General features: G+C 38.4%; 9 protein-coding genes across 34 annotated transcripts; 6 read left to right on the forward strand and 3 right to left on the reverse strand.

Moving 5' to 3' along the window:
- The first annotated feature begins 352 nt into the window (after positions 1–352).
- On the forward strand, positions 353–20822 carry tsc1a (TSC complex subunit 1a). Of its 15 annotated transcripts, none has more exons than XM_079606075.1 (23): positions 386–517; positions 1003–1133; positions 3145–3342; positions 3540–3643; positions 3781–3933; positions 4607–4751; positions 4886–5037; positions 5124–5197; positions 5278–5438; positions 6921–7033; positions 13199–13361; positions 13462–13574; positions 13672–13729; positions 13819–13905; positions 14019–14502; positions 14593–14663; positions 15110–15282; positions 15547–15729; positions 15893–16003; positions 16140–16262; positions 16523–16710; positions 18237–18401; positions 18561–20822. In XM_079606075.1, the coding sequence occupies exons 3-23, from the start codon at positions 3234–3236 to the stop codon at positions 19054–19056; spliced, it is 3426 nt and encodes a 1141-aa protein (XP_079462201.1). In that variant the 5' UTR covers positions 386–517; positions 1003–1133; positions 3145–3233; the 3' UTR covers positions 19057–20822. The 15 variants fall into 15 exon arrangements, with proteins under 15 accessions (XP_079462203.1, XP_079462201.1, XP_079462200.1 ...); XM_079606068.1 differs by having other exon boundaries at positions 404–517; positions 14593–14636; XM_079606072.1 differs by having other exon boundaries at positions 405–517; positions 1003–1287; positions 13825–13905; positions 14593–14636.
- Positions 20803–23123, reverse strand: spaca9 (sperm acrosome associated 9). Its single transcript, XM_079606085.1, has 4 exons — positions 23077–23123; positions 22639–22801; positions 21422–21624; positions 20803–21224 (listed from the first exon to the last, which is right to left on the reverse strand). Exons 2-4 carry the CDS (start codon positions 22780–22782, stop codon positions 20927–20929), a joined length of 645 nt encoding a protein of 214 aa, XP_079462211.1. The 5' UTR covers positions 22783–22801; positions 23077–23123; the 3' UTR covers positions 20803–20926.
- Positions 23124–23184: 61 nt separating this feature from the next.
- On the forward strand, positions 23185–46644 carry ak8 (adenylate kinase 8). 4 transcript variants are annotated; one of them, XM_079606083.1, is made up of 14 exons: positions 23185–23286; positions 24013–24139; positions 24221–24305; positions 24631–24680; positions 25028–25135; positions 26233–26298; positions 30058–30139; positions 30304–30375; positions 30811–31014; positions 33514–33645; positions 34065–34154; positions 37660–37801; positions 45354–45434; positions 45544–46644. In XM_079606083.1, the coding sequence occupies exons 2-14, from the start codon at positions 24056–24058 to the stop codon at positions 45800–45802; spliced, it is 1455 nt and encodes a 484-aa protein (XP_079462209.1). In that variant the 5' UTR covers positions 23185–23286; positions 24013–24055; the 3' UTR covers positions 45803–46644. The 4 variants fall into 4 exon arrangements, with proteins under 4 accessions (XP_079462209.1, XP_079462207.1, XP_079462210.1 ...); XM_079606081.1 differs by having other exon boundaries at positions 23191–23286; positions 26230–26298; positions 45544–46642; XM_079606084.1 differs by having other exon boundaries at positions 23217–23286; positions 26230–26298; positions 30850–31014; positions 45544–45944.
- A 1746-nt stretch (positions 46645–48390) lies between these two features.
- ddx31 (DEAD (Asp-Glu-Ala-Asp) box polypeptide 31) lies at positions 48391–67484 on the forward strand. The gene is made up of 20 exons (XM_079606718.1): positions 48391–48823; positions 48944–49251; positions 49344–49419; positions 49516–49559; positions 49638–49708; positions 50005–50069; positions 50451–50495; positions 50630–50671; positions 50776–50840; positions 51447–51566; positions 51831–51937; positions 52309–52523; positions 53370–53534; positions 55382–55441; positions 56781–56831; positions 57042–57181; positions 57860–57944; positions 58450–58561; positions 59552–59747; positions 66162–67484. Exons 1-20 carry the CDS (start codon positions 48722–48724, stop codon positions 66301–66303), a joined length of 2211 nt encoding a protein of 736 aa, XP_079462844.1. The 5' UTR covers positions 48391–48721; the 3' UTR covers positions 66304–67484.
- On the reverse strand, positions 67460–71988 carry barhl1a (BarH-like homeobox 1a). Its single transcript, XM_079606719.1, has 3 exons — positions 71051–71988; positions 69940–70162; positions 67460–68430 (listed from the first exon to the last, which is right to left on the reverse strand). The coding sequence occupies exons 1-3, from the start codon at positions 71445–71447 to the stop codon at positions 68151–68153; spliced, it is 900 nt and encodes a 299-aa protein (XP_079462845.1). The 5' UTR covers positions 71448–71988; the 3' UTR covers positions 67460–68150.
- Positions 71989–72357: 369 nt separating this feature from the next.
- cfap77 (cilia and flagella associated protein 77) lies at positions 72358–89637 on the reverse strand. Of its 6 annotated transcripts, none has more exons than XM_079606725.1 (8): positions 89293–89516; positions 88261–88357; positions 87385–87465; positions 80215–80314; positions 78399–78627; positions 75310–75415; positions 75104–75205; positions 72358–72664 (listed from the first exon to the last, which is right to left on the reverse strand). In XM_079606725.1, the coding sequence occupies exons 3-8, from the start codon at positions 87445–87447 to the stop codon at positions 72542–72544; spliced, it is 723 nt and encodes a 240-aa protein (XP_079462851.1). In that variant the 5' UTR covers positions 87448–87465; positions 88261–88357; positions 89293–89516; the 3' UTR covers positions 72358–72541. The 6 variants fall into 6 exon arrangements, with proteins under 6 accessions (XP_079462851.1, XP_079462850.1, XP_079462848.1 ...); XM_079606724.1 differs by having other exon boundaries at positions 87789–88357; XM_079606722.1 differs by lacking the exon at positions 88261–88357 and having other exon boundaries at positions 89293–89637.
- LOC306995263 (uncharacterized protein) lies at positions 88401–95846 on the forward strand. 2 transcript variants are annotated; one of them, XM_079606726.1, is made up of 5 exons: positions 88401–88797; positions 89984–90117; positions 90369–90454; positions 93288–93707; positions 93939–95840. In XM_079606726.1, exons 3-5 carry the CDS (start codon positions 90415–90417, stop codon positions 94043–94045), a joined length of 567 nt encoding a protein of 188 aa, XP_079462852.1. In that variant the 5' UTR covers positions 88401–88797; positions 89984–90117; positions 90369–90414; the 3' UTR covers positions 94046–95840. The 2 variants fall into 2 exon arrangements, with proteins under 2 accessions (XP_079462852.1, XP_079462853.1); XM_079606727.1 differs by lacking the exon at positions 88401–88797 and having other exon boundaries at positions 89663–90117; positions 93291–93707; positions 93939–95846.
- Positions 95847–97223: 1377 nt separating this feature from the next.
- thy1 (Thy-1 cell surface antigen) lies at positions 97224–100348 on the forward strand. 2 transcript variants are annotated; one of them, XM_079606533.1, is made up of 4 exons: positions 97224–97943; positions 98942–99024; positions 99234–99557; positions 99743–100348. In XM_079606533.1, exons 2-4 carry the CDS (start codon positions 98961–98963, stop codon positions 99841–99843), a joined length of 489 nt encoding a protein of 162 aa, XP_079462659.1. In that variant the 5' UTR covers positions 97224–97943; positions 98942–98960; the 3' UTR covers positions 99844–100348. The 2 variants fall into 2 exon arrangements, with proteins under 2 accessions (XP_079462659.1, XP_079462660.1); XM_079606534.1 differs by lacking the exon at positions 97224–97943 and adding an exon at positions 97963–98580 and having other exon boundaries at positions 99743–100175.
- usf1l (upstream transcription factor 1, like) lies at positions 100306–106031 on the forward strand. Of its 2 annotated transcripts, none has more exons than XM_079606530.1 (11): positions 100306–100392; positions 100895–100958; positions 101169–101215; positions 101610–101728; positions 101803–101928; positions 102316–102463; positions 103112–103166; positions 103270–103328; positions 103422–103516; positions 105105–105233; positions 105563–106031. In XM_079606530.1, the coding sequence occupies exons 2-11, from the start codon at positions 100954–100956 to the stop codon at positions 105647–105649; spliced, it is 870 nt and encodes a 289-aa protein (XP_079462656.1). In that variant the 5' UTR covers positions 100306–100392; positions 100895–100953; the 3' UTR covers positions 105650–106031. The 2 variants fall into 2 exon arrangements, with proteins under 2 accessions (XP_079462656.1, XP_079462657.1); XM_079606531.1 differs by having other exon boundaries at positions 100334–100355.
- The last annotated feature ends 8084 nt before the right edge of the window (positions 106032–114115 follow it).

Raw genomic sequence — 114115 nt, forward strand, 5'->3', positions numbered from 1 at the left:
TTATGGGAACCCTTACAGCAGGTCATTATAAGATTTGTTTGCACGAGAAACAACATTCTGCTTGTTCTGTTATCATTTATTATCAGTAGCAGTAACTGTTTGCACACTGCAAGACAACAAGCAAAACTCTTAAACAGAGTTGGTTATTATTATTCATAATGATAATATTATTATTAATTGTTGTTAAATAATAATAGTTGTAGCCTAATAATAATATTTTTTTTTCTGCCACGTTCACTGTCATATGCATATGATGCAATACGTTTTAGTATCATGAACTGCAAACTACTATCTGACAGTATTCTTTCGTTATAGGCCTATATATTTTAATACTCAGTACGCTGGCTCTCTTGCAAATAAACATGTTTGTCCTTTAAATTCCCGCGCATGCGCGGTGAGCTTCTGTCATGCTGAAGCCGCTACATGCTTAGCTAGCTCTCATATTGCACAGCAGCACTTCACACCTTTCTGTTACTCATGCCGTGATCTTGTGACAGCGAGACAGAAGAGTCGGTCAGTATCCTTTCTATAATTAAACATAAACCCTTCAACCCTCACCACTGGATTGCACTTACACTGGGATCGTCACGGATCTTAAGTTTTTCATCTGCGCAAACAGCTCAGCAGTGTAAAAGGTCGTGAGGCGTTCAAGATGGCGACTGTTTGAAGTTCGCTCTTTCTGTACGGTAATACATTGTTTTTGAGTCGCCTGGTATATGTTTAATGTGTCACATTTGTCTGAGAGCAAGTCGGGTTTTAGTAAAAATAAATGGCGAAAGCTGTCATGGACGTGAGGTAGAGTTAAAGCCCTCGCTTGCCAGCAGTGATGAATGCGCTGCTGTCACGTAGTACATGGCGTTTACAAAAACTACTTTGCTTTACTCGTTGAGTTTAACACTTAACGTTACTGTAAGACTGAGAGTAACAGTTAAATGTCTTCGATTAATATTAGGTTTAGTATTCGTGAAGTCAAAAGTCTAATTTCCTTTATTTTGTATTCAGTCTTTACGGACACTCGCAGCTCAACTTTCTTCGCTGGAGAATCTGACAGGCTACAGTTGATTTTCATAATGGCTGCGTCTCAACACTTAGTAAACTGACTATCTAGACAGCATTTTGAGCATCATGGACGAGTGGGTTGTTGAGATTACACACTCACAAAATACTACTGTTTTGTGATGGTCTCAGGTGGTTATGCCAGGATGCTGCTGAGTGAATACCATGTTCGTGTAACTTACTATGGTATTTAGCCTACGTGGTGGTAGACTACTTTAAAGAATACCAATGGTACATTCTCAGACAGTATTACCATGGCACATGTCCAAAAAATTAATAAAATGGTGACAAAAGCATTGATTTCAACAAAAAAATCTTACTAACCCCAGACATTTGAAAGATTGTGTACAGTATGCATGTACAGTCGTTGGACAAAATAATGTGAACACAGACATTATTATAGGGGTTAATATCATTTGTGTCAGCTACAGTAAAAAAACAAACATTGCGATTATATTTTATTTATTGTTTATATTCTCTAATTTGTATATCAGTGCAGTGTTTAGTACAAACAAGTGTGAAATGGGCAAATCATCAGAGCCTGTTTAACAAGAGCATCTGTAACCTTAAGCGCCTACCGGTAGTTGTTGTGTGTTTTAAGAACAATAGTCATCATGATTATGGATGTGTACACAAAGCATGGCAAGACTTTATCAGCAAAGAAGAATAGAGGGCAAAAACCGAAAGTGAATAGTAGGGATGGTCGAACAAGAAGGATTGTGTCCAAACAACACAGAACAACTGCAGCAAAGTGACCGCAAACCTCAATATTCACACTGAAGACCATGATTCTACAAAATCCAAGCGCCAAGAGCGCCAAGATGATCTTAATCTGTCCTGGTCAGCTAAATCACCTGACTTGAGTATTATTGAACTACTGTGGGCAGTTTTGGAGAGAAGAGTGTTTATCATCTCTGAAGCTATGGCAGATGTTCTGATAGATGACATTTTACTGGAGACTATTAAAAAGTTGTATTGATCTATTTGATTAAGTATTAAAGGCAAATTTTGGTATACACCTTAGTATAGAAATATTGTGTATTTCTCCAGTGTTAACATTATTTTGTCCTACCCCTATGCATGTATATACAATACCATTCAAAAGTTTGGGATTGGTAAGATTTCTTTTTTTTTTTTGAAAGAAGTCTCTTATGCTCAGTAAGTTATTTGATCAAAACTACAATTTTGAATAGCTGTGTTTTCTATGTGAATATATTGTAAAATATAATTTATTCCTGTGAACAAAGCTAAATTTTCAGCATCATTACTCAAGTCTTCAGGGTCTCATGACCCTTCAGAAATCATTCAAATATATGCTGATTTGCTGCTCAAGAAGCATTTCTGATTATTAACAATGTTAAAAAACAGCTGTGGTGGTTAATAGTGGAAACAGTTTTAACAGTGTAAACCACTTTGCAGGTTTAATTTTTAAATAGGCCTAGACTGCAAACCTTTGAACGATACTATACACTACTGTTCAAAGTTTTTTTTTTAAAGAAATTCATATTTCTATTTAGCAAGGGAAGGGTGCATTAAATTGATCAAAAGTGAGAAGATTTCTGTTTCAAACTAATGCTGTTCTTTTGAACTTTCTATTCATCAAAGAATCCTGAAAATAAAATGCATTACGTATTCCACAAAAGAAATGATGTTTTCAAATATTAATAATAATCATAAATGTTTCTTGATCTGCAAATCATCATATTAGAATGATTTCTGAAGGATCATATGACACTGAAGACTGGAGTAATGATGCTGAAAATTCAGCTTTGCCATCACAGGAATAAATTAAATTTTACAATATATTCACAGAAAACAGCTATTTTAAATTGTAAAAATATTTCACAATATTGCTGGTTTTACTGTAATTTTGAACAAATAAATACAGTCTTGCTGAGCATAAGATACTTATTTTAAAAGCATAAAAAATCTTACCAATCCCAAACTTTTGAAGACGCATGCATGTATTATGTGTGTATGTACAGTGTACGTATATATACATGTAGATTTAGTAGCAAGTTTGTCGTCATTAAAATTATTATTTTATGTTTTTAGTAGTGATTGTGTTTTGCCAATTTTTGTCTGTAGTTCATGCATAGACACCCCATGCTGACACCACAGGGCATCGGTTTATGCTGTGACAAAGGCATCAGTCCTGCCCACTGTCCTGCACAGCTATGGCCAAAGACCAGCCAAATGTGTTTGACCTTGTCCCTCTTCTGGAGTCCACTGACCTGCACGAGCTGGAGCAGGTCAAAAACCTGCTACAGGAATCTCTCAGCGCAGGTTAGTCATGTCTTCTGTTTACATCATTACTCGGGTACATTGGTCAAATTGAGAAAATTGTATCAACACCTGTTCAACTCTTGTTTGCATTTCTCTACTTTATATATTTGTAATTAGTTGTCAGTATCAGTGGATACATGCATTTCTTTTATTTTTATTATTATTATTATTTTATTTTTTTACAATTTGATCGGTAGAAAAAGGGACCATGTTGCTGAATAGCCTCGTGGACTATTTCCTGGATACAAGCTCATCTCAAGCTTTGGACATCCTGTCTTCTGTCAGGGAGCCCCATGATAAGGTGAGTAAATAGCCACCATCTTCAGTTTTCTTTCGTATACCGTATACACATTGATGAATACTGTTTGATGTCATCATGGATTACAGAATATCAGCGATAGATGAATAACAGCCTTATCTGGATTTATTTCTCTGTAGTATCTTTTAGATAAGATGAATGAATGCATGGGCAAGCAGAGCTGCCGTCTGTCCACTATCACTCTCCTTGGCCATGTTATTCGCAAGCAGCCACCATGGATCCACAAGATCGCACGCTTCCCTCTTCTTGTCTCGCTGCTCAAATGCCTCAAGGTACCAAACTAAAGGCCAGTCAAATGTAATGGGGGTTACAAATGGGTTGTTCTGACCTGAGATATTTGAGGAATGGAATACAACATTAGAAAATGTTTTAAAGGGATATTTCACCCAAAAATGAAGATTGTTCTTTATTCACCTTTATGTTGTACTTTTGTTATATACATATATATATATATATATAATGTGTGTGTGCATATGTAAACATACATGTATGTCTACATACACTACCATTCAAAAGTTTGCATTCTGTAAGAATATTTTAAGAAGTTTTTGAAAGAAGTATCCTATGCTCACTAAGACTGCATTTATTTGATCAGTAAAAATGTTTTCCTTTTAATGTATTTGAAAATGTAACTTTTCCTGTGATTCCAGTCTTCAGTCACATGGTTCTTTAGAAATAATTATAATATGCTGATTTAGTGCTTCTTATTATCAGTTGAAAACAGTTGTGCTGCTTTAATATTTTGTGGAAACCGTGAAAAAAAAAAACAGGATTCTTTGATGAATAGAAAGTTCAAAAGAACAGCATTTACCGGTATTTGAAATATAAATATTTTGTAACATTAATGTTACAAATAGTCTTTAATGCAAAAAAAAGATAAAAGAATCTTACTGAGCCCATACTTTTAAATGGTAATGGTAGTAAAAAAAAAATCTCTACTTCCAGACTGACTCAGATGTTGTAATTCTCATAACTGGTGTGCTGGTGTTGATCACTCTACTACCCATGATTCCTCAAACCAACAAACAACTTCTGTGCGAGTACTTTGATATCTTTGGACGGCTTGCTGCATGGAATCAACGTCACCCAGGTACTCTGCCATAAACATTGCAAACAAATTTGTCTTTTGTAATTCTTTTAGCTATATATCTTTGAAGTGCTATGTTTAGATGGTAGAAACATAACTTGGTGTAAAGGTACTCTTTCTATGGATGTGTCCTGTAGGTGCTCAGGGTGTGTTTGCAGTCCATCTACATGCCAGCGTGTACTCACTTTTTCATCGTTTATATGGGATGTATCCTTGTAACTTTGTTTCATATTTACGTGCCCACTATAGTATGAAAGAAAATGTTGACACATTTGAGGAAGTGGTGAAGGTGAGCTCACAATTTTGAAGAATTGTCAAAAATTATGTTTACTATTCCCAAATCCGTTCTATAATTTCCTTCTGTTTTTATGTCAGCCCATGTTAGAGCATGTACGGATACATCCTGAGCTCATCACTGGAACCAAAGACTATGAGGTTGATCCAATTAGGTATGTAAAATGAAATATTATGCTTTTTTTGTTAATTACAATGTGAATGTTCATTCTTTACTGTTTTTAATTTTGTTTAGATGGAAGAGATTTGAGCCACATGATATTGTGATTGAATGTGCCAAAATTTCGCTGGATTCTAAGGAGGCATCATCTGAAGAGGGATATTCCTCTCTGTCAGATCACATACCACGGCGCCCTGTAGACAATAGCAGATCATCCTCAGAGCTCAGTATCCATGGTAAAATGACATATAATGTCCAGTGACCTTTTCTGTTATTAATTCAGTGATGTCCTGTTTTGTTCTTTCCTGTAAATCTTCCTAATGGGAAATTGTATTTAAAAAAAGGCTTTTCCGCACAAAGGCCTTCAACACAAATAAAGAGCAACAAATATAATTATCAAAACAAATACATGCACATATGAGACAAAACATTATGACCACCTGCCTAATATGCTGTTGGTCCACCATGTGCCATCAAAACAGTAGACCCGCCGAACCATGGATTCTACAAGACCCCTGAAGGTGTCCTGTGGTATCTGGCACCAAGACATTACCAGCAGATCCTTCAAGTCCTGTAAGTTGCGAGGTGGAGTGATCGAATTTGTTGGTCCAGCACATCCCACAAATGCTCAGTAAGATTGAGAACTGGGGAATTTGGAGGCCAGGGCAACACCTTGAACGCTTCACCATGTTCTTTAAACCATTCCTGAACATTGTGTGCAGTGTGATGTGCATTATGCTGAGGAAAGAGGCCACTCCACAAGTGAACACTATTATCATGAAGGAGTGTACCTAGTTTGCAACGTTTAGGTAAGTGGCGATTGTCAAATTTACAAATGGCTGGACCAAGGGTTTCCCAGCAGAACATGATTGCCCGGAGCATCACACTCCACCGGCTTGTCGTTGTCCCACAGTGCATCCTGGTGCCATCACTTCCCCATGTACACAGCCGTCCATATAATACAAAATAAGATGGGACTAATAGAACCAGGCTACTTTCTTCCAGTGCTTAATGGTCCAGTTGTAAGTGACCCCTGACAGTGGATAGGGGTCATCATGGGTACACTGACCAGTCTGTGGCTACGCAGCATGGTGCGATGCACTGTGTGTTGTGACATTCCTCCCATCACCATAATTTTTCTGTTAATTGTGCCACAGTTGACCTTTAGTCTGTTTGGACCAGATGGGATAGCCTTTGTTGCCGTCTTGCATCAATGAGTCTTGGATTCCCAACATCCTCTCGCCGGTTTGTGGTTTGTCCCTCCTTGGACCACTTTCGATATGTTCTCACCACTGGTGACCAGGAGCCACCGACATGCCTTGCCGTTTCAGAGATAGTCTGACCCATTTGTCTGGCCATAACAATTTGGCCCTTGTCAAAGATGCTTAGATCTTTATTCCTGCCCATTTCTCCTGCATCCAACATGTTGACTACAAGAACGGATTGTTCGCTTACCATCTAATTAACCCAGACCTTGCCTTGTAAGGAGATCAACATTTTTCACTTCACCTGTGAGTGGCCATAATGTTTTAGACCATCTGTGTATGCATTTATACATACATCAACTAAAAAACTATAATATAAATAATTGTATTACCAACTCTTCATCTCTAAAAGAAGGTTCAACTTCAGTGTTTTACATTGTATTTAATAGTTAATACAATCTTTTTTCTTGTGAGAATACTGATTGTGAATCTTACCTATTTTTCTCCTAACAGAAATCACATCCGTCACACCAATGGCTGCTGTTCGTCAGTCTCTTTCTCTGTCACTACCTTATCTCACTGTAACCCAAGACTCAGGTTCCAGCGCACAGGCCTCCAACCATCAAGTAAGAATTTTTCAATTATTGATCCAATAATGTATAAAACTTTTACTGTGGTGTTGAAATGATTCTGTACATAGTAGGGTTAGACATTATGACCAATATCTTATATTACCTTATGATAAATTTTATTTCAGATAGCACAATAGATAGCACAATACAGTTATTTTGTTCTGGAAATAAGGTTGTTAAAGCAACACCAAGTAGCTTTTGCTCTCAGGGTCCCCCTACAGTTAGCAAACAGTATTGTCTTCTACTACTGTCGCAAAATCTGTCATGGTTACACCAGGGGATATACGTGAATTTGTTGACAGTTCTTACGTCTTGGGCAGACTGCCTGCGTTGCGTGTGAAATTTCTTCATCCCAGGTAAAGTGGCATATATGTCAGCATGTCATGTGAATATAATTTCATGGGTTTTATTTTTTTCAAACGCCAAAAGATCGCGTATCTCACGTTTACAAGCCAGCGTCATTTTAGTAGCCTATTGGCTACTGTTTTACATAATGGATATGCTAATTCAATTCAATGTTTGTGTGGTAGGTAATAGCCATATATCGTCAATATTATAATATCAAGCAACCATAGATGAATCTGCAAATTTGAAAAATCGATTTGCATTATAGCCTGAGGCAAGACACTTTCACCAGAAAATGAATAAAATAAACAAACATGACTATCAGCCTGCAGTCATTAGGATAGTTATCCTAAAAGATGATTTTGTCCGTATAATCATGTAGCTATTACTAGTCCGACAGCATGACGGCCAAGTCAGCATCGGTCGGGCACCCCTCCTCCTTTAGCTCACGCCAGCAAGCGAACGCTGGACCAATATTGATCCTCGTTCGGACTTTGATTTTATCACTCTCCCTTTTTCTCTTCCTAGTCTCCTCCGACAAAACCTCTGCCTCCTTCGGTTTAGTTGCTGCTTCGGCCGTGACAACAACATACAGACGCTATACCAGCCGGCAAACAAACGCTATTTGGGCTCTCACGTCCGAATTTGAGGAAGTGAGGGAAGTGAGGTATGCCGTAAAGCAGTCGAATATTGTAGTTCTTTTTGTGCTCGGGTTACTACCCGAACCCCGAAGTTCCGTAGTGCCAGTAAAAGCGATACAGACCCCGTCAGGCTATGGCAGACGTGTCATTCTACCTATTGTAAGTCGATGTACCATCACAAGGGTCTTGGAAATATATTATGAAGGTTGAAAAACTACTTGGTGTTGCTTTAAAACATATACCAGCCCATCGAATGTACAGTAAAAAGTAAAAGTTCTCAATCATATTAAAGATAAGTAAACAGTCAGTAATAAGTAATAAAATAAGAACTAGGAATGTAAATGCATGCAATATGACAAATAAATACAATAGAAAAAGATACAAATAAAAGTGTGCTTTAAATGTGTAGTAAGTGATTTCTGAGAATCAAACCTTCCAGCTTGGAACTCTTTTCTAATATTAACGCGGGTCCTAAAATTCTTGCCTGATCATAACCCTTCTTTTTCCAGTGATATTCCAGGGGTGGGGGATATGGCAAAAATATCATATCACAATTTTTTTCAGGAAATTCAAGATTTTATCACGTTTCTTTTTCATGTTGGTTTTACTATTTTGCAAGTGATTGAGCATTACAGCCAAACTATTGTCCCTATTTTAAAAACAAAGCCTTAGGTAACAAAATATCGAATAAAAATGAATGGCACACATTTAGGCCAATGTGTTGAAGATAAAAATCTTTGTCATTATTTTCTTTGTTATTAAAAAATAAGAACAAAAATGCACATAATCAGTGCTTTATTTTTTTCAGTTACAGTAAGTGTATTTAACAGTAGCATTAAAGAAAGTAATTAAATGAACAAATATGAAAATAAAACACTACATAGACCTCACTGTATAAATTATACATTGATTCTTATTAAAGCTAATATTAAAGTTCTCAGAGCAGTGAGTGATTTTTTTCTCTTTGTGTTTTGTTGTTTTATTAACGTTAAAGGGATAGTTCCCCCCTAAAATTTAAATTGTCAATATTTATTCTCTAAAGTTGTTTTAAACCCGAATAAGTTTCTTTCTTCTGTTGAAAATAAAAGTTATTTTGAAGAATGTGGGTAACCAAACAGTTGCTGGTCCTCAGTGACTTCCATAGTATATTTATTCCTCCTATGTAAGTCAATGGGGACCAGCAACTGTTTGGTTACCCACATTCTCCAAAATATATTAGTTTGTGTTCAGCACAAGAAAGAAAGTTTAGAACAACATTAGAGTGAGTAAATAATGACAGAATTTTCATTTTTGGGTGAACTATCCCTTGTATCACAAGCGGCAGCATGTTTACTATTAGGCCTCAGATAGACCAGACTTCAGATTAGGGGTGTGCGATATTACGATTTTTGATCGTGGACGATTAAAATGTCTCCACGATCAGCTTTTGAAGAAATATCGTAGGATCGTCCATTTTATCAGTTTGCATTTCTGGCGCCTCCGTCTCAACATACTGTACAGCGCGACGTATATCCACATGAAATGCAGAGGAACGGGACACTGTAGTTCATAAAAATGAATTATTTGCATGTGCTTTAAAGCCTTGCCGGTTAAACATGTCATTCGCTGCTGATGCGCTGTTCTGACGGGCGCTTTTCTGAGCGCAATAGACCCGACGCGCGCACATGCACTAAAAGCCTGTCTAACAGCGCCCGTTACTGAACTAAGTTATCTTGTTGCGCTAATACTGTCAAATACACACAAGGTTTACATAAACAAAGTTGGTTATGTCTAAAGTGAAAGAACAATAGAAAAAATGAAGAAAAAATCTGCCTTGTCAAATGCGTGTAGACTCGTTGCGCGCAGATCTTAAAGAGACAGTAGCCCTAATAGTAAACATGCTGCCGCTTGTCCTTAAAGGGACAGTTACCCAAAAATAAAAATTCTGTCATTATTTACTCACTCTCTAATGTTGTTCCAAACCTGTATTAATTTATTTCTTGTGCTGAACACAAAAGAAGATATTTTGAGGAGTGTGGCTAACGGTTGCTGGTCCCCATTGATTACCATATAGGAAAAAACTATAGGGTATATGTCGAACGTCGCATGACGAAACCGGAAACCTGGTCTCATCGCATCCGCTTGTCATAGAAAGTGTTAAAAGCGCATTCAGCCGCTCAGTGCAGTTTATCCCAGCAGAAAATATGTGTTTGTTGGAGGAGTATAACAGTTACAAGGACATTTTATTTAGGAAATTTAGCGGAGAATGCACCGGTAGTAACAAGAAGAAATGTTTGGAAAAAGATTGCTATGACAGTTAACAGCGTTAATCCGACCGTTGAGCGTTAAAGACGTACAGAAAAGATACAAAAACGAAACCGACGATGAAGTCCTCATCATTATATATTTCCAGTAGGTACTGCGGTCCCTAAAAACCCTTTCCCTTCTCAGCGCTCTCCACGTTGTCTGCAAACCACAAATTATGAGCCATTTTCCCTTTTCTTTTGGCTGTTTGTTATGTAACTGATTGTTACTGCTGGTTGCCAAGGTAACATAGTCTTAGACCGAAGTTAGCCTGGGGGTAAGGTGTCTAATTTTTTGGTCTAAATTAAGTCAGTCTTTATTTTTGTGAAACAGTCTAACTTGCATTAGACTAGTCTATGAACAAATTTTAGACTTGTCTAACACTACAGACCGGTCTAAAATAGCTTTGTGAAACCGGCCCCAGGACGTGATGCGCCTAATATACATGCATATGACACACGCACCATATTTTCTCTCAAATGTTTGCTTTTACTTTAGACATAACCAACTGTGTGTTTGACAGTATTAGCACAATACGATTCTAAATATGACTTCGTCCAGTAACCAGGCGCTGTTTGACAGGTTTTCAGTGCCTTTGCGCTTCGGGTGTACGCACTCATAAAAAAAGCGCATGTTAGAACAGCACATCAGCATGCGAATGGAATGTTTAAACGGCAAGGCTTTAAAGCACATGCAAATAATGGTGAATTGCAGTGTCCCGTACCTCTGCGTTAACGTGATGTGAATGTACGTTGCGTTGTACCATAAGTTGAGATGGAGGCCCCAGAACTGAACTGATATAATGCTCTGTAGCACGATACTTCGGTATTTCTTCTAAAGAAGTTTGTGGAGACATTTTAATTGTCCACGATCAAAAATCGTGATATCTCACACCCCTACTCTGCTTTAACATTTTCTTTTTTGTAATGACTCTCAGCTATCTCTCTTTCAACAGTCTTTCTTCAAATCTCCCTCTTGCTCACTCTCTCTTCCCCCATCATGAGTGTATACACCCCCTACTGCTGATCGGCTTCAAGTTTGTTGCGGTGCTCAGGCCGATCCACTTTCAACAGCGTTTTTCATAAATCGCTTACTGCACCTTTAAGTTATTCAGGTAGATCTCGGCTTTTTCACAGAAGTAAGAAATAATGCAGAAATTAAATGGTGAAATGTAAAAATAAAACTCTGCATTGTCTTCACTGTATAAATTAAAGGTCCCATATGGTGACACTTAAACTTATATTTGTAACGTTTATATGTGTCTATTAAACACTAATTTAATAGTGTTACCCAAAAAAAATAGTTGGGTTGATTTTCCCACACTTTTCTGAGAGCCTTTTTTCTCCCCTCCCACAAACGCTTGGATTCGCTGATGACTGGAATGGTCAGCCCACAACTAAACATTCGAAAGTCACAGAAACCACTTAGAGTGAATGTGTTTTCATGTTATTATCATACTTTCAGTGATGTGTCTGTGTTTTATGTTCCGGTGCACGGCACATAGCGTTACCTGACACACGGCCACCTACTCTTATCCCCGGCTCTCTGTGCGCCGCAGTTGACTGGAAAAGGTTCTTGGTTTCAAGAATAAGTTGGTTTCAAAAATGTTTTTTCTTTCAAAAACATTTGCCATTATTTTACTTCCATAGTTTTGACGCAGCTTTAATCTCCCTTTTGGTTATTTCAATACTTAATTGACAACAGAACACGACGTTACATGCTCGTAGTTTCTTTTGCGTGATACAGGGCGCGCCATATTTGCCCAACGCGTGATATTGAAGAGTTGGTAAGATACAGGAAAGTTTGTTTTTCAGAATTTTACTAACATATAGCCTGACAACATCTCATCTGTCAGAGGACTTTGCGGCGGTGCTGACTGCGTTATTCATTTTTTTAATTGCTGTGAGATTGTTTGCTGTTGTGCGCAAATCCTGGAGATATGATAGGCTGAAATCACTAACTTGTCCCTGTGTGAGACAGATTTCAACAATCACCAGTCAGAGACAGCAGCATATCCAAAGCACAATAAAATAAGGCAACTTATGATTTCGGGGGTTTACATAAGCTATTGTCTGGTTTCATATTTGTCAGTTAACATTTCAAAATACAGCCCAAAAAATCGGCTGACGCCGCGTCTGCTCTGCACCCTGAAATTATGCATTTCTCATGGCCGGTTTTCAGGGACAACTTAACTCCAGACATGACTCCTGCTTCTTCTTGGATTCTTCTCAGCGGCACGAAGCAAACGTTGGGAAAGGGGGCGGGGCTGGGTGGAGTTTTGGAACACGACACCCATTACCCAGTTTCTACGTAGCAAATACATCAAATTCTAACTGGCCCGTTTAGCTGGGAGTTGGTCTAGTTTTGTGGGGGGTGGAGAAATGGCGGCAGTGAGCGATTTTCATATTTTCACAGCTTTTAATTTAAACCCCACAGAATGACACAGAATCCCATAAAAATCAATTTTCACCTTATGGGACCTTTAAATATACTGTTTACTGATTCTTATTAAAGTTATTCAGTCAAGAGCAGTGAGTGATTTTTCTCTTTTTTTGGTGTTGTTTGATTAAAATTAAGGACACAGACAAGTATATCAGGCTGCTGTCACTTTAAGACCTAATGCACAGATTAGATGTACTGATATAGTACATCCAATTTGATATGATATGGATTGATGTACATCCAATTTCTTTCTCAACTTACTTGTTCACTTAAGACATAGCTGACTGTTTCTATGTAAATACTCAGCAAGAAGGGCATTTTGACAGTACGGTATATTGCTTACCCATAGTAAATGGTTATCCAAATTGTTCAGAAAGTCAAAACAAGCCTCTAAAAATAGATTTGCACTTATATGATCCGTTACTGCATATGTTTGGTCCATCAACAGAATGATGAGATGAACTCCTCAGGGACGAAGGAGGAGATGTGGAGCCCTTCCTCAATGTGTGGGATGACCACCCCTCCCAGCTCTAGAGGAATGTCCCCCACCACAGTTTCTGACATCTCGCATAGTGCCTCCCACCTCTCAGGACGGAACCCCAGCACTCCAGGTCAGCCAAATGTATTCTTAGCTATAAAGCAGAATGGTTCTTTTTGTTTGTTTGGTCTCTCGGGTGGCTTCAGGTTTTTTTTGTTGTTGTTTTTTTACAGGGGATGGAAAATGGGCCTTATCTCCCTCCACGCCTTCAGGGTCATCTCCTCTCCCATCACTTTCAGAGGACATAGGGCAACCTGCCCAAAATACCAGCATTACTCAGGCTAAGGTACATTGACATATAAAGCATTTACTTTGTTACTTATTAAACTCCTTCAGAGTATTCATGTTTTCATGAAAATGCTTTACTGTCTAAAACTGCTCAGGTGATTCAGACGGGCAAAGAGCTGAAAAAATTAACACCCAGAAGTATTAATAACAACGGTGAGAATATTTGCTGAGATTCATGCAGTGTCATTTCATCGAGTAAGTGACACGCATATTAATATGCTTTGCTTTCGCCACTTGTGTAGGTGTAGTTGTAGTTGATGCCAAGACACCAGCATCATTGGCACAGCTCTCTGACATTGTCAAAAGGACAGACGGGGAGAGAGAGGATGGTGAGAGTGGTGACATCATGCATAACAATCAGCTTTTCAAGTGTTTTCAATCATCCCTTGGTTTTCAATGAGCTCTGCTCTCATCAACATGATCTTTAACTTTTTCTTTCTAGACACTATCAATGAGGAGATTTTGAGTCTGACCCATAGGAAACTGGACTTCGGAATGAGGCCAGGCCTGGATTGCTCTTTTTCAGGCTCCTTGGACACACTTCTCTCATCTCACCCCAGCCATGAGCAGAATTTAGTGTCCACACCAGACAGGGTTGAATGCTCTGCCAAAGGTGGAGAGCAGCAACCTTCCTGGTCCCACTGGCCTGCTTTCACCCCCATCGAGAACGGGAAGAGCAGTAAAGTCTCTCTGTCTGATCTGACCAAGGAATCCATGCCTTATGAGCCGCTCTTCGACCTTGCCCTGCCTAAGGTGGCATCTTTGTTTTTGGAGAGGAAGACCGCAGAGGCCTTTCAAAGGGCTGAAGGAGAAAAGGATGACCGAGAGGAGCTGGAGGGGGAGGATCTTTCTGCCACCTCCCCTCTGGAGGTATTGGACCGTGTTATTCAGCAGGGTCATGACACTCATGAGAAAGAGCTGAAGAGGTATGCTTCTGTTCTTCTGACTTCTAATATGACCAGTGAAAGCGTTTTAGAGGAAATGTGACGGAACGGTGTCCGTTTGCTCTCTCACAGAACCCTATCCTCTCCAAGCCAATCAGCAGACCCACACTCTGGAGGTAAACAGCATAGCAATAAAGGAAAAGGTATTTAGAAATTTTACTAATTCATAGGCTCTCCGTGCTCAAGACGATTGTGTCCTCCAACTTTTCTCCTACAACCATTCCTGTGTTTGTTTCCCTGCCACTTTCCTTGAAAAATATATTTTTTTCTCATTCTTCTACCGTCTTCTGTGTAGTTCACTATCAAATCCTTAGAAACAGCTTTGTGGTGGTCCTGATCAGCTATAATCTGAATTCCTGTAGATCCTAAGTAGAGCTGCATGATATATTAAAATAAAAAATGTGATAGTAGTGTGTATATATATATATATATATATATATAGTATGTGTATATTGCTTTTTGTTCATGTATACATCGTAGAAAAATATTGAAATGTCAGTTTGTTGTATGCAGCCCTAATGTTATTTTATTTTTTTCTTTACAGCACTTTTTATGTTGTTTTTTAACTGAGTGCAATGTATTTTTACAGGTCCTGTGTCTGCATCATCAGATGAGCTGGGGATGTTGCGCAATCAGCTGCTATTGCTGCATAACCAGCTGTTGTATGAGAGACATAAGAGAGAGCAACACGCGCTTCGTAACCGACGTCTGTTTGGCCGTATCGTCAACACTACTGCACTGGAAGAGCAAAACAACTCCATGGTAATAAATTAAACTGGAAGGATTACCCAGGCCTGTGCAAAATTCTGCATATAATTCAAAAGCTTCTCAGTCATTATTTTCTACATTCTTTGCATACTAATTAAATAATACTTTTAGCTCCATTTATCAAATTTTACCTAATCCATTCAGAGAAATTCTATAAATGTTTCTCTATAATCAGTGCTGAAAATGTGAGTGTTTACGTCTTGACATAACTAGTGACATTACAATGATAAAACCCCTGTGTGTGTGTGTGTGTTGCAGAAAACACAACTCAAACTTCAGGAAGTTGAGATCAAGACGGTGCAGGTAAGCCTGCAGGAGGAGCAGCGGCGCTCCAGACGGGTACAGGAAGACAGAGAGGCTCTTGTGAATCAATTGCAGACTCAAATCCAGCAGCTACAGAAAGAGCGGAATGACTACTACTCAAAGATGCAGGAGCTAAAGGTGATTATAGGGTTATAGGACATGAATAATTACATGGTTACTCTTATTCACTCATAATACAGCAACAATAATTGTCCATGTTTGTCATTTTGTTGCTGGAATGTGGAAATAATGTGTGACATCTGTGTTAAAAGCTAATTGTTTTATGTGGTATCATATACAGAGTGATTTGCTGGAGAATCAGAAGAAGGTTGGAGAAATGGAAGCAGGGCTGCAGAAAGCCAATAACAAAGTGTGTAATATGGGACACATGCTCACCCAGCTGTCCATCAAGGTTAGACGTGTTTGTGACAAAAATACTGGATATAAAATGCTATCCATTACAGTGGAAGAATATTTTAGATGTGGCCCATATTTATTGATTTGGTTGGTTTAATTTTGATTTGTGTTCCTGATTTATCCAACGTCAGCTAAACAATAGTGAAAACATGGAGCAGCAGATGGCTTTCCTGAACAAGCAGCTGCTGCTTTTGGGTGAAGCCAACAAGTTATGTGCAGAGGAAATTGAACGCTTGGGGCCTGAGGCTAGCAAGGTAGTCATGGTTCTTAACTATTGATGACTTCTTCTTAAATCACATCATTGCTTAAACTCAGCAGATCTCTATTTTGCTTCTTTTTTTTTTATCCAGCCAGAAAGTTATACAGCAATCCATGAAATAGTGGCTAATGTGATCAATTGTTCTATTGATATCAAGACATTAGCACCCAATCATAAGAGCTTTAAACCATTGAACTTGAAAATTTCTTTGGTGTGCTCAGATCAACTCAGACTTGATCTTTTTGTGACTTTTAGGAGCTGAATATGCTGCAGGCATCTTCACTGCGTGAGGTTGAGCGTTTGAGGCAAAGCTCTCTCCAGCAGAGTCAAAGACTTGATGCCGCCCAACAGCGCATCACAGACCTGGAGACCCAACTCACCAAGAAAGAGCAAGTCATCCGAGAACAAAAGAAACTGCTGGAGAATGTCAAAAGCCAAGCTACGTATGTGGTTATTCCTGCTTTTGTAGTCCTGAATCTTATTGAGAATCCTATTGAATCTGAATCATATTATGAATCATATCTATGCCCAAACACAGGGTATTATATATATTATATAGGGTTAGTGTATTATATTATCACAGGGATCCCCAAACTTTTTATCAGCTGAACCCCTATAACCTAAAATATTTACTTGAAGTCCCCCATGAGATTTACAGTTCGTATTTCAATCATTTTAAGTGCCCCTATTATGCTTTTTCAAATATTCACTTTCATGCAGTGTTTAATATAGCTGTCTGTGAATGTAAACGGTCTGCAAAGTTGTAAAGTCAAAAAGTGCACGATAAATAAATTTATTGTCTCCCAAAAGAAATAATCGACTCTTAACCATGTAAAAGAGTCGTCAGGAATTCTAGTCTCACTTCCGTGACCTGCATACGTAACGTAGTCAAGCATTTGCACAATGCCCACCTATGGTCTTCATTGGCTGTCCGCGAACAACGTCTGCTTTGACCCGCGCTCACACACTGTAGCTGGTTGTGTACGTGTTGTGTACAGTTTTCTGCTCTCAGTGCTCTGCAAAAGCAAATTCACTTTGCAAACACTTCCAAAGGATGAGGATGTGAAGGGTCAGTGGTTACAATTACCACAGTAATACAACAGCAGTATAACCTTTTGACGATTGCTTTTTTTAAATCTCTGTGAGGTCTAAATAGGATTTACAAATGCTTATCCATCAAAGATTGGACAGTATCCACTTTATTTGGACCAACTTACTCCTCAGAATCACAACCTGTAAGTATGATTAATTATTGATGTATATATTTTCTACCAGGTGTTCAAAATGCCTAGTTTTGTGTTTTATATTGTGTAGGTCTCCGGCTAACCTGCCAACTCTTGTCATCTGTCTCACCAAAACACTTCTGCTAAACAGCTGTGGGCCCACTATTACCTAAAGTTGCGTCCATTAAATGACTGTTGTTCTTACTACTTTGATTAATTATAAAGGATGGAGACAGATTTGTTTTACAAACAGTCATTCACGTTAGTGCTCGCCTGACGTATGCGCTGTAATTGAAAGTTAATGATGAATCATCGGACGAGTCGTTTGAGAGTCATTGAGAACATTTATATTATGAGAAAATTGAAGCGTTTTTGACCTTTGATGCATGTAAACCTGTTAATTTTGTTTTGTAAACCTCCAAAACAAAATTAGGAACCTTTAAAATAGCATAATAGGGGCACTTTAACAACATGATCACATTTTCTGATCTTGATTAATGGCCACATGACATGTAGGTAAATATATATATTAAAAAAATATATTTTAGTTTTATTTAGTTTTACATTTAAATGATTAGCTTTTCATCTCAGCTCATGAACCCCCTGTAATGTTTGCTAATGAGTAGTTGTTGATGGATCTTTTTGCTTTATTGATTGGATTATCAGGTTCTGTTCATCTCTTCAACCAATTCTTAATGTAAAATTGACTAATTTAATCCTTGTCTGCGTTGTTTTTTTCCCTGTAGGGAGCAGCTGCAGGCTTCAGAAAACAGATATCTGGCCCAAAAGTACATCACTCAGGCATTACAATCTGAGCTGCTTGAGCTCTATAGCCAGATAGAGCTCAAAAACCTGAATACTAAAGCACCAGCAGAGCCCACTTCTGAGCTCAGCAGTCCCTCCAACCAGAGGTGTGGTCCATATTATTGTCATTCACGGATGTTTTTCCTCCACGTACTGATTTACAAATGTAAACAATGTGTTCTGTAATGTATTTAAGACTTTTCAAGACCGAAAGATGATGGGTTGCTGAATTTTGTAGAAGAATTATATTTTCATTTGTGTTTCAGGCCAAATGGAAACAGTACAGGCCCATCTGCTCCATCTCTATCAGCTGACCCAATGAAAAGAGAGGAAGGCACGCACATGTGCTTCAATGGTGAAATATCTGACGGGGCTCCACAAACACACACGGCATTCAATAATGGCAGCCAGGAAGAAGATCTTTCCGCCCTTACCCGTTCATTTCCTGCCCTCCCCTGTGACTCCCCGCTGGCAGTTGGCTCTTACCCCAGTACCGGAAGCTTTTTGGGTAAGAGAGCCAGAGAGATGTTTCGCAATAAGAGCGAGAGCCACTATGATGGCGAGCCAGCTGCCCTCACCTGCCTTTCCAAGGATCTTAAGGTTCAGCCAATCACAGACCCCACAGAGAGCATAGAGCTTGAAGGGGCTACTGACCAAGCTGACCTGCAGCCCATGGACAGACCTCGAACGTATAATATTCAGCGGCGGAGGCAGCAGGATTTGCGGATCATGGACTACAACGAGACCCTCCATGAGCATTGATTGTACACTGCTGACATGATTGTCCGCAGTTAGAAGAGGATCATTTTGGACCCAGTATTAGAACGCAACACTCTTTTTGTTGGAGTGGTTTGCAATGTTTTAGTTCATTTTAAAAGCTCTTGTATTATGAAACGGCCAAAAAAAGGTTTTCACTTGGTAGTTGCCATATAGTCACCACAGTGGCAAGAGAACATCTTGTCTTCAAAAAAAAAAAAAAAATGGTTCACTTATCTCCTGTCTAATATGAATTCATATTAATTCAGTATATTTTTGTTTTGTTTTTTATAATTGGCATTCAGTAAGCGACCGTGGTGATTATATTTTGTGGTGGCTGGATGTTATTTGGGCCTCTTTACTGTACTTTCCAGCAAATGTATTGACTTAATCACTGTATTTGCTCTTGTAATAGTACCGTTCAGTTTCCAATCCTCTTATATTTGTCCACGTAAAATGCCCCTTTGAGTCACTGAGATGAACATCGTTCATTTCTGCTGATGTGACTCAAAAATTGCACAATACAGAGTTTAATCACTGCAAACGAAGCACTGTAAATAGATCATGCCTCTGAAAAAACAATCAATCAGTCCGATAAAAATGTGAAAAACTAAAAAGCTATGTGGCATAGGTGAAGTAGAATGAGAAATCACATTTCATTGCTGAGGCAAGTCGTGTGCGTATGCCATAGCAGTGCTTTGTGCACTTCGCCTATAGAGAATAAGCAAGTCTTGTGTTGTATTTCTAGTAATAGATTTTATTTTTATGCATTAATGTTCTCCACTGGGATTGTAGCGCCCAGTCACCAGTGCAATACTTCTTAGCTAATACTTCATGCCAGCTCGAAGGTATGAGTGATGATGGGGAAAAAGAAACCGATTTAGATTGCTGCTTTGCAGGACCGTCAGAGCCTTCTAGAACACAGGCCGGGCTGCTGTAGGTGCATTTGTCCAGTTGAGACCTATTGAGAAATGAAAATATCTTTGTGGTCTAAGATATGTCTGACGGGTGAATGTTCTTGTGTTAATAGCGTACAAAACACGGCCACTGCAATACTTCGACACACTAAACTCTGAAAGGAAGCTGCTCGCTCTAAGCCAGAAGGCTTATGTCCCTCTATTATTTTCTTTCATTTCTGTTTCACGCAGGTCAGACCCCATCTGCAACGAAAAGGCTTCATATAATAGGCTGCAGCTGGCTGAAGCAAAAGCACTTCTTTTTTAATTCAGGCCCTCTTAAGATTGCTGAACCCTAGCAGAGCAATATACTCATCTCTTTCTAAAAAAAAACTTGCCCCAGGGCTTTGATTTCAGTGCGAGATATAAATGGAATATGTGAAGTGTTGTTGCAAAGAAAGTAAAATGCTGGCTTTGGCCTGCCAGCTGGGGAAATGGCTCGGAGAGTTTACAGTGAGAATTGAAATCTATGGAAATCACTGCTGTTTTTCTTTCTTTTCAAACTGTTCTTATCACAGTTCACCATGAGTGTGGTCTTACAGCTTGTGCTTTGTTTCCCTGTCACTCAGACTTTACGTTGTTTTTATACCAAAAGCCCTCTCAAACATTTTGTTGTTTCACAAAATGCCTTACTTACAAAAAGTAGGAAACCTGTCCGTCACCTGAAGTCGTTTGTCATAAGTTATCTGAACAATGGTACAATCAGACGGTGATGGGTGTAACAGGTTACCAGGGACTCTATTTTGAATTTGAGAAAACAGATTTGTGTTCAACTTGCTATGATCAACAAAAAATAAAATATATATGTTTTGCATATTTTTTGTCGTAGTCATCTATTTTACAATTATAGTTGTATAATAATACTTTTGTGAAAACATGTGAAAGCAAAAACATGTGCAAGTATAGGGAAAAAGTATTATCTATTTCCCTGTATTTCCTGGTGGCTTCCAAGCTGGTTTTCCAGCATGCCAGCCTCCTGTGCCTTTTTTATATCTACTCAGCTTCTCACTGGTGTCTTTATCAAGGTCTGCAACCATTCCCACATTCTTTGCCACGGTTGGTTGAGATGTTCCTGTAGCTGTTGGAGTGAGATGTTGAACACCTCCTTTACTGTAGGTGGTGAGGAGGTCTAGAGCCAGTGGAATCACGCTAACAATCCCACCATAGAAATTCCTTGCTTCATCACAGCTCAGCCGGTTGATATCATTGTGTGGGTAGCTGTGAATGAAAAAAATAAGTAGTAATGAATAGTTGCATTGTAGCTATTCGATGACTGTTTAGCTTCATGTTACCATGTGATTTCAATCAATTAAAAGAAAAAGAAGCATCCTTATCCTGGATCTAAATTTGAAGCTCTAATAATTTAAATAGCAATTTAATTGTTTGTAAATGGTGTAATTTTTCTGTCACTTAACTGTGCCCTTAGCTGACTGATGTTGCTGTTGGGGCCGAGGAGCTCCCTGCAAGTATCCAGGCTCTCACAGGAAGTGTTTTGGCTTGACAGTGAGGACTCGAGATGTTTTAAAACACCTCCAAGATCTGAAATAATTTCCAAAAAAAGCAAAAATATGCGTCTGTCTGTGGAATTGCTGCAGTGGTGATTCATGTACCTTTGGACCTACAGAGGAACGTCATTTAATGATTAGGTCAAACTTCACATTATGCTGTAATTATATATGTATTGAGTACAAATAATAAACAATAATTAATAATATTTGGAACTGATTATAATTACACATACACTATCATTTAAAAGTTTGGGGTCATTTTTTAAATTAATAAATCTATTCAGCAAGGATGCATTACATTGATCAAAAGTGAGAGTAAAGACTTTTTAAAAATCTAATTCGAATAAATTCTGTTAATTAAACTTTCTATTCATCAGAGAATCCTGAAAAAAAATGCGCCATTGTTTCCAAAAAAAAATATTGACCAGCATAACTGTAGCTTCCAACATGAATGATAAAAGGACATGTTTCTTGAGCACCAAATTAGAATAGTTAATGAATGCAGCGTAAATAAGGCTGGAACAGGGCAGCGTAAGATTTCTTTGCAAAACATTAAAAGGTCTTACCGAGTCTACCTACCCCAAACTTTTGAACGGTATTGTAATTTTTGCTAATAATACTATTTGAAGTAAAGTTAATAATATTTTTTCATCATACACCGTAAAGTGCTTAATTAACTTGGAAACCATGTACCGTTCATTTATTTTTGCACTGCCCTTGTGTCTTTTTTTTTTCTTTCTTTTTTTTTGCAACATGCTTGTTGGATATGTTGATGAAAATGTTACATTAAGTTACAGTGGAAAGTTGTTCTTTTAGGTATTATTGTAAACTCCAAAGAAACTCAAACCCGCACTTTATTTTTATTGTAATGGCTACATTTCCCATAGGCTACACAAATGTATTTTTTTTTATTTTTTTTATTTAAAGCATTAAGTTCGTTAATATCGAGTCAATACTGCCCTCGAAGAAAAAAATCTATTCAAATTTTACAGGCATAACGTTATATTCTTTAAAGTACTATTCTTGTATTGTTTAAACCTCCCCCTAGCGTTTGAAATTTTGTATTGTAATTCTATTGTTTTGATATCTTCAATACAAAAAGGAAACTATTAGTGCATCATAACCTGTGCGACGGTGGAGACAGGCTCAGTTTTGTCCCTGGCGTGCTCTCTCGACCGCTCAAGAGCTGTTATAAATATAAATTGCTGTTGTTTGAAACGTTTATACTTTTCCTCAATGGAAAGTAACTGCTCTCTGACGTCAGCCATCTCAGTTGAAGTACCTAACCTGTTTAAAATGGATACAGTAAAGTTAGAGTGCTTTGTGCTAACAAAAATCTAAGTTAAGTTACCTCTAAACAGTAACGTTAACTTACTGTTATTTTTACTGTTTACTTTTAACTTTACTGTGTAAAGTTAGAGACTAACTTACAGCTTGAAAATGTTTGGACTTGAGAAAGTGGTATTTTATTATTATTTTAAACAATAGCGATTTTGATGGAAGATCAACAGAAATGGTATTCATCATAATAAACGACACACTTCACATATACTAGAACTTACCTGTATTAGTGCGTACTGTAGAGGTCTATCAAACATGTAAAGTGTTTCTGTTGCATTGAATTTGCGCTGCTTAGTAACAAGACAGAGTAGGAAACTCATGCGCCCTCTGGTGGCGGAGATGGCGATTGGCTGACCAAGTTACCAATGGCAACAAATATTAACAAACGCGTGCGTGCGCACAGCTGAACGAACTAACAACTACATTTCAAGGTAACATCAAATGTTTTTCTCTATCAGAACAGTAAACTGCATCTTGTTCTTTTAAAGTAAGTAGCTACGTAGTTTCCGTAACATTCCTCAATTTTCATTTAGTTAAAGCAAAGAGCAATGCTGCATCAGAAAACCTATATTCAATCATTTGTTCTGTTTGACTTTGAAAGGTCAATCCGAAAACCTAAGTTTGTTTGTTTGTTTACCGCTAACGTTACATAACGTTACTCAATTTAATAAGAGCCCCCCTACTTTTCTACAGGTTTAGCCCAAATCAGTGGCCTAGCCTCATAAAACACGATTGATGTGTTTTATTTATTTAAATGGTTAACGTTAACGTTAGTTCACCGAAAAAGAAAATTCTGTCATAATTTTAACGTTACTCACCCTCCAGTTGTTCCAAACATGTATGAATTTCTTTCTTCTGCTGAACACAAAAGATGATGTTTTGAAACAGACAGTTGATGTAACCCATTGACTTCCATATAATTATTTTTCCATTCTATGGAAGTCAATGGGGGCCATCAACTGTTTAGTTAACTGTTACCCATATTCTTCAAAATATATTCTTCTGTGTTCAGCAGAAGAAATACATTCATACAGGTTTGGAACAACTTACTTGAGGGTAACTTAAGTGATGACAAAATGTTCATTTTTGGGTGAACTACCACTTTAATGTTATCTTTTTGTGAACCAAGGCACTTTAAAAAAAAAAGTTATTTACAGATTTTCAGGCGACTTTCTGTGTCATGTGGTGTATACTGCAGTGATGGATGCAACTGTAAGACCCCTCAGAATCCCTCCTGAGATGGCCATTTATGCAGAGAAACATGACATATTTCATCTGGTTCAGGTATAGACATTTTACTAGACAATGTTTAACAAGTTTATGATTATTAAGGCAATTTCACTCAAATAAATGACCCATTTGCAGACACTACTGAGAAATTTGATGGTGGACAAACCAGAGGACCCCATTCAATACCTGATTAACTTGCTGAAAAGGGACAGTGTTGATGGTAAGGTTTTTGTAATTATACTTGTGATAAATCCTTATCATTTTTTTATTTATTGTTTTAATTATCTTCTAAAAGCAATACATTTTTACAAAAATATATTTCATACCACAAGATGGCGCAGTTGTATATAATATCATATAAGGAGCAGCAGATATCAAACTTGTTAACATTGTTTAGATAAAAAGGCAGTTATAGATTGTTTGCCTGCTTTTTTAAACACATAGAAACACATTATTGGACTTAGCTAACTATCAATGCCATCATGCATCATAATGTGTTGAGGACAGCCTCAGGTTATTGATTTTAACAAATAAACTTGTTTCAGTGCCAAGAATCATATTATTGGGTCCTCCAGCGTCCGGGAAAAGAACCATAGTAAGTCATTTTAAGTACAAAATGATTGACTAGCTAAAGTAATTGAACTTTGTTTTAAGCTACAATTAAACAATTCAAGTGTATATTTTTCTTGTTTATATCTTAAGGTGATATAAGCGTCGTGCTCACTGCAAATAACTCAGCATATATTTGTTTTCTTCAGTCTTGAAGTTTACCGGTATTTATAAATAGGCCTGTCATGTCAGAGTTTCATCAGAGTTAAATGAAATTAGATATTCATCATAGTTACACCGTCAGGCCTCAGAAATATCTGAATATTTAATTTTTTGTCAGTGTTTCTACATTTTATATCCTGCTTCAGATTGTCCTCCTTTGTCTTGCCGCAGGCTAAAAAGTTGTGTGAGCACACACAGGCTATTCACTTAACTTTTAGTGATATCTTAAAGGATGACAGTGACCTGACCAGAACTGCACAGTATCAAGACAAAAAACAGGTGGGGTCTCTCTTTCTCAGTCCTTTCTCTTGAAAACACATACAGTATAGCATACTTCTATTAGGTTTCCCATAGAGTTTTATGACTAAATTAGCCTTTTTAGCAGGCCTAGAACACGGACGTCTGCATGTATTTCTGTGTATTAGGCTACTACTTAATTGCAAAGTATATTTAAGGAAAAGTAGTCTGGAATGCCTTGATCATTATATTCATTTTAGATGTAGGAAAGGTAATGTTGTCAGCATTTGCTACACTCTCTGGATGCCGGTAATTGCGGTCTCTGTGGTATTGTAAAGACATAGAACTGATTTTGTCTGAAGTCTGATCATGCAAATGCAATGCAGGCTAGTTAGTCGATAAATCAGGAGTTGAATAGAATTAAAAGAAAAGAGAGAGATGTGCTTAGGAAAAGTGCCTCCCAATGGTTTAATTATTCTAATTATCCTCTCACTTAAACTCGCCATGGCCTTGAGTTTAAAATAGAACGATCCAAAAGATTCCAATTATTATCATTTTCACAAAATTCACAAAGGAGAGTGAGATGAAAGCAGCAGAGGATGTCATAAATAATTAGAGATTCAACAGCATATTTGAATGTGTTTGTTTAATAATAATTGGATTGTTTTGGTGGACCGTCATTTAGAACAGATATATTTCAGGTGGGTTTAGAAGGTAATGTTTGAGACACTAATGACAGTCAGTTGTTCTAAATTTCTATTTGACTATTATATTATATTGATTTAAATTAATTGGTATTAATATTTTTTCAAATTATTAAATTTGATTAAAACATTTATGGGTGTGATTTATTGATTTATCAAAATACAAATGACAGAAGTCAGTTATTTATTATCATTTAATGATCTGACTGGACAGCCATCAGTTCAGAGCTGTTTTAATTTCAAATACTGTATGTATTATTATATTATATTAATATACAGGATTGCTTATTCAGTTAATTAATATTTATTTATTTTATTCATATATATATTTTGATTTGTTTGTTTGTTTGTTTGTTTTGTTTTGTTTAATAATTGAATTTGATTAAATCATTTACTCACTGCGATTTATTGTCGGTAATGTTGTTCTGATAGAAGATCCCTAAAGACGTCTGGAGCCAGTTGATTCAGCAACGCCTTTCAAAACCCGACTGTGTTCGACGGGTAAGGACTTGCTTTTTATTTTTGTTTCTTTTGTAATTAATTTCGAAAAATGAGCACTGCGTGTTTTACTCAACCTGTCTAAAACGTGAAAAAATGAAACGAGCCAGTGAGAGAAACACATTTTCATCCTGAACTCGCACGTAACCTCCACGTTTTGAACTGCGTGTAATGTTTACAAGCGTGATGCCCAAATAATTTGTCATATTCTTTTCTTTATCTACACTCAACCTTCTATGATAAATAATTAGACGTGTGTTTCTCCGCCTCCCTTGAGGACTGCTGGGATGGGTCTCGGGGAATGCAAGACTGCTGGTGAGAGTTCTCGGAGAAAACCTTTCATCACCAGCAGGCCCCTCACCGGCTGCCAGTTACATGTGATCTCAGCACTAATGCCACTTAAGAACCTCACCGCCGAGGTGTCCGATCACGTTTACTCTCAGATCTCACACCTTTTGATTCCTCCTTTCATCTTTCAGTCAAATCACACAATCAATCACGGACTCCCTGATCGTGTCTTTTTCTGAAGTGTCAGTTTCTTCTGTGCAGCCGCACGGAGGAATATGTAAATCATCCGACTCCAAAAAAGCATCTCCTTTTATGCCTCACTAAACTCCTAAATGGCTTTACTCAGCCAAGAATCCCATCGCGAAACTTTTTTCCGTTTGGCATCCTTTAACTTTCACCTTTTAATCTCAGTAGTTTGTGATTAGCGACTCCTTTGAATCTAGTAATGGATGTTTATCCCTTCAGGCAAACTGTCTGATAGTATTTATCTGTTTATTTAATTATTTTCCATCCTGACTGATCTGCATATGAGCAGAGGATTGAGGTAGAGTTTTTCCTCTGTAGATTTAGACACCTGACAAAGCATCTCTGGCTCACCATGAGGAGCCTTCATCTCATGGTCTTTTGCTTCGCACACACTTAAATGGGCCAAAGAATGGAATGATTGACATGTCACATCACCACTGGAGCCTAGACAGCTAAGCTTAATTGCTCTGCCACTGATGCCTGCGCGCGCGCGCGTGTGTGTGTGTGCTTGTCTACCTGTTTTTCCAAATTAAGCAACAATGAATGTTAATCATGCCTAATCTAGGTCATCTAGTTCATCTCCGCCTGTCACTGCTTCTCAAGCTGTCTTAATTCGTTCTCTCTCGTTCTCTCATGAGGCTGCTGTTTGTAAAACTTTAGACTTGTACTCTTGTGGAAAATCAGGAGAGGGAGCATAGGTAATGAATAGCGATTTAAAGTAAAATGTCAATTTAATGAGTGTCTTTCAGTCCTGAAAAAATCTAAAAAGATGGACCCTAAAGTAAATGAGAAAAAAAGAAGGAAGGAAAGAAAGAAAGAAAGAAAGATCATGGGGTGCATGTCACAGTCATCCGGATCCCTAATGAGGCTTCCAAATAAAGTTATGCTGTTTGAATTTGCATAGTGTCTGTAATTCTATTTTGAGGGAGAAAGGAGGAATCTAAAGGAAAGTTTGGAAATGAAAGATTCATAACTTTTTGAGAGCACACAATGCAAATAATGCTTTACGGAGTTGTTTTACTTGACATTTTATTTTCAAATATAATCATATGGTTCAATTGAACAGCAATAAAAGATTTAAGGCAATTGTACACTATGATTCAAACGTTTGGGGATGGGTATTTGGAAAGAAGTACCTTATGCTCAGCAAAACTGCATTTTTTATTTAAACAAAAATACTGTAAAACCAGTGATATTGTGAAATATTATTACAATTTAAAATAACTGTTTTCTATTTTAATATATTTTAAAATGTAATTTAATAAAAGTTGAACAGCATTTGTTTGCAATAGAAATCATTAAGTCACTTTTGATCAGTTTATTGCACCCTTCGTGACTTAACTTACTGACCCTAAACTTAAAGTGTAGTGTATATAATATGGATGTGCACATTAATTGTACTAGTTTTTAGTAGATTTACAATTGCTTTTCTATATAGACACACACTCGAGTTTGTCGCTTTGACTGTTGTGACATGTCTAACTGTTTCTTCAGTGTTTCGCATTATGAGTGCTGTGTTAAACATGTCATATCAAGTTAAAAGAATTTCTTGACCCGGGTTCAGTTCCATTTATTATTTGTTCATTTGATTTGATTTTAAAACTAGAGCAACATTAAAGCGAATAAGTGGTTAACAGATAAGTGGACAGCTAATTGAGATCTAATTGTTAAAGTCAAGTGGAGTGTTTTGCAGCCGCCACTGCTGCCGTATTGTCTGTCTGTTGTGTGGGGGTCTGTGAGTGACATGTCGGGGCGCTGCTTCTGCTCCCCTGCCTTGCCTGCTGTTGGGCTGGCTGGTGACATCTGCTCCACGCATGTCCCTCCTGTGATAGCTGGCCTCACTGCAGATGTTCCAGTCCTGGGGTCTCTGTCTGAGCCCGCTGCTACTGCACCACGGCCCCTTTTGATGTGGGGATGAAACGGAATGGAGCAAGTCGCAGTGGGGCTGTGTTCAGATGTATGTGTGGGAGTTAATGTGTGCATAGAGCGTATGTGTGTACTGTAGTTTGACTGAAGTTTGGACTCTACCTACAGTAGGTTTCCTTGTCAGGCCTCTGAACGTACAGATGCATATTGCTATATAATCTGCTCTTTACCTGATTTCTCTTCTAGAAATGCTGCACATCAACAAATGAACAGACACCACACTACTGACATTTGTCATTCAAGAGGCTGGAGTTTGCTCAACATCCACCCTGTATTTTCCTATATCCGTGGCAGTTAGATTGTGTAGGCTAGAGGCCTTTCATGCATTCTGTGCGTCAGGCCCCGCTCATGGGCTTCCCAGCCACAGAGGCAATCAAATGCTTAATGGGAAAGTAAGTGGGAGGAAACTTGCGCGCTGAGATCAGGTGAAGCAAAGGATAGGTTTGCCGTTAAAGATCAAAGCCTGAAAAAACAAAGGCTGATATCAAACAGACACTCGAAACTCAGCAGCAAAAACCCACAGCTCCTCTGATAATACTTAGATCTATAAATGTTTGTTGCATATATTTATTTATTTTAAGATTATTCACTGCAGTAATAAGTTGGCCCCTAACAAGCACTTTTGGGAGATGGTTTCTTTGACTGTTCTTTATTTTACCGCACCATTGCACAGCAAGCCTTGGGATTTAGGAGACTATTAGAGAGGAGGATTTTTTTATGGATTTGTAGCTAATGAATGATATGCATGCGTTTCCTTTCTTCTTATGTTATTTTTATTGCTAAGTGAGAAGTGTGGAGAGGAGCTGGAGAATTAGGCACATTTTCAAGGTTTTTATGGATTTAACCCTCCATTTGCCTCCCTGCATGAGACCCCATATGGGCCAGTTTTACTCCTTATTCATACAACAATTTATACATTCATTATTTACACTGGTACAGGGCAGCAATTTAAATGAATTATTCATATAAAATTATTCATTCAAAGCCTATTACTGTTTTTTCAAGTATTTTTCCAGGCAGGATATTGTTTTGCTTATATGAAAACTATTTTAAACAACAATTTAAGCCCAGTATCTGACCATGGGGAAAAGCAAGTGCATTTATAGAAATGTAAACAGGAGAATTGTGTGGGTGTTTATTTAAGACAAAACGCAAGGTTTCAGCTGTGTTAATAGCAGAATGTGTCGGCATTGTCTATCACTAGCAAAGTTGGACTCTATGTGTCATCAGAGAGTTTTATTATTGTTTAAAGCAAATTGTTTGTACCTTTTCAAGTGTGCATAACATGCATTTTATTTCCAGGGCTGGGTTTTGGAAGCCATTCCCAAGACGCAAGAAGAGGCACTATGTCTACAAGAAGCAGCCATCACCCCAGATCATGTTGGTTAGTGGCATGTTGTCCAAACACTTTGTTGTTCCCAACTGAAAAACAAGAGATTTGAATCAGGACTCAATAATGAGACCGACCAAATATCTCTCTGGGACTCACTATCACTCCCCAGAGAATGTGTCAAACTCTAGTGCTTTCTTTTAACTCTTTCCTCGCAGTGATGCTGGAAGCTCCTGATGTCGTTCTGATTGAAAGGAGCTCGGGCAAGAGGATAGACCCTGTCTCAGGAGGTAATGTCTGTATGATCATTACACATTTCTTAGTTCAGAGAGTGGGACTGCGAGACAGGCAGTTAACATGCACAATTGTTAGAATGCATATCTGTGGACCTTGACAGCGCTCCACTTGTTTGCCGAATCCAGCGAGCCTGTGTGTCCTCAGGGTTTCAGAAAGCCCAGCTGTAATGAACAAAAGCCAGAGCTCCCTGCAGATTTAGGATGGTGCGGATGCACCATTTCCACATAATTGCCATTTTCCCTTTTGTTTATTTATGATCCATGTTTATGAATCTTTTTCAGGACATTCGCTGTCAAAATAAATGCTTTGGAAACCTTTTTTTATATATATATATATTTTACCCTCAATACTTTTACATCAGCACATATATCCTGGAGTATAAATTATATGTGATGACCTTTCCCACATGTTTTCTTTCCATGTCTTAGATGTATATCACGTCACCTTCATGTGGCCTGAAAGTGAAGAGGTTGCACAGCGTTTAGAAACACCCATGACACTGATGCCAGCTGATCTTATAGCCAAAAAACTGCAGAAATACAACACAGAAGCTCATGCTCTGAGGCGCACCTACCACAGCTGCCTGAAGACCATCAATGCTGACCAGCCCCATGTAGACGTTTACTCTCAAGGTAAACTTCACCATCTTCACCCGCTCTGGTACCAGTGCCGTCCGTCTGCATTAAAGGGATACTTCTACCAAAAATGAAAATTCTGTCATTTACTTACCCCTCATGTTGGTCCAAAACTGCATGTTTTTCTTTAACGGAACACAAAAGAAGATATTTTGAAGAAGTTTGGTAGCCAAACTGTCTTAGTGACCATTGACTTTTCTCAAATCTTCTTTTATGTTCTAAACCGAGTCATATAGGTTTGGAACGACATGACAGCATTTTCATTTTTGGCTGAACTATCAAATTAGTGTTTACAAATCTTCTTGTCAAGCTACTGACTTTTTATGAGGTATAAAACTGATCTTAGGTGGTATTTTCCATTGGGTGCTCATTTAATCAAGCCATTTGAATTCAAAACATAGGCTGCATTTCTAAAAATGTGTGCAGGTTAGACTTAGGTAGGTCACTGAGTTACATTTAGAGCTTTTCAAACATTTCTACTAATATCACCTACTGCGATGAACAGACATCTACCGCCCCTATTGGTCGGAGGTCAGTAGTGAAGCGGCTGCATTCAGAGGCTGTGATTGACCTGCTTGTCAGGCACTCTTCCAGTTGAGGAGGTTGCCTCAGGCAGCTCTGCAGGCACAGACTATCCCATGAGAACCTGGGCAGGGATGAGCGGTCCTCGCCAATTACATTAAAACCATCTGAATCCAACCTGTCTAAATATTATATCGCTCAACTTGACAAAATAATTTTGTCACTTCCCTTCCTTTAGTCGTGAGGTAGAGCTAGGCAGTGAATATTTAAACCGTTCTTTGCATACATCACTTTGACTGTAGCATTAGGCAGGTTAGCAGCATTTTTTGAAATTCATACCACAGTTTTTTATTATAAAGATGCATATTTATCATAGGAATGAGTATACGTGGAACTGATAGCCAGTCATTGCATATTATGGGCTGCATTTTTAGAGATGTTATAAACTGACCTCTGTCTATCACTTTTACAATATTTTGCCAGCTCAAGCTACATAAACATGAGCTGGGAGAAATTCAGATCCAATTTTGGACTGGTTTCTTTCCATTTCTCGCTTTCTCATAGAAATTTGGGTTATCTGGGGGGAAATAAAGGCTCATTTAGTCTCATGGCACATTAGTATTAAAGCCAAAATGCTCTGTTGAGTTACCTATCATGGAAGCGATCCTCCAGCCTAATGGTTTTGCGCTGTTGGCTTGATTTGTAAATTGTATACTGTAGGACAGTGTGCCATTATGCCTAATCTAAACTTAACTGCACCTGATTTTCTTGATATGCCTAAATGGAGGACATTAAATAAATATTTGAGATAAACTCTGCCATAAAACATTCATAAACCCATACTGAGGAGCAAACAGCAATAAGGCTGTCATCTTAAATCTTGTTTAGTGCTAATTCAGCATGCGGTTTGATTGCAACGTTGCTAGTTTCCCCCTGACTTAGCCTTTTAGCGCATTAACATGTTTCGCATATTAAGCATTTATCATGTTGTTGTATAACAATTAGCAGCATAAAGGGCTTGATGAGAGGAACTCATTAGTTATGATTAGGCTGTTGTTAATCATTGCACATTAGAATGGCGGCTCAGCGCAGGTTCCAGACAAACAGCATTGTTGTGAGTGAAACCCAACTGCAAACAGATGGCTTCGATGTGGATGTCACACTACAAGCAAATGCCCCTGTGGACATGAAAGGAAGCCTCTGATGATTAATTAATCAAGTGGCTTTATATTCAGTTTAGTGGCAATCTCTGTTTATGATCTGAGCGAATAGGATGTCACCAGCCTCACAAATGTGCTCTATTATCTTACTCCATTAAACATTCAATATAGTCTACCTGTGCCTGCATTGTGTTGTCTTGTATTAAAGTATGGTACGATGTGACCAGGGTTGAAGAAAATTGCATTTATATCTGTGTTGTTTGATTGCACAAACAAAAATGTTTTGTAATGCAAATATGCTACAAAAAGTTTTTGGGTATTCACAATATTAAGTAGCACAACTGAGTTCAATATTGATGATAATATTAATAAGAATAATAGTAATAATAAATGTTTCTTTCCTTCTGCACCAAATCAGCATATTAGAATAATTTCTGTATGATCATGTGACACTGAAGACTGGAGTAATGGCTGATGAAAATCAGCCATTTTCAATTTTCAATATTTAAATTTTAATTTGTATTTTAATAATTGTTCATAATATTGCTGTATTTTGGTTAAATAAATGCAGCCTTGTTGAGAGGTTTATCATTAAAAAAAATCTTACTGACTCCACATTTTTAACGATAGTGTATCTTTAATGCATTTGTGGTGGCACTGATTGCTACATTTAAATTTCACCTTGAACAATAGATTTTAATAAGTCTTATTTATTCACTGAAAATGTATTTATCTAAACATTTCTGCACTTTGTAACATATCACATGAAATTTCTCATTCATTAATTTATGGTTATTTTGTATTTATAATGCAGTGCTGAACTATGTCTGTACTCCACGCCATTCTGCGTCACCCTACACTCCCAGAATCCTACTGTTTGGACCCCCAGGTTCAGGAAAGAGTCTTCAGGCAAAAATAATTGCTCAGAAATACGGCGTTGTCAACAGTAAGCTCCTCCTCAACTCTATATCTTCTGTTAATTCTTATTAAGTTCTGTCACTTTTCACCTGTACTCTCCCTCATCAGCAAGGTTCAATATAAAATGGTAGTTTAGCCTAAATGTAAAATGTATTATCCTATTATTTAAAAGTCGCCCACTTAATTATTCAAACCTCTATGCTCTTCTTTTTTTTTCTTCTTTTTTTTTGGTAAAACGCAAAAGTAGACATTTTTAAAGAATAATTTTGCAGCATGGGAAAAAATAACAGTGCAAGGGTTTAGATCAACTTGAGAGTGAGTAAATACATTTTTTATATCATTTTGGAGTCAACCATTGTCCATAGTAGTATGTTGTTGTTAATTTAAAAGTATTATTATTATTATTGTTTATTACTTCTGTTCTTTCCCATATCTCTGTTGCTGTAGTTTGTTGTGGTGAGTTTCTGAAGGCTGTGTCAGCTGATGAGAACCATATGGGGGAGCTCATTAAACCCTACCTGGAGTCAGAACAGCAAGGTATGTCTCCTTACCTCCTCTATACCTACTGCCAAATGGGTCAATCACACAGAACAAGTCAAACCCCAGTCTGTAAGATGCAGAGCTCTGTTTCCTGCTTTTGACCAGATAATTGGACCCCCCCCCCCCACACACACACACACACACACCTCATAGTCAGAATAGTCCGCTTAGTGAACATGTTGTGATATTTTCACATATTTACATATATGATATTGGTTTATGATAATTGTAGTGCAAATGATTATCATATAACATGGACTACGTAATTTTGCAGAAATGTTTGGTTACTTTCCGGATGTCTAAATAAAATCACAGTACTTGCTGACTTCTTACCTATAGGTTTTACATCTACTGTAAGACAACCATTTTTTTACACACCATAATGCTCTAGTTGTCTTGACTTTCTGTGACCTTTCATTCATCCTCATCATTGTTATTCCCTTCTCATCTCACACGCTCTGTGTCTGCCCAACACCTCTCTGTTCTAAATCCCTCAGAGACCATAAGTAAATATATAGCTATAGATGTATAGTCCCACTCCCATCCCTCAGAGAATGCATTCAGCCATTGGGACTGCCAATCACTGCCTTTACCACCGCTCTGGCCCAAGTCACTCGCCTTGAGCAAGTTTTCATTAATTTAATAAAGATTCTCAAGGGATGCAAAGCACAGAATGTATTTGTGTGTGTTTTTATTTTATTTTTATAAATCTTTAGCCTTTTCATTGATAGGGATAGTACAGAGAAGACATTAAAAAAAATGGGGAGAAGATGGAGATTGGGACTGGGAATGACGCAAGCCAGATTCAAACTTGTATCGCCTAGATAAGCACCATGTCATGTCTTTTTTTTCACATCCTTAGCATTAAATCAATAGTTTACCCAAAAATTAACTTTCTGTCATCATTTACTCGCCTTAAAGGAAGACGCCAACTTTTTTGGACTTTAGCTTAATCACCGTATCCCCCAGAGTTAGATAAGTCCATATACACACCCTTTTCATCTCCGTGCGTGCTGTAACTCTGTCTGACGCACCCACCGCTAGCCTAGCTTAGCAAAAAGACTAGCATACTGCTCCCAATAAGTGACAGAATAACGACAACATTTTCCTATTTACATGTTGTGATTTGTATAGTCACATCATGTACAAATAACAAGGTCACATGAGACACAGCCATCTTCTGACCGTATACATACTGGGAACTATATTCTCAGAAGGCGAAGCACTGCTACTTCTGCGGAGTGAAAGAAAATGAATATTCAGTTTTGGGTGGGTTTGAGAATTGAATCTGAATTCAGTCAGATGTTGTTTTACCAGTTGCGTCACACTTCAAAAAAGACTTGAATTATAAGCTTGCATAACACTCTGGGAAAACTTTCTTTATCAATGTTAAAATATAATATAATATAATATAATATTAGCATTATAGAGAACAGATTGTTTCAAAGCAGATTTATAATAAACAGAAAGAAAACAGCTGCAATGTATAATTATTATATCATATTAGAATTTATGGATAACCGTAGCTAACATTATTAAAACAGATCCTTAGTTGTACATTGAAACACATTTCAACATTACATTAAAACTGTGTAACATATTTCTTTAACATTCATAGTAGAGCAAATATTTGTACATTAATTCTCTAATAAGCGTGATACAATGTTTGTGATTTATTAATGAAAGTTATTATAAAGTGCCACCAATTCATACTTAATCATATATGGAACTCTGTGTAAATAAAGCCTATTATGGCTCATGCTGAAATCTTGAGAGTTGACTCAACTTATACTGTTTTTTTTAATGATCCATCTACCTCCGATAAGTACACATGCACACCCAATGTGATTGTCATATCTGTCAGAGCATGTTAAGTATCTTTTCAGCTCTAGCAGTATCTGTCACGTGCAACTTGTGTTCGTAAATTCATGTTGCGTGTTTGTTGAAGTAGCGATGTGTGCATAAGAAATGCTATGTAAATGTTTTGTTAGCTCGTATTTCATTGCCTTGTTGAACAGGGCTTCGGTACCCTGGGAGAGGGGGATTTTTGTGCCTTCTCTCTCTCTTCCCTTTACCCCCCCCCCCCCCCCCCCCCCCCTCCTTTTCCTGCGACTGAGTATTTGAGGCAGAGAGCTTGCCTAAATAATTTACAAGTTGATTAATGGCCTCACAGGGGTATAATTAGGTGATGGAGAGATGGTGGCTAGTGTAACCAGTACAGTGCTTCTGGGATTTGAGAAGCCGGATTATTAAGCAAACCAAAAAAAAAAAAATAGTCTTAGCAGAAGTGAAGAAGAGGAAAGAAAGAAAGAAGAGGAAGCCTCTCCAGGCTGCCTGATGTTTGAAGCAGGGCTGCAGAGATAGGCAAGAGGCTGTGCGTGTTTGATGTGGAAATTGGACAGTTTGAAACCGTCGACTTTAATTTTTCACCAGCTGCAGGGACCCCCCTGGGTGCCAGCTTGCGTTCCTTAAAGAATGCTGTTCTATTTTCTCTTCACCCTCATTATTTGTTTGTCCTCCGCCGCTCTCGTTAGTTTTCCCGCTGCATTACAAACGCTACCCTTCTCTACCGCACTGTCCGTCAGTTTTAAGAGGTGCCATCATCCCCTTAAACAATTCGCTCGTGTTGCCTGTCAGCCAGCAGTTGACTGCTTTTGTACTCTGAGAGGGACCCGTGAAATATCTTCAAAAGACAAAATGTACATACATGAATTTAAATGACACCGTGTCTGCTAATTATTTATCACCTCACATCTGAATAAACCGCCTTGATTTGATACAGATACAAACAAAAGGCACGTCCTTGACAATACCGCTTGATGATGAGATCACTGATGCTTTGTATGGAGATGATGTTGTTTGAGTTCTGCTCAGACCATCTCCTTTAATTGAATCCTCTTAATGGGGCGCTCCAGCACTCTAGATGGCCTCCACACAGTTTAAGTGAAATATTCATTTCCTTTTCTGTCCGCCTCTGCCCATATGTTTTCGAATCAGATCAAATTTACTGTTTATATGGGGTTTTAAATCCTTAAAACGGCATCCTATATTAACAACTTTCACATTTCAAAAAGTTCTTGTACTGTTTTTTTCTTTTTGTATAAAGTCTTCTTCACAGTATCTGTAAAAAAAGTAAACAAATGAAAGGCCTTTCTCACGTCCGTTAGATCTATAACACTGTGATCTCACGTCCTACAGGGAGGAACGTATACAGTATTTCAAAGAAAATGCTAAGCAGGTGTGTTTGTGTGCGTGTCTCGTGGGGTAACCCCCTCTGAACACCGTGTTTACAGTATATAGGACGAGTGTCATTCAAAGGACACAGCAAGTTGATTTTCAGGAGTCTGAACCTCTTGGTTCTCGAAGTTTGCCTTAATGAGATTTCTCTTCAACTGTTTGCATTGTTGTATTTCTGTCATGTAATTAGGAAAAAGCACAACAAATGTATAAATAGACGATAACTGTGTCGTAATATGGCTGTATTTATGTTTAATCCACACAGTGCCATCCAGTATAGTCCTGCGGATCCTTACAGAGAGACTGAGCAGGATGGACTGTACCACACGGGGCTGGGTGCTCCATGGATTTCCTCAAGATGTGGAGCAGGCAGAAAAACTCCAAGAGTCTAATTTCCTACCAAACAGGTACATGTTCATCAGTCACTATAAACTGATTTAAATGTCTATAGATGTTGAAATTCAGCATGTTATCTGCCATGCCATAAAAGGCGTATAACTGCACAGGAATCTAAACTATGATTTGTTCCAGTGGTTCTCTTTTTCTTCTTCTTGTTTATCCTTCGATTAATATATTTTGATATTACTGGTGTATATATAGAAATTATAGAAATATTTGAAATATAACTTTTTTATGAACAATGTAAAAGTCTTCACCGTCACGTTTAATCAATTTGATGCATCCTTGCTGAATAAAAGTATTAATTTCTTTAAAAAAAAAGTTTAATGGTAGTATGCGTCACAATGGGCATGCATGGCACATTTGAATTTAAGGAAGTGCACTATATTTGAGAGCAAGGGGTTGTGCTACACTTTGAGAACCCATTTTTTACATTCAATTAATCTTTCCATTCCTGTATCGATTTCAACATATACATCATCTATCCATCTATTCCCATTCATTGATCGGCCAAACACTATAGGACTTTCACAGTGACAGACAGAGATGTAAACATAGGTGTTTAGCTAAAGAATAGAGATCGAGAAAGATCATTTTATGAACTGCATTGTGAATCTTTCTGGTTATTATTTGTGATTTGCATCTCCTCAGCTATCCTAAATAGTGAGTGTAACTGCTGGGCTCAGATTGCCCTCTCAGATTACCCTTAACTCAGCTGCCCTGGAGGATCTGATGGCACTTAGATTATACAACCTGTCCTCTGTGTGTGTGTCCCCTCATCAGAGAGCTCACTTTGAGGGTTAGGTCATCAGTGAAAATAACCGTGTCCCAATTCTGTCTCCTTTGACACAGAAACAAGAGCAGGAGCACAAATCTGTGCAGTAACCAGTGTTGGGGAAAGTTACTTTAAAAAAATAATGCAATACAATATCGCGTTACTCCCTTAAAAAGTAACTAATTGCTTTACTTCAAAAAATAAAAAAATAACAACAAAAAAGTTATATTTTTGGGCAAATGTTCTACATTTTTAATTCTATATTTTGGTAAAAATGTAAATCATAAGGCTGAAGGAAATGCAAATTCACGTGTGTACAGTAGAGGGCGCAGCTCAAACAATCCTTTCTGTTTAACCGAACCATCAATGGTCAGCAGCAAGTACATGCATACAAATGTATGTAGCATATTTAATTAATGGAGGTTTGCTTAGTATTCTGCTTTTGCATTTCACTGATTTGATTCATTTTGAGGAATTCTGAATCTGGTTTTTTTTTTTGCCAGTGAGATGAGTAAATGCTCACATTTAGTCTAGAACTACACGTTCTAGAAATTTACTCACGATTTCTCTCAACATGAGGACAGAAGAGGTGTCAGTCAATAAATGTGAAAAAAAGTAACTTGTGTTACTTATTTGAAATAGTAAATTTCAAATAATTTCAAATGTTTTTTTTTGTCAATTTAAAGTCCCCCTGTAGTCAATAATTGTATCCCTTAAAATTCATCTTTGATCACCAAAATTACATATTTAATTTTGGCATGCCTTAAAATAGCTGGAATGTAACTCTTGCCTCATTTAGTATACGCGGTTCTGTGAATATGCAAATTAGCTCCGCCTCCACTCACACCAGCTCAAAGATCCACTCGTTGACGATCACACGTTGACGTGATTGGTGATCACACGTTGACAAGGTAGTTTGTGACGTCAGAAACACCAGCGATTTCAAACCGCGTTTTTGAGACTCTCTTTGGTTCAATGCAGTTTTAAAGAGAAAATACTCAGCAATTGTGTTGACTTATGTCTTATATTTGCACATGGTTTGCCTTAAAGCATATTAAAAGTAATCCATTACATTACAAGTTACTTGAAAAAAGTCATCTGATTACTCAAGTAGGCTAACGAGAACTTGTAGTGTGTTATACCCAACACTGGCAGTAACATTAGTAAAAATCTACTTGTTCACCGCAGGGCCTCCTTTTCAACCTGTTCTCCTGTCCTGCTGTTTCTAATCATGATTTCTCATTATATCTACTACGTTTTTATAAGCTCTCTGCTATTAAGATTTGATCCCAGATGTCAGCAAGCAGACATTGTGTCCACTTCCCTCGCCGCTTCAGCATAGCAAGGCCTTATTTCCTCCATTAACAGCTCCTGTTGTTTGGGCTAATGGCAGGAGACCTCATTTACATAGCATTAGTGTAATTGATTCGAAGGCCCGCGGTTAGCCTGGCCCTGAAACAATGGGGAGATAATGTTTCAGATGGGCCGATGATGGCCCGATGGCGGCGCTGTACCTGACAGCTTTATTAATTAACAGCTCTCTGGTTACCAGGCTTTAGTGAGGATGAATAAGTCAGCTCCTCCTGGGGCAGTGCCAGGGCATGGGCATTTAATAGGTGTCACTGGCAGAAGAGAGAGGGGACAGAGTGGATCCCTTTACCCATTTCCTGAAAGGGCTCCATTAACAGAGAGTCGCTGCCTGCAATAAGTCCCAAGACGATGTTGTTTGTGTGACTCCAGAGGCCTGTTGCATGAAGTAGCAGTTTCAGAGTATAGGTTTAGAGTTGACAATACCATTCAAATCCAACCTGGTTTAGATCAGGTTCAGTGGGCTCACAACGCTCGACATAAACATTCTCTGTCAACTCAGGGTTTGATCCAGAGTTCGTGATTAATAGTGGAGCGCGTGCACCTGTAAGTGTGACGTGCAGTGAACAGCCAATCACACGGAACATGGAGAGCATCAGTTTGATTGACTTCTCAAGAGAGAGCCGGTGCAATTCACTCTGATGAAGATTATGAGATCGTTATGAAATATATTAGGAATTTTAAATGCATTTACAAGGCAGGAATAAACACTGCTGCTGCAGCGAAAGTTTGATGAGGTAGCTGAAAGAATATATCTGACTCTATCAATATTAGTGAATCAACTGAATTTTAATAAGAAGAATTTATATAGGCTCAAAAGAGCTAAAAAGGAAATGTAAGCTTAATCCGTTTAAAAGCTTTGTATGGAAAGTTTTGAAGCTTGTAATTAGGACCCGAGCACCGATGGTGAGAGGGCCCTATTGGATCTGCTCGAAAACTCACAAAACTTTGCATTGTACACGCGTCAGAAGTGGTGAAAATTTACATCTGATATGGGTTTCAGAATTGGGTGGGGCAAAAGGGCAAAAAGTGGGGCAAACAAATATTTAGACTACTTGCCCCTGGCTCTACGTTTCACGTACGTGGACGAAATTCGGTACATACATGTAATGACCCAATACCTAATACCAATACCCGATGTTGCTAGGCAACCACAAACAGCCTGCTGTAACTCAAGCATGTAATGTTCAATCTGCCCCAAACTTCACATGTTTGATAAGAGTCCTGTCCTGAACACATGACCATGCTCATATTTAGTTATAGTAATAGCGCCAAACAAATAGCAAATACAAATGACAAATGATTTACATACTGCCCACTGTGCTCTGTTTTCCTAAAGCCGCCGGGTGGCGGTGGCACGGTTGCGAGGGCCCTTTTCATCGCTGCTTGCAGCTTTAATTATATGTATATAATTATATTCATTTAAATGCAAAGTTCAATATTATTTGTCAACTCATATAAACATATGTATATAAATAATTAGCTGCAAAAGATAGGGAATTCTGTCACTATAAACTTTAATTTGAAGCAAGAGATACAGGGGTCGTGGCTTTATTGCATCACTTTGCTCACAACTGATTGGTCCAGTGTTGGTTTGCGATCTCTAACCCAGAATAAAACCTGCTTCGGTTTTATTGTATTTTGCTTTGTGTTGTTTAAATATACATACAGTAATGACCTGTTTGCCTTGCTGAAGTTGTAGTTGCAGGCAATCCACAGTAGTGGCTGTCTGTTCCAGTTAGTGGCACAGTCTTTTGTCATGTAAAGGAAGTTACCTGATCCATGAAAGACGAAAGAGGAAGAAAAGGAAAAAGGACGCTCACTAATGAAGTTACCTCATCAGATAAATGAAGATGCCTTTGCTCTGGTTTCTCATGCCGCAATCATCCGATCCTCTTTCAAAAGCTGATCAGTCAGTTAGCCATGGATGTATGACACATCAAAGTTTGAGGCAGTGGTATTCAACCTTTTGGACAATATTTGAAGGCCTTTCTTGAAAAAATTTCCTGAAGATTTGTGATTTACTGGATAATGATTTCTATAAAATAAAAAATTACTCCCAATTTTTAACGATAAAATATTTTAGATCTTTTAAATAACTATAAAAATGTATATTCATCATAAAAAATGCCCATGGAGTTATACGATTTTGTTAATTTCCAGGTCTATTAGGCTAATTATAGTAATTAAGCTATTTAAAATGAGCATTTTAATGCTTGTTTTCTCTTATTTCAAATCATTTTAATTCATTTAATTCTTGAGGCCCCCTTGGAAGTTTCCCCACAGATATTTTTATATAGCATGTTAAAGTTGTCACTAAAGTTAGAAAAGTGAAATCATACTGCACCCCTTTAAAGGATACAGATTAATTTCAAAAGATTAAAATTCTGTCATCATTTCAAACCTGTATGACTTTTTAGGTAAATATCTTGGCCACTTTTTTACATAATGAAATTGAAATGACAAAAAGTATCTGTTTGGTCAGTTTCACAAAATTATTGTTTGACTTCAAAATACCTGAAATATAGAACATAGGCCATATGGACCAATTTTTTGGTGCTTATTTTGTCATGAAGTTTGACCGCCCTTATTCATTTTCACTTTCAAGGAAAGGTATATATACATAATACCTGAGCTTCTCTTTGGACCCATGTCCAAACCCCTCATGATCATTCTCAGACTGTACAGCGGGTCATTTTTACTTTTTTAGTTTCGCTGGTCTCACTCCCACCCCTCCTACCAGTCTTTAACTACTCTCCAGTTTGGCTAGTCATCAGCCTCTTACAGCCTTGACACACTTGCAAACAATCAGAGTCTTTGGAAGCTCTGAAATATGCATGGCTACCTGTGACAGGTAGATAAAGAAGAGCAATTAGCCATGTAATCTAAGAGTCTGGCCCAATTACCTGCTCTCTCTCTCTCTCTCTCTCTCTCTCTCTCTCTCTCTCTCTCTCTCTCTCTCTCTCTTTCCACTTGCACAGAGCTCTTGCTCTCTATTAGTAAAATGTAGGCTATTTCATGTGTCCGCTCCCCATCAAATCTAGCAACACTTCCTCTGATTGGCTTATCAATTATACAGCAGGGGCAGCATTACAATTTAATCAGTGGTAAACATTGCCGTGGCCACCTGTAAAGAATCTTTCCCTCATTAATTTCTTAATTTGGAGAGATAGAAAGGGAGGCAGAGGGGCCAACGGGAGCGGCAGCGCTGCGAGAGATCGGATGGACAGAGACCTTCTTGGATCACTTCAGCTCAGCGAGTAAACTGAAGAACAAAAGGGTCAAAGGTTACCACCATCTACTTAATGTATACCGTATACCAGTGGAAGAATAGAAACCACATTCGCGCACACACACACACGTACTGACGGTAGGATATGCTAAGACTAGTGCGATTCAGGATCATTTGTAGCAGCTGAGGACTGTCAGGCTCTTGTTATCTGCCTTGTTTTAGTCAGTCATTTGTTAGAGGATCTCAAGCTGTCATGTAAGAAACATCTAATGTAAATCAATTCATCTTGTACAGCTCCCCCCACATAAAAAGTGGGGGGAATGAGAAGAAAGACGAACACAAGCCCCCACCCTCCCATCCTCCAGCCCCAGACACAACGCACCATCCTTTTGCTCCTCCAGATTTATAAATATTTCATGAGGAAGCATAAATATTAATTCTAATAGCTTTGCAGAGTAGTTATTATTTCTTTTTTAAGACAAATATTCATTAAAAATTGAGAGAAACCTTTTTCTGAAATGATTAAACCCACACACACACACACACACACACACACACACTCACACACACACATTATTATGGCTCTTAAACACTTCAAATATCTAGCATTTTCAGTCCAGACTAATAGTCAGTTAAAGCACCATGTCTCCTTTGTCCATTTCAGATGGCCTAGTGGTTCACAGTGGTACTGAGAGCCAGGAACACAAAGACATTTAAATATTTTATCAAAAGCACCAACTTAGATCTCTTTCTCCCTTTTTCCTTAGTTTCTCAACCCCTTTTGGTGGAAAAGGAGGTCTTATGATGTACAATTCCTGTGTGTCTTTATCTATAGCTTGAATTGGTCCAAAATCGCATCTCACTACAATCTCAGTCTGTGTAAAATGTTTAGGTGGCTAAAGATTAAATAACGTGGACGAGGCTGTGAGGTTCCTGTCCTCTGGAGGCTTGGATTAAATCATTTGGGATAAGACTGGCATGTAAACCCCCACACCTGACCACACCATTAGGCCCACTTTGTGTCTGGACAATGTCAAAACACAGTGACCCCTGGGTAGAAACCCTAACATTCCTCTGTTGAAGTCCTCTCATGACCCAGGAGAGTATCCCTGTTTTCCATTATTTTCTTCATCATTTATTTAGCTCTAATACCAGCGCATTATGATGATTTCTCTTTGAATGCTAGATGGAGTCTATATATAATAGAATAATGGATTGATATGGTTTTCGCATGACATGTTATGATTTCTGAAGACATTATGAGAATCATAATGAGTTTGACGATTCCAGTTGCTCTTACAATTCTGGTTCTGTTAAAGGTACGCCGCTGTTCAGAAGTTTGGGGTTTGAAAGTTTTTTTCATGTTTTCGAAATGGTTTTGAACAAGGCTACATTTATGTGATTAAAATATATTGTGAAATATTACAATTTAAAATAACTGTTTTCTATTTTAATATATTTTAAAATGTAATTTATTTCTGTGATGGCACAGCTAAATTGTCAGAAATCATTCTAATATGCTGATTTGCTACTTAAGAAACTTTTCTTATTGTTATTAAAGCAGTGCTGCTTATTATTTTGTGGAAATCGTGGTGCACTTTTTCCGGATTCTTTGATGAATAGAATGTTTACTGGCACTTTTGATCAATTTAATGCTGAATAGATGTATTCATTTCTTACAAAGAAATAAGTCTTATTAATGCCAATCTTTTGAAAAAATAGTGTATGTTTACATAGACTTTTAATTACACTCTTTTGGCTGTTTTTGTAGAATATTGCATTCATTTATTTTATAAAATACCTCTGACAAAACGCATAATGCTTATCTTTAACTATATGACTGGTCTCACGGCTAGTAAAGATTATTTGGGAGTCAGATTATGCTGATTAAATTCTTTTTTGAATATTAAAAATAACAGACTCATAAGAGTCATTGTTCTATTGGACACTGATCGCACATCCCCCCTCTCTCTCTCTTTAATGGATGCAGTACCCAAGCTTATTTGTTGGTTTTTGTCTTTCATTATATTTGAATGAAATTGTATTAGTCTTTATTAGACCGTGGTGCTTTTTGTGTGTGTGGTATATAATATTTTTACCAAGCAATATCTTGACTCAGGCGACTTGAGAGGATAACAGATATCATGACAGACTTCCACGTGATCTCTGCCTCTGTCCCCTCTAGGGTCTTCTTTCTGGAGATGACTGATGACATTGCTATTGAGAGGGTAACACTTAGGAGTGTGGATCCTGTGACTGGAGAATGGTGAGAAGGATCTTCTGCTCAGCAAATTGTAAATTTGTATGTAAAGAAACCATTCCTTCAGGTTCAACTAGCATAAATGCATTCTGAATGTTGCGTTTGAACTCTGCAGGTATCACACCGTGTATAAACCCGCCCCTGGTCCAGAAGTGCAGGCCCGGCTTCGGTTTGACCCGAGGAATTCAGAGGCACGGCTGCTGAAAAGGCTTAAGGAGTACTGGAGCCATGCAGTGGACCTGCAGGCCTTTTACCCACAGGCAGTGTATATCAATGCTGACCAGGACCCACACACCGTGTTTGAGTCACTGGAGAGTAGACTAGTGGGCCGACTACCCAAAGTCCTGTCTAACCGAGAAACATATGAGGACTAATCCTCTTTAAACACTGTTAGAGGGTCACTCCACCTAAAATCTTTTATTCTCTCACAATTTACGCACCCTCATGCCTTCCCAGATGTTTATGACTTTCTTCTGTGAACCAAATATGGATATTTTTAGAAAAATAATCCATCTCTCTGAGGCCATATAATGCAAGTGAATGGGTCCCTCAAAGTTGACGCCTCAAAACATACACAAAACAAACACGACTGTAATCCATACGAACCCAGTGGATAAATCAATGTCTTCTGAAGTGAAACGATAGGTATGTATGAAAAATACGAATATTTTAAACTTTTTACGCTACAAACCATCGCTTCTGGACAACTGTCAATGCTTGGCATAACGTCAGCACGTTGTAAAACTCAAGAAATCATGCACAGAAGACGCACTTCTTGAGTTTCACAATGCGCTTACATCATGGTTTACAGCATGCTGGGATTTCTGTCAAGCATGAACTCATATGCAGTTGACCGTACACAATAATTTATAGTGCAAAAGTTTAAAATAGTCGTTTTTTTTACACACACATATCGTTTTGCTTCAGAAGACATTGATTCATCCTCTGCCATTGTATGGATTACCGTTGTGTCAGTTTTGCATGCTTTTTGAGCCATCAACTTTGAGGGACTCATCAGCTTGCATTTAAATCTGTTAGTGTTCCCCAGAAGAAAGTTGGTCATATACATCTGAGAATTTTTATTTTTGGATGGAGTATCCCTTTAAGCATACACAGCTTTAATGCAAATTCTAGATCTGTTTGTTGTGCTTTTATTTTTCTCCTGTCATTTGTACACCTGAAAGGCTACTTAATAAATTTCTTTTAAATTTGACTTTAGTTCTCTTTTCTTGGACATAGTTATATCTTATATTTTAATGAACACTGACATGTCTCCAAATACATCATGGAAAAATGCATTACCCAACTGATGTAGTCATTCTTGCCGTCTGACTGTGTGTGAGTTCATGGGAGTGCATGGCACCTGCTAATTTGACGTATGATTAATTAACATAACGGAAAAAAGCAGACTGGCCAGAGCCTTTGTGGTGGGCAGTATTAGTCCCGCTTCAGTGGTCTCATGCTCGAGAAACAAGTCGATGCTGCTTTGATTATTAAATTCCCTCTCCTTCTCTCTTCCTTTCTTTGAGGTCACTTGATGTTTCCCACAGGGAGGAAAGGAGTTAAGTACACTGGTTAGTGAAACATGTTAACAGGCTGATTTTTAAATTCCCCTCAGATAGTATGCTTTGACAGGCACACACTGACTTAATTATAGCAGATGAGGTCCAAAATATGCATCTCCTCTGAATATGTAAACACGAGGGCCAGTGTATATCCAAAGGGAGAGGAGGCTACAAAAATGAAATGTGTCTAAATGAGAAAGTATTCCCTGAGCTCTCTTTGGTTCTGTAGCACCCTAATCTTTTTATAGTCTAAAGAAAGACAGATTTTTAACAAAGGTTTTGTTATTTCAAATTATTGGGTGGGAAGCGCTATGTAGAAAAAAATGTAATATGATTGCTAGAAAGATTCACATTTTAGCTTTACATAATGTGCAGATAAAACACACTTAACAGCACATCTTTACATTGTAAAATGTACACAGCCATACACTGTAACACATCTTGTCGTTTGCAAATACCACATAGTTCACAATTGTGTCCCTGGACTACAAAACCAGTCACAAGTCGCAGGGGTATAGGTGTGGCAACAGCTAACAATACATTGTATTGGTCAAAATGATCGATTTTTCTTTTATGCCAAAAATCATTAGGATATTAAGTAAAGATCATATTTCATGAATATATTTTGTAAATTTTCTACCGTAAATATATTAAAAAATATATTTTTGTGAGTGGATGCATCAATATCGCATACATAAATGGACAACTTTAAAGGGGATTTTCTCAATGTTCACATTTTTTGCACCCGGTCGAATATTGTCCTATCCTGACAAACCATACATCAATGAAAAGCTTATTTATTCAGATGATGTATAAATATACATTTTTAGACACTTGTGACTGGTTTTGTGGTCCAGGGTCACAATTCATCAATATCAAAATGGGAGTTTTAACAGGAAATAAGTATTTCCATAACTCTCTGTATTAATTAAAAGTAAGCTACAGTAATAGCAGAAAGTAACTATGAAGAAAAGAAGAGAAAACAATATGAGAATTTGAATACGCATAATTATTATTATGGTATGGTTTAAGATAGGAAGTGTATCTTATAATATTTTAAACAGTGGTTTCAAACAGGAGTCCTCAGCAAACGTCTAAGGGGGCTGCAGGATTTAAATGAAGTTATATAAATTAAAATGCTAAAATACACATGAATGAATTGTTCCTAAACAACCTTTATTTAAAACAAGGTTTTCTGAAATTTGTATTAATCAAAACAAATTTAACAACATTTTAGTTTAAGAAAACAGCTCTTGTGGTTAATTATTTAATATATTGACAATTTCTATTAATAAAAAACGTTTGAAAACCAGCAGCTTTGTCATTTTTACAGCAGAAAATACCGGACGAAATATTATATCATATATAAAAGGCATCACATATTGTGATGGACAAGTCAACTAGTTGAAAACCATTGCTTTAACCTGCGTAATGCAGCGGGACTTTTATTTTGGGAACGTCACTACCCGGAAATCTCCTCACGTTGTAGTGGACGGGGAAAAACACGTGTGAAACTTTACTCTGTACATGTACAGCTGTTTATGTTCTGTTTTTTACTGTTTACAAGTTAACGTCACTCGCGTTTAGCTTGGGACTGACATATCTGCTATACAAACGAAGGATAATACGCCATTTAGCATTTTGTAAGAAGTCGGGTATCTGTGAGTTTAGAATAGTTATCTAGGTACTACACCACGTCTTAAAAAGCCTCCTGCTTAGCTTACTGACATGGCTGAGGACATGCTAATGCTCAACATCTCTTCAGATCCCGTAACGTTTCACAGAAAGACAGACCGAAGTCATTTGACATCCGCAGAGAAATGGGCACAGGTGAGTCGGTCCTCCACCTTCTGTTTTCATTTTCATCACACACTGAAGTACTCTGCTTCACACACAAGTTTCTTTTCAGCCTGATTGTGAAGTGCTGTACTGTCTGTATTGATGTTACAGAAAAAGCTAGAATCAAAGAGGAAGGCTGTCTTTGAGCCCCAAGAGAGCAGCGCCTCCAAACAGAGGAAGATTAATCAAACTGGTCAACAGCACACACATAAGCAAAAGCTGCAAACCCCCAAAAGCCCCTCTCGGAGGAGTAATAATAGAGACACAGAAGAGAACGGAGACCAGAGTGAAATCACTGCAGCAAAGTCGCCATCAAAGTTGAAAACATTTCCAAAGAAAGCTCCCGAAGAGCATGGCAGACCATTTATCAAGACATCTTCTCTCTTCAGAAACAACCCAGAGATCCCTGATGTCCTCAGGTAGATGCAACACATTTGAGCTTGTGTGAATGAATGGACTCAGGTCTTTCTCAAAATTGACCTTTCCTTGCTATTTTTTTCTCTCCTTCCAGTCCTGCTGTAAATCTAGTAAAGGAGAAAGTCTTTACCAGCAACACATTTGAAGAACTAAATCTGCATCCTCATCTGGTAAGAACAAGCCTCAATATCTCTTGACAAATGTCAACTGAAATGCTTCTATCTTTAGTCTAATACCTTCTTCTTCTCATCGAAACAATTTCACAGGTGGCAACGCTCCATAAGGTGTTGAATGTGACCAGTATGACGAGGTACTGAAGCTTCATCTCATCGTTGTATTGTCGTCCTCTGTCTCTTGTTGTTTTTCTCATTTTCTTCTGTGTGTTCAGTGTCCAGAAACAGACCATCCCAGTGCTGATGTCTGGTAAAGATGCAGTAGTGCGCTCCCAGACTGGATCAGGTACGATTTCTGGCCTTTTATGAAGGATGTCGCTGTTTTTTATATTAAAATTACTAAATTAAATGCAATAAATACACCAATAATGTCATAATTGTATTGTGTCAAATGTTCAGATTCATGATTCATGCTGTTTACAGCAATCCCACATGCAGTACTGACTCAACAATTGTGTTATTTCTTGGCGCTGTAAAAAATAGTAATCACAAAATGTTTAAGTTAGATGATACAGAGTAAGAAGAACAAAAAAAAAACGAAACTAATTTTAAAAGATGTGATTATTTATATGCCTTGTACAGGAAAAACATTGGCATATGGAATTCCAATGGTGCAGTTCTTACAAGCGATGCAACCTAAAGTGAAGGCAAGTCAACCTGAATGTCTAAAACAGCACACTCAACATCAGGACTTTACTGACTGATCACATAATCATTCTTAATTTGTTTTATTATAGTTGGCTAAAATTAATAATTTTGTAACATTGTTTATTATTCTCATTTATTGATCCTGTGTGGAAAAATTGAGGTCGTTGACAGACATTCAACACTGTACATTACACACATCATAACGTACAATACAAAAATACATGAAAGTTAGAAAAGTTTACATTATAAATGAAGTACACAATCTACATTCAAATAAATTGGCAACATTAGTTTTGAGTCAGATTGAACATGTTACCAATAAAATAGCTAATGCACTATTAATAATGTATTTGTTGTCATGTACAACTTTTTTTTTTCAGAGATCAGATGGGCCTTTAGCTGTTGTGATTGTTCCAACCAGAGAGGTATTGTATTAATTAATACAAAACCACTAACATTTTCTGATTTATCTTGTGGATGAACACATATATATATTTCCTCTTCTTATATACTTACATACTATTTTTATTTTTTTAATCTGTCTCTGGTTGTCCCTCAGCTTGCCCTGCAGAGCTTTCAGATGTTTCAGAAGCTTCTAAAAGTGAGAATTTGCATTACTGGTTACTGCTAAATTAATATGCTGTATTGACTTAATTGCGTTGATGTACATTTTCAATCTTCACTCAATGTATTTATTCCTTTCAGCCTTTCACCTGGATAGTGCCAGGAGTTCTGATGGGAGGAGAAAAAAGAAAAGCAGAAAAAGCCAGGTTAAAACACACACACACACATGTAAATTGTAAATGTATAAAAATTATTATGAATGCATTTTGAATAGATTTCAACTTTGCTGTAAATACACTACCGTTCAAATTTAGTATGATTTTTAAAAAAATAAATGAATAATTTTATTAATTAAAGATGCATTAAATTGATCAAAAGTGACAGCAAAAACAGTTATAATGTTACAAAAGATTTATATTTCTCATAAAAGATGTTCTTATGAACTTTCTATTCATAAAATAATCCCGAAAACAAATGTATCCCAGCAGCACAACTGTTTTCAACATTAATAATAAGAAATGTTTCTTGAGCAGCTAATCATCATATTAGAAATATTTCTGAAGGATCATGTGACACTGAAGACTGGAGTAAAGATGCTGAAAATTCAGCTTTCAAATTTTAAGGATATTTCACACAGTCTTACTATTTCTGCTGTGTTTTTGATCAAATAAATGCAGCCATAGTGAGCATAAGAAACTTCTTATAAAAAGATTAAAGTCTCACCGACCTGACCAAACTTTTGAACGGTAGTGTGCATTTCATTCTGCAATGTCACTTCAGTCTGCACTTGTCTGTCTTTGTCTTGACTTCAGACTGAGGAAGGGCATTAATGTTCTGATCTCGACCCCAGGCCGACTGGTGGACCACATCAAGAACACTCTTAGTATAGCTTTCAGTGCTGTGCGCTGGCTCATTCTGGATGAAGCCGACAGGTCAGTGTGTTTGCGGATTTGAACCGAGAATGACGGTGCTTTAAAAAAAGTTCACTAGTCCGCTCCCCTCTGCACTGTGATTACGTGCTCTTATAGTAATAGCTTTGTTGGACTATAGTTTATTTGGATAAGTGGCTATACATTTTCGGCTCAGAATTTTCATTTTTCGTGTATCCCTAATTTTATCGATTAGTTCTTGCAGCCTATTTTGCAGGTGTATCAGTATGATGTGGATTTTACCATTATATGTGTTCTGTACTGAAGGACTCTGGATTTGGGCTTTGAGAAAGATCTGACTCTGATTCTGAATGCTCTGAACGCCCCTGGACTTGCCAGACAGAATGTGCTGCTTTCGGCCACACTCACCGAGGGTAAGCTCAGCGTCCGCTCACTATCACTGTCACATAATGAGAGAGTGTGTCTGGCTGTAAAGTGAGACAGTGGCATAAGCGCTCACTTTAGACTGAGGGAGGTACCATACTTACTTTACTCTAGTGGAAGCAGACTGGGATGAGATGACAGGAGTTGCTGTCTCTCAGGTCCAGTCTGTCTCTGCTTGGCGTTAGAAAACAGGCTCTTTATCCCAATGAAAACTGAACGTTTTTGAGCCTCTTATAGCACCCTTCAGTTTTAAGCAGCACTACGTCACAAAAACGTCTTACTCTTACAACATTTTGGATCACAAAAGCATTTTTGGTGACTATCTATGTACGTGCTTTGACCCTGTTCTCTGCATTTCCAGGACTGTCCCGATTAGCCAGTATCAGTATGAAGGAGCCTGTGAGTATCCACGTGTCAGAGGGGAGTGGGGAGACAGTTGAAGCGTGTCCCCAGGCGGCCCCTCAGGCTCTGTCAGACAGTTACGTGGTTCCTGAGAGACTGCAGCAGCATGTGGTGGTGGTGCCCAGCAAACTCCACCTGGTCTGTTTGGCTGCCTTTATTCTGACCAAATGCAAGGTAGAGCACACCATATGTTAAAACCCAGTTATTAACACAGTGGTATTGTGTGTTATGCTGTAGATCACCTTGTGTCATTTCAGTTTGACTAATGTGAATCATTCATCATTAAACGTTTTATTATCTGCCAAAGTTGTGATAAAAGCTGGAGCTGGTTTAGATGATATATCGTTTTTTTTCTTCTTCCTTCTAATATACACTACATATGTCAAGTAAAACATCTTGTATAATTTTAATTGCTGTTTTTTATTATTTTTTATTGTATTTATGCAACTTTTGTATTTTTATAACTCAGATACTGACAAGATAGATATATATAAACTATACTACCTACTAATATACAATACTGTTTATGTTTTTGAAAGAAGTCTCTTATGATTAACAAGGCTGCATTTATCTGATCAAAAATACAGAATACTCCAGTTTTCAGTGTCACATGATCATTCAGAAATTATTCTAATATGCTGATTTGATGCTCAAGAATCATTTCTTATTAATATTAAAAATATTGATATTGCTTAATGTTTTTGGAAACTTTTTACATGATTCTTTGATGAATAGAAAGTAAAAAAGAACAGCATTTAGTTGAAATACAAATCTTTTTAACATTATAAATATCTTTACTGCTCAATGAAAGTATTTCTTTCTTTTTTTTCCTTTTTTTATTTTAGTGTTTGTGTAATTACCAAAATGTATTTTAATTCTCAGCTATTTTAACTGATAACCAGTATGTTATTACTGCTAGAGTTTACAGTAACCAAGAAAGTAATTTGCTCGTAACATGCATATTTAATACATACCTTGCTGACACTGGACTTCTGTATGTTGCTGTGTTTTTGTACATAGTTTGAGCAGCGGCAGAAGCTGATCGTTTTCATATCCAGCTGTGAGGCTGTAGAGTTCCTGCTCACTCTCTTCACTGCAGTCCTCTGTGAGAATCCCAACACCACATCAACCAAACGTACCTCATACCTCAACTTCTACAGGCTCCACGGCAGCATGAGACAGGAGGTGAGACGTGCCAATCCAGAAAAGAGCTATGGGTTTTAAAGAGGCTAATTCTCACCCAAGTGTATTAGACTATTAACTCCCGCATAGGACACTTACAGTTATACTGTCGGTTTTTGCTGCTGTGTCTTTAACACTTGACTTTACGTATGTAAACAATTGGTTATAAGTGACTAACCGCTTTGCATATGAAATGATTAACACCTCTGAACACCTTTAAATTGGTTCTGATTTTATGTATTTTTGGGCACTACATAATTTCTGTTCTTCCATTTTTTTTTTTTTTTTTTTTTTTCACTTTTCTTCAGAAATCATTCTGATATGCTGATCAAGAAACATTTCTTCTTATTATTAATAATGCTGAAAACAGTTGTGCTGCTTAATATTTTTGTGGAGATTTACATGTTTTATCAGGATTCTTTGATGAGTAGAAAGTTTAAAGGAACAGCATTTATATGAAATAGAAATTTTTAACAGTAGTGTAGATACTATTTTCCATGACATATTCTCTTTAATGTATATAAGTAGAAAGTATTTTTAGTTTTCTGTGAATATATCAGGGTCCCCACGGTCATGAAAAACTTGAAAATATCAGTACATTTTCAAAGTGTAATATTTAGGCCTGCAAAGTAATAAAATCTTAAATTAATGTTATTTTTTAATATTATTTTATTAATAATATTAATTTTTTATTATGAATATACATGTTTCTAGTTATGCAAAGCTCCAAAATATGTAATTGGGTAGAAATTGCTTTTTGTGAGTGCAATCACTTTACGAATATTTTTTTTAATCATCCATGAATCAAGAACAACTGGAAGAGTCTTGGTCATTCTGGAAAGGCCTTGACCTCCAAACATAGTTCTATATTTAATGTTTAAATGTGTTATGTCCCAATTACATCCAGGGGATATGGGACCAACAATTAATTTAATTTCCGGGGTGGAAAGTCAAGCAGGCGACACATGAGTTCAAAAGTTTAACAGAGATTTATTATAAGTATATCACAAACTATCTCCAACAGAGATAGTTAGGAGACAACTAAAACAATTTGCAAAAAGAAAGAAAAATAGAGGATGATGAGAATTGTAAACAAATTATTTTGCATTTTTATACATTGAAGGCTAGTATGTCTATGCATCCATCATGCTTGGACAGTATATTTCCTCAGTTTTGTTATTCAGTTAGCAATTAAATATTCAGATTTTACTTTTTCTTTTAAATTACAATGTCTCTTAAAAGCATCCAGAAGCACTAGCAACATATGACAGTAGGTTAGACCATCATGGTCTGGTTGAACAGTGGGGTCTGCTGGCACTCTGCCAGCTGGCGTTCAGGCAACAGCCACAGTCGGTGCCCTGTGGCAGTATCAGGGGAACTGCATCCTGCCACTGTCCAGCCTGCACCCTCACCCCCACACAAATGGAGCTGCCGTAGGTCGCCCATATGGCACTGGTAGGGCAGGGGACTCTGGAGTCTCTTGGTCAGATGTATGGGAGAGCAGGTCTGGGTGTGGTGCTGGCCTGTAGAGTGTTATGGATGGGTTTGGTAATGGGACAGCACAGGCTGAGCTCTGGACGTCTCCTCCGATGAGACGAACTGCAGGAGACGGGCAGCTGTTCCAGCACACAACAGATTGTGCTCCATGCTGAAAAAGAGAGAGGGTCTGTCGGACATCCCATTTTAAGTTGGGCTCTAATCTGTGTTTCCACCTCATCTTTTTTCCTGATACAAGTGCAGATACTTCTTTTGCTGTGATAATGTCTCATACAACAAATTAAGCTCAAGTGTTTCTCTTTTATACACATTTTATTTTATTTTTTTACACTTGCCTGTTTCTCTCCCTTCAGGAGCGCACTGAGATGTTCCAGGAGTTCTCTCAGTGTAAAACTGGAATTCTACTGTGTACGGTAAGTCTTTTAGTTTCATGCCATTTGTATGGTAACTGACATTGACTGCAATTCCCAACCAGGTCTGTGCATACTTGAGGGCCAACCTGTACAGTTTCTAGGACTACTTATTAATATTATTATTATCCCCTCCACACATCTAACTGCCCTTCTTTCTTTGTGACATCTGCAATCCCACATTTATCCCTCATTGATGCATTGATATAATGTAGATATAATCAGTTATACAAAGGTTTTAGGTGCAAGTGTGTGCATCTCCCTCCGTCCACCTCCTTTTCCTCCATCTTGTCACTTTGCAGAAGGGCTCCTGAAGTAAATGACTGCTTCTATTCCTGCTGACAGCCTGGCATGGAATTGTGTTGGCTCCATCTGTATCGGCTCTAGAGATACAGACTCCAGACACCCAACTTAGGGTTTAGGCTAGTTGAGGTTGAGTGTTGGAGATAAGATTGAGAAATTTTCAAATGAGGTGTCTTTTTCAGTTCAAATTACATCTTCAGTTACTTTTTACTATGAAGCAGCTCTCTAGTGTGTTCATGTTTTTATTACGACGGACTGAACAGAAGAAATTAACCAGATAAGATTTCCACATAAAAGACGGCAGAGCCCCAGAGTACACCTACCTACTGTACTACATAATCACCACAGACCAATGGTAGTTTCAAGGTGTTTACCAGCCGGAGCCAACTTTTGCGTAAAGTTCGCTTTGGCAAGGTGTTTCAAACTCCTGAAATGAACACCAAACTAACTTCGTTTTTGCCTGATTTTCTAAATGACGTCACAGTATATGTAGCCTGGTCCTACCAGACTCTCGTTCTTTTCATTTGTACAGAAAGTCTGGCAACTCCCCATTGACAAGCGTTAACTTCCTTGTAGGCGGGTTCTCTGTTGAAGTTTAAAACTATTTAATTTGCCCAGAGCAACTCTGGATCTGCCATAACCAATCACTAATGTTTGGTCGTGACAAAACTACAACTCAAACTAACGCACAACCTCAACTTCATCATTCTCAGCCACTTCCTCTGTTCGCTGATTGGACTGGTATTAAAATTGAGCGGAAGTACATAGGAGGGCAGAGCCAGGCTACATTATAGGGGCTTTAATACAGTAAATTCAGTAGAGTGAATCACAATTTTCGTATACATTTGATCTAATATTTATTTTTAACTTCAACTTTATTTCAATGAATTGATTTTTATTCAATAGTTAAGTTAATAACACTGGTTCCACATTTCCCTATTGAGTTTTTTCTAAACTAACCAGATGCTTTGAGTTAATGGTTAAATAGATGAATTAGATTAATATCTAAATGTGTTTTTGTTGTTTACTTTCCCCCTAGGATGTGGCTGCACGTGGATTGGATCTGCCTCAGGTTACGTGGATTATACAGGTTAGATTTCTTCATATGTAAAACCACGTAATTTGCATAATCACCAGTGTACAACAAACAATTTAGCCAGTTTTGTTACTAGAATTTCTCGCCATGAAAATAGCCACAGAAGCTGGCATGGCGTTAAAAACAAACAAACATTACTAGAATTGAAATTAATTCAAATTTTCCGTTCTTAATTTTTTTAAAATGAATATCTTTTTTTTGCAGTACAACCCTCCCTCTTCCGCCGCGGAGTATGTTCATCGTGTGGGCCGGACGGCACGAATTGGAGCTCAGGGCAGCAGCCTGCTCTTCCTCACCCCCTCTGAGACGGCTTTTGTGGATGTGCTGGCCAATCACAACATCAGGTGGGCTGACTGGCGTCTCATCTATATCAGTTTTTTTTATTTTTATAAATCTTTAAGTCTTTACCATACAAACAATAAGAACACACAGAGTCATTAATACAGAAAACAAAATATTATACAAGAGCAGAACCAGGGGGAGTTTCAAATAAATACATTAAAGATAAAGCATAACTGAATGGTTTTAGCAGCCTTCTTATTTTTTGAATATCTATATCAGATTTTACTGATCATTTTCGATGAACTCCGACACAGCAGTAGGGGACTGTGGGGCAGGTCCTGTCTGATGTGTCCAGTCCCTGACATTGTGATTAAACATGGTCTTGTCTCTGTTCCAAAGCCCACAATATAACCGTCAAGAGCTGGACTGATGACTCTATGCTGATCTCGGCACTGGAAGCCAGTGTGAAGAGAAAACACACTCTCAGTCTCTCTGCATGAGAGCAGAATGAATCTGTTCTGCTGGCACAAGCACTATCATATTTGGCTCACATTACAGTTACTAAAGGATGAGCGGAAGGAGTTTGGTAGCATTAGCAAAGCTCAATATGTTGAGCTGAACTATCTAAACTAGGAAACTCACAGTCTGGAATATGTTGGTGCAATTCTTCCCCCCCCCCATTGATAAATATTTTCTTTTATAATATGCATCTAAACCTTTTTGGCTTCTCTCTCCCTCAGTTTGTCAGAGATGAAGATGGTGGACATCTTGGCCACTTTGATAAAGGACGAGCGCTTCAAAGGCAGAGGGAAATGGGACAGTAAGGTACATCTAAACCTTAAAAACAGTGATCCTGATCCAAAGAGTCAATGTTGACTTGTTTGACTGCAAAACTAGTATTACTTTCCTAACTTGGTTGAAGATCACAATGTTGTTGAAAATGCATGTCTAGAGAACAGCTGTGGGAGAAGAATGGCTTTCTCTTTATCTCTTTTTTTCCCCTCTCTCGACAATGAGAGCCTTCTGACAACAATGAGCGAATGTTTCTGCCAGCGCTCAGTCAGTCCTAATCCTGATTTAATGTCCTTTCCCTCGCAGCACCAATCAGCTGGTTGTAATCCTCACCCATGCCACCCCCCTTGTTAGCGGCCTCATTTGAGGGTCAAAGGTCATTGATGGGGAGGGGCGATGTCATTAGTGTGTATAACCAAACACATTTATGTTGCTCTTGTTTTTTATTGGCTTTTAATGTAATAAAATGTGATATATTTTTTTCCCACTGATTTCTGTTGTTTATCTTTGATGTGTGCCTCTTTGTACATGACTGCAGAGATCAGCCGCTGCTTTTGAGCAGGAGGTGCGAGAGAGAGCCACCGTTTTACAGACTGACTTTGAGAATTATGTTCATGCCAATAATGAGTCTCTGCAAACAGCGAAGAGCGGTAAGATGAAAAACTAATTATCATGCAGGGTTACTGTGTTAAACTGATATTTTGTTCTACAGCTTCGCATCCCAGCTACATTTCATTACCTAGAAGAAATTTAACATTTTTGACAATGATTTAACCTCTATATCATAATTATAAATTTTCATTAATAATTTTCCTTTATTGCAATTGTGATTTGTATTCAATAAAATAAAGAGTTAAATGTTTTAATAATAATACAACAAACATAAAATATGAAATAAAATGTTTTATTTATGAACAAAATAAAAAAAAATGCTGTTTTAGTAATGTAAAAAGTAATGTAATTAATAATTCATTATAATTAAGGAATATCATTAGCCTTAAGGCCCTGTTTACACCTGGTTTTAAGATGCGTTTTGGTCGATCGGATCACAAGTAAATTTATATGTATGGTGTTTTTTCCCCCGGACGAAATAAGCTCATTGAATTTACATATGATTGCGACCGGAGACGCTACCGAAAAAATACAGAGATCAGCAGCTTTAGTTTCTGCTCTGACAGCCAAAGTGTGTGTTAGAAATCAGGAATGGTGAGAGAACATTGTGCTTGATACTTTTTTTGTCTTCAAACCAAATTTGGGTCTTCAGCTGACAAAGTTTGTCTGGCTAGAACACTTCACATAATGTTTACGCATTAGGTCAGTAGGAGGAGAGTAGGCGGTCTTTTGTTTCTGTTTCGACCATATATGAGTTTACACTATGAAAGCAATCTCATCAAATGAGTTTTAGACTACCTGTGGAAGTGGTCGAAAGCGGGACAAGCTCAACAAGTTATAGACCCTTTACACCTGCATTTAGCATCCAATTATGATGCGATCGACCAAAACTTATCTTAATACCAGGTGTTCACAGGGTCTAAATTGGTGTTAAAATGAATCCTTTATTGCAAGTAAAACCATTTAAGTGCTTGTAATTGTCTGCTACCTGTGCTCTAAATGCCCCTTTTTTATTTGGGTCCTTGTAGCACTGCAGTCTTTCTTAAGAGCATACACCACATACCCCTCCAGTCTGAAACACGTCTTCCACATCCGCAACCTGCACCTGGGCCACGCCGCTAAGAGCTTTGGCCTGAGGGACGCACCCCAGGGCCTGGGCAGCTCCATAACCACTAATCCTAACAACAGCAAAGACTCCAAGAAGGGCAAAGACAAAGCAAAGAGGTACTGCAAGTTTTTAGAAATTGGACAGTAATTTATGAATCTGTCAAACAGTTTGCGGTGCCCCATAATATGATCTAGTTCTTTTTTTAGATAAATTTAGCCGTGTTCTGTTTGATGGTGCATTTTCCTCTGTGGCTTCCGTAACATTCTCATATTTTTCCCACATAATATTTCATATTTGTTGAGCTCTTTAACTTTTTCACTGTTTTATTTCACTTATAAATTTACATGGATTATAAATGAAAGGGAGGTGGTCTTTTTAACTCAAATGTCATGTACACTACAGTTCAAAAGTTAGGGGTCAGTACAAAAATATATACTTTTATCAAAATTAATACTTTCACCAATGATGCATTAAATTAATCAAAGGTTACAGTAAAGACAAAAGATTTTGAAAGATCTTTTACAAAAGATTTATTTTTTAAATGCATGCTGTTCTTTTGAACTTTGTTCTTCAAAGAATCCTGGGAGGAAAACATTTTTTATCAGGGTTTCTACAAAAACATTAAGCAGTACAACAGTTTTCAACATTGATAATACTAATACATGTTCCCTGAGAACCAAATCATCATGTTAAAATGATTTCTGAATGATCATGTGACACTAAAGACTGAAGTAATGATGCTGAAAATTCAGCTTTGCCATCACAGGAATAAATAACTTTTTAAAAGTTATTAAAATAGAAAATAAGTATTTTTAATTGTAATGTTTTGTTTTAGTTTTTTTTATAAAATATGACTACTTTTAACAGTATTTTTGATCAAATTAATGCAGCCTTGGTGAACATGATAAAAAAAAAAAACGTGAAAAAAAAAATCTTGCTGACTTTTGAACATTAGTGTATCCTATTTTAGGCCAAAAGTGCATAATTATATATAGAATTGGGAATATAGCTCATTATTTAACTTATGACTGTAATGAAAGCTAAATTGATCTATTAAGTACTAACAACGTTTAATTAAAGCAATGGCATGTAGTAAGTATTTGGTACTATTAGGAACTTTTTCCAAGTAATGTCCTTGTAACGAGGTTAGATGTTGTGGGCAGGAGGCGGGAACTGGCAAACATTCAACAACTTTAATAAATAAAATAAACAAACAACAAAACGAAAGTAAAGGCAGCAGTCCCTCACGGACGACTGCTGTCACATATAATAAAACAAACAAAACACAAGTCCAGGCCTTGCCTCTCTCGTCCTTCACTGTCGTCGCTCCTCCTTTATGCTTCCGCTTTTCCGTGAGAGATACGAGAGCGGTGCGTCGCGCAGGTGTCGCTCATTATCAATCACATCACCGGCCTCACTCCATTCTCTCACGACCCTCTGCCTCGTCCTGCTCACCACGGTCCTTTTAAATGAATAAACAACAAAGAAACAAATGCATGATCTGCTTCTCTCAAATCAAAATGAGAACTCAAAACACAGCCACTGCAAAACTCAATTCTGAGTCTGTAGACGTGGTACTGCTTATACTGTGTAGAAAGTGAATAGGAATTGTTGCATTTTTTTTTTTTTTTTTTTTTTAATATCGACATGGCATCGAAGTACCACTACTTTGTTTTTTGTTTTTAGCAAGAGCCTATAAGGCACACAGCCCATGTGAAACCACCAATATCCTTTTTGGCTATAACATTCACCCACTTATCTAGTGTCACTTCTTAAAGAGATGAGAAATGCCTTCGAGCCATTTTGTAGGATGATGTTTTACTGTAAGTGTCCTGTAAAGGCTGCTCTGAAAATTGCCAGCACGGCTGCGCTGGAGAAAAGCCCACAGCTCACACACACACACACACACACACACACACACACACACTCTCTTGGCAGCTGCAAGTCTTTCACTGTAGCAGAGCTCTTCGGGGTCAAAGAGGACTAGTCAAGTCCTGCCTTTACCAGCTGTACGTTTTACCTTTCACCTTTGATGCACTCGCCCCTCTCGTTTTCCCTCGACTTCCTTTATGCTGTGATGCCCTTGCAATGTTATTCCCAAAACATATTGAATATGACATCCTTTATAAATAGCTGGCTTTTTTTTTTTTTGCTTTCAATGCATACTATATTTGAGTCTGACTTACTTTATCTGATAGCAGTCTTTGGTGTAGGTAGGTGTAATTTGTGGATGTGATGGTGAGGATTATGGTGAGATGAGGACTATGTACCGATGATATGGCCAGTACATCACAGTATGGTTGTTGGGCATTAATATGAGGTTTGGCTAGTGCTTGACACTGCAGGGTTATTAGTGGTCAGTCATTTCCCATAGGATTGAATGTGGTGCTGTAAGCATGGGGTCTGGTTAGCAAAGACCATGTCCGGACTAGCCCTCGAGCGTGTATGTGTCGGTGAAGGCCTTCCTTTGTGCATCCGTGTGTGGTCAGATTCTCCGCAGGACACTTAATTAAACTGAGCCAGAGCCAAACACCATCCTGAACGTCATTACTGTCACGTAGTGAAGAAGAGCTCTATCTATATCAGTGTGCATTTGTGTATGTTTAAAGTCCCACTGTAGTCAATAATTGTATCCCTTAAAAATCCTCTTTGATCATCAAAATTACATATTTATACGTTTTTTCCTGGATTTTTTTTTTTTGCTTTCATGCCTTAAAATAGCTGGAATGTAACTTTTAGTATACGAGGTTCTATGAATATGCAAATTAGCCCCGCCTCCTCACTCGAACCAGCTCAAAGATCCACTCGTTGACGATCACGCATTGACGTGATTGGTTACAAGGTAGTTTGTGTGACGTCAGAAACACCAGCAATTTCAAACTGCTTTTTTGAGGTTGTCTTTAGTTCAATGCAGTTTTAAAGATAAAAAAAATCAGCAACGGTGTCGATTTTATGAATTTATACATGGTTTGTCTTAAAGCATATTAAAAACACCATATAGACATATAAACAACATTTTAAAAACTTGATTTTCACCACAGGGGGGGGGGGGGGCTTTAAATAAAGAATATTCACATACAGGCCTCTCCTTTAGGGTATAGCGTGCTTTTCATAGCTGACCCGCGCATGCAATGATCACAGTTCTCTTGTCAGACCAAATCTGTCATTTGAAAATTTCTGTTATTGTCAGTGTATTCTGCTGTATTTTACTTCCCTGTCTTTCATCCCACCTTCTGTTCTTCGGTGTGCCTTTGAGATAAAGGCTCAAAAGCCCCTGCGTGCCGTCTCTGTGCTGTGAAGGGGGTGTCAGGTACAGTTTGGTAAAACTGATGTTAAAGTTGCTTAACTCAAAGGTTAGTGACACATTAAATTTAATTGAGTAGCGTCATTTTATTTCAGTGGAAAACAGAGTCCCAATAGTCGTTCTTTACAAAAATAACTTCTTCCGTTGTGGAAGGGCACTGTGAACATTCTCAACATGTAAAACTATTGGGTTAAAAATAATTTCAGGGCTTTATGCTATTATTTTAGGCTATCAGCGTGAGTTACAATGTCCGAACCATGAAGAAATTACTTAAAATTCACAAAATGGCTCCAAACTCGCTTGCTCCGCTCGTGGGCCGTTTGAAGTCAGACTCACTCGATCAGTGTCAGTGAATCATTCAGAGCTGGTTACAGATTTCACAGCTGGCTCCCTCACTGAACCACCAGTCATTTATCAGGTATGTTCAATAAATATAAAACTGGCAACTCTTTCTGTGATGTACAGACTTATAAGCCAGGTTATATTGACAGGTTGTTCATATGACATTGACAATGTGTAAATAAGTATACATACTCCCAATAACCAATAATAATACAATTATACACATTTATATTCAATCATCTACAAAAACTTTAACTTAAATCGTTGTGGTCTATAAACTAAAATGCCCTGTAATCACAATAAACAGCAGTGATTGTTAAAAACATAAAAAACATCTTTATCAAGCGATTCTTTAATTTGTCAACTTAGAAAACAAAACGTGATTAGGTGCCAGTTGCTCCCTCAATTAAGCCCTGCTTATTTCATCCATTTTTAAATTTTAGAAGTCGGTTTAAGGCTTAAATTTGTACATGTGCGCTTGGTAGTGCTGAGTTTTGACTTGTGCCACATGCTGGCTCAGGCACTATAGGGAGAAGCTTGTGTCTAACCACTAGTAATTGGCAGGGTGACCTGCAGCAGGACCTGTGAATGAAACCCATAGAGCGGGACAATAGGTCAGTCCCACAGGAGCTGCCCCCAGAGCAGCCCAAACGCATCTCACACTCTCTCTCCACTGCCCAGACAACAGACAACACCCGTAATGAACTTATCAGCCGTCATAGCTGACAGCTGACGTCTATATTAACCAGCCATCAGTCCATATAGAATATTCATGCTGCACTATGTCGATGCAACTTAACTGGTCAGTGCTTTGGCCCTATTAACATTTACCATTCCCAGCCTAATTGTGTGCGTGTGTGTGACATTGCTGTGTTGTGCTGCGCTGTGCCTTACGGTCTCAGTCGAGTCTAGCCGTCCTGTCAGGAGAGACTTCATTACAGCTGGCTGTGGTATACACTGTCCATGTCCAGACAAGATTTCGCTAATGAGCAGATCACACCAATATAAACACACACACACTTATGGACTCGTGACTGAACAACAAAGACCTCTGGTACACAGAAGAGAGGCCATTACAGGCAACCAAAAATACACACGCATCTATCCTTCGGAGGGTTTAATTCTTTTTTTTTTTTTTTTTTTTTTTTGCAGGATGTTGTATACATATATATATATATATATATATATATAATGTATTTTGTCATATATATATATAATATATTTTGTCATATATATATATATATATATTTTTTTTTGCTCATATATTTTATATAATATGTTGCATCTCACCAAGGCTGCTATTATTTTATATAAAACAGTAATATTGTGAAATATTAAAATATAAAATATAAAAATAACCATTTTAATAACTTTTAAAATGTAATTTATTCCTGTGATGGCAAAGCTGAATTTTCAGCATCATTACTCCAGTCTTCAGTGTCGCATAAACATTCTGAAATCATTCTAATCTGCTGATTTGCTGCTCAGGAAATATTTCTTATCAATGATGAAAGCAGTTGTGCTCCTTGAATTAACATGATTTTTTTAGTCTTTGCTGTCACTTTTGATCAATTCAATGCACCCTTGTTGGAAAAAAAAATCTTACTGGCCCCAAACTTTTGAATTATATATATATAATATGCTCTTTTTTGTGGGGGCTAAAATTACAATTAGTTAATACAAAAGTATAAAACATCTTTAAAAAATAGAGATAATAAATGGCTAATAAAGTCATGGACAGGATTGTCTTTTTGTCGTTATTTGGTCCATCTTAGTCTGGCTGTGTATAGTTTTGAGGGTGTTCGTTATGGACCTATTATTGTATTTGTAATGAAGTTCTTTGTAATAGGAAGGAGGCGGCGGGAACTGGCAAACATTCATTCAGTTATTTTACGTTATTAAAGGCAGCAGTCCCTCACAGACGACTGCTGTCACATATAATAGAACAAACAAAACACAAGTCCAGGCCTGGCCTCTCTCGTCCTTCACTGTCATCGCTCCTCTTTTATGCTTCCGCTCCTCCGTGAGAGATACGAGAGCGGTGCGTCTCGCAGGTGTCGCTCATTATCAATCACGTCACCGGCCTCACTCCATTCTCTCACGGCCCTCGGCCTCGTCCTGCTCGCCACATTATTTATTTTGTGGCTAGGCGCTTTTGTTAATTTTACTCTATTTTGTTGCTCGGCCTGCTTGCAGATCTCCCTCTTTGCGTTCTTTGTTTCTGAGAACTTAGATGGGTTTCTGATTTTAACGGTTATACCTAGCTGATGGAGCACTGCTGCTGAGGCATATATTTATGACACGTCTTTCTGTAAGTGTAAATACTGTATAGTGACATTCTATATATAATATGCACCATTGTGTATGTCTGCATACATCCTGCTTATCGCCTGTAGGGGTCCCTGTAGAGCGCTCAGGGACCAAAAGAACAATAACTGCTCTCTCATAGCTACTCTAAGCCCTGGGGGTAGAGTGTGTCGTGTGTCACTATGAGGTAGGTGTGTGTGTGTGTGTATTGGATCCTTAAGCAGCCCCATGGGGGCAAAGCGCCGCTTCATTCTCCAGAGTTATTGATTAGATAAACAGTCACTAGTTTTACATCAGGCCCCCGCTGCTGTCTACGAGCCTTTTATTGACGACAGTGGGAAATTTGTTCAGCCAGACTTAACCCAGCCAGACTCTTATCTACCTCCACTCTTTACAGGATAAATATCAGATTCTGTGCTTCAGAATGCTTTTGAAATGTTTAGAGCAATTCACACGCTTCCTGTTAATTCAAGAGCTGTTTATTGTGCTGTTGTTAGTTTCTTTGTTTTGTTTTGATTTTGAGAGGAAAAGCTTTTTAATAAGAGTGATAGTAGCTCTTCATTTAAATGTTTTTCAGGCCTCCCAAGAAACTCACATCAAAGGAGCGGGTGTCAAACCTAATGCGCTCAGAGTATCTCAGTGGGATAGATGGAGAATCCAAGTCTATGAAGAAGAGGAAAAAGAAGAAAGGTCAAGCAGAGGAAGAGGAATCTGCATGAAGTGGAAGATATAGGAGCGAGATCCGAGATGCTCTTTCCGGCCGAAAAGTGCTGAGGTCGGAGCCTCCGTGGCAGGTGGATTCTCATGGTTGAACTCACAGGTGTTTTTACACTGTGACATTTTTGCCTGGAACAAAGCACGACTGGTCAGCAGCAGTCTAAAAACCTGCTCCATGCAAAAGCTTTGATGCAGATGGTAAAATACGCCTATTGGAGTGAAATGCAACTAAATGCATTTTATTATAAAAATGTGGTGCCATAAATATGACTATTTGAGCAATGTGATGTACACCAACTTAAGCTGTTTTATAAAAATGTTGTAAAACAGAATTAATTTTACCCTAAAAAAATTGTTGTATTTGATGCGTGTTTGTTATTTGATTTTGGGCTCTACATTGAATTGAATCCAATGGCTTTTCAGAATCATGCCTTTTTCATGTTGTACACAAGGTTACGAGAACACCGCGTAAAAATAGTCTTTGTTAAAAGCTTTTTAGCTCGTTTCCCTGGCTTGAATTTCGGCTTGGTCAGGTAAATAGGGCTGGATATGTATGGAGGCTTACGCTGACCAGCTGTCCAAGCGTTGAGTCTGTCTCGCCCGGTCACCAGCTGCTGTCTTTTGGCCGAGTCTTCGCTGCGAGCCCTAAAAGAAACTTGACTGGAATATTACGTTTCACGGTCGCTTTATTACGGTAAAAGCCTCTTGTAAAAATGTGATTGGTCTGTAATAATGAAATGCCTATTATGATTGGTCAATTAAACCCACACAACAAACCACTTACCCAGTTTCTCTCATTTCAGTGTGGGTGAACTGCTCTTTACGCAGCGCCTGTTAAGAGGGCTCACAAAAGGTTTCCATGCAGTAGTTTGTATGCTTGTGTTAATTAAAGACGTAAATGTTTATGTAAATGCAGATTGTTGTGAGAAAGTGGTAGGCCTATTCGCGTTTCGCAATATGAGCGCAGGAAACGGGACGTTTTTATTGCGTTCACGGACTGTCGGGTGTTCTGTTCCATTGCAGCTCTAATGCACTTTAAAAAATAGCAAATATAATATCGAATTTGTATAAGCCCACTTTATGCATCATATGACCACAAAAAAATATACAATAATTGCTTGACCAAGAGGATATCGAAGAATAAATGACTCCCGTCATGTGTGACAAATTCACAGTCTTTTATTTAGAAAAGTATTTTGGCGTCTGTTGAATTGGGGTTGAAAAGTACCCATAACCACAACACTATTTCCACAAAAACAGTTTAAATGCCTAAACAGTTTGCAGAGCCATGTTTTGCGCTGATCTGTAAATTTCATTGAGTAGCCTAAACTTGTTTTTGTTTGTAAAACAGCCGCACAGCAATACAACCACCATCACAATAATCGGTGACAAATTACATTTCAGTTTACAACATTTGTTAATCAGTCATTTTAGTTTTATTATTTTTGTTCGTAAAATGCATTTTTAACATTAGGCAGAATAATAATAAAAAATCCACAGTTTTTCAGTATTTCCTATGGTTCCACTGAAATTGACTAAAATTATTTTGTTTTATTTTGGTTAGTTTGCGTCGTCATTTTGTGCAAATTAACCACGCCATTTCTTAGGGGAAAAGCAAGTTCACCAGAATACAGTCACGAGGTTCATGGTGGGGATGGAACCTCAACAAATAATTTTCTGATAACTTCTTTCGCACGTTAAAGTTTAATAAATAGTTAGCATTCGCCTTTTGGTCAGAGTCATTTGGAAAGTCTATTATTGCGCGTTTCTATTTTCAGTTACACGGGTATTGTCCAAGCGCAACCCTGTCTGTCGTTCCTGAGGTTGGAGCTGCTGTCAGGTTATCAGTTCATCGCGACGTGTGTCTCGGTATCACTCCAGAGAGAGACGCTGGATCTCCGGCGCCCTGAAGACCGTGCAGGAGGATCCTCGGGACCAGAGGCCGCTGAACCGGTGGTGGAGGCACGGACGGCCCTCTGTAGAGAAACAACCCTGGTCCCGGGTCGAGGTTAGAAACCAAACTTTGTGGGTAGAAATATGGTGATGGGAACATTCTCTGAAGAGCTGAGTAATTCCCTGCTTCCGCGAGCAGCTCCAGCCCAACTGCGGTCTGCCGTTTCCACTTCGTTCTGTTTGAAACAAACATAGGCCTCATTGATTTACATTATAGTGGTCGTGTTTTCTTCAAATATTCTCACTAAATGGCTGAAATTCTTAAGGAGAAAATTATTTTTTTCTCGTAGTTTAGCACAATAATAATAATACTTTTGGAAAAACATGTAAGGTAGATCAAAGTGGAGTAGCCTAACTAACATGCAGGAAGCCATTTTGTCATGTGACACTAAAACCGTAAAACAAAGCCTTTATCTAGGCGTCCGTATTTAGGTCTTTACTTTTTCCCATTAATTGACATTATGAAAATGAAAGTTTTTTCAGGTCATGCAAAGTAGCCTACCTTAAGAAACCTTTGTGGTTTAAAAATTAAGGTGCAAGGAATATATTTAGTAGGCAACTTTAGTAGCCATAAGTTGCTACTAAAGCAATAGGCCTAGTAGCCCAATAAAAAAGTCGGTAACACTTTATTTTAGGCCTACAGTGTCATTGTTACAAGTTTAATGTAGGCTAGTTACTGTAGTAATAACTAAATTATGCATAATTATTTACAACATGCAACTATCCCTAAATCAAACCCCAACCCTAGTAAGTAACATGTAGCTAGTTAATTATTATTAATAATAAATATTTTTTTGGTTCAACTTAAATTAAATTAAATTAAAATTAAATGAAATTAAAATTGAGTTAATACAACAAAAGGAGATTGGTTTAATAAATAGAAACTCAAAATATTATGTTCGGCCTATCTGAACTAGGCTACATTAATTACATTTTATAAGTTGATTTAACAAAAGATAAGAAGTCGTCATAAATCATGAAAAACATTTTTTACAGTCTAGGCTACTAAATGTATACTGTAACACGGACACCTTAAAATAAAGTGTAAACAAAATGTCTTAAACCAACATGATTAAATATTACAAATAGGCTATCTACTTGGCCTGTTCCAACATCGCCTTAATGCAGTTAGTGTTAGCTGAATGTTAATTGGAAAACTGTGAACAAGTATTTGCCGATTCACGGAAAGTTTTGTTCGTCGAGGATGAATCCGTGTAATATCCTGTTGAACACTCATCCGTCAAATTGTCACTCAGCAAAGAGCCATTTAAGATAAATAATTAATAATTTTGGCAATTGTTTAATTACTACTCGGAAGCTAAATTATTGATACACGATGCAGTAATTTATTATTTATAACTAAATGTGTTGGACTCATGGTGTGCCGTGTGCGAGGTTGTAGTTTTTGTAACTTTTTCTCCGTTGTGGTTTAATTTGACAGCAACAGCAACAAACAATTATTTTACAGTATAATATTGATATAAATAACATTTCAAAAATATAAAACCTTTCGTGTTTTTTTGTATACAACGTTTAGGTCAATATGTAGCTATACCTTTTAAAATGTTTCAGTCCACATTATGACTCTATCGTCAGCTTCTTTAATAAGCTAGGCCCACTTCTGTATCATTGACTGTAAAAAAAAAAAAATAGGCTATGATGTTTCACAAGATGTTTGTATTCACCTGCGGTTCTGGTACCATGTTTTGACCTGTGTGTCAGTGAGGTTGAGAGATGCTGCCAGCTCCATCCTGTCCTGCACGCTCAGATACTTCTGACGCTCGAAGCTGCGCTCGAGCTGCGCCAGCTGGTGATCAGTGAACGCAGTGCGGGCTTTACGGGGCTTCTTCAGCCTGGAGCTGGGGCTGTCTCTACTGCTGGAGATTTCGCGATCAGCCTCGTCTTTCACTGAAAACAAATACACCATCAACATTTGTCATTTTGACAGAAACACTTTTTTTCTTTTCTTTTTACTTGATCGTGTTTGTTTGTTTCACTGCCTTTCCCCCATTTCCTAAATTCCACATGTTTAATTACCTATTTTAAATGTCTGTCATCAACTTTTTGTTATTGTTGATAATATTAGGCCTAGGCTATATTGTTGTAATGTTACATTAAAATAATTTTAAAAAGCAGCTTAATCGAGCTGCAATGAGATCTTAGGACTCTCTCAAATGCGGATTGATAGCCTATTATGAGACGCTTTAGGTTACACATTTTATCATCAGATGGCCAAATCCAAAATTCTTTAATAAAACACATTTATTGCTAGTCAGAGCACACAGATCCTCTCGATTATCTATCATCAGGGAAATTTAGTTTGTTTTTTTAAACCATTAGAAATTTGGACTAAAGTGACCTCCAAAACAGAGATAATTTCTCATTTAAATATCTTACATTGACAATGAATTACATTGAACTGCGTTAGAGGAACAAAGAGAAACAAAAACGAAAGTATGATCATAAAAATCTAAATTGTATATATTTTTCTTTACGGGTGTCAGCAATGCTGCCTATTTATTCGTAGCCTTCTTATTTCGTGATCTCTTCGACAAAACTTTCTTATTTTAGATCTTGATTTTAAACACAATAATTTAGCTATATAGGCCTATTTATGTTTTACGTACCTGATTTCTTAGAAATGTAAAAGCGCACAATTAATTTTAACAGCAAACCATTAAATAGTTAATACAATTTAATTGTTTCTATTAGGAATCTTGAGTATATATTTAGCTTCAATATTTCTTTGCAATATGTGTTTATAAAAACAAAACAAAAACAAGCTTAGTGTCTCACCCCTGTATTCACTGTCCGAGGACGAATTGCTGTGAAGTTTGTCCATACAGTCTTCAGCATCTTGTGCTAAGTGTCCAGTGCTGGAATAAGGAGCACAGGCTGCCAGAGGTTTGCAGTCCGCTAGTATGTCTCTGATCAAGAACGAGGACGTGACTGTTCTCGGCTGCTGGGATATTTGTAAAGGAGAGTCCAGTCCGAGAGCGCGAGCGTGTCTTTGCACTGCGTCTTCTACTGAGGTCCGTCTCGGGGAGGGAGGCGACGAACAGCCGCTGTCCAGGTCCGACCGCGGGCTCAACTCCGCTGGAGACCCGCAGTCCCCCTTGGACATACACGGACTGCTAGGTCTGTGAGAAAGAATAGACTCGATCCCAAAGCTCGACCCGTTTGATACCTCCATTGCGAGTCAAATTAATATCAAATGTGCATTTGTCCTTTCAGACTCTTGTTTTGGTGATGCAGCTGAGAAAATTTGCAGATTCAAAACGGTAAAATCAGATCATAATTCTAGGGGGGGAAAGACTTCCAAACTCCTTTTGATAGTGTCCCAGAAAAAAGGTCCAATATTAATGAGTGATTTTTTTTTTTTACCAGATCCTTCTTCTGTTTGATTGCAGCTCAGTTTTGTTGAAATTGCTCTCGTACAGTCCCTCAAAAGCGAATCCGTGAAGTGCACAGGTCAGTTTCAGCACCAAGGACAGGTACAACTATCACCCGCACATAAGAGCACGGAAAGCACTCGTTATAACTATTCATTAGCTTGAAAACTTATCTGGCTTTCTTGAGGCACAACTACAACCATAACCCCCTAATGCTCTGACCTAAACCCGATGCTGATGTGTAAAGTTCTAGTCCAGGTCTGCGAGGACTAAACCTGTGTAACAGAGTATAAACACAGGCACTGATCTCCACGACCTGAAAATGACACCCTCAAGGAAACAGCCAATACCGGAGGAGGAACACGCTTTTAAAGGTGTCCATTCCGCGTTTGTCCCGAGCGCCACGTCGTTATTGGTTAAAGGGTGCTTTTGGGGGGTGATGATCACGTACGTGTTGTGGGAGGGGGAGAAACATAGTCAACCCTCCCTTTTTTTTTTTGTCCTAAATAAATCGCAGACACGCAATACGTGACGTGGATCCAGCACAAGATGCTGTATTTTACATTTACCACTTTGACACTGTTTCTTCTCTTTTTTTTTCTTCATCAGAACTACATCTAAACCAGTTTCTTTTTTTTTATAACATGTACAGAGCCAGATACCCCCATCCGAACCCTCAGATATCCCAGGTCCCAATATAAAAAAGATCTAGATCCATTAGGTTTATTAGATATTCAAATAGAGCGAGAGAGTGTGTGTGTTTTGCCAAAACATACTGTATATGCATACTAAAAAAACAGGAGAACAAATTTTGTCAATTTTATTATTGGGAGATTATTACTTCAAGAAGAATCCTTATAAACAGAGAGGCTGAGATGTAATAATCTTAGCTCTATTAATCCACTGTGTAAATGCCTTGACCCAGAATCCCTCTCCTGCTTGCAGACTCGGAGTAGTGAGCATTCATGGCTTTCTTCCGGGCTTCAGGATCTCGAAAGGTGTCCAGAGCGGGTCCCACCTACAGAATACAAAACAGAATTTCACACTGATATTCAGTGGACTGCTGTCTGGGTAGAAACATAAGCGTGCGTTTTATATATCATAAATGTTATGCTATATACATGTGTATATATATATATATGTGTGTGTGTGTGTATATATATATATATATATTTATTTTATTTATTGCAAAATATCATCTGATCTGATAAATTGTCCTAGAGATTTAGATTGATAGATCCTAGATTGAGGCCTATTGCAGTTCAACATTGTAAACAAAAAAATATGAATGACAGAGGAAAGTAACACGGATGGCACTACTGGAACATGGAAGACATTCTGTTTTGATACACAAAAGTGTCGTCAGAATAGTTGAACATTAAAAAACATAGCCCTGTAAAAAGCAGCAGAGACGCTTTGCCCACGTTTTACTTCTGTAGCATCTAAGCTGGTACGTAAAAATGTATACTGACAGCTATTAAATAATAGAACTTGTTGGCACAGCACATTTATGATTTGAACAATGGCTCAAAACTGCAGATATGTAAGCCAGGGGGTTTCAAATATGTATTTCATACGTTTAAAATCTCGTTCGTGTTTATGGCATGATTCAGAACAGCAAAAACGCACTGAAACTTTACTGGTGTGTCACATCATGTTTTAAATATATTTACTTGTTTATCTTTTCCCTTTTTCTACCCTGAAAAATCAGTTGCCTCCCACAAACACTTTTGACACCTCCAAACCTTTTTGAATTAAATAGGAGGAACACACGTCTCAGGAAAGGTGGAATGAAAGAGATGTAAGAGAAGGTGACAATACAAACAAACAAACAACAGGAATGAAGAAAATGAGTGTAGAATGAAGAAGAGAGTCAAGGATGCAAATGTCGAACCTGGCGCTATCAGGACAGCTACTTGACAGGCTGTAATGAGCAGAGGTAAATCTTTTATAAGGTTAACGCTCCTCTCTCTCTCCATCAGCTGTCATACTAGAGAGAATTTAGCGCAGGCGTGCAACCAAAATAACACTCTCCCTCCCTCATTAGAGCCGACTGAGGGTGGACGACAGGACAGGCAGCCACGGGAAGTGTGTGTGTGTGTGGGGGGGTTGAGGAGGGGGTTGTAATTTGCAGAGGATATATTCAGACAGGGAGGAAAAACAGGATGGACGAGCAGTGCATGGAAAGAGTTAAAAAGGAAAACTAGCAGTATGAGATACTAGTGTACAGTACAAGCATAATACGCATGTTTAGCCAAAAATTACATGGTAGCCATTGCATCCTAAAATTACAAATATTTAGGAGGCAAATTTATTTCTTTTAGTTTGCTAAAATTGCTTTTAACTTCTCAAAGCTTTTAAATTTAGCTTTTAACAACATTTAGCTACTTCCCTGTGCTATGATGAAGGAACATTTTAGTGGTTTTAAATACAGTATAAATTTGATTTTACAACAAATATTATTCTCAAACAATAATATTTGTTATAAAATACTTAGTTTTTTAGAATAAAATTATTCATTTATCCAACAAAACTCTGTTTTGAATATATATATCTTTATTTCCACACATTAACGACGTCAATAACAAGTCTCACAAACGTAAAGAAAATGACTTCACCGGTAACTGACTCATTAAAAATAGTATTTTTTTCCATGAATCGCAGATGTGCAAGAAACACCAGCACACACTCTAACAAGATGATATCTAGAGGAAACTTAATATGGACAAAACATAAAGCTTTATCGGGTGGGTTTAAAATTATTTTACAAAAATACAAAATTATGATTTTTGTTGTATTTATTACAACTATTTTACTCGTGGTCTGTAGCCCTGTAAATAAATACTGTGGCTAGGGCGTTATGTACTGTGGTGTTCACTGTTCTGTCAGTGCTTGTAAAGGTGTGTTAGGAAGGATGTGTGTAAGGGCCATCATTAGCTCAGCGGGAGTCTGATTCCTTCATAATTGGAAGCATTGGGGATTGTCAATGGAGAATTTGTATGCACTGCTGACAGGTAGAGCTGTCAGGTTGGTAGTGTGCTTGTCAACGCAGAAGACCAATAAAAACAAAGCACTTTTGATTTACTAGGTGATTTTGCGTTAAGGCTAGCAGAGGGACCAAAACTGAAGGGGTTAGTGTACATGTGAACATTTGTAAGGGCTTGAGGCAGATATTGCTACTTTCAGCATGGATTTTTCAGAAAGGAATTTTTCTTATCACACACACACACACACACACACACACACACACACACACACACACACACACACACACACACACACACACACACCTCTCTCTATCTATCATGCATGCACACACACACACACACACACAGTACACTTATCCTGGTTATCCTTTCAGTGTGAGTCTAAACCACTGAATTAAAAAATACAACCAATAAAGCATATAGTTTTGAAAAGTTGCCACAAATATGATTTTACAGTGTTAAGTTTTCACCTGCTGGAAACGAGGTAGTTTCCACATGGATGGGGCCTCAGGCAAGGGCCGACTCTTGCGGAGCAGGCTGGTCCGTGTGTCCTGTATACGCCCAAGCTGAGCCTGTGAAGAAAAGGGGCAGCTTCTGTAGATGCTTACAGCTTAATCACTTTTCTCTTTGCACCAGAGGTTAATATTAAAATGATGTTGTGAGATCCTCCACAGACCTTCTTATGCTGATGGGCCTGTAGGGCTCTGTCCTTGGCCTGCTGCTCTTCCAGCCATCTCTGAGCGTACTTGTACTCCATGAGCTCAGAGATTGGGGTAGATGGTCTGAAATGGAACAAAACAGTTTTCTCAGGTTGCCCACATCTGAATCTGCAGAATTCTGTGGAACTGATTTATACTCGTTTTTGTACTTAAAAGCATAATCAAATTATTAGACAATATATTTAAAGGGACAGTTCACATAAAAATGAAAATTCTGTCATCATTTACTCAACCTCATGTTGTTCTAGGTCTGTATGACTTTTTTTTCTGTAGAACATAAAATAAGATATTTTGATTAATGTTTTAGTATATATATTTTTTTCTTCTTTTCCATACAGTGGAAGTAAATGGTAACCAAAACTGTTTGGCCACCAACATTCTTTAAATATATTTTGTGTTCTGCAGAAAAAAAGTAAGTAATACTGATTTGGAAGGAAATTATGACATAAATTGTAATTTTTTAGAGGACAATCCCTTTAATATATAGAGGCAAGGGGGAAAAGGCATTCAAGATCACTCCAATTTAGACGGCATATGGCATATGGCAGATGCAGACGTCATATTCACGGAGACGAGTGCTTAAAGCGAAATCTTATTTTTGGGTCCTTTTCGAACCCCATAACAGACAACTCCAGTACAGTTCCATTCACACAGCATGAGCTCACCGAAAAGGCTTTTGTGAGCCCTGAAAATGTACGTGTGTGAGTTCAGTTGTAGAATGCGGTTGTCACTCTCGTAAATAAACATAACTATATTAAGCCCTCAAAAATAGGACTTAAAACTATACATGCTGTGAACATGGCCTCTATATAAAAATAATGTGCACTATGTTAGTAAGCCTGCGGTTTACAAGACTCATAATCTCCAGTAATATGTATACCATGCTGTTAGTGTTAATTCTTCATAAAAAAAATAAAAAAATTGATGAATATTCTATCTGAGCCTTGTGATCAATGGCTCAACATCCTAAATAGACTTCTACGAGCGCTTCCCAATCCAATTATCCAAACACTAGGTGGAGTTTCGGACACTTTCCTTTCACTGGCATTTGATACTGGATTACCAGGTGTAAAGTTGTGAAAAAAGCAACATTCTTATTTCTCGAGTAGACATCTCTAGATGTAGAGTTGCTCTGATATGTATGTGTGTGCTGTATTTCATGTGTGTGTGTATTGGGATGGTGACATTTTGTGCAAGGATCCTAGCACACCCTCATTAGGGCTGACCGTGGCATTGGCAAACAGCATTTGATGGATAGAGTGCAGGGCCAAACAAGTCCCTGTGGACCCCTGATCTTACCTCTCATTGCTCCAGACATCCTTCCCCCTGACTGGCTCTTGAAACACACTCTCACCCAACACTTCTCACACTGGATGTATCAACATCAAGTGTGTGTGTGCGCGCGAGTGTGAGTGAAAAAGAGAGTCTGGACACAAAGCTGTGTTTTCAGTTAAATAATTCAGCTCCATTTCAACAGTATCAAGGCCCAAGAGAAGGAGAACAAAAAAGAAAACAGGTGGAAGGCAGAAGGAATGAGTGAAGGGAGCTTGTGGTGCTGCGGACCAATGTAATAATCCTACCTCTGCTCTCAGCAGAGTGCTCATGTCATACCTCAGTGTGCACTGATGAGTACTCTTTTCCTTCCGTTTCTTACAGATATTCACATTCCTATACCTCTTTTACTTTCCTGCTCTTTCCTTTTTGCCTCATCCAGAAAAACAAGACAGCCCAAATCACTTTGTAAACTGATCAACACTCACCCACGTATTTTTCCCACCACAAAAATGATGCAAGAGAGGGTCCTGTTCTCACTCCTATTTTACAGATTTGCTCCCTCGGGAAGGTAAGAACAATATGAGAAGTGAGGGGGACACATTATAAGGCTTATTAGACTGGCTCATGAATATTAATTAAGAGACATAATATTCACCCAAGTCCTAAATGACTTGCTGGGTGATGGCCATATTAGGATTGATTTAGTTTAATAACGCTAAGAAAAAAATATTGGTGTAGGATTTACTTTGAAACCATTTTCACAAAATAATTACAAAGATACGCCAAGAGTAACACTTTGAATTGAAGTCAACATGAAACTAAAGTTGTGATAGTCTTTACTTCCCTATTCTGACGTATATCTGAGTGAGATGGCTTCTCAAACAAGAACAAATGTAGTGCGAGACTTGATTGGTTGGTTGTGGTTTGCTATTGCTGTGATCTCATGTGAGTGACAGGTTTTAAACACGTCATCGGAGAAGGGAAGAAATGTCGCTGCAAGAGGGACGGGAAGTTATTTTGATTTAAGATTATGAGGGCACATTAATTAATGGTGAACATAACAATAACGATGTGCACGGATACATTATTTATAAAAAATACTGCAATATTCTATTTTTAAAAAAAGTGCCAATTTTGATTTCATGTTTGATATTTTAATATCTTTAAGTTGAAAGACTGAAATAGTATTTTCTTGTAAAACATACGCCAATAATCTTGCTTCTTCAGACATTTATTAACATGGCTGGGCTAAAATTTGCAGCTAGGCAAAACAACATTCTTAAAATATGATGATTAATTTCCAAATAATCTTTCACAAATTATTATTATTGTTAATGTAAGAAAAAGTATTAATTATTAATGAAATTTTATAGACAAGGCTTTGTGGCTGACAATAAATTCTTACTGTTCGGAGCCAAGTGTTTTTGAATGTTCTGATTCACTGCCTATTTCTGACGCGAGGGTGTGTATATGTGGGTGGCAGATGTAAACAGAAAGAGGCAAAGACAGAAGGCAGATGGAGGTGTCATTAAGATGAATATCAATAAGTGGAGATGCTGTTAATGCGCTCTAGTCCTCTTTATAAAAAATGATCATTGAGATTTCAAATAACATAGTAACTAATAGGAATATTAGTATTTCCTTTCAAATTGTTAAGGATTGTTTTTATTATGACTTCTTTCCGATTCTTCCAAGCACAGCTTTGGATTGAGACTCTTAAGACTAGCTAAGACTAGTGAATGAGACTGAGAGAGACCATTATTACACTCACCTGTTAGAAATACCAAATGAAGCATCTGGTGGTATGCGAGGAGGGGCAGACCTGCGAAACCCTTCTCTGGTCAATGGCTGGCGTTGAATGTCATGGGTGGCACGGTACTGCTGCAGCTCTTTAGCAGTAACCAATCCTGACTTGACCCCTTCGCGATTAAGGCCAATAAAATCCCTCTCAGCCACCCTGTTTCTGGTAGACATAGTGTGCGTGTGCCAGTTGGAGATGGCTAAAAGAGGGAGAAATCAGTAGGAAAATACTATGAAATCAAGTAAGACTCCAATGATACATACAGTTCAGCACACACAAATCCTTTGAGGAGGATTACACTGCACATTTTTATAATTAGTATTTTTGTCTTGTTTTTCCTTAATATCATCCTTAAATTTGCATGAAGAGCGAAAATGCAGAAGATACAAAGACTTGTTTTCAAAGGATATATCTTGAACATCAAGCATAAATCAAATAATAATTTGTTAGGTTTATGTGTAAAACAAGAACAACTATTTTCCAACAGGGTTAGAAAAACGGAAATCAAGACATATTCTCTGAAAACAAGTCTTGTATCTTTAACAAATACATTTATCTTGTTTTACCCTGTTAATTGTGTAACCTGTTAACTGCCTTTTTGAGCATATAGATCTGAACTTAAATGGTTGCAATTCATGTATGCTTTGGAATACAAAACTTTAAAAAATACTCAGGAGATTATTGCAGATGTGAAAGCACTTCACAAACGATAGTGTAAAAAAGTTATATAAGTTTAAATGTACTGTAAAGCAAATGTACTACATTAATTTTTTTTTTCATATTTTACAAAAAATAATTGAACTTGAAGAAAATCAAAACCATATGTCTAACCAAGCTGTGTTCCAAATTTGAAGTTGATGACAAAAATGTAAGTCCACTGAAAGGGTCCATGGTCATTTCAAAACAGAATGAATTTCTTTGAAAAAGAAAAAGAGGTTTCTCGCCATCTATTCAATTCACTGTTTTCATGTGCATTTTTAGATGTATCCTCACTTATCCAGCAGCAGGCGTAGCAGATCTAGTCCACAAGACCAAGCCTATGTACATTCCATGTTTATTAATAAATGCTGGTTAAATTCATTCAGAGAGTTGTCATGATTGAAATATACTTCTACCTTCTTCGGAACACTTCAGTTAGAAATATTAGCATTATTCAAACTATTAGACACAGTCATAGATAGATCAGCAAGAGAAAACACAAAACTGTTCAATGGCTTTGGTGACTTGGCAGCGCCTTCCTTTGGCACCAGGTAAATAACAGTAGGCATAGGCTCCAGCAGGGCTCTGATTGACATGTTCAAAACCAAGCAGAGATCAGTTTTGGGTGTTTTCTGAAATAATAGTTACATTAGGATTTGTGATGAGTAAGCTTAGATAAGCATGACAGGGTAACTTCATCATAGTTCATGGGACTGTATAAGGGCTTGACACTTGCAGTCACTGCCTGTAGTCCGTTGGAAGTGCATAATTAAAGTGTGAGACAGGGGAGCCAGTGCAGAAGCCAGCCACAGTTTAGTATGCTAACAGGAGCGCACTGACAGCACAGGCTAAGTGCCTGAGGGGACACTTACTCAAGAAAACGCACTGTGACATCATCCTGTGACAAGAGTTGATGGGGAACGGGTGTGGTGTCTCATAAACAAAGGGTTTTGAGTTAGTGTATATGTAGCTTCATAGTGATTGTATCATAAAGATGTTTTCAATATACAGCCAACAGTGTTAAAAGTTTTAAAGGCAAATAGAGAACTACTCCAGTGGCAATTTTACAAAAAATGTGGCCACTTACCCTCTGGCACTCCTCCATCCTGAACTGTGGTCGCCATCCCAAAAACAAAGTCAGGTCCTGGACAGGACAAACCTCTCAACTTGGCCTTTCCCAGAGCTGGCTATAGAGAACAAACAGGACTGAGATAAATACAACTATTTCATGAATAGTGTCCTTATGTTTTTTTTTTATGTTATGTATTAAAGGCATGTATTTTAATACACAAAATGTATTAAAGGCACCAGGAAAAGTTTCTTCCCCCAGGCCATCTACCACATGAACAGTTAAAATGCCCCCAAGTTCTCCCCAATGTGCAATAATGATAAAAAAACATGCATTACCCAACATACTATTTATACTTATATTTATTTGACATCCAACCACTTTCATTATTCACATTCCCTCGCATAACTGTATCTATAGATATTTTGTCTATCTTTCTCGCTCGTGTACATGTGTTATTTGTCTAGTTTGTATTTTCACCTATTTTATTTTATAATCTGTCTTGGTATAATACGCTATTACAATTTTTTTTAACTGTGCTGGAAGCTTCACCATGGCTAATTCCTTTTGTGTCTAAGCATACAAAAATAAATATAGGCAATTCATTCTCTGATTCTGACTCTAAATGTTAATTAAAATGAACTCTATATTTTTTTAAATACATTTAATTACATCTATTTTTCTCTCCAAAGTCCATATTTTATGTGTATATTTTCTGACAGAGAACAGTAGGCCTAGCTGTTTTTTGTTTTCAGAACAATGTTTTTCTGAACCTATAAACTGTCAATCAAACTGTCAATCAGCATCAATTACATCACCACAGTAAAAGTGCTGTTAAACTGAAGCATTTAACGGCACAAGACAATGCATGCATCACAATGTCAAAGTTTTATGGACCTCTAGAGTGGCAGCTGATTTTGTGATTGACAGGCAGTTTTTCGACCCATACCTTCAAATTCTAGCACACCAAAAGCATCTGATTGTGTCTATTAATAAAATCATAATTATGCACAAACTTATTAGCATAAAACATGCCGCAAAAGAAGCCCAAATGACTGCGGTGTCTGGCAGCTCAGTAAAAACAAATTCCCATTGAACGTTGATGCGAGTGATCTTGATGGCTGATTTCTTCAGTCAGGTCTCAGTCTGAATCACTAGCACAATGTAGTCCAGTCAGTTCATGTAAAGTATGATTTATGTCTCCAGAGTCATAACTGTAAGATGATTGACAGCTAAAGAGTTGAAAAAGGCAACACTTATCCTGCCATGTGTGTGTGTTGGGGGGTTGGGTGGGGGGATTTACCCCCTATCATCATCTACTCAAAAAGAGTCTCTCGTGGGGCAAAAGAAAAGCCCAGTATTTTTCTCTGAGCTCTGTTAAACAGCTCAAAGCCTAGTTTTAAGAGCAGCTTAGCTTGGAAAAGGTGGAAAATTGAGAATCAAACCACGGCAAAGGTGACAACCGGATGTATCAAAAGTGATCTGTGGAATATGGTGCCTGAGCTTTCCAGAAGCACGTATCTTTGATCTTTGATGGAACATGAGGGAGGTGTGCTCATGTGTCAGTCACAGAGTTACATTAATGTCGGCGGTTCTCCTCATGCTGCCGTATGCGATTTTTGGAAGGAGAAACGAATTAGCATGGTGAGTCTGTCATCATCTCTGGAGATCTCTGTGTGTTTGCTGTGTTCTAAAGACTTAATTCTTGTTTAAAAAAAACCAAATCCTTCGTTCTGAGCTTTGAATAGTCTACATTGAAAAATGGATTTAAAAGATATTTGTCACTGGACCCCCACCAATCATGCTGGGCAAGTAAAGCCCTCCAGAAAGCGAATACAACTGCCAAACCCGGCGAATCCCTAAGTACGACCAAATTGAGAGATCCTAAATCTTTTTTGGCCTTTTTACCTCACAGACACCCAACCTCTAGTTAACATATCAGCTGAAACGTATCAAACGTTTCTTAAAAGCGCCAATCTTTTGAGTAAGTGCCACCAGGCTTCTCGGCCAGCCCTTTAATCCCCTTCGCAATTTTAATCTGCAGATTGTTTTGAGGAGATCACTTAGAGATGCCTGAAGGAACGTGTTGACCGCTGGCGTAAAACGGCTAATCAGACCCCTCAAAACATTATTGGGCCTTTCATTCACAATAAAAGGGCTGAAAGAGAAGGGGACCACAGAAAAGGCAAGTCGGGCGAAGGATTATGTTAAGCAAAAGCTCCTTTTATATTGTCATTTACTGGTGATCTGTCTCTATATTGTGTTTTCATTAACCAGGCATGGACCCGCTGAATGAACCAGAGGCCGGCATGAGAATAGGGCGGCTTCAGGAGAGGCTACACGAGGGTCAGCGGGAGCAGATTATTCGCACAGGCTAAAAGGGACAGAGAACAGGGGGACATAATCATCTCTTACTAAGGAGACCCCTTCAGTCCATTCAGGCACCCGTGCTTTAATTTCACCGTCCTTTTGTGTCTCTCTCGCTCATGTGTGCTTTTAGGATTTGGCTTGAGCTGCTGAGATTAGCTTAGCGCTGACCCTGAGAGTATATCACTGCACTGAACACTTGCTTGCACAAGTTGCTTTTTCTCAGATGTTGTCTCTCTAAGCGAATACCATGTTGTATTTGTGTTTTTTTTTCCTCCTGAATCTCACCCAGACATCATTCCCGACAGCCTCGCTACTAGATTTACACGCATTTCAGAGAGGAAGCTTCTGGATAAAACTGGTCTGCACCTCCTTTCCAAGACCTACTAGGTTTGCGCTGTCCCAGTGGAACCAGTTTAATCTTGTCAGGCAGCGGCATGGAGAATTGTGAGCCAGGCCTGATCATCTCATCTCATCGGCGCTGACAGACAGCTTTGCCATGAGTTCCTCTGTCAGACTTACAAATAAATGTGCCCATGATGATGATTAGAGGATAACGGCACTAATGCTCACCGAACTATCTCCACTAATTATTATCCCGCTCTTCCAGCTCGGTTCAGCGCCATCTGGTGCCTGATTACAGGACAGCGGGCACGTTGGCTTAAAATTAATCTCTTCATCTCAACTAAGCTAAATTGAGGAAAGGAATGGCAGAGAGAAAGTGAAAGTGGGAAAGCGCTAGAAAGAATCTGTATCTTTGTTGCTGTGTGATCTGATACAATTGACGGGGAGAGAATTCAAATATAGTCGCTGTCATCAAGAAGCACAGAAGGAAACATGGTCAAAATGTACTAGAAGGGAATCTGGGAAATGTCAAGATGTTCAAGTCAGCTAAAAATACATTTATTTATAAGGATTAGGTCAAAAATGCTGAGAGGAGCGGAAGTGGAATCATAACCCTAACTTTCTCATCAGATCACAGCTTTTCTCTTCTCTAGCTAAATCCGTCAACTCTTAATTAATATCAGCCCACTTCTAAAATCCCCAGAATGTCAATGTGCGCATATGTGCAACGCAAACATACACGCACATTCATCTCCTCTATAGTCTGGCTGGTTATTAAGATGCTAACTCTCTTTATGTGTGGCAAATCCTGAAGCTTTGGGTATAATTGATGAGGCATTTCCATAAAGAGGGCCAGCTAATTGGGAGCATGTGTCTGGGCAAGCTTGTGCTACCCTTCTTCAATACAGATGAGTGTTATCCTACCTCTTTAGATGTATGTATGCTTAAGTATGGACGTGTGGGTGTGTCTAATGAAAAATGGATCACAAACTGTGTTTAAACCATGTGAATAAGCAGTACAGTAATTAGACATGTCCAAGAATTCAAGCTGTCCTCAACCTGGACTAAAATTGTACATAGACAATTAAAAAACAAATGCAACTGGGTCAGTAACATTACTTTTTTAAAGTATGAAGTCAGTAAGATTTTGTTTTGAAGAAATTAATATTCAGCAAGGTCAAGTAAATTGATCAGAAAAGCAGTAAAGACATTTACAATGTTAAAAATATGTCTATTTCAAATAGGCTAAATGCTGTTCTTTAGAACTTTCTATTTATTAAAGAATCCTGAAAAAAATATTACCGGTAAGCACCACAACTGTTCTCAACATTGATAATAATAATAAATGTTTCCTGAGCAGCAGATCAGCATATTAGAATGATTTTGAAGGATCGTGTGACACCAGAGATCGGAGTAATGGCTGCTGAAAATTAATTCAATAAATTTAATCTCTTTTAAAAATGGCATAAAAGTTTTTTGAAACCAACATGATGACATTACTAAAGACCCTTTTACAACAAGAACAAAAAAGATAACTATAAGCTATATATTGTTTCTGTTTATTGTCCGCTGCTTTAAATGCTCAAGCTCTTAAAGCAGGATGGATTCTGATTGGCTGTCAATGCTTTTATCGTTCAACAGAGGAAGAATCGTTCTGAAAGTGATTCCAAGGATATCGTTTCTCTGCTATTATCGTTATAGTTGTGGTGTGAACGATTTTTAATCGTTATTGTTCATCGTTATAGACATCATCCTTGTGAATGGGCCGTTAGAACTTGGATTTTTCTTTATTTGTCTTTGACCCAGCTGTCAGTAAATATAGATAACATAAATAGTTAGCACTACATCTGAGCATGGATAAGAATGATATATACTTTTTTATTCTCTTAATCCATAAATGAATGCATACAGCCCCTGTTTTGACAGACTACATATGCCAAAGGTCTCTTTACATATCTCATTTACATTTATCTAATATACAAGCACTTTACAGTTATGTATTGGGTTCATGGTTATGTATCTGTCTCTCTGTGCTTGTGTCTACAGTGGTCCCAGCTGGATCACATTAATAATAAGGGCCTGTGTTGCAACCGTGAGGGCTTATGAGGCACTGTATTCGTAGGCCTAACTGTAGATGCCTATGAACAGCTGAGGTGGGTGAAGGTCAAGGTCCGGGCCAGTTCCTTTGCAATTCAAATAAATTCCAGAGGCCAATTAAAGTCAGTAGGCAACTGTATGCAATTGTTAGCTTCTTTTGCCAAATCTCACACTCTGATAATGCTTTTTAAAGCACCCTGAGCCTTCGAAAGATATTTTTTAAAATTTTATATGCCAAAGTTTAATTCAGGCAAAAACAGCTTTAGGCCAGACCACATATACATAATATATTTGCGCTGCAGGCAAATATCAGCTACAGTACAGAATTGCTTAAGAATGAACCGCAGATTGGCGTGTCTAACATTAGCTACATAGGCTGAATGAAGTGAATGGTAATGAGTGGGAAGAGGGGACTGTGAATAGGGCCCAGCCAGCCTGCTGCACAGCAGGTCTCTCTCAGACACCAGAGAACAACAAAAGCCCCAAATCTGCTCCCCTGATCTCTAATTTACTGGTCATCAGGGAATACAGGCATGAAAACAGGATTTATTGGCCATGCCTCATCAAAAAGGAATTAACAAGAGGAGAGGAGAGGCCTTTTTTTGTACTTTTCTCACCATCAACTTTTTGGTCACAAACACAGAAAATGGGTTTCTGGGTGCTCGGTTCTACAGTCTCGAAAATAAAAGTTCCAAAAGGTTTTAGCAGTGATGCCGTAAGAATGATTCTGGGTTACCCAAAGAACCTTCCAGTGAACATGTGTGTGTGTGTGTGTGTGTGTGTGTGTGTGTTAATAATCTGAATAACCTTTTTCCACTTTTCCAAGGTTTCTACGGATGTTAAAAGTTTCATGGAACCATCGATGCCAATAAAGAACCTTTATTTTTAAGAGTGTAGATGCAGGCTAATTCATCTCCTTTTCACTTTGAATCCCATTAGCACATTACTACGATATATGTCCCCTTTCCCCACGGGACAGCCATACATCAGCCCTGCATAAGCAGAGAAAACTCCAGCGATGATGAACTGCTGTGCAGGCCGACAAGAGATGCTCTCAGCACAAGGGACTTGCTGCAGTTGGCCTATTTCTTAATGAATATGAGCCTTTCACGGGTCTCCCGTTACATAGCAAGCAAGCAAAGACAGACTCCGCTGATTGAAGGAGGATGAGGGTGAACGTTCCAACAACCAGCTCTCAAAACTAGATGCACGAGAGGGAAGAAATAGAGCAACATCAGGCAACGCCACAAGAACAAAAGCTTAAATCCTCACAGATGACTCTGTCATTGTTCCAGCGCATTGCCAAAACCTGTAGCTATGACTGCTCACAATAAAAAAGATTGAGAAATCCTTGATCTCGTGGGACTATGGGAACATGCACGCAGTTCATTATCATAGTCATTTAAATACAGTAATCCTATTTTCTGCATCAGTCAAAAGGGGCATATCAAATAACCCTAGAGAACATTAGAAAGAAAGGAGGGGTGAGAGCAAGCAAAGGTCTAACGGAGGCCTCTTATCCCAGCAGGGATGGACAGGATGATTGGATGAGTGTGAAAAGAGAGAAAGGCCATGGGAGCGAGGGGAAAGGAGAAACATTGAGGATTGTGCAGGTTCATTTCATTCTCCCTTCTGCTTCAGTGGAAGACTTGATGAAGTTGAAATGAAGCAGAATTAGATGAAAGATACGCTGGAAGTACTTAGTTAAAGATTCGAGACTTGCGCTGAGTCTAACAAAGAGGGTTAACTAGGAGAAAGCAGAGAAAACACTATCTTACATATTAACATCATTCCTCAAATCACAGTACAGATTATACTTTTAAAAATAAAGGTTCTATGTTGGCATCTATGGTTCTTGGAAGAACCTTTATCATCCATGGAACATTTCCTTTGCACTAAAGGTTCTTTGCAGTGGAAAAAAAGGCTCAATAAAATGAATTCATTGAAAGTTATTCTATGGCATCACTGGTTTATTTTTTAGCTTATTAGTATTAGTTCAACGTGACTTGAAATAAAGCAGAAACCCGAAATGTGCAGTCCTGCTGTGGTATTCCAGGAACATTGCGTTGAAACGCTGAACTAAATCACACAAGCATGACTGTCATGGTTAGATTTTTTCTGAGACTAACTCTGCCACCTAGTGGTCATTTTAGTTATGGCGTTGTTATTTTCTTGTGTTTGCTAACAATAAGACGAATAATACCCCTATTAATTTGTGGAACATAATAGTGTATAAGTAAGACTAAGTATTTGTTTGGGAAACTATTCATTATTTATTAAATATATATGTTAAAATAATGAATATATGGTGCTATGTATGCAGAGAAATCAGTTTACAGAGTTAGTTCTGTAGTCAAATCCATCAACATCAGTCCTGACCTTAATTAATAGAGGACGATGCAGCATAGACTCTCTCACCACACCAACACGAGGACTTTCCATCTCTGATTCGTTGAATCCCTGGTAAAATAGAAATATTATAGACAATTTCACTAAATTATGATTTGTCGGGAAAAAAAAATACATGAAAATAATTACTAAAGTAAGTTAAGTTACAAATAGATTATATAATCGCAAACAACGTCGCAACGTAATCATCAATGACATATTTTGGCAAATGTTAGGGTTATTATTTGAAAGAAGATCTCCAACCTGTTGGGCAAGATGACACCTTAAAAAACACGGTTCCCGGATGGTTTTGTGGATAAACAAACCTTGCTGAACCTTTTTGTCGTAATTGCAATTTAAAAGCACTAAAACAAAACAGTGTGTTAGCTACATACACTTTCAGCGATTTCACAGGCCGTGAGGGAAACCTTCCTTTTAGTTGTCTTGCGTTGTCATGGAGATGGGACGCTTCTGGCAAGCACGAGTATGGCAGTGTTATCATTGACGATAGATAGTTGTTCATTTACAAAAAAAAATCATTAATTATTTGTTTTTATAGTGATATATACTTTTTTTGAAAGTCAAAAACTCCATATAACCAAAAATTCCAAGCTCATACTTAGCTATCGTATCGCCTCCCTCCATCTCCAGTACGATAGAGGGCAGCATGCAAAGACTGAGACCACTCCAACATGTGAGAATAACCTGGGCTGGCTGTATCCGAAATCGGAACAGTCATTTGTAGTGGTTTCCGAAACCATAGTGGGCGTAATCGAGTGCACTTATTCAATCACACAATGCACAATATAACGAGTGTACAACCGATGTACTCTCAACAATAGCGGAAAAGTAGATGCCACTCCAAACCCCAAACACGTCGGCGCGCCCGCCATCTTGGAACAGTCAGTATGTCGTCACTTAGAATCAATGATGCTACAGCATTGCGAGGCTTCAGGTTGTGAATCTGCCGAAATGGAAGACATGTATTAAACTTTAACAGTTGAGAAAGTGCTGGTTTATGTTTTTATTTGTATTAACTCAATATTACATGTTTTATACTATGGTAACTTTTAATGTGTTAGCTGACGCCTTCGATTAGCAAAATCATCTGCTGATGTCTATTGCAGATATAGATATTCATAGATTCCTCTTAACTGCGGTTGCAGACACTGCCTATGTTGCAGACGCACAGTCAACTTGCTCTCCAATGTTCTGTTCAAGGGCCGATATTTGACCCTTCCAATATGACGGACGGCTTAGACAGCCACTAATGAAGAATATAATAAGATTCTACACTATATTTCTATGTCGCACGCCGAATGAATTAGGCCTACCGTGTTTGACCAGAAGATGGCGCCCGCAGCTGTATCATATCCATCCATTTTCCAACAGCTTAATATGCAGGTATAAATTCCTTTTTAATTAATAATTGAATTGTTTAGTTAAGTTGTATACATAGTTTCCATGACCGAGTTCAATATAAATCTGTATATCTTATGGGACTATCTGTTTGCTTAATGAGTATTAAACAGCAATCATTTAAACTAACTCCAGCGCAGCAAGTGTCCGAATTCACTCACTCGTTTTCATTCATTCACTTCTTCAAGTGAACTATATTAGTGGAGTAGGCCTAATGTAGGGAATAGTGAATGAGGGTATAGTGAGCGATTTCGAACACGAATATGAATCTCTTATTTGGAATTGTTACACAATTTATTTATGAACATTTGATCCATAAAGTTAACAAATTAAGCATAATATCTTCAATTAAAGTGAGAAAAAAGAGAGTAGGCTAAACCTTTAGAATTGTGCATTAAACAAGCATGTGATAAGCAAGCCACCCATAGATTTAAAGGATTAGTTCACTCCATAATTCAAATTTCCTGACAATTGACTCACCCCCATGCCATCCAAGACATGTCTTGCTTTCTTTTTTGGGTTTTGGATCTTCAACCCGTTGGTCCCCGTTAAAGTCCACTAGGCCTATATGGAGAAAGATCCTGGAATGTTTTCGTCTAAAGCCTTAATTTCTTTTCGACTGAAGAAAGAAAGACATGAACATCTTGGAGGACATGGGGGTGAAATTTATCAGGAAATGTTCATTCTTGGAGTGAACTACTCCTTTAAGCAAACAAAACTCAGAGCATCTCCTGATATGGTCTGAGAGTTGGTGACTAAAAAATACTGCCCTAAAAGACTCGCAACGGGAGCTCTTAATTTCTTGTTTACAGCGACATCTGCTGGTAGACATTTTAACATTGGCAAGCGCGCAATTTCTTAGATCTGCTGCGTCATCATTTGCGCGCTCTCATCTACGACTGACTAAATTCAAATTCCCACGGACCAAATATAGCATAGTACGAGTATTGTGGGGTTCTTTTAGGAGTTACCACAACATTATTAATGTATGAAAATGTGTTTACAATTATAGCCAAGCCGTATCCTGCATGTCAGTTTAAAGCGATGTAAGAGGGTTCCCACTTATTTGAACACAGGGGGAAATATCGAACAAGACAATCACAGCTTTAGTCAGAGTCAAGGTTAATCGCCGTAAGGAGAGTTTTCGGTTGACAGTGATCCGTGCATGCAGGAGGGACCCGGTGACTGCGGCGGAGCTGCGGCTTCCTCAGCAGCATCAGCATCTCCATCGACTCTCATCTTTTAGGAGACTAGAGTGCCTTGACTTGCAAGACGAGCAAACGGCCCGAATATATCGGCTTGGAGGTAACGTTGTCCTTTAGCTATATGACAGTCTGCATTTGCCTGTGTTTTCAGATGCCCTATATCGATTAGCTATTTCAGTAGCCTAAGATTTAAAAAATGTGACCTAAACTGTCCTTGAACAGATATGGGTTGGGTCGGTATGCGGTAAAACTGTGGGCCACACAATGACCTTTAAATCTCTCTCGGGTTCTTTATTTAATGTCTCGTAAGATTGATATATCCAACGTGTTTAACATTTTTTCCCCCTACAGTTATTCAGAGACGGAAATTTAATTTGGTCCCTGCATAGAAGAGGCAATGACGTCGTATCCATCAGTAGCAGCTTGTTTTGTTTTATGTAAGTAACATGTTCTTTAAAGTTTTGATTTTATTGAGATAATTAAGACAATAAAGACAGGTGGAAGGATAATTATTCTTCCTAAGACTTCACAAGTCTTCTTTAAAGAACAGAAAGTTTATTTACTTATATGTTGTGAGATGGTTTGAGCTTCTTAAAAAATTCAATTGGCACACTGCATGGCAATTTATATTTAAATAAATTAAATGTATATAGATTATTACTTGTGATGTTATTTCTTCAAAGTCTATTTCTAAATGTTATTGATCTTATTGTGAATTATTCATCCATGATGTCCTTTTCATTTTTTGACCTCGTAATTTAAATTTATAATAACTTCTCGGATAAAGTATTCTGGACTTGTCCAATCATTTAGCCTGGTTAAACTCTGCCCCTTTCTTAGAAACGCAAGCTTACATTCAGATCTGCCTCCACGTTACCCATCTTACATTTTCTAAAATCTGTTTCACTTAGACCTGAAAATACAAAAAAATCTGTTGCTGCTTCTGTTTCATTGCGACTAACATAAACTACATTTAAAAGTATTTATACTCAATATTGCCATCATAATTTATTTTCCCAGGCATGGACACAAATAACTCTAGCACCCTTTAAATAAAAAATAAAAATCAACATGCAGTAGGAAATAAAGATAGACTACCTGAGCCAAACATCACAAGGTCAGAGAGTGCAGTACAATACTGAGCAAACGAACCAGGTCCAATTTCCCAATTTGCTTCTCCAAAGATATTTTGCACGTAAAAGACAGTCAGTGCATGGTTCTGAATTGTGCTCATAACACTTTTTATGTCTGCACTGTATGCATTTACAATAGGCTATATATCAGGGTTATGCTTAGTTTGGTTATTGTGCTCATAACACTTTTTATGTCTGCACTGTATATAGTGCATTTACAATAGGCTGCATATATATCAGGGTTATAGTTTGGTCTGTTTAGTTTGGTCTGTTTGTGTACTTTGAGTTGACTTTGAGTGTCTCTGTCTGTAACAAAGGAGGGAATCAATGAAGGCATAGATGAGGAGCAAAGTGCAGGGGAGTATAATGAAACAAACAAACAATAATGAACATAAAGCTGGAACAAAATAAAACTGGGAGACAAAGACCATGAGGAACAACAAACATCTAAGAACTGTGGGGGGATGATATTACATGCGCTTGATGAGGCACACGCGCGCGGTCTCTTGCTCTCTCGCCCTCTCTGCCGTGCACGCGCTACGCGGTTTGGAGCACAGTCTCTGTCTCGCGGGCGCGCTCGCTCTAGATTCCGGAGATTTTAACTAATTCGCGGGCATCAGTGAGCAGCTATCAATATGCGGGAGACTCCCGGACCTTCCTTAGCTTAAAATTTGTTTTAAGCTAAGCTAACAGGCTTTTGCTTGCTCTGTGGAGAAAGCTGAGTAGTAGGGGTGACCATAGGCTACGTCCTCTTTTTCCTGGACATGTCCGGCCAGGACTGCCCGGGCTCTTCCTCCCGACCGCCAAGCAGGTCTTGCTCCTCCACTGTAGCAGCTGCTCTGGCCGCCTCCCGCTCCCCCAGCATCCGCAACGGCTCCCCGCTGCACTGCAGCCCGCACAGGCAGCCACGAGCATCGGACCCGCGCACCAGGCCAGACCTCGAGATCGCCCAAAATGTCCAGGACTCGGCTCCTGCTTTCCACAGTCGCCATTCACTACGCCTACATTATTAGGCTACATTATTTGACATAATGTCAAATAATGCATTATTTGCATGTCATGCATTCTGCTTCACACGGATCCCGACTGAGACGAAAACACAGGAATTTTCTTATCAACCGATTACTTGTTGAGCGTTCATGTAAACACTACATTCAGATTCACCCATCGGAATGAATTCAGTCCGATTGAAACAAAAGGTGTGCATGTAAACATAATGAATGGCGACCGCAGAAACCGAGGAAGAGCCCGGGCAGACTCGTCACGGAGATTTACGATAAAACGCCGTCTTTTCAGTTTCGAGTCAACTAGTAACCTATTTGTATCAATTCTTCCGATACTGGCCTCTGTAACCAGTAGGCGTGGCCTCGTAGGGCAGCGAAGCAAGTGCATTCTGGGAGTTGTTGTCTTTCATCCACATGAGCCACAAATACATTTTCTGGCTTTTCTCAGTCTAGGCACCGACTTCTAAAATAATTTCACATTTCTACTACATACATGACCCAATTTAAATACACATTCATCTTTTCAGCGGTGAAGTATCCCTTTAATCAACAGGGAAAACTACAAAACTACAAACATGGCCACAGGAAGGAACACAAAAACACTTCAACATAAAAGGCATACAAAACAGGCACCGGGATCGTGACACTGTCGTTGTTCATTGTTTGAGTTGTTATCCTGTTAGTTGGTTTGCACTGTTTCTAGATTATTTTCCTTTGTCTGTGTTCACTAGTTAACATGGTTTTAGATTTCCCTCATGTGTCACATCTGTTTAAATGGTTACCTAATTTTTTTGTCTAGTGTTTTCCATCTAGCCCTCAGTTTGTTAATTTTTTGCGGTCTATGCTGCCACGTGTTTTTCCTCTAATCGTCTTAGTTGTGGATTATATTCTTTGTTTTTATTTAAAATAAGAATAAGTGCTGGAATAAGAGATCCCCTTCTCCTTTTTGCCTGACCTGCTGTGACATATAGACATATCTGAAATATATATCTGAAATATGCAGGGGCAGATAATTATTCTATTAAAACAACAAAATGCTCATCTTATTTTTGAAAAGGTCAACTGCTTCATGAACATTAGCAAAAGCCAAAATGACATTTTCTCATTTTAAAGCGGTTGTGCTTTTCTCCCAGTAGCGTGTCTGTTATGTATGATGGGTGTGGTCACTGCAACAGACCCATACCAGAAACCTGGCTTCTTGGATTTTGACTCCTGGTTTTGGAACACCCCTCGAGGGCCACAGATGTACTCCTGCCTTACCTACATAGAGAGGAACCTCCGGGTTGACTGTGAATTCCCAGAGACCCACAAGATCCCCGGGCCATTCTGCGAATTCAAACAGGATGGGCGACTCATGGGATCCACCTACCCAAACAACCCGGTCCACCTGATCCCACATATTGAGACCCGACGCCGAGCCAATGTCTCCCTGGTGCCACCTAACATTTGTCGCCTCACCTGGATGCCTATGTCCGATGACCGTGCGTACACCTACACCTGCAGGGTTTATCAGGGCAACACCTGGAAGGAGAACAGCATGGCATTCCATCAAAGTGAGTGTAAACATGTCTCAGCAAGACAAACATGTATGCTGGAAGACAACATTACCTGGGAGTTATGCAAAGCCTGCTGAAGTTTAAATTAAAGGTGTTGTCCCTGCTTGTGAGATTTTCTTCTTTCAAAATCTTGGGGCTTTCACAATATATATGCTTGCATAATTTTTGTGTTCTTAAGTCATTGCTCTGTTGCTTAATTACCGGTATATGTCTCTCTGTTCCAAACAGGAAATCTTCTGGTGTGCTCTGCATTAAGCACATTTTTCCACACTGGACCATGGATTCTTGCAGTTGTGATATCACTTCCTGTTTCTATTGGATTTCTGTCTGAATGACCACCAGCCCTACATCAAGCAACCTAAACCTCAAAGCCATTCTCACATATTTAACTGCCTTTCACGTTTTAATTTACATGAAGGTGTTTTTTTTATCTTACATGGTTACGTTGACTTTTAAGTTTTAATTGTGGAGCCACCCCATCTCAATTGGAGATCACTGTCATTAGAATCCTGAATCATCAGGAATGACTGAGAAAAGCAAACGGACATGATCAACGTGACCCGTTCAACCCAAAATTTTGTTCAAAATTAAGATGCTACACTACCGTTCAAAAGTTTAGGGTCAGTAAGATCCTAAAAGAAATTAAAATTTGTATTCAGCCACAATTGATCATTAAACGGGATTAAAAGTGACAGTAAAGACATTTATGTTATAATGATTTCAAATAAATGCTGTTCTTTTGAACTTTCTATTAATCTAGACACCTGCAAAAAAAAAATATATATATATGTTTTATCTCAGTTTCCACAAAAGTATGAAGCAACACAACTGTTTTCAACAATGATAATTATTAAAATGATTCCCGAAGGACTGGAGGTAATGGCTGTTGGAAATTCAGCTTTGCCATCACAAGAATAAATTACATTTTAAAATATATTAAAACAGAAAACAGTTGTTTTAAATTATATAAAAAAAAAATGTAATCAAATAAATGCAGAGACAAGAGAAATTTTTTAAAAAAAATCCTAACGACTCAAAACATTTGAACAGTAGTGTACACTGTTTTAAAATACTTCAATTTGAACATTTACAAACAAGACGTTTGTAACAGCAATTATTGCAACTGTTTAATGAAATGGTCGTTTACACTAGTATTATTGATTGCAGCATGTTTTCAATGGCATTGAATTCAGATGAAGAACAGCACCAAAAGGTATATAATGCTGAAGCCTGCGTTTATCAGGCATCCAAAATATTTATCACCTAAAATATTCTCTGTTATAAGAAATATATATTATTGTTTTGATACATGGCTAGGACCTTTATACAGTATCAAATTATGTGCTTCAAGTCATATAATAGCTCATAAAGATATACTTTTTATTGCTGACATTTTTGTAATATTTATAGAAACAATTGAGTGAAATCATTGTAAGAGTAAACTATAATCTCATTGATCGGTTGGCTGGTTAATCGATCCTTGCAATTTGTCCAGTGCAAAATGCGCTATACTACTTTTTCCATTGTCTTCGCACCTCTGTTTATCACTTGTATAAGGACAGCTCTGTCTGAAGGACATCACCACTGTTGACATATTATATTGTAGCACTCACACATGATGCAACTAAATAACACAAACAACTCAAGGACTTTTTTCAGTAACGTTTCAAGGGGAAGAATGATACAGGTCTGGTACAGAACACAAGTGCATAAGAATGAGACTATCAAGATTAAATGACTAAGCATTTTGATGCACCCTTACAAGTATTTATGTCTTCCATTGCACTAACATACACAGTGCAGCTGCTGTATGCAGTATGCACACGTTTAATTTGCTTTGACGTTTAGCTGCTTTTCGCACATGCTTTCTTGCACTAACCTTAAGTGCCTTAGGTTGACTTAAGGTATAATCTGAGCTTTTGCAATGTAGTGCTTTTGTCTGTTTCATTTTGACCATAATGACTCTCAAGTGCTGCATAGCAAAATGATCAAGCAACATGCACATTTCACGCACTTATATTTGTGAGGAAAACCTTTGTCTTCCCTTCTTTCACTATATCTCTTTCCATCGCTTTGTCTTATTTTTTGAAGGATACTGATAAATATCACAGAAAACAATAAAGGAATGCAGAGTGTAACCTGTGCAGATCTTTTTATTTGCATTCAAAAACACTTTTTAGAATGCAAAAGTGCTGTATTTTTGTTATGAACGATTCCAATTATTCTGATAGCTTTTTCAGAAATGTAACAATATTTGGGAAGAAACAGAGATGCTGTAGATCAGAAATCCATTTTAGACCAGTTTTCAATATTTTAATGCTGAGGACCCCGAAATATGATGATACCCTTAGGGATCACTTAACAACACATAGTAAGCATGACATTACAAATACAACACCTCCCAGCGGTTTCACAGACGAGGCTTAAGCTAGTCCCAGACTAAACTGCATGTTTAAAATGTTTAAACTGAAAGCAACTTGCACTATATCTTAAAATATATTAGTGCCATAGTTTTGTCTAGATTAAATATTTTTTTCTAAGACACGTTTATAAAAGCTATACTAAATGTCCTAATTTAACTAAGGCTTAATCCTGGCTTAATTTAAGCCCTGTCTGTGAAACCAGGCCCTTGTTTCCAAAATTAAATAATTGGGTTTATTTGTCCTTGTTCTGAAGCAAAAACAAGTTGTTAAAATATTATCTGGAAAATATTTATATTATGAAAATAATAGATTTATATTTATAGCACTTTTCATAACAAATATAATGTCAAATCAGCTTTGCAGAAAATAGTGCAGGGCCATAACCACCAGTGACACTAAAGAGGACACATCACATCATTGTTTCTCTCTTACTGTTAAAATACATTGTGTGAGAAGAATGAGAATTTGGGAGATTACATATGTGTGCAGTGCAGTGCAGTGCAGTGGCAAAATCTTTACCTAATATGAAGCAATTAAGCAGTCAGCTAAATAACCTTAAAGGGATAGTTCACTTTAAAATGAAAATTCTGTCATCATTTACTCACCCTCAAGTTGTTTCAAACCTGTATGAATTTATTTCTTCTGCTGAACACAAAGGAAGATATTTTGAAGAATGTCAGTAACCAAACAGTTAACAGGTCCCGTTGACTTCCATAGTAGGAAAAAAAAATTACTATGGAAGTGAAGTCAATGGAACCTGGTAACTGTTTGGTAACTGACATTCTTCAAAATATCTTCCTTTGTGTTCAGCAGAAGAAATAAATTCATACAGGTTTGAAACAACTTGAGGGTGATTATATGATGACAGAAATTCATTTTAAAATGAACTATCCCTTTAAGTTACTATCCACCATTAAATAACTGTAATCTGTGCATGATATTGTCAGTAAATCGTATGCATTTCATTTTACAATAAATCATTTAAATCAGTTCCAGACATGCACAACAAGTTATTATGTTATTACTGGCATACATAGCCTACTAATATATTTTAATGTTTTAAATGAATGCTTCTTGCACTATATTTAACAATGTGCATGTCTTTACTTCACACTGGTGACGTTTTGTCTGCAACTGGTGCGAAACGAAACATCTTTGCTTCTTTTTGGCCTTTTTTTTTTTTTAATAGATCGAATTAGAATTTTTACTATAAACATGAACAGACATTTGAGGCAGAAACTCAGACTATCACACCGGCAGAACCCTGTGGAAACTGTGAGCACCTTTTCAAAATAGGGAAGTTCTCTGAATTTTCAAAATGGAGCCCGTAGGGTAGGCTAGGCCTATGTTCTTGCCAGAACTCTAAAGACTCCTTTATTAACACAATCTCGAGAGAAAAACTTGACCAGTGTGTGTGTGTGTGTGTGTGTGTGTGTGTGTTGGTGTGTGTATTTTTGTGAGCAATAAAATACCCGAAACACCTTTAAAGGGTGTGGTGACCTCAAATGGTGGCGCAATTAGCTGTTCATTTTTTACAATGCTGCCAATTTTAGTTACATGACTTTGTCCAGGTTACATACACGAACTCTATCTTGTTAATTCCTTAAACAACAAATTGTACACACAATTTCAGCTGGTCATAATGGGGAGGTCGTGGTTTTATTATAATGACACAGCGTGAGCGTGCTATAAATGGGCGTGCATCCGCCCTTCCTCAATTCCATCTCACTCTGTCTTCATTAACTGATCACTGAGGAGTTGCCTCGATAACGGACCAACAGCTTCAGCAACCGAAAGCAGAAAAGATAAGGTAAGAACCGCAACAAACTGATTTGCACCCCGCTAGATAAATATTTAAGACGCCACTAGAAACGTAACTTGCGCGTGTAGCGGTCTGGTCCCCATTACTCCCCAACGCCAGCCAAAAAATACTGGGTCTTGATGGGCTACCTTGAGATTCTGTGTGTGCCGCGTTAAAGTGGAATTAAGTTGGGGGGACACGTTATCGCATTAAATGGTGGCGAAAAGCCACGTTAAAATATATTTTTTTCTTTATTAAACAAATTTTATTTCAGACGCACGAGCTGAATTCTTGCTGAAGAATGTCTACGTTAATGCAGGGGTGGGGCACGTCGGTCCTGGAGAGCCCTGCTGAGTTTAGCTCCAACCCTGAAAAAAACTCACCTGATTGTAGCCTCAATGATCCAAAAGACCTTGATTAGCTGGTTTAGGTGTGTTTGATTCGTGTTGGAACTAAACTCTGCAGGGCTGTGGCTCTCCCAGGACCAATGTTCCCCATCCCTGGTCTAATGCGACATGCCATTTCAAAAGAATTCCTCACGAGTTTAGTCTTGCCTAAGATAAGAGATACACAGCGCCTTGTAGAGTTCTTCACATATCAGTCTCCGTGTGGTTCTGACCGATCACTGTGTGCAAGTTTGGTTCATGTAAGCCTGTATGTGTGCTTTTCTTACAATAATACTTTTTATGCTTGCTTTGTTTGTTTGTATGTGCTCCAGAATGTCATGACCCCACCCATATTTGATATTGATACATTTTCTGCGGTGGCTTTTTTTTGTCTTTTTTTATTTATTGTCTTTAGGCTACTAATTGCCAGGAATATATAGATTACCCTCATCCCCAAACCTTATGCACATCAAATTTTTATAGCATAGGTGAACACTTGAAGTCCTGAACAGTAATTAATGCTCATGTTTTAAGCACGCTACAAATAGCATGCACTACTGAGGTGTTCAGTAATCTATTACTTTGTGTTGTAACTTAAGTGACTTGTCATGTGTTCTCCAGGTTCTTGTGTGTGCGTAATATGCAGATGTGTACTGTCATCAGGATGATGTGCTGTACTGCTTTTGCCACTTTTTTCCTGTTGGGTAAGTTGGCACTTTTTCATCTCATGCTCATAGAAAAGAAAATAACATGTATTGTTCCTCTTCCTTTTTTGAATTTCCTCAAAAGTTACACCAAAGCCATATTTGCATATTGTTATCTTACAAAAGGTTATCTGATCCTATTAAATGCACATGACTGTCTTGTACCAGTTTCGGCTCAAACTTCAGCTCAGTTGGTGTTATTTTTCTAGGTGTTGCTTCTGGCCAGACTTCTCTTCAGATTTCATCCTGCTTGACTAAGGAGCAAAACCTGCAGATGTCCTGCAAGTTCACTCCAGCTACCGACCCCAAGCTCCCGACGACTTGCTACTACATGACCGAGAGCAAGTATATCGGCAGTACCAACAGCAGTATCCCACCAGAAAGCACCTTCAAGAACCGTGCCAATGTCTCCCTTTCCAATACCGCATGTGAGCTGCATTTGACAGGTTTACCAAGTGACAACCCCCAAAACTACACTTGTTTCATCAAACAGACTGACTCACCAGTGTCAATCACGGCAATTGTGGACAAGCGTAAGACGTTTTCCTTTTCTTAAAGAAAATAACAGTCCATATTAAGCGGTTTCATCTGCATTGGTAAATGATTATCAAATGAATTGCTTGGAATTGACAAGGTAACATGCGGTAGTCTTTTCTGTGTACTTTTCAATCAATGACTGACTAATGTTGATCATGCTTTTTCTTTTCTTTTTTTTCAGGTACGCTTCAGACCTGTTCTGCCTTTGGTGTTGTGCAGCACAGTGGAGCAGCACTCCTGCTAGCTTTCCTCACTTTCCCACTATTTTCAGAGCTTCTTTGAGTGTAGAATGGATCTCTGTATGACTCCAAATTAAACCAAATTCTAAATCCTCCTGTACTACACCATGTAACAAAACCCCATGCTAATGTAATCCGTTTCCTCAGAAATCAGGGTGTACAAATATTGAGAGCAATTTTTTAATCACGGCATATATGCATTGGTTTGTTGATGTTTGGTTAAGTCTAAAACACTGCTTATGTGATGCATATCCCTTAAATAGGCTACTATGTAAAATTGTGTACTTTGAATCATGCTTTATAAAGTTGTCAAGTGAACCCACTGTTTGGCATGAGTATAATAAATTCTAAAATAAAATTTCTACTCTGATTGGGAACATCTGATTGGTGTGGTGATTAAGCACGTTTTTGTTAATTTTGTGACTAGCCTCACAAACATGCCCTGGCCTAATAAACTTTTCAGCACGCAAGAAGTAAAATGATGACGCTGTGGTGTATGGCGCCCTCTAGTGATTAAGAGTTAAATAAAAACACTGCTGCACATGCGCAGAGAGGGTATGTTTCTTGAACGTTTGCTTCTCAGGATAAACGGGTAACTATTAAAAGTTATTAAGGAATATATACAGATATTTTTATAAACCGATAATATGGCTTACTAGTCATGCATTCTGAATCATTCTGAAACCTTTTTGCGGGATGGTTTTCACGCTGCTTTGTTTTCTAAACTGTTAGCTCAAATGCTAAATGCTGCTTTTTGTCAGTTTGTTTTGTTTTTTGGTTGCCAGTTTATAATCGTAATTTTAGTGTTGATATAAATAATAGAACATTCGTTATTAAAAATAAGAGCCGGTGGACAACGTGTGGGTTATCAGTTAGCAAAGTGAGCTTTTTATGGCTTTCCGGGCGGTTTTTCAACAGATTGATGTCGTGGGACTTTTAACGCAGCAGCGTAAAAATTCATAACATGCCGGCGCCACACCTGCTTTTTGAACAACTAAGAGTAGGGTCTACTCAAAGAGTGCATTAGTGCAAAGTCGATGTATTAAATGTGCTCTTTTCTATTCCTGTTGTTACTATCTGTTGTGTTTTTGCAGTGGATGTTTACGTTTGAGGACAACAAAGCTGAAGCCCAGGTCACGATTCACTCACAAATATGAGGCGAGTTTCATCTTCAGTGTCTTTCTGAGTCATACTTTATGGTCTCACAGTACAATATATATTTTTTTTACTTTGACATTGCATGCCCTGACAAACCATTAGTGTAATTATTATATGATTATTTATATTTTGAACACACCCTTTTTTCAGTGTTGTAATATAAGCATTTCTTAATTATATCTAAAATATATCTTCTGTTTCCTTTTTTAGAGAACAGAAAAGTCATGATCCTGAAGATTCTCCCATGCTGCAGGACGGTGAGATGTTTGAATTGAACTGTCCCAATTTCCTTTGTCAATTTAGGTCATAGTGTGTGTGTCTACTGTCTACGTAAATTAACAGCATAATAAAATGCTTGGTAACAGCCAGTCTTTAGTTTCAGTTTAGTTGAGAGCTTACAGCCTTTATATTACCATGTTGTGCTAAATAAAGTGCTCACAGTACATGTATCTGCAATTCAAGAAACAAACTTCACATTTTCACTAACAAGACTGAAAACCGCCAGTATCTGACCTCTCAACTGCAAAAACAACAACACAATTTGTGATTGAATTTGAAATTGACACTACATTTATTTCCAGTTGTTTTAGGAGTTGTTGGACCAAACAGAGAGGGTCACTAAACAATAACCTCTATGTGCTGCTTTACCAGGTGTTGATGAAACGGCAGATGATCCACTGACTATCACAACCATCCAGCCATCTACCGCATTTGCCACAGATCAGCAAATTAAGTATCATCTTTTCAAAACGGAAGGAACAGGGGGTCAGGTAAGTGGCATATGTATGCATAGTAAATATAGACTGAGACGTGATGATTAACCCCATTGACCTCCCTGGTTCAGGTAACCTACCGGGTAATCCACTTGGCTGATGGGCAGGTAGAAGGACAGGCGGATGGAGCTGCTGCAGTCAGTGTGGTGACTGGGTTTCCAACCGCAACTCAGGCAGCAATACCACCTGTAACCCAGGTATTACTTTTTTTTTTTAACGGGTATATAAATTTGAGTTTGTTGCTGAAAACATATATATATATGTAAGAGGGGTAGGCCGTTTTTCCACCATCGGGCCAAACCATTCTCTTTGCTTAACCATTCCATTCTGTGCTGATCCGGTCCAGCCGATGTGGATATGGTTTCATTTTCCACTGTGGGGCTGATAATTAATTTGTTTATGCCACTCAAATAGCGTGCTAATAGCCAGCTACAGAGAAACTTTGGGCAGGCAACAGGCAAGTGACCAGTCCTGAGTTGCAACGTACCAGCCCGGTTCAGCGCTGTTCCTAAACGTTCTTAGAACCGTTCGGCCCAATGATGGAAAAGCGGCTTTAGTAAGTGCTTGTGTGCATGTGGTTATAGGCTGTAATCTCTCAGTCTGAGAGTCTGGAGGGAGAGACGTCTGAAACTCAATACTACTATCCTGCCACCATTTCTGACACATCTGCTGGTACCATGGTAACCAATCTCCACACTGCTGATTCTGTACTATCTCAGCCCACCCCTACAGGTAATGCCAAACTCCATTTACACTACCTTTCAAAACTTTGGTGACTGTTGTTGCTGTTGTTGTTGTTGAAATAAATGCATGCTTTTGTTCAGCAAGGATGCATTAAATTGATCAGTGACAGTAAATGCATTTATATTGTTACAAAATATTTATTTCAAATAAATGCTTTTCTTTTGAACTTTCTATTCAAATAATCCTGAAAAAAAGTATAAGCAGCATAGTACCAAAGTACTATACAGCATATGTTTTGTTTGAACATTTCTTGATCAGCAAATCAGCATTATGATTTCTGAAGGATCATGTGAGACTGGAGTAATGATGCTGAAAATTCAGCTTTGCCAAATCAGAAATAAATTACATTTTAAAATAGTTACAAATATTTAAAATGTTAATATTTCACAATATTACTGTTTTAACTGTATTTCTTTGATAAAGACTTCATTCAAAAACATTTAAAGAATCTTACCAACGCAAAACTTTTGAATGGTAGCATATATAATGTTATTTTGTTGCAGAAAAGTATATGGATTTTCTACATTATATACAGCTAAAAGTTGATAGTAACCAACTTTTCATTATATTGTATGTCTAATGATGCAAAAAATCATCAATATATAGATTAAATGACCTTTCTTCCTTTTCTTGCAGGTCAACTCTATGTAATGATGTCACCTCAGGATGTTCTAGCTACAACACAGCAGAGGTTTTCATCTCATATCACATAGCCCTACACAAAACCACACGTCCAGTCACTGTAATCTTTTTCTTTTCAACTTCTTCAACCAATCCTATATCCTCCTTTACAGTAAGTCGGGAACTCAGCGCGTTTCCAGGGATGACAAACGGAGGGCTCAACACAATGAAGGTTATTCTGTTTCAATTGAAACCAGCAGCTCCACCTCATAATCCATTCCCTGAATGATCCATCTTAATGTAAGCTTTCGTTTTCTGCCCTCAGTGGAACGCAGACGGAGGGACAAGATCAACAATTGGATTGTCCAGCTTTCCAAAACCATCCCTGACTGCAATTTGGATGCAACCAAGAACAGTCAAGTAAGCTTTGTTAGAACAAGCACCAGCAGTATCTCGTTTGAATGTTTTATTCAAAGTTGTAATGTATTTTAAATTTTTTTTAAATGTTGTTATACCATGGTGTGTCTGAATACTCGATTTTGATTGGCTCTGGAAGGTGTGCATAAATACCGCTTAATCATGCTATAATTCATGAATTCAAATAAATGTAATCTTACCGCACTACTATATATCTGTGTCTTATTTAAAGCAGGAAGAATACTAGATCTAACGACCTGTAACTAATAAAAATGATTAGAAAACACACACACTGTGTAGTATAAATACATTCCTGGACACACATTAGTATTGTTGGTATTGCCCTTTGACTTGTATGTTCTTCTACCAATTACATACACCTACTGTAAATATAATTTACTTGATTGTTATGAAATAGATACAATTTAAAGGATAATTCCGGTATTTAACACCTTGAGTCTATATTGTAGTTTGTTTTGGATGAACAAGAGTGGTGGACAACATTTTTTTGACAATGGTTCCTCTCGCGAGTTTTTGACTATAAAAGAATTGGCCATGGACCCATTTAACATTGGAGTCAATGTGCATGTCCGAAAATGTCATTAAAACAACCTTTAACATTAGTTTTCAAAACTGTGCAACTCACCGAGTGATTAGTGATGTTAGTTGATGTTCCAGAAACAAAAAGTGTTGCGAAATACAGTTTCTGTCGTGTTTTATTCGTCATTTTATAAAATCCCATTGAATTCTGTTGAAGGACTGAGTGCTCGTATATATCAGGTTAATATAAATGCGCTAACGGAAACAGAAAGGGGGCTGTTTACATTTGGTCGATGTAGTCTTTTTGCTGGCTTCCGTTTCTCATAAGGCTAGCGAGCAGAGCTCTTTACCGCAGTTTTTGACCGCACAAATTCTAACCATATTGAAAGACGTGACCACTGACCAGTGCAATATGAAGTTGAACTCGACTGTGACCGTGAGTGTCCCGCGAGACATAAACATCGGTTATCGCCATCAAGTGGTCGGGAGTGTGCTAACGCTTCAGATTCAAATATTGAGCGGAAGTTACAAGGTTCTGAAAAAATAGTTCCACTATAGCAAAATAAACGGATTGGAATCATATATTGCGACGATATATTGTTTATAATCATCAACGAACACCACTAACCACTCGGTGAGTTTAACAGTTTTGTAAACGAACATTATTGGCTGTTTTAATGACATTTTCGGACATGCACTTTGACTCCAATGTTAAATGGGTCCATGGCCAATTCTTTTATAGTCAAAAACTCGAGAGAGGAACCATTGTCAAAAAAATGTTGTCCACCACTCTTGTTCATCCAAAACAAACTACAATATAGACTCAAGGTGTTAAATACCGGAATTATCCTTTAACTAATACTTACAACTTTTTTGACAACTATAGCACTCATATTGAAACAAGCCACCCACTTCACCTCACAGTTCTGTCTTTTTGTATTTTTTTAATCTTTTGAATGTGACTCCCTTGTACATCAAAATTCTTGTGCACCAACATGTAAATAGATTGAGAGTCCTGGTTATTCAGATGTTCTTTTGCTCTTCCTTGTAGAGTAAAGGTGGGATCTTGTCGAAGGCATGTGACTATATCCAGGAGCTGCGTCAGAGCAACGCACGACTGGAGGAGGAGCTTAATACTGTGGACAGACTGAGGTTGGACAATCAGCTTCTCAAACAAGAGGTATTTCATGTGCCAACAAAAGCACATACTCCAAATTAAAGAGCATTCTGAACATAGCTCATTTCATAGTACTGATTTTGCAAGAATATTTTTATTATCAAGTGTTTTGTAAATTAATGAACAATACATGATGATTACCGGCAGTTACCAAAACTTCCTCTATAACCACAAGAACAACAACAACTGCTGCTACTAATAGTAATTCTAATGCCAAACATTTAGCAGTACTGCACTTTTATGTGGTGGTATGGATGCATTGAAGAGAACAGACCTTCTTACCTCTTGCAGTCATTCTCTCTCTAATCCCTCGCTTTCACCCACACACACAGATGGAAGAGTGGAAATCAAAGAATCAGATGATCAGAAACCAGTTGAGACAGCACGGCATAGTGGCGGCATCAATGGACTCTCAGTGAAGGACTGCCAAACCAATATACAAGATTCACAGGCTGTGGTCTTTTCATTAATTCCGTTTATACAGGTTTGAAATCACGTGTAAGAAATCATTCTCGCCGTGGACACAAACTTTCTCTTTCCCTCTTCTATTGTTTGACTTTACACACACAGCCATTGATTGTTTCAGATTCTTTTCAGGGTGATCTGGTATTATAACTGTACTGAAACTGTGTATAATTGTCAGATCTGTATATTTGTAGATCTGTGTCTAAAGAAGGACTTTACTTTTTTAGAACTACTGTGGAGGTGTTTCAGGTATATTTTTGTTTTGGGAATTTGTTTAGTTTGTTGACCTTCATTGGGTTCTTTACGAAAAAATAAATAAAAAATTATGTCCATTCAGTCAGAAGTTGTCGATAAAACCATTTCCTACGCACTGGACAATCAACTGGGACCAGTTTGGTCATTTATATTGCAATTATGAAAAGTACACATCACCAGTAAATTTACACAATGTTTTTACATAACATTGTCTGTTGAACCTCATATAAAGGTTCATAGCACAATCTTTATGACATTTTAAAAAGAAACCCCGGGTAAGTTTGTTGATTTAATTACCTGTCTTGGTGAACCAGCACAAGTGGACAGATTTGTTGGAACTGAAACATGATTTGAAATGATAAATATACAAAATAAACAATTAAAAATTATTAACAAAGCAGCCAATGTTGTTCTAATTTGGACCTTAGATTTTGTCTGTTAATACAGCAGATTCACATATTTTATTATCAAGAGCCATAGTATACATCGGGAGAGTGTGGAAGGGTTGGCTGGAGCAAAGCATGCGTAGACCCTGTGCAAGGCACCAATGGCTCCCTAGACACTGCTCCGGTTGTGTGTATCCATGGTTTGCAGTGTGTGTGTGTCTTCACTTCTCACTGCTTTTAATGTGTGTGCACCAACTTGGATGGGTTAAAATATGAGGACGACAAATTTAGAGTAGGGGTTACCATACTTGGCCATCGTGTCACTTAAATTAAATCTCACTAAATTAATTATATCACAGCAGAAGTGTCTTAAAGTCCCCCTGTAGTCAATTTTTATCCCTTAAAACTCAATTTGATCCCTTAAAATGCATATTTGATCACAAAAATGACATATCAAAATGTTTTTTCCTCTGAAAAAGAAATTCTCCATGCCTTAAAATAGCCGGAATGTAACTCTATACCCTTTCCTCATTGAGTATACTGTTCTATGAACATGCAAATGAACGGCGATTTCATACAGCATTTTTGTCTTTTTTCCACTGCAGTTTTAAGTACAAAATACTCCACAATGGTGTTGACTTATGAATTTGCACATGGTTTGTCTTAAACCATATTAAAAACTCCACATAGCCATTTAAACAACATTAAAAACTTGATTTCCACCATAGGGGGTCTTTAAGTATTTATGCTAATTCTGAATTGCATTTAGTTTATTTCAATAATGCAAGTAAAAAAGATTACAGAAATATTTCACGTTATATAATTAATACAATTATTAGTCAGATTTGTGAATTAAATATGCAATACTTTGGAATTTATAATAATGTAATTTAAAGGCAAACTACGTTTTCCAGAAATACACAGATTTCAATCTTTTTCGTGTGGGTCTCCATGTTTAAGTATATGTTTTCTTTTATTATAAATTATTTTATTTATTTATGATTTATTATTATAAATGACTTTATTTGCTATACAAGTATGTTTTCATAAATATAATTATTGTTCTGTATGTTGTATCTTATTAATTAAATAACCCTTTGTGTACTACAAACAGACAAAGTAGAGATGACAAAATTTCTGTAATTTAATAGAATGTTCACAAAATTCACCTAAATATTTGAAAGCAGAAAACACATTTATAGTCTCTGTTTAGTCTAGACTAGAGAAAAAGGCGTGTGAAGTCTAAAACTAATACAGTATCTTCACAGACACATCTGCTGGTACTGTGGTAACCAGTCTCCACACAGCTGATTCGATACCATCTCAGTCCACCCCTACAGAAAATGCTTCACCACATTTACACAGTGTGGTTATTCTGTTTTTGTCAGGAAGTGTGTTGCTGGCTCATGTTTGTATAGGTTTGTTTATACATAAGTGCAAGTTTGTGTCTGTTAAACCGCTTTTTTAATTTTTTTCAAATACCTGAAATGTTATTTGGGTACTATCTCTTCTTCCAGCAATGTTGTGCACAAAGTATAATGCTTTTTTATAATGTACAAAAAAGGGTCTAAAGGCATTTTTTTATTGTCTCTCTCTCTAATTTAATTTATTTTAATTTATGTTACCCCTGGCTCAAATTTTTATTTTTTTGTTAGTTAATTATACTGACTCTTTGTAGCCTACTGTTTATAATTATATTTTTGTTGTTCAATTCTTTTGAGTTGTAACTGTATGTATTTGTTTTTGGGTAACACATGTTGGGTAACACACAAAGTGTTGGGTAACACACACACACACACACACACACTCCACAGCTAAAGATTAAAATTGCCAACTAGTAAAAAGATCAACAATCATACACAAATATAAATCACTTTTCTTTCATTTTCCCACGTTAGTCATCGTTCAGGTCAAGCCACAGGTACAAATTTCATTTTGCACAATTGATGATAAGCTGTGAGCTCAATACAATGATCCCACACACCCCACTCCCCCCACACACAAACATACACACATTTTAGTGTGTTGTTTTAACAAAGTGTCTTAGATTTTGTTTATTAGAAGTTTTACACCTGATTTTAATTAACACATATCCAAAATCCCCAAACTTTTTTTCTTTGACAAGACCTCATTTGACAAGGATCTCCGCTCCACTGACATGTGTGTTCCAGATCTTATTATGTGAGTTACAAAGACCTATTGGCAAAAGTTTGGACTCCTAAACTGGGTTCATTCTGAGAACGATTTCCAATTATTTGTCTAACCTCGAATCTGTGTTTACTTTTATTGTGTCATGCAGTGGGAGTGTCCAACCAATCACACACGGTACAGGTAACACATTAGCCTATCAGCCTTTCAGCTTATCTTTCTTGAGTTCTTGACTCAGTTTTGAGGGAACATAACAAATAAACAACTGCAATGAAGTTCTGCTTACATAATATAAAACCAGATATCATTTTTAAAAGAGGAACATTTACTGTCGAAGAGTTTGTATAATTTCAGAGTAGATATTTAGACTTTCGTCATTGTTTTCAGTGTGTTTACATTTTATTATGTAATGTCATTGACTGCTGTTTTCTGTCTGCTGTGAATTATTTAGTCTGTGAACTTTGAATTTGGAAAATGAGTTCACAATTTTTTTGGAACAGTTTCCATCAGTGTTTTTCTCTCTATTTTAGTAAATTAATAATCAATTATCATCATACTATCATACATTAGAGTTTATTTATTAGCTATAAGTCTACAAGAACAGTCACCTGTGTATCGGTCTATAATGGGGCCTAATGGCGGGGCCTAATGGCAGAGCCTATAAAAGAGCCAGAATTCGCCATTATAGCAGGTTTAAATCGACTGAAGCGACAAACTTGCCATGTTACTACAGTGCGGCAGGCTACGCAATACTCGTTCCCTACTCTGAGGGAACCGAGGTTACGTTAGTAACCGAGTACGTTCCCTTTCGAGAATGATCACTTCGTATTGCGTAGCTATACGCAGTGGGGGCACAATGTAAAATGCTGCACCATAAGAAACTGGCTGCAACTGAAGCCCAGGACCCCTGGGCACACAGAAACGAGCCATAATTCATATATATATACTGTTAAGACCAGACACCATCGGGCCTGGATCATATATATAGTGAACTCACTAAGCTCATAACCCAAATATCAACCAATAGACCGGACACCTCAGCCAAAGGCTGGTTCATAGTAAGGATAGTGTGCTTATGAACAGTGACATGACACATGAATGAGACCGGATCTAGTCGAGTCAATCTGCTCAAATGACGGACCCCTCAGGGCCCCAAGGACCGTGGAGAGGTCCCAAGACGGTGTAGAAGGGGGTCTGGAAGGATTCATCCTCCTGGCTCCCTTTAGGAACCGTATGATCAAGTTGTTCCTTCCTAGTGATTGGCCAGCCACCGGAGCATGATAAGCTGCTATGGCTGCCACGTACACTTTGAGCATGGACGGGGAACGACCCGCATCCAACAGCTCCTGTAGGAAGGAGAGTATCACTGATACCTCGCATGACTGGGGTTCAAAGTGTCTATCCGAGCACCAGACGAGAACACTGACCACTTCAGAGCATAGAGACGCCTAGTAGACGAGGCTATATCCGCAGAAATTGTGTTCAGGACCTTCTCAGGAAGGTCCCCGAAAACCCGTTGAGGGGCCACACATGTAGAGCCTATAAGTCGGGACAAGGGTGTCAGATCGTCCCGTTCGCCTGTGTGAGGAGATCTTTCCTCAGAGGGACAGGCCATGGGACTTTGTCCACCATCCAAACCAGTTCTGGGAACAACGGTCTGGTTTTCCAGAGAGGGGCCAATAGGAGGACTGTTTGATGACCTGGAAACGAGGGGAAATGCATACAAGGGGCGACTGGGCCAGCGCGTCCCTGTTCTTTGAAAAGAATACTGCGCAGTGAGTGTTGTCTTTCGAGGCAAAAAGGTTGACTTTGGCCTCGCAGAACACACTCCATATCAGATGAACCATCTGAGGGTTAATAGACCACTCGCCTCGGGGAGTGTTGTCTCGAGAAAGCATATCAGCACCCAAATTCTGAATGCCCGGGATATGTGTTGCTCTCAGAGAGCTCAGGTTGGCTTTAGCCTAGAGAAGGAGATCTCTCGCCATGGAGTACAGGTTGCCCGACCTGAGACCGCCCTGGCGATCTATATATGACACCACCGACATGTTGTCCGTGCGGACTAAGAGGTGGTGCCCTTTGAGGTTTGACAGAAATGCTTTCAGGGCCAAACAAACTGCTTTCATTTCCAGACAGTTGATGTGTAAGCTCTTCTCCGTGCTCGACCAGAGGCCGAAGATAGGCATGCCCTTTTGCAGAGCTCCCCAATCTAGGTCGGAGGCGTCTGTGAAAACCACTTTCCTCCTGGAGGCCACCCCACATGGCCACGCCCTTGTGGTACAAGTCCTGAGCCCGCTAGGCAATCAGTGTCCGTAGACCGCTGTGATTCACCGTAATGTGCAGGCTCTGCTCAGGCATTTGAGCCAGTGCCTCAGCGGACGCATACACAGTAATGCCAGACGGAGTACTGGCGATGCGGCTGCCATTAAACCGAGAAGTTTCTGAAACTTCCTCAGGGGTGCGCATGCGCCTGCTTTGAAGGAGGCTGTCAGCTGTTGCACACAGAGCGCACGCTCTCATAGTTGCTAACTGTGCCCAGAAAGATCACACTCTGACTGGGGGTTAGTTTGCTCTTGGATAAATTGATTTTGAGCCCCAGGCATTCCAAATGGCCGAGGATCAAATCTCTGTGTTTTAAAAGTTCGGTCCTTGCCTGTGCCAGCACAAGCCAGTTGTCGAGATAATTTGTGATTTGTGCACATACTGAGTGTTGGTTTGACTGAAAAGGCTTTTGCCTCGGGCAAAGTCATAGTGACAACTGGGAGGCCTTTTGAAAGGGGACCGGGAACCCGTGTGTTGTGTGCTTAAAACATACTCTTTATGTGCTTTATTGGAGTCGCTGTGAAAACGGTGCTTGTGTGTAGGGGCGCGCACAGCGGGCCCGTTTACTACAATACAAAATGCTCCAGCCGTCTGAGCTGAACAGGGAGCTGTGAGATTCACAGGTTTCTTCGAGGGTGGTCCGGCTAGCGCGAGACTCGAGCCCTCTCTTTTCACCCTTGTTGCTAGGAGGTCTTCGGAGGCCTAGGGTCCAACACAATACTGGGTCGGGGGCCCTGGTGCCGAGGCGGTGGGTAGCACTTAGCTGGCTGCGAGCGGCAGTGGGTATCAGCCGCAGGGCGGGGCTGAGGGACCTGCTTCGCTGGCTTCGACGGCTGAGGAGAGGGTGTGGCTTTGGGCCTACTCGACACGGAGCTCGACCACTTTGGCAAAAAGTGTCTCATAGCCTGAGACGACTTCTGTGCTTCGGTGAACCTCTCCGAAAAACCTTTCACCACCGGGCCGAAGAGACCGGAGCTGGAGATGGGCGCGTTGAGGAAAACAGTCCTGTTAGACTCTTTGATCTCGGTGAGGTTGAGCCAAAGATGGCGCTCGAGCATGACCAGGCTAGCCATGCTTCTCCCGATATCCTGTGCTGTAGCTTTGGTAGCAAAGCTAAGTCCGTAGCGCTCCTGAGATCACGGAAGGCCTCAGGGTCCGGGCCAGCCTCGTCCATCGCCTGGAGGAGTTTGGCCTGGTAAACCTGCAGCACGGCCATCTTGTGCAGGGCCGAAGCAGCTTGGCCAGAGGCAGCGAAAGCGCGTCCAGCGAGAGCTGATGTGTTCCGCCATGGCTTGCTCGGGTGAGCCGCTCTAGCTCTCCAGCTAGCAGCAGTCTTCGGGCAAAGGTGAGCGGCCATGGCCTCTTGAGGGGCGGTAGCGACTCGTAGCTCTTTTCCGCCTCGCCGTCCACAGAGGAGAGCGTTGCGGACATGGAAGAGCTTGTGCGTGAGGAGAAGGGAGTCTTTGTGAGTTCTTGGTGAACTTCGGGGAAGAGCGGTGCAGGCCTGTGACAAGGGTTCTGCTGGCGCCCCGACAAAAAGACGAAGAGAGACGAAGGTGGGGGTTGACAGAGTCCGACGACAACTCCTCAGAAGCCGCGATTGAGAGGCTGTCGTCGTGTTTATCGTCCAACGCACCGATTGAAACCAGGCCCGCCACGTGGGTAGGGGGGCGCTGGTCCACCTGCGAGAACAGGACCGTGGATGGTGTTCGGGCAGGAGAAAGCGAGGCCCGTGGCCGGTGTGGGCTCGCGCACTTACATACCCTCGGACTGCCGCTGGCTGAGACGCTTCTTCTTCCTCGGTAGAAGCAGTGCGGGAAACGGAAGAGCGGAGGTGCGGCGTTGCCATCTTTCGAGAGAGCTAGCCGCGTCCGCAGCACCGAAACAGGCATTCCCTCGCAGAGAGAAGGGCTCAGGCATGAAATGCACTCCGAATGCCTGTCGCCCTTGTGCAGATGGGATCCGCACATGGCGCATGATGAACGAGGCATTTGCAGCAAGGCTCGTTCAGCTCTTTCAGACTGTATAATGCAACATTATAGACTGAAAGGGTATGTGTAGATCGCCGGATGGTCACTGGAGAACGGCGACAGGAGAAAGCGGCTTCCAATGTTGAAAAGGCACAGTCCGCTGTGAGAAGGCTCGTTCTAGCAGAATAAGGCTCGTTTCGATGGCGATAGCTTCAAAGTTTCCGGAGGACACAGAGATGTAAGTTGTCGCTGAAGTTGAGTAAATCTGCTATAATTGCGAATTCGGGCTCATTTATAGGCTCTGCCACGCCCATTTTGGCGAGCTATCAGCTAACAGCGCGCCAACACACGTCAGAGGCTCCTTCGCCATTGGATGTGCAGTTGCTGCAGCACAGCCAATGAGTGAGCCAGTCACTCTCTGTGCTCGCTGTGCAGCCAACATGATCTCACGGCGATTCGTACGAATTTTACGAGGTGGCTAATTCGTACCAATTCATACGACCTCACTCAAACGAATTTGTACGTTTTTTGCTAAATCGTACATATTTTACGATTTGCCAAAATCGTATGAATTCATACGAATGACCTACCCCTGACCCCGCCCCTAAACCTACCCATCACGTGGGTTTAGACAAATTGTACAAATTCGTACGAGTGAGGTCGTACAAATTCGTACGAATTAGCCACCTTTTAATCACTCGTACAAATTCGTACGAATTGGTCGTGAGATAGCGTTGGTGCAGCTGCAATGCGTTTTACATAAAAGCTTCAATAATCTGAGGAAAGAAGTTTCCCCACTGTGTATAGCTACGCAATACGAAGTGACCGTTCTCGAAAGGGAAGTAAACAGTAAATGGGCACAAAGCCATGGTTAATTTTCCTAAGGAGTGGTGAAACGTCTTACATAAGCGAGAGCTTAGCCTAAAAATGCTACAGAAAACAAGCTGTTCTCCATAAAATGAGCAGCGCACAGATAAACGTTGGGATTATAATGTTCAGGAACAATGTTTAAAATAAGTTTTAACTTTTAAAATAAGTTTTAACCCTAAGTCTTCCATCTAACAAATGAGTTTTAGAAATAAATTAGTTCATTTTGTGACTTCATAAGATGTAGTTGTAGTTTGGGAAAAGTGAAATAAATAAAATATCTCCCTTTGGAGAACTTTGAGCTTTGTAACCTTGCAGATCTGTTTTTATGCTCAAACAGCAACATTACACAACTAAAGTTGAAAAAGTGGAAAAACATACTACATGTTAGTTTCCATGACAGAGTTCAAGATAAATCATTTCATTACTAGCTTACTGGAGCTGCCATGCTTTTCAAATGATTGCTAAACAA

Source organism: Phoxinus phoxinus (assembly GCF_949152265.1).
Source record: "Phoxinus phoxinus genome assembly, chromosome: 3".
Classification (NCBI taxonomy): Eukaryota; Metazoa; Chordata; class Actinopteri; order Cypriniformes; family Leuciscidae; genus Phoxinus; species Phoxinus phoxinus.

Coding starts and splice junctions, on each gene's coding strand:
- tsc1a (XM_079606074.1), top strand. CDS start 3,234: ATGGCCAAAGACCAGCCAAATGTGTTTGACCTTGTCCCTCTTCTGGAG. Junction 13,362..13,461: donor ACGGAACCCCAGCACTCCAG/GTCAGCCAAATG, acceptor GTTTTTTTACAG/GGGATGGAAAATGGGCCTTA. Junction 13,575..13,671: donor CCAGCATTACTCAGGCTAAG/GTACATTGACAT, acceptor AAAACTGCTCAG/GTGATTCAGACGGGCAAAGA.
- spaca9 (XM_079606085.1), bottom strand. CDS start 22,782: ATGGCTGACGTCAGAGAGCAGTTACTTTCCATTGAGGAAAAGTATAAA. Junction 21,625..22,638: donor CTGTCTCCACCGTCGCACAG/GTTATGATGCAC, acceptor GTTCCTCTGTAG/GTCCAAAGGTACATGAATCA. Junction 21,225..21,421: donor ATCAGTCAGCTAAGGGCACA/GTTAAGTGACAG, acceptor TTTCATTCACAG/CTACCCACACAATGATATCA.
- ak8 (XM_079606081.1), top strand. CDS start 24,056: ATGGATGCAACTGTAAGACCCCTCAGAATCCCTCCTGAGATGGCCATT. Junction 24,140..24,220: donor ACATATTTCATCTGGTTCAG/GTATAGACATTT, acceptor ACCCATTTGCAG/ACACTACTGAGAAATTTGAT. Junction 24,306..24,630: donor GAAAAGGGACAGTGTTGATG/GTAAGGTTTTTG, acceptor AACTTGTTTCAG/TGCCAAGAATCATATTATTG.
- ddx31 (XM_079606718.1), top strand. CDS start 48,722: ATGGCTGAGGACATGCTAATGCTCAACATCTCTTCAGATCCCGTAACG. Junction 49,560..49,637: donor AATGTGACCAGTATGACGAG/GTACTGAAGCTT, acceptor CTGTGTGTTCAG/TGTCCAGAAACAGACCATCC. Junction 59,748..66,161: donor GGCAAAGACAAAGCAAAGAG/GTACTGCAAGTT, acceptor AATGTTTTTCAG/GCCTCCCAAGAAACTCACAT.
- barhl1a (XM_079606719.1), bottom strand. CDS start 71,447: ATGGAGGTATCAAACGGGTCGAGCTTTGGGATCGAGTCTATTCTTTCT. Junction 70,163..71,050: donor CTCGGACAGTGAATACAGGG/GTGAGACACTAA, acceptor ATTTGTTTTCAG/TGAAAGACGAGGCTGATCGC. Junction 68,431..69,939: donor ACATGGTACCAGAACCGCAG/GTGAATACAAAC, acceptor TGTTTCAAACAG/AACGAAGTGGAAACGGCAGA.
- cfap77 (XM_079606720.1), bottom strand. CDS start 87,916: ATGAACAACTATCTATCGTCAATGATAACACTGCCATACTCGTGCTTG. Junction 87,466..87,790: donor GGCCTGTGAAATCGCTGAAA/GTGTATGTAGCT, acceptor CTATTTTACCAG/GGATTCAACGAATCAGAGAT. Junction 72,665..75,103: donor AACTACCTCGTTTCCAGCAG/GTGAAAACTTAA, acceptor TGTATTCTGTAG/GTGGGACCCGCTCTGGACAC.
- LOC306995263 (XM_079606726.1), top strand. CDS start 90,415: ATGACGTCGTATCCATCAGTAGCAGCTTGTTTTGTTTTAT. Junction 90,455..93,287: donor AGCAGCTTGTTTTGTTTTAT/GTAAGTAACATG, acceptor CTTTTCTCCCAG/TAGCGTGTCTGTTATGTATG. Junction 93,708..93,938: donor CAGCATGGCATTCCATCAAA/GTGAGTGTAAAC, acceptor TGTTCCAAACAG/GAAATCTTCTGGTGTGCTCT.
- thy1 (XM_079606534.1), top strand. Junction 99,025..99,233: donor TGCCACTTTTTTCCTGTTGG/GTAAGTTGGCAC, acceptor TTATTTTTCTAG/GTGTTGCTTCTGGCCAGACT. Junction 99,558..99,742: donor CACGGCAATTGTGGACAAGC/GTAAGACGTTTT, acceptor CTTTTTTTTCAG/GTACGCTTCAGACCTGTTCT.
- usf1l (XM_079606530.1), top strand. Junction 101,729..101,802: donor CGGAAGGAACAGGGGGTCAG/GTAAGTGGCATA, acceptor TCCCTGGTTCAG/GTAACCTACCGGGTAATCCA. Junction 101,929..102,315: donor CAATACCACCTGTAACCCAG/GTATTACTTTTT, acceptor ATGTGGTTATAG/GCTGTAATCTCTCAGTCTGA.